The sequence below is a fragment of the Leuresthes tenuis genome, unplaced genomic scaffold (assembly GCF_036924035.1).
Source record: "Leuresthes tenuis unplaced genomic scaffold, fLeuTen1.0.hap1 SCAF_24, whole genome shotgun sequence".
NCBI lineage: Eukaryota > Metazoa > Chordata > Actinopteri > Atheriniformes > Atherinopsidae > Leuresthes > Leuresthes tenuis.
The window spans coordinates 27,107,542-27,251,720 of record NW_027325378.1 but is presented as its reverse complement, the minus strand read 5'-3'; positions in this window follow the sequence as shown (position 1 = coordinate 27,251,720).

Sequence of the window (144,179 nt, the reverse complement as noted above, 5' to 3'; positions counted from 1 at the left end):
CTGAACAGGATCAGAGTAAAGCAGAAGACCGATTCTCTCAGCGAACAGGACAAAGCCTTGCTCGCACAGACAGTCCACGACGACCAAGACTGTCCACCTGACGTCCTCCACATATTCGCAACCAACAAAGAGGTCGATAAGCACAATTCTGAAACGGTTGTTGCTCTCTGCTCTGATATCATCAGTATCAAAGCAGAGGATTACAAAAAAACCCTCAGACAGGCCAAATGATTACATTGGGAACATTAAAAGGGAAAAAAAGAGATTTACCCGACAAAATTGAAGCGGCGATAGGAGTGCGCATCATGATAATTCGGAACCTGGATGTCGAGGATGGGCTTGTGAACGGCACATTTGGAACCATTGCACACATGGTCACAAACACACAACAGGGACCAACCACGGTCAGGCTTATTGGACTCAAGCTTGACAATCCGACAGCGGGTCAGAGGTTTCGCCAAAAAATTCAGGGACCGTCGGACGACTTAGTTTACATTGACAAATCGGAGGAGAACCTCAGCTTAAAGGGTGTTATGAGCCGGCAGTTTCCAGTGAAGTTAGCCTTTGCCTGTACAGCCCACAAAGTACAAGGCATGACCATGCAGTCAGCTGTGGTTTGTTTGAAACGCGTTTTTGAGTCCGGAATGGCGTACGATGCCCTTAGCAGGACAACGTCACTTCAGGGACTTTATATTACAGAATTTAATGAGGACAAAATTTATGCTAATCCACAAATCACAGCTGCACTGCAGGAGATGACACACACCTCATTTAGCGACACAAGGCCATTATTGCAATTGGGACAAACAATCGATCAAACACATCAATCATTGACCATCATCCACCACAACACACAGGGACTGCCGTCTCACATGGAGGACTTAAAATGCCACCGTGAATTGAAATTGGCTCATGTATTATGCCTAACAGAAACGCATGTCTGGCTCACACATTTCCCCACATTTTCAATTGGAAGGATACACCATGTTGACCCGCAACAGACACGTCTCGTACGCAACCCATCCTGACATGGCCAAAAAAGATGGCGGCGGCGTTGCAGTTTACTTTAGGACCAACATTAGAGCGGAACCACGGCGATACATCCAAAATGTGACAGATCTGGAATTCATCGTCGTCAAAGTAGAGCACCCGGTAAAAGCGCTGATCGCGACAATTTACAGGCCTCCAAATTGCAGATTGGACAAATTTTTACCCCAAATGAACCATTTATTGGATTCTTTGGACATGATGACCATCCAACCCGTCCATCATCTGTGGAGACTTGATGAGGACCTTATCTCCACAGGTAAAAAAGCCATTCACGAATTGTTACAAATTAGAGGGTACACACAAATTATCACCGCAGCAACAACCGAACAGAACACCTTAATCGACCACATTTACGTTTCCCAGCCAAATTGCTGCCTCCAGTCAGGAGTACTGCACACGTACTACAGCTATCACAGTCCAGTTTATTGTGTACTGAACAATACTGGCTGCTAATTGGCTATTTATTTATCCATTTTTATGTCTATTTATTCGTCTATATATTTGTCTATTTATTCGTCTATTTATTCTCAAATCATGAGCACTTTTGAATGATAATCATGGTATTTTATTTGACAGTTGGCAATTATGATGTTAATTATTGTACATATCTTCCAATCAGTGAAATATGAACTTTGATGATCATGGCTTAACTAGTAGAGTGTGATTCTTCCTGACTGCTGTACCGTGCTGGCACGGTGATGCTTTCACATTTAGTTTTCCACTTACTATCCTTGACCATGCTTTTGTGAGAAGAGCATCATGAGTTTGTTCAGTCAGAGAGCAGCAGCAGACACAGAGGAAAGAAGCCCACAGTGAAGACCAACTACACCACCAGTGATGAGAAGCTCAGAGAAGGCAGACAGAACAGAGACGCAGCAGCTTCAGTCAGACAGAGAAAAAGATGAAACTGAGGTAAATGTTAGAGTCAAAGGTTCAGAGTTACACCTCACACTTCACTCTCTTTAACGTGAATCCTTAACTCATAACATCACCAGATTGTTCCATTTATTCATTACAAGTTATCATGCTTTTGTTTTTCTTCTGTCAGAGAAACCAACACAATATAACCCCCCCCAGGAAAACGCAGCATCTTCAGCAGGAGAAGCAGGACCTCATTAGATGTAACGCTGCACTTACAGGTGAGACTTCTACATGTATGAAGACAGTTTCAGTGCTTTTCATCATGTGTGTTTGGTGCTAATTTCATGATTGTTGTCTCCAGCTTTTAAAACATGAGCAACCAGATGGAAACCAGCATGAATCCAGACTACAGTCATCATGCAGATGCTGCAGAGACAGACAAAAAGGTCTAAAGTAAGTACTGACACTTCCCCTCACAGCTCACATACAGTAAGGATGTCCGTTTATGATTAATGCTGTTAATGATTGTGTCCAGCTTTCCATATGAGGTCCTGCTGAACCGAACACCTGCGCTTCAACAGGAGGATTCAAACTGCATCATGACGTGTCCAAGGAGAAAAACTTTAAAAAAAGATTAGTATTTTTATCTTTACTCAATACATTGATTGTACTTTAGATATTTTTTGTGATGAATGATCCCATCAGCAGCAGGGACCCAAACAACCTTCAGCGACCACAGATGTGGCCGAGGACTCCGATGAAGAAGGAGTTTCTATCACCATAGGACAGAAGTAAGATTTTAATGTTGTTTAATATCTTCATGTCTTCCTCTTACTGTGATGGTGAATGCTTATTGGCATGATGATGAGGCATGAGGTGATTGGCTGTTTAAACTCTCCTCCTTAATCAGGTAAACATAATGGCTGCCACCATGTAAAGTGGTCCATCGCGTGCAGCCTCTCTGTGTCTCTGTGTGGACGGGCAGAAGACGGGCAGCAGCTTGGCACCCATCAAAATTTCTTCAGAAATTTTCTAGTTTATATTCATCTTTTTCTGTGATGGACTGGCGACCTGTCCAGGGTGTACCCCGCCTTTCGCCCGATGACTGCTGGGATAGGCTCCAGCTCCCCCGCTACCCAATTAACGGATTGACGGTATAGAAGATGGATGGATATTCATCTCTTTTATGATTAAAACTTAATCTCTTTAGCTGTTAAATACATTTTGTTTCTGACTGTCCACAGCAGCACATTGCGAAGCTTCCTGCACCGGTACTTCTGCTGCTTCTCCACAATGGGCCCTGCTGAACGCCATCTATTCAATTCAATTCAATTCAATTTTATTTATATAGCGCCAGATTACAACAATTGTCATCTCAAGGCACTTAAGTAATATAGTCCAATTCAAGCCATTTGGAATTCAATTCATTGTAATCATAATCCAATTAATTCATATAGAGCCAATTCAAAAAATTAATATCATAGCTAAGGAAACCAACAGATTGCACCGAAATGTGTCTTCAGTCCAATCTCCCGTCCTGAGCGTGCCTGTGGCAACTGTGGAAAGGAACGACTCCCTTTTAACAGGAAGAAACCTCTGGCAGAACCAGACTCAGGAAGGGTGGCCATCCACCTCGACCAGCTGGGGTTTGAGAAGACAGCAAAGAGGGAAAAGAGGGGGGAAAAACACCATAACGCCATTTAAAGGATATCTATTGGAACAGGGAAACATAGGTTAATAATCACAATAATGTCACATGTACATAAAATCAATTTTGAAATTAAACAGGGGGGAAAAGAGAGCAAAGTGAGGAAAGGTGTGACAGATGAGGTCCCCCAGCAGTCTAAGCCTATAGCAGCTTAACTATGGGATGTTTCAGGATTACCTGAGCCATCCCTAACTATAAGCTTTATCGAAAAGAAAAGTTTTAAGCCTAATCTTAAAAGTGGAAAGGGTGTCTGCTTCCCGGACATTTACTGGCAGCTTATTCCACAAGAGAGGGGCCTGATAACTGAAGGTTCTACCTCCCTTTCTACTTTTAGAAACTCTGGGAACAACAAGTAAACCTGCAGTTTGGGAGCGAAGTGCTCTGTTAGGAAAATATCTTACAATGAGATCTTTAAGATCGGTCATTAAGAGCTTTATATGTGAGAAGAAGAATCTTAAATTCTATTCTGAATTTAACAGGGAGCCAATGAAGAGAAGCTAAAACTGGAGAGACATGATCTCTCCTGTTAGTTCTCATCAGAACTCTGGCTGCAGCATTTTGGATCAGCTGGAGGCTTTTCAGAGAATATGTGGGACAGCCCAATAATAAGGAATTACAGTAGTCCAATCTTGAAGTAACAAATGCATGAACTAGTTTCTCTGCATCACCCTGAGACAGGATGTTCCTGATTTTAGCAATATTACAAAGGTGAAAGAAGGCAGTCCTAGAAACCAGTTTTATATGTGCGTCAAATGATAAATTCTGGTCAAAAATAACTCCCAAGGTTCCTCACTGTAGAACTAGAAGCCAAGGAAATACCATCTAGAGTAACTATATAACTAGACAATTTCTCCCTGAAGCGCTCGGGTCCAAAGAGAACAACTTCAGTTTTGTCTGAATTTAGAAGCAGACAGTTCTGAGTCATCCAGGTCTTTATGTCTTTAAGACAGGCTTGTAGTCTGAACAACCTATTGGTTTCATCTGGTTTCATAGATAAGTACAACTGAGTATCATCAGCATAACAATGGAAATTTATGCCATGCTGTCTGATAATGTTACCTAATGGAAGCATGTATAAAGTAAAAAGAATCGGTCCAAGCACAGAACCCTGAGGAACTCCATGACTTACTCCGTGTGAGGAAGATTCTTCATTTACAAGAACAAACTGGAATCTATCAGATAAATATGACTTAAACCAGCCTTATGCAGTTCCTTTAATCCCAATAACATGTTCAGGTCTCTGTAACAGAATGCTGTGATCGATCGTATCAAATGCAGCACTGAGATCCAACAGGACAAGCACAGAAACAAGTCCGCTATCAGAAGCTAACAGGAGATCATTGGTAACTTTCACCAGTGCCGTTTCTGTGCTATGATGCACTCTGAATCCTGACTGAAACTCTTCAAACAGATTATTTCTATGTAAATGATCACAAAGTTGAACTGCAACTATTTTTTCAAGAACTTTAGACAAAAAAGGGAGATTGGATATAGGTCGATAATTAGCCAACACTTCTGAATCAAGAGTAGGTTTTTTAAGTAAAGGTTTAATTACAGCAACCTTAAAAGTCTGAGGTACATATCCTATCAACAAAGACCGATTGATCAAATCCAATATGGAAGTGTCAATTAAGGGGAAAACCTCCTTGAACAGTCTGGTTGGGATTGGGTCTAACATACAAGTTGATGGTTTAGAAGAGACTATTGCTGTTGTTAGCTCAGAAAGATCAACTGGACAGAAGCTGTCTAAATACAATTCAGGTTCGAAAGATACTTCTAAAGCTGCTCTACTTGATGATACATCAGTGATGATAATAATGGGAAGGATTCCATTAATCTTCTCTCTGATAGAAACAATTTCATTGATGAAGAATCTCATGAAATCATCACTGCTGAGAGTTAAAGGAATACATGGCTCAACAGAGCTCGGACTCTTTGTCAGCCTGGCAACAGTGCTGAAAAGAAACCTGGGATTATTCTTATTCTCTTCTATCAATAATGAATAATAAGCAGTTCTAGCTTTACGAAGTGCTTTCTTATACGTTATTAAACTATCTTTCCAGACTAATTGAGACTCTTCTAAATTAGAGGAACGCCACTGTCTCTCCAGCTTTCTTGCAGTCTGCTTTAACGCACGCAGCTGTGAATTATACCAAGGAGCCAACCTCTTCTGACTGATTACCTTCCTTTTCAGAGGGGCAACATTGTCCAGTGTTGTACGCATTGAAGCTGTAGTGCTGTCAACAAGAGAGTCAAGTTCCACTGGAGTAAAATTTAGGTAGCCATCCTCTGTCATATCAGCACATGGCAGTGAAGAAAAGGATGATGAAATCAATTCTTTAAATCTGGTTACAGCATTCTCTGACAGACACCTTCTATATGTAGAATTCTTCTCAGAAACCGTGTAGTCAAGTAATGTAAATTCAAAAGTTATTAAAAAATGGTCAGACAAGACAGGGTTATGAGGGAACACTGTTAACTGTTCACTCTCAATGCCATAAGTCAGCACAAGGTCAAGGGTATGATTAAGGCAGTGAGTAGGTCTGTGAACACTTTGAGAAAATCCAATAGAGTCTAATATAGAATTAAAGTTAATATTTAGGCTGTCATTTTCAACATCTACATGAATATTAAAGTCACCCACTACAATGACTTTATCTGTAATCAGCACTAACTGGGATAAAAAACTCTGAGAATTCAGACAGAAACTCAGAATAAGGGCCAGGTGGACGATACACAACAACAAACACAAGAGGTTTTTGTGATTTCCACTTTGGGAAAAACTGAGAATCAGAGATTCAAAAGAGCTAAAACAAATCTTGGGTCTAGGACTGATTAGTAACCCTGATCTGAAGATAGCTGCCACTCCTCCTCCTCTACCTGTGTTTCTAGGAACATGAACATTTAAATAGTCAGAGGGAGTTGTTTCATTAATGCTAACATGATCCTCCTGCTGCAGCCAGGTTTTTGTAAGACAAAATATATCAATATGATGATCACAAATCAAATCATTCACTAACAGAGACTTCGAAGGGAGAGAACTAATATTCAGCAAACCACATTTAATAGTTTGATGTTTTTGTTCAGTTAAAGTTTTTGTTTTAAATTTTTTTTTTTGCACAAGAGGATTTGCTCCTTTTGTGTTTTTTGATTGAGGGGGGGGCAGCATCAGGTGGGAAGCCGCAGAGAAGTGTGTAAGACTACAACTCTGCATCCTGGTCTCAACCCTGGGTTGTCATGTTTTTGGATGACTAATAAATTCGTCCATATTTCTAGAAATTAGAAGAGCTCCTTCCAAAGTGGGATGGATGCCGTCTCTCCTCATCAGACCAGGTTTTCTCCAGAAAGATTGCCAATTATCTATGTAGCCCACGTTGTTTGCTGGACACCATCTAGACAACCAGCGATTGAATGAGGACATGCGGCTAAACATGTCATCACTGGTCAGATTTGGCAGGGGTCCAGAGAAAACTACGGAGTCCGACATTGTTTTGGCAAAATTACACACCGGTGCAACATTAATTTTAGTGACCTCCGATTGGCGTAACCGGGTGTCATTACCGCCGACGTGAATAACTATTTTACCGTATTTACGCTTATCCTTAGCCAGCAGTTTTAAATAGGATTCTATGTCGCCCGCTCTGGCCCCTGGAATGCATTTGACTATGGTCGCTGGTGTCTCTAATGCCACGTTTCTGACTATAGAGCTGCCAATTACCATCTATGAATGGTAATACACCGACTATAGATCTTACTTCAGATGATCTGAATTCTCTGAGTAGTAATAAAGTGCTCTTGAAACTTGCATGCAAGTTAAGGTATGCAAACAAATTGAGATGTTTATGTCAGTGCATTATACTATCGGTTCTTACCCTGGGGGTCAGAATATCACGTGTTGTTGTGAGGGGATTACAGGAGATCATAGAAAGGGTGCTAGAACAAGTAATATGAAATGAAAGCTCAGAAAAATATTGTTTAAAGTCGAAACAGGAAATGTGAGGGAAAAAAAGACTCAGGATTCTAACACCATTCACAACATGTTTTTTTTATTTTTTTTATTTATTTGTTATAATCTTTTTCCATAGGTCTTCACAATGACAAGTGTGGCTTTCCTCTGCCCTTTGTTTCTTCTTTGTTTTTTAAATGTTAAATGAAGTGGTCCCCACCGTACACGGTGTTGACGGCCGCAAGTTTGACGATACAACCACAAAGTCCCAATGTACAGGCACACAAGGAGTATGCCCTCACCTGCCACAGGCAACTCCAGAGTGAAAGAGAGTCCAACCCCTCTCAAGGAGACTGGTTCCAGAGCCCAAGCTCTTGGCCCTCCCACGGGTGGTGAGCCCATCGAAAGGGGGACCCACGTCATAATTTTGGGCTGTGCCCGACCGAGCCCCATGGGCACAGGCCCGCCAGACCTGTCTCCAGAGGGAGGCCCCGGTGCAAAGGATAACATTGTCCAATTTTCTCGAACACCATGCTCATTTAATCTGCTGCTTTGGACCACTGGTTGACTTTTGGACATTATGTTTTGAAGCTAAGCATAGCTTCTTTAAGAAAGTGGTTCGTGATGTCAACAACTTCAAAAACATTCTATTGAGTCTGTCTCTCAGACACAAGCTTACGTTGGCATACTAAATGGACCTGCCCAGCCTGTTTAAACCAATGGTGGAATGGAAAGGAGTATCAAATGTTTCCCTGGACATTCTGGCCTTCTCTTTCAAGCAAGTGATTGAGAAGAAAAGCGCCAGTCCTTCCGCAGGTTCTTCCTGTGTTTCTGCTTGACTTTCTTCCGGATCAAAAATTGTTTGGCCTGACAGGTGTTGCTGCCCGCTGCTTCACTGCGGTGCTTGTTGGTCTCTCTGTGTGTGCTCATGGTGTTTGTTGTGCCACAGGGTGACTGCTTAGGTGCTGTTCCGTGCCCCTCTGCATGCTGCTGTATGGTCTCCCTCGGTAAGTATCATCCTTCGTGCTGTGGTAGGGATACTGTTTGATAGCTAATCCTAGTGTGGTCACAGGGGAATGCCAGCGGCGGTTCAGAGCTCTCGTTTCCTTCCTCCCTCTGTGTGTGTGGATGCGTGCGTGTGTGTGTGGGTCAAAACAGGGTACCGCAATCAGCTCCCTGGAGCTGCTGCTGCTTTGTATGGTGTTTAATCTACTTCAGCTTCACTGCTCCGCTTCTCTGCTGCTTGTCTTCTGCACGTCCGGTTCAGTTTCGTCTTGCCGCTGCCTTGCAGCCACATTGTCTTTGTCTACCTGATCTCCAAGAACCCAGCTCCAGGCATGTGGTTTAGGCTTTTATTTAACAGTGACTCTTTGCTTATTTTTTTTTTTTTGTATAAATTGTTTGTCATGTCTTTTGTTACTTTCCTTTTGTTTGTGGTTTGTTATTGAATCGGTTCCTTATTACTTTTTTCAGTTTTTGTTATTTTTATTTCTGCGTTTCCTAATTGTTGTAATCCTTTCTTTTGCAGTTGCTGGTGGCGTTGCTGGTGTCTCGATGGTGGCATGCATCTGTTTAGTTTGCTGCGTTTGGGAAACGGGTCTACTTTAGTGCGTGTGTCTGCCACGTGAGTGATTTTGGTTGCTTTTCTTTATTTTGGTGGGCCCCCTTGTTTGCAGTAGCTCTTCTCCACTCACTTTGGCCCCAGCGTTAATTTGGTTTTACTTTTGTGTGAGTGGGATTCCTTTTAACCAAACTTTTATAGACTAATAAAAGTTGTATTTTTCAACCTGGAACCTCGTCTCATGTTGCCTGAGTGACTTACCTGTGTGCCTTTTAATATGGCAACCTAATTCTCTAGGTGCAATTCCCAGGGTGAAGTTGTTGGTATTCTTTGTTTTCTCTTTAGTTAAGACCCTAGTGTTATTTGGTTCCTCCTTTTCCTCGCCACATTAACGTTCACTTAGCGGGCAAATTCACACCCATTGTTCTCAGTTGAACAAACTCCCCATTGCAAAGATATGAAACGCATATCACAAGAAACGGCGGAATCAGAACTTTGCAAAGAGTATCTGTACATACCAAAATAATCACGTTATGAAGTGTGAGTGGGGATAGCCTTATAAGGAAATATCATGTATAACCGGCTTGCTCATTTCCGTGGTTGCAAAACAGCTTTATAAGGAGATATCTCTGAGAAAGACATGTTGTGAAACTAGGACCGCACCCACAACGGTCTTCTGAAAGTAACGCCTTAAACAAGTACACACACGCACACACATAGAGGAAGAGACAAGATATTGACGCACATACACTCCATAAGGAGGAGACTGAATACAAGTGTATATAACACCACACCCCTAGACAACGACAGAGCTTTTCCGTACTTTGTGCTGTTCGCATGTATTGTACTGAACTGTTCTCCGCACTTTGCAAACTGCGTAAATAAAACTGTGTTGATTCTTATATCGTCTCCTCTGTCTTCCTCCTTCACTGCATCAACGGACTCGGAAAGAGGTACAGGTTGACCTCAACAGTTTTGGGGGCTCGCCCGGGTTCATTCGGATAAAAGATTCCTTCACGGTGACAGAGACGGGACACGAGCCGGCACGTTAACACAGAGGTAAGCAGAACCTGTTTTATCAAACTCTGCACATTGAATATCTTAAAACAACGTGTCCTGTCCTGAAACTGGTGATTGAATCAGCAAAAGACGATAAGAGTTAATGTTGATAACTGCGTGAAATTATAAGAGAAAAGTGAATAGAAAAGAGGATAAAACAGACTGTCTTCGGTCGTGGCGGACCCCACCGGTTGCCTGACGAGGAACCGGAAGCCTGAGAGGCTGCTGGGTTAGAGTCCCGGGGAGGTGAAGACACCCCGAATTCTACTGGGTTTGAGTCCTTGGGGTTAGAGTCCCCTAAAGTAGTATACTCTACGGAGTTGGGTTAGAGTCCCTTGAGGTTATACTCCTCATAAATTCTTGAAGTCTGTTTGGGGCTAGAGTCCCCTATGCTAGAGTACAGGAACAGGGTTCCTGAGGTATTTTTCTATAAGTGCATTTTGAAAAAGTTTGTGAAGATTTTAACGTGCTTTGTGTGTTTTGTATTTGTTTGAGAGAGAGAAGGAAAAGTGGGCTTGTTGCTCGGACGTACGTCATACAAACCGGCTGGCCTCAGAATTTAGAAAAAGAGAAGTAAAATGGAGGGAGAGTTTGACAGGGAAATAGATGATGGGGGATGGGGCCCAGGTATGGGTGCCTGGAGGCCCCTCGAGCTGCAGTTAGAGAATACGTTAAAAGCAGCAGGGGCAGTGTTACCTAAAAAGGGTAGGGACAGGAAATTAGCCGACATGAGGGACAAGTGGAACAATTGGTGAGATATAAGGGCAAGAAAATGTCAGACCCCGGTCCGTTAGGGGCCTGGTTGTGGGAAAAGGAGAAAGAATGTAAGGTGAGGAAAGAAGAGCTGGCAGAGCAGGGACAAAAGGCAGGTGTGCTGCAACGTTCAAAATTAAAAAAGGAGGCGAAAGAGCAGGAGGAGCGACGACGGGGCTGGTCTGAGCTGGCGGTCTTCTGGCAAAGTGTGAGACATCTCCATGAGAACGCAGGAAAACCAGGAGGCAAACAAATGGTAACTGCACCGGACACTCCTACATGCCCACCTCCATATGCACCGCCTGCTGCACCGACACCAGGGTTATATCCCACACTATATGTGACTAGTGGTACACTTCAGGTTGGAGCCTCAGAAGAGACACTTGTAAGTGACAGTGTGACTGACGCAAGTGCAGCCACTCCTACAGCATCAATCTCTGAGACGTCCGTAAGGACAGGGACGACGTCCAAATCCTCTTATAACCCCTTCACAGGTGATAACCTTTCGGCGCCCCCAGACCCATTCTCGCAGAGACAGGCAAGAGAACAGGCTCCACAGCACACGGTGAAACGAGAAGTCACACCACAGCCACGGAGGCAGGTCATGAGGGGAAGTGAGATTTCAGATTGTGAGGAGGAAGCAGAAGCAGCAGGGACAGCTTCTTTTCAAGGAAAGGGACAGTGGGAAGGTGAAAGACAAGAAGTACCAGTAAGTTTTAGCTTGGCAGGAACATGGAGGGAAGAGGAGGAAGATTCAGCCGTCAGGAAAGAGAGAGAGCTAGATGAGTTATGTCGGAGAGAGATAGAAGAGCTCTGTCAAAAAAGGGACGGACTGGTGAGAAGTGTAGAGAAAGGAATGAAGGTGGCAGAGGAACTGACAGATACGATAGGCAGAAGAGTTAGCCAGCGCCGACGTGGTGGGACAATCCTTCCGGTCACAATGTACCCACTAACAGCAGTACCAGGACAAGGTGACCAGTACCGACCATTTACTATAGGGGACATACAGGCCATAGTGGAGAAATTACCACCTGTAGCCGAGGGTGGAAATTTGTGGCTCAGCAAATTGGATTCTCTGACGGCAGGACAGAAATTGGCATTGGGGGACTTTAGAGCGATTGCAGGACGATGCATGACGGGTGGGGACATGAGAGAAATTGAGACTATCGCTCATACAGACAGGGTGACAGATGACACCCCTTTCACGCATCATAGCACTGAAGTAGGGAAAGCTATGAGAGAAAAATATCCACTACCTAACGCCACCGTAATGCCAAAGATGAGATGGGACCCCAAACAAAATCCCAGGGAGTATGTGGATCAGAGCAAGGATTTATGGTTGAAACACACAGGATGCCACCCAGGGAAAGCTGGAGCTCAGAGAGAGTGGTTTAGACAGGCTATACTGGAAGGAGTGCCGGAGAATGTCAAAACAGCCATGGTAAATAACCCGGACATGCTCGGTAGTGAATCCCATGTCTGGGAGAAACACTTAATACACCACCTCACCCGTGCTCAAGATAATACGCAGAAGGAACAGGATGACTTAAAAGAATTGCAGGTTCAGCTGTTAAAATTACAGTTAACGGAAGCTAGACAGAAATGTAATGATAAAAATAAAAAACAAAAAGGGGAAGCTGCGAAGGTCATGTTAGCTGCCGAGCCACCACAGGTTCCTGATTTATTTCCGGTCCCACCATGGGTACCGCAGCCCCCATCAGGCGGGAGAAGACATGGGGGAGGACCAATGCGGGGTGGAGGCTTTGGGGGAAGAGGTCAGGGACTAAGGGGCGGTACAGGAAGAGGACAGTCGGGGGAGACTCGTTGTTGTTATCTCTGCGGAGATCCTAATCACTGGATAAGAAGCTGCCCACATAATCCAAGAGCACAGAAAGGTGTGGATAGTGGTCCTCCTGGGAGAGGCAGGGGTCGCGGCTCCGGACCTCCTGTTACTGCACCTATGTATCCTCAGCAGCCTTGGGGAGCAGCTGCTGCTGGTCAGTTCCCATTGTGGGACAATGGGGAGAACCCTGACCAGTCCGGTCAGTATTGACACACCCCACAGAGACTCTCAGACAGCATCACTACGGCAGAACCGATGCTGTCAGTTCAGATTGAGAAAAAAGATCTGCCTTTCTTGGTTGACACTGGAGCCACATGTTCCACATTGAAAGTTGTACCATCTGGTTCCCTGTCATCGCATACCATCACGCTTATGGGCTTCTCTGGGGAGAAAAAGACACTGCCGTTCACTAAGCCGCTACTCACCCAGGTGGGAAAACAGACTGTGACACATCCATTTGTACATTCACCTTCTGTACCGATGAACTTGCTGGGAAGAGATCTCCTGATAAAACTGGGGGCCACGATACTCTGCAGCGCCGATGGCCTGGTTGTTGTCATGCCTGATGGATCTCATTTGCCGTGCTCTGGACCGATGGAGAACATCACTGGTCAATATCTTGTGCAGCCAGTGAATGAACAATACGCGGACATATACTGGGGTCTATTACAGCCGGAAACATCTGAGCGGCGTGGTATCCTCTCGGCTTACCTCCAGTGGAAACCCTGGATTTCCCAACTCGAACCCTATGTCTCACCTCCAGATTCCCCCCATGTTACTCTATTTTATGATGGGTTACAGACAGATTGGTATCAGGAAAATTTTCAGGACCAACTTGAAGGTCGAGATTGGCAAATTAAGACACATAATATTTATGTGGCGCCTGAAGGCGTGGCGGCAGGTGTTGCCCTGACCTCTGCACAACTTCCCTGGTATATGATGGCAGAAGAAGCGGCCCCACATGTATCATTGGCATTACACCCACAGCATCAGGCAAAAGAGCTAGGGAGTATTGTTAAACGGGCACTCCTACAATCCGATTGGGTAAATACACAACTTCCACAAGTTCAGTATTCTGCGCAAGCTCGCACATATCGCATTCAGGTTTCAGGGGAAGATACAGTCACATTAGAGCATGCACAGATCTCTAGACATCATGGCCGTGAACGTACAGATCACGTGGAGGCGGCAGCTCTACTCGCCAGCCTCCCTGAACACCTATGGGCACAGGGTCCGACAGATGTTGGACAAGTTAAGTACAAGCCCATTACATTCCAGGTGCGTGTGGGTCCCCCTATTTGGATAAGGCAGTATCCTCATAAACCTCAGGCGGAAGAAGGACTTAGGGACACTATTGATGGCCTGTTACAAAAGAGGGTGTTAGAACCCTCGTCCTCAGAGTGGAACACACCCATTTTACCTATTGAAAAGAAAGGGACAGGTAAATATCGCATGGCACATGACCTACGGGCAATCAACGATATTCTCCTCACTCCTACAGTTCCTGTTCCGAATCCATATGTGGCTCTAACCAATTTGGATCCTAAACATGAGTGGTTTACCTGCATTGACTTGGCTAATGCATTCTTTTGTCTTCCCTTGGCGGAAGACTGCAGGCACATTTTCTCGTTTTCGTATCAGCACAAGCAGCTACAGTACACCAGGCTGCCGCAAGGGTTCGCTTTGTCCCCAGGGATTTTTAACCAGGTTCTAAAAGATATCCTGAGTGATTGCCCACTACCAGAGCAGGTGACTCTCGTTCAGTATGTAGATGATTTGTTGTTGGCAGCGCCCACTGCGGCTCTGTGTTTGGAAGCAACTAAAAATGTCCTTTTACATCTTGCAAGAACAGGGTTCAAGGTCAGCAAAGCCAAACTTCAGGTTGCACGGCGGCAGGTAGCGTTTTTGGGCAGGCAAATTTCCCAAAAAGGAGCAGGGCTCTCCCCTCAGCACAGGTCTACTATTCTCCATCACTCTAAGCCAGTGAAGGTAAAGGACATGTTGTCTTTCTTAGGGTTGACGGGCTATAGTAGGACTTACATAGCCAATTACACCGGCTTAACTAGACCTCTGCGGGCCCTAGTGAAAGAACAAGGCATGCGCAACCTGTCAGCAACCCTGAATTGGACTCAGGAGGCGGAGGAAGCCTTTATTGCACTAAAACAGGCCCTCTCCACAGCAGCAGACCTAGCTATACCCGATTATAGCTTACCATTCTACTTGGATGTCTCTGGAACAGAACTTTGCACTAATGGCGTCCTGTTCCAGAGAAAAGGGGGTGAGAGAGTAGTACTAATGTATATCAGTGTGATGCTAGACAATATGGAAAAGCGCCATCCTATGTGTACACAACAGGCAGCAGGGATAGCAAAGCTCATTCAAAAAACTGCACACATTGTCATGGGACATCAACTGCACATTCTGACCACACATAGCGTTGTGGCCTATGTGAACTCACAGACTTTTACGCTGACTGCTCTGAGACAAAGACGACTGAGCAAAATTCTCGAGGCACCAAACCTGACTTTCACTCATGAAGGCATAAACATGGCAGATCAGCTAGGAACAGGTGAGCCACATGAGTGTACGGACAGAGTGCAGAAAGAGGAGAAAGTACGACTGGACCTACAAACAGAACCGATACCAGGGGCCAGAGAACTGTACACAGACGGCTGTTGCTTCAGGGATGAACGAGAAGGACTGAAAGCAGCATATGCAGTTGAAGAGGACGTGCAAGGGGAACTGATCACACGACAAACAGAGAGACTGGAAGGACAGCAGTCAGCACAAAGAGCAGAAGTACTGGCAGTAATAGCAGCACTGAGGCTAGGGGAAGGGCAGGAAGTAAACATTTACACAGATTCAGCCTATGCAGCAGGAGCAGTACATGTGGAACTGAAACAGTGGTTGAGGGCTGGATTTCTAACCGCAACAAATAAACCCATCAGACATGAGGCAGAAATGAAAGAGCTAGCGGAGGCCCTACTACTCCCGAGCAAAGTAGCTGTTATCAAATGTAAGGGCCATGAGAAAAATGACTCACCTACAAAAAAGGGAAACGACGCAGCAGATATAGCAGCTAAAACCGCGGCAGGATATGTGGTGAAGGCGATCCTCATGTGCGCTGAGACAGAGAAAGACACAGACATGACCGCACTGATAGCTGAGCAAGCTGCGGCCTCTCCACAAGAAAAGACATTATGGAAAGCGAGAGGGGCGACAGAAGTACACGGCCTCTGGAGGGGCCCAGATGGACGACCTATACTACCTCCAGGGATCAGACAGACAGCGTTGGCGGAGGCACATGGAGTGGGACATGTGGGGGTAGCTCAAATGATGAGAAATCTAGAGCACTGGTGGCATCCATACCTAAAGGACATGGCCAAACATTTTGTGGGGTCATGCGAGGAGTGTCTAAAGTACAATGTCAGACCAACAGTGAAACCACACCCTGGACGTTATCCATTGGAGGTAAAGCCAGGGAAAGAAATCTTCATTGATTACACAGACATGATCACACCGGTGAAAGGGTATAGGTATATTCTGATGTGTGTGGACGCATATTCAGGATGGCCTGAAGCATGGCCTACCAAGAAAGAGGATGGTAAGTCGGTAATAAAATTTCTGATCAACCATTATATCCCCAGGCATGGATTTCCAGAAAGGATCAGGTCAGACAACGGCACTCACTTCAAAAACCAAGAGTTGCAACAGGTTGAGGCCATGCTAGGACTAAAACACAAGTTTGGTACTGTCTACCATCCACAATCACAGGGTAAGGTTGAGAGAATGAATCAGACAGTGAAGAGCAAATTGGCTAAAATCTGTGCACAGACCAAAATGAATTGGCTAGATGCGTTGCCCTTAGCCTTAATGTCCATCAGGAGCTCTGTTAATCAGTCCACAAGGTTTACACCACATGAGCTCCAGACAGGGAGAGCTTTTCCTGGACCTCAATCTAAGTTGCCAGGAACAGGACATATTGAACAACACCTAACCCACAAAATGTATTTCCATGAACTCCAAAGTCTCGTTGCAGAATTTTCAAAGCAGGTGGCGAGTAGCAGAGGAGAGGGCCAACCAGCGCCGGCTCCAGAGGCTGAGTGGGTATTGCTGAGGGTCATCAAAAGAAAGTGGTCGGAGCCAAGGTGGACAGGGCCCTATCAGGTGACCGAAAGGACCTCCCACGCAGTCCGAGTCAAAGGGAAAGGTGATACGTGGTTCCATTGGAGCCAGTGCGCTGCAGCCGAGGAACCTCAGCGCTCCCTAGCAGCCACTCACCAGGCGCTGACAGATTTGTACACTGTACCAGCTGGTACAGAGGAAAAGACCACCAACCAACAAGGGGCAGAATAATCCCCTGGTGGCATTTTGCAGGCAGAAGTAGTACACTTCTGCCTCCTTGCAACGACATCATTTACGAGCAGGAAGGGTGTTAGACCCGGGCTCCAACTCAACCCTCATCGGGAGAAAGTGAAATCTCCTCCGAAGAACGACTCCAGATGACGGCATCTCAGTTGAATTGTGTTATTTTTGGATTTGTTATAATCATAATCGTGTTTGCTTGGGCTTTGCTTAAACTTGCTCTTACAGGTCATACCAAATTATAATCATTGCAGTATCACCCTTATGTTATCTTTTTAAGGTTTGCTATTTGCTAAGGAGTTGGGTAATGTTGACAAACTATAAGGTTTTAAGCTCCTCTAGGGGTAACCCCGCCTAGAGCACCCTGACGGATAAGGTCTGACTTACCAAGAAAGTTTTGCTTGCTATTTTTGTCATACTTGAGACACAGTGAAACATATTAGAATGTTATTGTTTGGGAGTTGGAAAATTCTCACATGTTGTGCAGCCATCACGTGCGTGATTGTCCCCCTGATCTTCTGGTTATGTGAACCCAGTCCTGCACACAAACGACCCAAACGACAAACTCAAAAACAAGATTTTTGTTTGAACCAATATGGCGGCTTGGAGTTGAATTACACAGTAGGCTCCACCACAGCGTTTCAATTCGATTTGTGCGACGTTATTAAATGACACGGCGCGGCACACACAATTTCGATTTATCAGTTGATAACCCCACCTACATGGATGCTATAGGAGTACCACGTGGAGTCCCTAACGAATTTAAATTGGCTGATCAGGTGGCAGGATTCGAGAATATTCCTATCATAGCGGCCTTCTTTCCGGTAACTCCGAATAAAAATGTGGATCGGATTAATTATGTACATTATAACGTGTTGCGACTGACCAATTTGACCAGGGATGCTGTTGCAGGTTTGGCAGAACAGACAGCTCCCACCTCGCTCATGGCGGTGCAAAATCGAATGGCCTTAGACATGTTGCTAGCAGAAAAAGGTGGTGTTTGTGCCATGTTTGGTGACATGTGTTGCACATTTATCCCCAATAATACGGCTCCGGATGGTTCGGTCTCGAAGGCCCTGGAAGGTTTGCGCACGCTCTCCAAAACAATGCATGAACACTCGGGGATTGACAATCCGCTGGATGAATGGCTTACCAAGGTGTTTGGGAAATGGAAGACTCTGATAATGTCACTTTTTGTATCTCTTGCTATATTCGTCGCTATTTTGGTGACTTGTGGTTGCTGCTGTATCCCATGTATCCGTTCACTTGCCATTAGACTTATAACTACCACTATAGAGGGGAAGGCTCCCTCCCCTTTGGTAATGCCACTGCTGAACCCTCCCGATCCTGATATAGATGAAGACGATATCATCAGAATGTCAGAGATTGTGTGATCACCTTGTAGTGATCAAAAGGGGGCGTGAGGTTTTTCAATTTCTTTTTAGTCATGTATTGTTACTCAACTATTTGTGTGATCTCTTAAAAGAGATCAAAAGGGGGTATTGTGAGTGGGGATAGCCTTATAAGGAAATATCATGTATAACCGGCTTGCTCATTTCCGTGGTTGCAAAACAGCTTTATAAGGAGATATCTCTGAGAAAGACATGTTGTGAAACTAGGACCGCACCCACAACGGTCTTCTGAAAGTAACGCCTTAAACAAGTACACACACGCACACACATAGAGGAAGAGACAAGATATTGACGCACATACACTCCATAAGGAGGAGACTGAATACAAGTGTATATAACACCACACCCCTAGACAACGACAGAGCTTTTCCGTACTTTGTGCTGTTCGCATGTATTGTACTGAACTGTTCTCCGCACTTTGCAAACTGCGTAAATAAAACTGTGTTGATTTTTATATCGTCTCCTCTGTCTTCCTCCTTCACTGCATCAACGGACTCGGAAAGAGGTACAGGTTCACCTCAACAGAAGACAACAAACAAACAGAACAAAGTTATGTCTTTGCAAAGTACGGCTCAATATGATGCAAAGTTCCCATCACTACACAATGCACCGTATACCAAAATAAACAGCAGAACGTGCCCTTTCCGAAAGTATCCCTTGTTTCTCTGTGACAACGTGAGTAATCCAATTTGAAATGGATCAAATGATTTATCTGCTTACATTACAAAGACTAAAGTTCACATGCGTGATGGGCACTAAGCAGATTTTTTTTCAAATTACTAAGTCATAGAATATCATTGTTCTGATATTGCCCAATTTAAATGGATCAAATGGTAATAGTGGTTTATTTTTATTTATTACTTGAACACTACTTACCACTGTTCTTTTTCTGTAATGTTAATTGTATTATTTTTATTCATTACTTGAAGGCTACATGCCAGTGCCACTGTTGTTTTTTGTAATGTTTTTAATAAATTAGTGTTTAAGTACATGGAATTTATTGTTTTTATTTTTTACTGTTGTCAAATTGGGTATAGAGAATTGTTGAATTTCACTGGTATTGGTGTAGACTACTAAATGTCTGGTGTCGTGACATCCCTCATGTTTACATTTCTTTAATGTCCAAAGAAACTCGCTCAACTAAAAGCTCGCTCAGGCACAGCTGACGAACCCAAGGCCTCACTGTCAGCGCCACTGCCTAGTTGTTAAGTGGCCTAAGTACACGACAAGCACTCCTCTTCTTCAGGTCATCCTAGGGAAAAGAAAAAAAGCTTTACTTATTCATTACCCACCAAAATGGCTAGTAAGTTTTTGTTTATCCTCACGAAATTAAATTTTAACCCGCATTTGGCACGTGTTAATTTAGAGCCCTGAATAGAACTGTATACCGTCTGAATTCAAGTTTATCTCTTTTACCGAACTAAGACAGCTTTATTGGCTAATTCACTCCCACTTAACTAAACTCAACAGAATAACAGGTAAAACTCACCTAAACCATATTTGTTAGTCTGTCCCCTCTTCCAACAATCATCACCTCTGGTTTGGTCAAAACTAAATCCATAATTCACAGCGTGTAAAGAGAGTGAGTCTGACTCTGCAGGCTGTGTCCCTCTCACTCGTCACCAAGCTTAGCGCACTAATGGTCGGCTGTATTTCAATCATTAGTCATCACATTAAACCGCAACCACTTCAACCTCAGACAACGTCATTTAAAGTGTTTATCTGGAGTGAAAAAAAAAGTTTGCTTATATACCTCAATGGGCTTTCAGGTTGGATGGTGAGTTCTTAAATGCAGAAATGTAGTTTGTCCGCGGTGAACACAGAAGACATTGAAACTTATCCTACTATTTCTCATTCCCAAGATCTCAAACATCGAGCTGAGATGTGGCCATGTGTGCGCTGGTTTCTCCACTTGAGTTTCTCCTACCGTCTCCATTGCCGAGCTATGTTTGAATGAAATTGTTTGGTTCGTTATTCATACGTCATAATTTTACAGATATCCATCTGAATTTTGAGACTCATAACCATCACGTTATGTTATGTTTTGTTATGTTGTTTTTGATGTCTTTACATCCTAAATTTATGCTATATCTTTACACTTTATAAGTTAACAAGTTATGGTGTTTTTAGAATCCTCTGAACAAATGTTTATGAGACGGAGGAATGCAGGAGTCGAATTCTCCTTGCAGGTCGCCTTACAAAATACGCCCAGGCAGACGTCACAACAGTTTCAGGCATGCCATTGGCTGAAAGTGTAGCGTAGGCCTACGTCATGCCCCGCCTCTGCGAATCAAACTCCAGAAACCGTGAGGAAAAGTCAGTTAATGAATAAGTTATGGAATAGAATATTGACGGAATATTGAAAGTTCAGAAAAGAGTCCAGATCAGTAGAGAAGATGAAAAGCAGAGAGCTCTAATTGATGGAATGAGAGTCTGGCGGAGAGTCTTTGGAAATGGCAGAAGAAGAAAATGAGATGGAAGAAGAAGGTCTGAACAAAGACAGAAAGGGAAGAATGTAGTAGAAAGATACATTTTGCGTTTTTGTTCGTCCGTCATCCTGTATCCTCTCTATAGCATGTTTTAAACTCTGCTGCTGCAGCTTCCTCACCTATTTTTGATCACCAAAAGGAGCCAGCATTAAGCTTGTCAACCTTTTTGTCAATCTTTGGTGAATTTACGTTCACCTCATCAGAGTTGGTCAGCAACCAAAACCAACTCGACCCTTGGACAATTTCATCATTACTTGTGGTGAATTCCGACACATTACCCCGCTCGTCTTCCGAGCCACAGGAAGCCCTTCGGCGCAGGAAAGCGACCGGTCCAGTCCCTGAAAGTCAACCACAACGAAGGCCGCGAAACACGAAACAGAGAGAGACCCAGTGGGACCCGTTGGCGATGACCTGCGGTTCGGAGCTGACCTGACCATAAGATCTGCCTTGTTCTTACATTTCAGACGGTATGCGGAGGGTGTCGAGAGAATTTGCTGTTAAAATGATAGATTAATCCAAGCTGTTAGCCTTTAAATTCAAATAGTAACAAACCTATACTATTTGAATGATTCCGGTATCCATCCATCCCCTCCCTTTAGTTCTTTTGTTCTTAATATAATCAATATTATATAAGTGTTTCTTATATAATCATCCATATTCAAAGCATTTCTCCTATTGTCTTAAGGTTCATGTCTTTGGTCATATCATTTTAATAAATGGTTCATATATATACATATATAAAATCAACCGGCTGTTGTGTATGTGTTCTTTACGTACGTGTGAGTCCAACAAAACGAGAATTCACGAGTAGCGACTATATGAGACTGGAATTTATCAGTTATTAATTAATAATTGATTATTAATTTAACATACCAGAATCGTAAGATTCTGTCTTTTCCCTTCGATTGAAGGTGGTGCCCTAAAACGAGGTAAAATAAGGCTTATTCAGATAGTGAGAACTTTCGGGTAAATCCTTATATCTTATCACATCACGCTACGTGTGTCCGCTATAAATATATATTGTTGGTGCCTTGTGTGCCGGCGATATATAATTTGGCTACACTGTCATCATATTTAAAACAAAGCTGACCATCTGGCAATTTTTAGTCCAGCCTGACCAGTCCCATTAGATGTGAAGATAGACGTAAGTGCCTGGTGATCAGTGTGCAGTATGAAGTGACATCTCCACTTTTCTACTGCCCAAACACATGCAAATGCTTCCTGTTTGATAGTAGAGTACTTTTGTTCAGCTGGGGAAAGTGTCCTGGATGCAAAGGCAACAGTTCTAGCAAGTAGATTAGCATCATGATCCTCGAGGACAGCCAGTAATGGTGGATGTCATTTTCTGCTGATGGAGCTGAAGTGAGGCGAAATGGGACTCAGCAGAAAGGGATACCAAACTGTTGTTCATTTACACCTCTTCAATTATTTTTGGGCAGTTTCTCCAATTGGTTTTGCAGAACCTCTCAAGCTCCATCAGGTTGGATGGGGAATGAATGAATGAATTAAATCTTTATTGTCATTATACATGAATACAATGAAAGTCAGCCCAGCAACTTGCAAACACATGCGCCAACTTTAAAGAGTTGCACAGAGTGGGAAGAGAGGGATAAAGGGGAGGAAAATAAAGGGAGAGGGGAGGGGAAAAACAGAGTCCAGACTATGCTCCTTAGGGAGAACAATGTGGGGCCGGCAAAAAACCTCAGCAACATCAAGAAAAGCAAACATTAGCTCACCATCCAACATAGAACTCAAAACATTTGCCCGCTTCACACATAAAAACGCAAAAACAACTTGAAGGCGTGGGATTGGGGTAAGCCCAGAGAGTTGCTATATCTGGCTCTCAACCAATGACTCAGTTCACAGGATTACATCGTGATACCACAGCAGGTTGCCATGGAGAAGTCCTTGATTGGGTCCCAGACGGAGTCAACAATCACCAGGTGTCCGTGAAGGAAGGGAGGAAGCAAAAGTAGTTCAGAGCATCTCGCAGCAGCGATCTCAGGGGGGCCAAGGCCGGTTTCAGGAGAGCAGGAATGCAGGTTAGATTATGATTGTTGGGTTAGGGCGAGTAGTCATATTTCTATGGACACGACTTACCCTATTTGTCCATTCTGGTCACAAAAACGATCCATACGCCTTTGCCACAAGCTTCTCCAAGATGTTTTCCATATTGCGGTTAATGACCACAGTCTGAGCGCCAACAGCTCTGCCCACTGCTTCAAACATGGCGGGCAGCCTGGGGGCTTTGACTGCTGTCTCTGACTTCTGAATTTTTCGATACACCAGGGCAATGCCTAATCCAATCAGAAGATAGCCCGTTATCATGGTTCCGAATATGTACAGATCCTCAATGTCCTCAACGGAAAGAATCGCCAGGCACACGACCGTCCACTGCTCCCAGGATTCCCTCATGTAACCAGCGGCGAACGTTCCATCAGGGCAGGCAGGTTCTCCTGGATCCAAATCTTTTGTCGAGAAAATTTTGTCAATTGCGTTGAGAGACCAGTTGACCAATTCCATAATTTAAATTTTGAGAGCAATGCGGAGAGAGGCACCAAAGTTTGAGACAGGACAGGGCAAGGCGTGAAGAAAAGCAGGGAAGATAAGGGAGTGGGAAGATAGAGGAGAGAAGAGAAATGCGACCGCCTTCGTTGAGAGCCAATTTTAAATCGGGTCCCAATCTGGGCTCTGGCTGGGCCACTCAAGGACATTAACAGAGTTGTCCTGAAGCCACTGCTTTGTTATCTTGGCGGTGTGCTTTGGATCATTGTCCTGCTGGAAGATGAACCTTCGCCCCAGTCCGAGGTCCAGAGCACTCTGAAGCAGGTCATCATCAAGGATGTCTCTGTCCATTGCTGTATTCATCTTTCTCTTGACCCTGACTAGTCTCCCAGTTCCTGCTGCTGAAAAACATCCCACAGCATGATGATGCCACCACCATGCTCCACTGTAGGGATGGTATTAGCCAAGTGATGACCAGTGACAAGTTTCCTCCAGACATAATGCTTGGCATTCAGACCAGAGAATTTAATTTTTCATGGTCTGAGTCTTTCAGGTACCTTTTGAAAAACTCCAAGCGGAGTGTTGTGCTTTTTACTCAGGAGTGGCTTCCATCTGGCCACTCTACCATACAGGCCTGATTGGTGGAATTGAAAATGGTATGTGAAATGGTTGTCCTTCTGGAAGGTTCTCTACTCTCCACAGAGCAATGGTGGTGCTCTGTCAGAGTGACCATCGAGTTCTTCGTCAACTCCCTGACTACTCCCTGATGTGATCAAGTTGTGAAGGCACTGATTTGGATTTGTTTTGGGTGTACTCAGCAAATACAATCAATGACAAAGTAATTTGTTATTTTCTTCAACATATAGTGGTGAAGACTTTGAATATTCCATCATCATCTACAGTACATTATATCATCAAAAGAGAATCTGGAGACATTTCTTTGTGCAAGGGACAGCTGAAAATCAATATTGGATGTCTGTGATCCTCAAGGCCCTCAAGCAGCACTGCATTAAAAAAAGACAGGAGGAGCACTTCCACACTTCCAGAACTCACCATCCACAAATGCAGGTTAAAGCTCTGTAATGCAAAGAATATACCATATGTAAACATGATCCAGAAACACTGCCATCTTCTCTAGACCAAAGTTGATTTAAAATGGATTAAGGATTATTGGAAGACATTTGGTGGTTAAACAAATTGAAATTTGAATCATTTTTTTTTAAGTAATGGACACTGTGGCTTCTAGACTAAAGAGGAGAGTGACCACCTTGCTTGTTGTCAGCACTCATTTAAAAAACCTGCATATCTGATGGTATGGGGGTGCATTAGTGCCTATGGAACTGGCAGCTAGCACATCTGGAAAGGCTCCATCAGTGCTGAAAGATACAGTATATACAGATTTTAGAGCAACATATGCTCCCATCCAAACAACATCTCTTTCAGGAAAGGACTATTCTATTGAAAAATGTTGGCATATGGGCTCTTTTAACCAAATTCAATTAAATTAAATTTTTACATAATGTCCCAACTTTTTTGGAAATGGGGTAAATAGACTTGATAAGATCCAACAAGCTTAGAATAAAATGTGTAAGTGGCAGAAGGTTTGACCCAGTCTGCAAAAAATTGTATTTATTTGAAACTGTTGCATTCCAGGATTTAAGGACAGCTCCAGAAATTGACATCTCCCTGACAGACCATTTTGAGTCCACTTAGTTCTTACCTAAACCTCCTAAAATTCATCCTACATAGTAAAAAACAGAGTGTCAAAATATCAGAGTTAACTTATTTTTCACTGAGATGGTGTATTTACAACTACATGATGAGTTAACCCACTGAAAGAGCAGAGTTAAAAGTCAGTGTAAAATTATGCAGACATGCAGTGAAAAAATTAACTCTACAGAGTGATGATTACGCGCCAGTCTTATGATAGTGTTTTACTTCACTGTTTATTCGTATGCTAATTTGCTAATTAAATTGAATTAGCAATTTTGAGCATGTCATTTCCCAGTTAAATATGATTAAAAGGTCCCCATATATTCATACTAAACCAGAAACATTTTAAGTTCTTCTGTTCTACTACCCAATGGACTTAAAATGAACTATTCTGTCTTACACATAGACTTCTAAATTTTGCTGTCAGAGTGTAACAGAATGATCCATTTGACTTAAGACCCCAACTGTATTCCCTTAAAATTATGTGAGAAACTAATTTAGTTGACTGATAGCAGTATGGATTTGTTCATCTCAAATTAACTATATTATCTTTGCTTTTTTGTTAACAGTAATTACAATCAAAGTGGACCAATAGCTGGTCGGTATGGAACAATATATATTAATAGGTAACTGTTTAACAGTTTTTTCTCTTTTATTTTAGTAGGATATGCTGCTGCGTCTTTTGTTTCTTGAGCAGAAGTATGTTAGGCTGTCTGACCTAACATTCAACGCTTTCATGAAAGAAGGTTAGTAAGTACATCAGGATAAAACAAAATCACAACTTTTTACTTGATTAATACACCTAATTAATCTTAAAACCATTTCTTCAGAACTACCTGAGTCACTAATTGTTTCTGCTGTGCCTTAAAATGGATGGGAATGACCTATTAACTTAAGTTTCATCTCAACAGCATTTTGTGAGGACGTGACACTCATTCTACTTAGTTGATGTTTTGATTCTCATCATAAGGAAATTGTCTTTCCAGTTTTGTTGCAATTTATATCATCCTTTTTCTTTCATTTCCTTCAGTGTGCCTAAAATTTAAGGCAGGCAGCCAGATTTGAAGGCGTTTGACCAATCTGACACAGAAGTTGATGGAGACGTCTTTGAAGAAATAGTAAAGAAGTCACCTGGAACCCTCCAAGTCATGTTGAGCAAAGAAGAACTTGGAAATCACTGACCATTCACATATGTGTTCATATTAAACTTAAAGGTTGGGACATGAGTAATAACAGTTCCATTTAATATGCGTCTGTTTTGTTCATATTCTTGATACACAGATGCTTCTCTATCATCATCATCATCATGCTCAGCAGCATCTGAAGATACTGTCATTCTGAACTTCATGATGTGTGACCCTCCTGAAGAAGCAGCTGCTGTCGAAGAAAGTCAGCCTAAAAGGCCAAACCACATTAACTTTGAGGTGAAAGCGGTGAGTAGTGGACGTTGTAAAGTCTAATCAGGATTTTGTTCCATTTGGTGAGGAATGTTTTTATGTTATCATTTTCCAGATGTAAATGGTAAATGGACTTGTACTTGTATAGCGCTTTTCTAGTCTAACTGACCACTCAAAGCGCTTCACTACATGCCGCATTCACCCCACTCACACACATTCATACAGCACGTCTTAAGATACTTAACTACGTGCTTTTTCTAATCATTCATCCATCCCAGTGATACACTGGGAGGCAACGTGGGGTTCAGTGTCTTGCCCAAGGACGCTTCGACATGTAGCCCGGTGGTGGGCGACTGCTCTTCCTCCTGAGCTACAGCCAAATGTACATTTGGTTTAAAAATTTCTGACTGCATATTTTGTTTCCATTCAAGTTGATTGAAAAAATCCTTATAACAAAGCCTGGCAGTGAAGAAATCATGCAGGAGTATGTAAAAACAAAATCCCTGAAAGATGCCACCAGAAGACAGATGATTAACACTGTCACTGCTGAGATGACCCAAACACATGGGTAAGAATCAGACATGTACGCTATAGAAACATTGTTAGTATTTGGATTGCTGTTAATTGGGCACAGTTGAGTAACTGTAATCATTGAATTCATACATGAGGACCCCCCCCTAAAAAAAAGTGTCACAGGATAGTTGATAGTTGCTATATTTCCATATCTGGAGGACCCATATTCATAGCATGAATATGTAAGTAAAAAGGTCCTCACAACGTTAAACACATACTTGCCCCTTGTTGATAGTATACTCAGTCTGTGTGTAATTTAATTACATAGGAACATTACGACGACCCAGAGAGTGGGTCCAGATACCTTGCATGGCAGTTGAAAACTATCCAACGAAAAAGTGCAGACGAGAGGTGTGCCTGTGAGCAAATCTCCCAAAACTAAGTTTACTTATCAGTTATGTGCAGGCTTGTTACAATTATCAATACTTTAAATGATCGCAATTATTTGAGATAATCGCAATTATTATGTATAGCTATCATAACTGTTTACATTCATCTGTACAAAAACAGCAGGATGAAACTAACAGAAATGTCATATTTCCATCACTATTTCCACGTTGTTTACCACCATTTGAGGGTTGATTGGTCCTCTTTTAATGACATCATGTCATTACAGATCCACCATCAGCAGGAGTCAGTAAAATTGTGTTTCGTCTTTGAAGTTGGTGGGCCAAGCCGTGTTCAACCCAGACCCTTCACTGCTGACAAAGTGTTATCTGATGAGGATGTGGAAGCAGCTATTACAGTTTTGAAAGACTCTGCTAATGAAGACACCATCCGTGAGAAGTTGAAAGCTAACCTATTTTATCGTCAGTCAATGGTCAACAATGAGCAGAGAGCAGGGGATGTGTTCTCAGTCTTCCCGAGATTTCTAGGCATACCAGGACTGGTAAGACATCTCCAGTTATTCAATATGAGAAAGTGGCAAAATTAAGTTTCCTCAAAAATACTCCACAAATGTGGGCATCACTCATACAGTGTGCCTCATCACTCCTTTCTTTGCACTCTACTTTTGAATTAGAGATGGAACAAGATTTCAGACTGCTGTTTGGGGAGGCCACGGCCAACAAATTCCTGGAAAAGTGGCCCAATAATCTGAAAACAAAAGTGATAACAGAAAGCCATGGACTGGTACCGACTGCAGAACTCTTGGATTTAATGCGCAATGCTGACTTAATAAATGGGATTGAGAATGGTATGACTGGGACTTTTTTTGTAATTGGGCCAATTTAATGTACATGTGGCATAAATATTTCATATTTATCTTTTTGTTTGGTTATTTCTGGAAATAGGCTCAATAAGAGATTTTGCTGTGCATTGTACTATGTATGAATATGTAAATCTTATCTTGTCTTATCTTAATGCTAAACTGAAGTCTGTTGGTCTATAGGCTGGGACAGTGACATGTCCGCTATCTTGCTGCTCCTCCATCTCCTACCACCATCTGCACAGGGAAGGAAGAGGCCCGGGGAAGATGTCAGCATGTCAGGCTGTGGAACACCTCATCAGATTCATAAAAGTATGCTGAACAGTTGTTAAAATAGTTTTCATCACTTCAGTTTCATGCACAGTGATCTGTTGTGAATGGTTGGTCACTAAATATTGCTGTTGAATGTTTGTTTGGTTGGTTGTAGGCTGGAACCAGTGTACAGCAACACCTGGATAACATCAGCCAAAGCAGCCAGCCCTACCTCCTTGCTCAGGGACCCACAAGAAGCAGCATTAACACTACACTGTAACAAACAACTACTGGCAGCTACAGTTGCCAGCTTAAAACTGTTATTCTACAGTGTACCTACTGTGATCTACAACAACAGTTTAGTACTGTAAAAATATTACAGTACTGTGCTGTATGGAAAATAAACATTACAGTATTATACTGTCAGCTCTTTTGTTGCAATTATACTTTTTTTCGTTTTTTTTACAGTTCCTACAGTATTCTCCATGAACAATTTGTTACTGTAAATCTGTAGAATGTGATCATCACAGTGATATAAACCAAAGATTTAAAAGTTTTACATCTAAAAATAAGAATAAATGAAAACAGCTATCACAGAAATGGCTCAGACAAGAGAAGGCCTTACAACATTAGGCATTTATTAAAGCTGAACATTTTCAGCATCTACAAAAGCCATAAAAACACCAGTACTACTTGCTTGTCAGAATTTTCTCTTGAACTATGACAAGTGATTGCTAACGTTACATTCATTAAACCTTGTAAACTTTAAACTTGACTCCTCCTTGGATCAAAATTGACCAGGTCTGCAACAAATGCATAGCAGCTAAAAAGTAAAAGCTAACTTAGTGACACACATTCCATTAACAATAACATCAAACAGGCTCTAAATAAAGCCCCACTCAAAGTTCATCAAATTTTTTAGTAGAGTGGCCACATGGGGATTCACTGTTGTTGCCTTTTTGTGGACCAGCTTCCCCTTCTTCTTTGACACCACCTTCCCCTGGCTGGTCTGTCTTCCCCTCTCAGGATTAATCCCAATGAGGCGCTTAAAATGTAATAATAGAGAAAGTATATAAGATATTAGGTATGGTAAGTTGCATTTAATATGGAACCCTATCACACTAATTGAATAAAAAATTAAAATGTCTTTTTATGATAATGACCCCTGGATCTTATAATTATGAGAGAATGATTTGAAACTATTTATGAGAAACAAAACATTCATGATTCAGGATTACAACAGATCAGCTGTTGCCATTATTACAGTATCTATTAAACTTTGAGGGTGGCATGAGGAAATCTTTGGGAAATTTTATCTTTGGCAAATTTCAACATATAGATACTTTTTGAAGACTGTATTTCAGGCTCCTCAACCATGGTCTATTTTCAACTTAAGAAGAGCAGTTAATGAAAGACACATTGCTCAATGAGAGCACTACAGAGAGTGACCTGGCCAGTCTGAACATCCCCATTCCTTAATTAAGATGGGTGCCAAAAGGAAGCAGGCTATGCTTTGATGTGCAGGAGATACGTGCAACAACTGTAAAAGTTAATATACCAGCATGGCTTATAATAAATGACAATTCAATATTTCTGAACAGAGCTGGGAGAGGGGTAACACTCAAACAATATTTCTGGCAGAAATTTGCCTTTGAACAAACTCCAGAGTCCTTGCAGCTTCTTCTTGGTATTGCAGGTTGAACACTTAGTATGTGGCGAAAACTACAGCAAGCCCTGCGATGAAGGCTTTTTGGATGCGTTCACAGATGACCTGGCTTTCAATGCTTATCATCCAATGTCCTAATGTGACTCCATCACCAGCAACTGACGCAGAAAACAGTTATGGAAAACAAATATGGATATAAGGGCCTTATATGAGGATAAGAAGTTCACAGACAAATCCACCTTTGATGTGTTTGTGTGGCATTAAAGCTATTTTTTGGTTGTTTAACTGGTGTTTTAGGTCACTACACACCCACCCACCCACACACACTGAACTCTAGTGCTAAGAGGAAAGCTGGACAGAAATGTGTTCATTGCAATGTCTGTGTATTTTGCAGAATAACACACTAAAGACAGAACATAAAAAGTTACACTGAGTCTCTGTTCAAGTGTGCAACACCTATCCACACATTTTCTACTGTATTTATATCAGGTATCATAAATTATCTTATTGCAAATCATTAGTTTCCACAACTTGAGATAGCAAAAAGAATGATGAGAGAACTGCATCATGACAGACCACGATAAGACATCAGCTTAGGAAACAGATACAGAAAGAGAAATTAGACAGATGGAGACATAGAAGGACAGACTGACTTTGTTCTATACTCCATGTCTTTCTTTTATGACACTTACCCAGTAAAATCAGTCGTGGACTCGTTGGGAGAGTCAGGGTGCGCTCAACATCGGCTACTGTGGCAGACATCTGTAGGACATGGACAACAGTATCCAAATTAAGAATGGAATTGCATGTACAGTCATTGTAGACACAAAACATATTGCTAAACAAAACTTAGATCAGCTAAGAGTATCAGTCCCTCTGTTCTCTCATCACAGAAGGCCATCAGTAACCGGATGATGCAAAGAGTCAATTCCCCATCTTTAGACAGTACATCTTTGTTCTTCAGTTTTGTCCTTAAATACTTCTCTAGTCCTTGTCCACATTCTTCAATGGATAGCTCCAAGGCGCGCAGAACGCTGATGTCAGTTAGTGACTGCAGAGACCCCTTGGGGTGAAAAGGTAGGGCCACGGATCTTCAACAGAAGGTGCTGGAGTCTGATTGATGTGGTTACGCTGAAGACAGAATGTTGTTTTCATGAGGTTTATCACTTCTGCCCTCTCACTACCTTGAATACCTTCCTGCCTGTAGATGTTCACCAGTTGTTGGTTTCTTCAGGTGGAGGGTCCGGCTGAAATTGTGTGCATCCGTAAGAATCAGTTGGCCTCTGCAGCTGTCCAGACCGTCTTGATGTTCGGTGTTGTTTCAGTTTCCCTGCACGGTTTATGTTCTCAATTCGACTTTTGACTTAAGAAAGGAGTGACGTAAAACCACCAGCAACGATGACAACTCCTGTTGTCATATCAGCAAAAGTACTGGGGTACTGCTTGACAGGGTTTTGGCAGATGACAAGACGTTCGCTGCATGTGGGGTTAACCTCATACTTTCTCATTTAATCAACAAGAATTCGTATCATCTGGCTTCGCTTGTCAGGAGCAGGTCTCTTGCTGTTTGCAATGGCTGACTGCACTTCCTCTGGCATTTTATGCCATGGGACTTCAAAGGTTTGATGCCACTTACTGGATATGTTGGTTGATTGTCTTAGGCTGTGCGAAGTACATGGTGTTGATGGTTCTGAAGCGCTTGACCGGGATGAAATGCTGGACAGTGAAGATGAAGAGCAAGACGATGGACTAGAAGTCAGACTTGTATGTGTTGAGTCATCTGGCAAGATTTGTAGATCAAGTGGGACTGTAGAAGATTCTAGAACACATAGAAATAAAATATATCATTATTATCACTATTTCACAATATTTGCCAGATGTGCATGCAAACTCATATCATAAACACTAAAGATTGTGAATTTGTATGGAAATTCCTTTTATTGTTTTGAATAGACTTAAAACTACAGTACAATAATAGAAACTGTATTAGTATGTAGCCAGCCCAAATCACTACTTAATTCTGCTTTCATTCCATATCTCAGCTGAGCGTAAACTGTCTTGTTTTTGACAAAGTATTGCAGCTTTAACTGGACAGCAAAACACCATATTGATAATACTTACCCATTTTGAATGCCGCCAGAAGTTTCCTTTGCTGGATAACAGCCAAGAGATCTTTGAGGTCATCCTGCTGCACATATCTGAGGTCCTCTGTTGGTTCCACACCTGAGATTTCAAGTGCTGTGATGATCTGTTTTGAGTATCCTCAGACAAATTGGGCAAAGTCTTGAGGATGATGACCTTTATTTCATGAATCTAAAATGTTGGGACAGAATGATGAAGAGTTAACAAAGACATACCCCAAACTGAATACTCAGGCTGTGGGCAGTGATCAAGGAGCTCTGTTTGACTGACACAGTAGTAGGCTTCCTGCATTGGTGAAGTGTGGTAAGCATTAATCTCTGGTTGACGAACAGCCTGGTACACCTCAGTGATGAAGTACACGGCTGAATTCTTATGAATGACAGCCTATTTTTCCCACTACAAGGCCATCATCATCATGACCTACAACAACAAACATGTTGCTCTTATATGTTGTCCCTTTTACTGTCACATCATGACTAATGAGGGTATTTAGATTATCAAAATTAAGATGAGCAACTGACTGTCTGATCTTATCATTGTAGTCTCCCACAATAAATTCAGTTCCCTTTTCTACCACAACAGATGGTGGAAGCAGTGTTCCAGCACTTAGAAAAGACTGCAAAACCTGATGTCTTTCTGCAAGGGTTCCACTGAGGTTTTTGAAGTTGTGCAGCCTTCTTGCACACTGTTTGAAATAAGTCTGCTTACTTTCAAATCTCAGTGTCCATAGACAGATGAGAGGCCCAAACTGAACAATGAGTTCTGGATAATGACTTAGGTAGTGATATCTAGGTTTGAGTGGATGATCCACAAAAGTCTGCTTTCTGATGTACAAATACTCATTTATCAGGACTCTCAAATATGCTACCTGGCCTGTGGAAATGGTTTGAGCGCATACCAGCTCCACAATCTCTCTAAGCTGTAAAATAAGCTGCCACACCTCACTCTCTCCAGGGCTTTTTATTTTATCACCAATTAATAATGGCAACATTCTCAGGAATTTTGAACTGCATGTCCAGAGAGTTTTCCAGCCCGTGGGTTCACCTCACAAGGTTTGTTGTTGGCGTCATTGCCAAGATATTTAAACTGGTTAATGTGCCAATGCAGTTCAATGTAAGTAAACTCTTTTTCTTTTAAAACAAGGTGGTTGAGATACAATGCCAAATCTGTAGAGACAACGCCCTCGAACAGGTCATGGCCGAGGTAGTCCAGGCTGACATACATGAAAATATGCCAGTTGATTGAAAATGGAGTCAAATTTAACACCACAACAGCCCCTTGCTTCCACATTATGACAGTGTTTTTATGATACGATTGTGGTGTGCGGTCAGGGCCCTTAGCCAGAGGATCTGCCTGAAATGCTTCCCGATCAATTTCACATTATCTACAAAAAAGTGAGCTCTTGCTAAAATTTTCAGTGAAGCCCCCAATGTTGTGTGAACCCAAATTGTCTCCTGCTATGGCACACAGGGCTCCCTTGTAGAGCTGGCCATCCGGCAGAGTTACTCCGTTCAGCTCAAGTTCCTTCAAATCTTTCATAAAAGGGCCAAACACTAGATCCTGTCCAAAATATTTATAGCCTTGCTATTGATAAAGCCGCACAAGTTGCATGTGATCAATACTTGATGTTTTGCAGGGCAAAATATTTGCAAGGTTCAGTTACACGGCCAAAATCTTGTGCTTTTTTCTCCCGGACCCTAGGGGGTTGACAACTTCAAAGGAATCCTGATACAGGATTACACCTAACGAAGGGGCCATGTGGTTGAGCAACAAGTTCTATTCAATAATTGTACCATCCCACACATCCTGTAAAACATTATCAGGTTGTACTCTGGTTTTTGCCTGCTGCAGTTGCTTCAAGAGAGATTGAATGGTGTTTTTCACAGGAAAATATTGTCCAAAACATTCTTTGCCTGACTCATTCTGACCAAAATGAATGGACAGTGGCTCCACATAATTAAAGTTACTTTTAAAAAAGGTTTTTCTTTCATGGTCAGTTTTTAGTGTGTGTATTGCTTGCCCTGTGGAGATCCTCATTTTTCAGTGTATCTATGACAGTATAGCTTCAGAAAGTCCAAGTGATGTCAACTTCTCATTAAGCTTGAAAAATAGGTGAGATTGATTGATGTCATGTATTTCCTGATAATGTTCAATTATTATTTGAATGATGGAGGATGGAAGGAGCAATTTAGCTTGTAATTTCAAGTAAAACGAGGCCAAATGTCTGACGAATTCCCCTTCATCTGCTCTTTCTGGGTAGACCTCCATGTCTTCATCACTGGACTGACTGGGATTCTCAAGCTGTGTATCGCAGCCCTCATCATTCCGATCACTGGTGCTGCTTGTACTTGCTATGGAGTCAACTAGACTTCCTTCAGAGTAATCTTTATGCTTTCTGGACACGTGATGTTAATGTTAACTTAATTGTAAACGTTTTATCACATTGTCTGAAAGGGCACGAGACTGTCTCTCCCTCAGTTATATGACTTTTCAGGTGCAAGAGAAGACCCCGGATATCCTCACAATGTGTACTACATAAGTCAGTGTGACATGTTAAATCTCCTGCATTATCCAGTTTAGTTACATTCTTTACATATTTATGGCGATGAGTGTGAGAGAGAAAGGCTGAAAACTTAGAAAAAGCTCTTGTGCATTCAGGGAAACCACACTTGAAAGATGCATTAGGCAGACATGTGCAAATGTGTTCCTGCAGGTTTCACCACATATGTTGCAAGTTATCATGTTACTAACTACAGGCCTTCACAGCAAAATATCTTTAACATACTCACTCAAGAAAAAAAAAATCATTACATCAACAACTAGTCAACTAACCTTTAGCTACTGTATATTACATTGGTGTATATTTGGAGCTACTTTCTAGCTTTTAACATCAACCTGCAAAACAAGCTTCTCCCTATAAACTCGCATAAACCGTTCTACGTAAAAAAGTACAGCAACAAATGACAAAATAGAATCTTGTAGCCCACCTTAATTAGATCTGGCAACAAATCAAATGCCCAAGCCAATTTATGCTTTGTTAGTTGCTAAATGAGAGTAACGTATGCTGGCGTGCGGCACGTACTTTTGACCCAATCCTTTCGGCAAAAAACAGTCAACAAAATGCTAATCCGATACAAAATCACATTAGCATTATGCTTACTTTTGCAAGATTATATTTACCTTCTTAAGAAAGCCACAGGGACAGGATGGATGAGGGTGCGCTGCGCAGCTGACATGAGAGCGGCGAGGAAAGCAGCATCAAGTGCTCCATGCAGTTCGCTGCTTTCAGTTTAAGAGTTCGGATGAAAACTAATTCTTCATCTTCTTGTTATTGTGTCCTCAATCTCAAATAAAAACACTGATGTGTTGGCCTATTTTTAATTTCATTTAATATTTTATTTTGTTCAGATGAACTATCAAACGGACCGAATATCAAGTCTGATTTAAAGTTAACTGAAAAAGAAAAAAAATACTGTATTATACGCAATATTATAGGTAGCTTGCTGTAAAAAAATATTTATATTTTGTCCCTCAAAGACATCAGAATTTACAGTATTTAACTGTATTAATGGAAAACGGTACACTACTGTGCAAAAAATCTAGTATTTTTACAGCAATTTGTTACAGTGTATAGAAGCATCTGTACTGGGCGGACTCTTCATCTTACATGTGGCCAAGTTGGATGTTCACGTTCTTTTGGTCTTCAGGCTTTAGAAAGCATCTGAACAAGTGCCATGTAAGCAGTCCATTTGATTCTGTAGAAGAAAGGGATTTTTCACCGCACCAAAGTGTTGAGTGTAATGCCACTGATTTTGATGTGTCATCTGAACATTTGGAGGCACAGTCCACCTTATCTTCAGCACACCTTGTAATTAGTTGTGCAGCAGCAATATCTGATTTAAAGGCAGCAGGTGTAGGTCAACTCTGTTGTGACATCCATGGAAGAGGTTGTTTAAGATATCCAGCAGCATGCTAAAGAAACTGTCGTTAAGCATGTACTTGGTGATGAAAGAGAAACTGAAATGTGCAAGAAAGTTGAAGCATGTTTTGAGAAGTTAGAGAATCCTTTCACAGTTCTGAATTCAGAATACAAGTGATCAAAATTTTTATCAAGAAAATGGGAAACTGTGGAACCTATTGAATGTGTAATTGGCTCAAGATTTGACACAAGGAGAAATAAAAACACTGGAACATATGATCAGACAGTTGTTCAAGATAAATTCATGTATGTTCCCATTTTATCTACATTGGAGTCAATATTTAAAAGTCGGTATGTTGCAGAAATGTTGAAAAGCTCAAGACTAAGAGATATTTGTGATGGATCTTTATTTAAAACACACCAATTGTTTTCAACTGAAAAGCACACAGTGCAGATCCAAATGTTCTATGATGACTTCGAGGTTGCAAGTCCTCTCAGTTCCAAGCGAGGTATTCATAAATTGGGTGCAATATATTTTACCTCAAGAAACTTCTCTCCAAAATGGAATTCTCTTTTGGCCAATATACACTTGTGTGCCTTATTTCATGCACAAGATCTTAAACGGTACAGTTTTAGTGAAATTCTTGCTCCTGTTGTTCGAGATATTAAAGTTTTAGAGAATGATAGTATTGAGATTCCACTATATGGTGGTCATGTTCGTGGCAGTGTGGTACAGGCTACTGGCGATAATTTAGGCTTACATAGCTTGTTTGGTCTGGTCGAGTCCTTCAGTGCTGTTGTAGATTTTGTTTAGCTGAAAAAGATATCTTTCAAACAGAATTCTCTGAAGATTCTTCCAAAATAGTGTTGCGCACCAAAGGCACCCACACTGCGCACTGTCAAGAAATGGTTCATAATCCATCTCTTTCTTATGTTTTTGGTGTGAAGAGGTCATGTTCATTGAATTCATTGTCATAGCTTTGGCGATCTTCAACAACTTTTAGTCGGTTAGACATTGGTCCTGGGAAAATGGTGTCTTTGGAAATGGTAAAAGGTGGTTCTGAAATTGTCAAGGCAGTGCATTTGCCTTCCAGTGTTCAAGTTATGAAAGTGAATTGGGCTAAACACAATAGTTTTGTTTACCGTCCAGATCTGGTTGTTTGTGGAAAAGTTGAATCTGAAATGCTTGTCTTTTACCAGATTGAGTCAGTGCTGATAATACATGACGAATTGTTGCTGCTCACTTTGCCTATATTTACAGTTGCCTTTAAAGAACATTACCATGCATTGGAGTGACCAGGAAAAAGAACAATTTTGTAGTTTGTGCTTTCATGCTGACAGCCTGCTATCCAAGGCCTTTTGACATACAAATGTCATAAGGAGAGAATGACACAGCTCTTTTTCTTGTTCCATATTGCTTTATCTGGTGAACATCAATGCACATTGTTACCGTCACCTTGTTTAAATGTGTTTATTCCATTTGGATTACACACACACACACACACCTAGATGTAAAAAAATAACACTGTATGGAAAAACTAAATATTTTTACACATTAGACACAGTTTAAAAATACGATTAGGAGTAAAGTTGACTCTGTAAAGTGTAATTATTTACTCTTAACAGTGTGAATAAACCTTAAATATTTTTACACATTTCATTGTTAATTTTGACACTAAATTGAATAAAATTAACCCTGAAAAGATGACACTGGCTTAAGAGTCAATTTAACTCCAATTTTGAATGACCAAATGTTATCTGAAACAGAGTTAATTTCGACTTTCTTAGAGTTGAACTGACACTTTTTTACTGTGTACCTTCACACACAGTCCTATCCTCCTTCCACGCCACTCTTGACTACTTGTCACTAACTCTTTTATCCTTGTTTATCCCTTAAGTTTCTTCCTTCTTTGCTCATTTTCCTTTCATACATTTATTTTGATTGACACTGGTCAATTAAAGTATTTATCAACTAAACTCAATTACTTCTCCAAGGTTTTATTTGTCCTTCTGAATCTGTTTTGTAATGACAGAAGTCCACAGATTAGCTGTTGCAGCAGTCCAACTCTGTGCCAAAAGTGTGATATATTAATGACCTCTTCTCTTTTACGAGAATGGCCCAATAACACACTAGGGGTCTTTTAACAGAAAGTGCCAGAAAGTTCCAAGTGCCAGCTTCAGAATATCCTTTGGCATGCTTTACCCTTCACCAGGTCTGACCCACTTATCTTATGTTGTTCATATTTTCACAGGCTCATGTTGATTAAAAGAATTTCAAATTCAACACACTACCGGAAATTAGCATTGTTTTTCCCTTCTTTCCTATTTTTAGTTGTATTAATTAGGCAACAGCTCTTTTTATATGGGTTATTGATGGAGAAAGAGTGGGAGCTCAGGCTTCTACATCAAAAGGTGTTTATTAGTGAACGACTGAACAGACCTGTGTTGAAACACTTAAAATGAAGGGGAGCTTTTATGCGACAGCCCTCTCATTTTTCCTGCGCTTGTTTCTTTTTTCTCTTGTATTTTTGTTTTGTATTTTTCAATATTCTTTGAACACTGAACTGTTGAATTACTTTATGTGGTCCAGTTGCTAAATCTCCCATTGAAAATAGAGAAAGTGACTCTTAAAGGACATGAAAGATTATTTCACACTTTAAGATATTTTGTAATGGGTAAAGATGTTTTGTTTAAAAATGACAGTTTCATATTTATCAAATGCCTACAATAACAATGTTTTTTTCTTTATTTTTTTCACTTAGTTGAATTATACAGACATTTTATTGTCATTATATTTGCTGTAGATTTTTGACAGCTTTTACACTTCCTAAGCTTGAAGTTGTGTATATACACATATTCATATTCAAGGTAAACACAAGAAACTTATGCTAAAGAAAAAATGGACCAGACTCCATGAATAATTCCCTATAATCCCTATACAGACCAGTGAGCAGTGCTGACCAAGGTGTCATTGGGGTCATCAGCTTTGGAACCTCCTTTCATCAGTGTTTCATCTAGTTGGGCCCACGACACCTCCAGGAGGCTAGACAGTGATCACTGGCATCTCAGAGTCACTGCCCTAATGCCAGCCATCACTGCTCCTCACGCCACAACAACCATCTTTTTTCCACAACTACAAGCTACCCCAGCCTCTCACCAACTACACACCAGTCATAGCGGGGTGGGGAAACAAACTCTGGTTCGGGTAGGCAGTAGAAATGGAAGAGGTAAAGATAAGTAGGAATGGGATTCAAACCCTGGTTCGGGTAGGAGGTAATGAAGGTACAGAGGGTACCAGAGGTGAGGGCAGAACAAAACAGGCTAGCAGATTCAGCAGACAGACTCACCAAAAAATGGCCCCTTGGTTTCAAAAGGCTCACATGGGCCACACCTTCCTCTTCAGTATATCCTGGATTTCTTTCTTGCTTCTTCCAAGAGTCTGTTTGCTCTAAGTGCTCCCCCTGGTGGGACCCCAGCTACTATTGCTTCTTCTAATCCAAATCCACTGACTAGACTTTACTGCTTCATCTGACACTTCCTTCACTATTTTCCTCACACTCTGTTCATTTACACCCAACTCCCTCAACAATGAGACATATTTTCAATAAATCCTCTACATCCTACTTCCACTGGATAGATCCTAACTTTCCATCCTTGCTGCTCTGCTTCTGCCCCTAACACATACCTAAGTTTTTTCCTTTCATATGCTTTTACCAGTAATTCCTCCCAAGGAACAGTCGGCTCTATGAAATAGACTCTCATTCTACTCCTAGACCACAGAACTATATCAGGTCTTAGATTTGTAGAGGCTATTTCCTGGGGAACAACCAACTTTCCTCCTAAATCTACCTGCATCTCCCAATAACAAGCATCCTCTAAGCTGCCTTGCCTCCTTATTGTCTTATTAACTTTCTCTCCCTCTTGAACAAACTGAATTGCCACTCTCTTCACCTTAGACCCTACTAAATTTACCTGTCTTTATTTATCTTCAATACCTGCAGATAAACTTCTTAATACTTGGTTATGTCACCACGTGACAGACTAACCTTACAACTTGACAAAATAGGCTTTAGAGTTGCAGTACCTGAGTATAATGAACATAACGGGTCTCCATTTACCCAGAGTTTTAAGTTCTGGGGTGTTGGCAATACATCAGATGTTGCCCCTATCAAAAATCTCATACTCCTTTCCTCCATATTCAATCAACATTTATTTGTATAGCACCTTACAACAACCAGAGATTGAACAAAGTGCTTCACATTTCCAAAAGCAGATCACATATAACACAAGACAACAACAAAAATACATTCTGTCTTGATCTTGTTTAGGCAGAGAAAATTTTGCGATAGCCAGAGTTTAATGTCCCTCAGACATTTGTGGATGGACTCCATGGCATCTGGAGAGTTTGACACGATGGGCAGATTGAGTTATATCTGCATATAAGATGAAATGAGCCATTGTGCTTCATAATTATTGAACCTAATGGCAGGAGATATAATGAGAACAAAACAGGGCCCAAAATGGACCCCTGTGGAACGCCAGAAAACAGAGGAGTTGATGGGGAGGAGAGGTCGACAATCATCACAGAGAAAGTTCTTCCCGTGAGGTAAGCCCTAACCCACTGCTGCACCAAACCTTGCAGCCCTACATGTTGGGCAAGACGTGCCAGGAGGATGGAGGGGTCCACAGTATAAAATGCTGGAGTGAGGTCCAACAACACAAGCAGCACGCGTTTCTTGGCATAGAGGGAAATGAGAATGTCATTATGCGCTTTGAGTAGTGCTGATTCGGTACTGTGGCGAGTTCTAAACCCGTGTTGAAGCTTTTCAAGAATGTTATTATCTTCCACAAACGATTGGAGTTGAAGGAAAACATTGGAAAAAATTATAGATTGGACACGGGTCTGAAGTTTGACAGAACAGCAGGATCAAGGTTGTTTTTTTTTAGCCAAGGTCTGACCACAGCATGCGTAAACACTTTTGGAACAGACTCTGAGCTGAGCCAACTATTGATAAATATTAGATTAATATTGAGATTAATATATGGATGGGTTTGTAATAGATTGAATAGTACTAAATAACACCTGAGGGCTATTACAGCTGGTGGATATGACAGTTGACAAATATTGATTTTTGGCCTGTTTAACAGCTTTTTGGTAGTCATTAAGACTGTCCCTCAGAATGCCATGTGAAACATGTAGCCTATCTTTCTTCCACCTGCATTCGGCTTGTCTGCAGCGACGCCTAAGGGCGCGGGTGGCATCATTGAGCCAGAAATGCCACCTTTTTCTGTGATGAATAGTGGCAATCCATGAGAGATAATAAGGTCTGGTGTGTGCCCATGTTGGTGTGTTGCAACATTTACTGACTGTATCAGGCCGAAAGATGACAAAAAGCTTTGGAACTCAATCGCCAGTTAGTTAGAAGGACAGCAGGCATGAACATTAAAATCACTACTGATCAGCAGACCGTTGTGTTTTGGCAGCAAGTAGGTCTGAGGACTCTGTTATTAATTCCTTATTATGTTTAGGTGGATGACAGATTACAGCACACAGTACAGGACAGGTAAACTGCACCAATAATTAGCTGTAGCTCAAAGCTGCTGTAACTTTTAGTTGGGAGTAGGCAGCAGCTGGAACTCTGGACTCTCGCAGCGTACTGTAGAAAGAGTAGCCTGGTGGGAGGAGCTCAGAGAAAGCGCTGTTGTCACCTGACTTCTTCCAGGTCTCCGGAAGCAGAAGGAAATCCAAATCATGTGTGGAAATCAGATCATTTAGGATGAAAGTCTTATTTGTGAGCAATCTGACATTCAGGAGGGCTGCACGCGTCGATGCACGGCTCACAATCCGCTCCGCAGCACGAGCAAGCGGGCGAAGATTCCCCGGCATACAGCCCCGGCTCCAGATCCTCGCCGGCCGGCCACATGGAAGAGGCGACTCGGCACCAGCGACAACTGGCTAGAGCCAAAGGTAACAGTGCTCCAGAGAACGCCGCAGGTCAAAATCTCCACAATCCACAGTCGGATTCCTCAACACAGATCCACAATCATCCAAATGAAAAGAGGCCAGGTGAGCCCTGAGTTTGACACAGACTCCTCCTCTCTTTCCATGTCTGCTGTGCCTCTTGTTAGGAAGCAACGCGCAGGAAGGACAACGTAGATAGGTTGGTACAGACGCCAAGAATGGTGGCGGTAGGTTTGAATGTCCATTGTATGCATAGTGAGGCGAGTTGTTGACAGTTTCACAGATTTCTAGTAATGTCAGACGACCATACACCCACATAGAAGCCACATCATGAATGACAAGTACGAAGAACACAACAGTCAATAGCAAACTGCATGGGTGAAGATGGCTGGTCACACACACACACCGCCATCTTTTTCAAAGCCACAGCTCTTTCCAACTAAGCTTTTTCTTCTCTACACCTTCCCAATACAACCAACGTCTGAGCCTATGCCACTGCCTTTGTATCCCTTAACATTTCCTCCCATCTACGAACCTGCTCAAAAACTAGCTTTCTCTTCTCCTTGGGACCTTCTCAACCCCACATAGAAAAATTGGTTTGGCCCAGTTCTGGCGCAGATGATGTACTTGCATCTGGCCCACATACCGCAAAGAATATCCGGTTTGCCAGAGCTGGTCCACACATGGGGCAAACCGGATCTGGGCCAATAAAGGGCCGTCATTCTTTGCGGTATGTCAGCCAGATGTGGTTTGCCAGTGTGGATCAGCTCTGGCAAACCAGATGTCAGCCTCAACTAGCTTGTAATCAAGAAATAACCAGACATGCTTTGTTTGGCACAGATTCAGCACCAGTCGTTTTTGTTTTATTTTGAATAACAGGTTAAATTACAAAAACATCAAATATTCACTTTAAAAGTTGGATTAAAATTGATTCCAAACAGATGTTTTAAAATGAAACAACAATTTCAAACTAAGGCAGAAATGATATAGAAACACATTAAAGTTATGTAAAAGAATATAAATAGAAAGAAATAAAATGAATAAAAACAAGCAACAGTCTTGATAAGTTAAAAGATACCGTGCAGATTTCATGCACAGACACATGAGAAAATAAATGTTTTTAACCTGGACTTAAAAATGTTAGCTGGGTGACCGTTTAATCTCCACTGGCAGTTTGTTCCACTTGTTTGCAGCATAACAGCTAAATGCTGATTCTCCGTATTTAGTCTGGACTCTGGACTCTAGTCCTTGGATCTAAGAGCTCTGCTGGGTTTATATTCTCTGAACATATCACAGATGTATTTTGGGCCTAAACCATAATGAGATTTGTAAACCATTAGTAGTCTTTTAAAATCTATTCTGTGACTGACTGGAAGCTAGTGTGAAGATTTTAAAACCGGTGTGATGTGTTCAGATCTCTCAGTCCTGGTTAAAACTCTAGCAGCAGCGTTCTGGATGAGCTGCAGATGTTTAATGCTCTTTTTGGGAAGTCCAGTTAAAAGACCATTACACTAATCGAGTCTACTGGAGATAAATGCATGGATGAGTTTCTCCTGGTCTTTTTGGGAGAGAAAACATTTAACTCATTTGATGTTTCTGAGTTGGTAAAAAACTGCCTTGGTGACAGCTGAAAGTCAGATCTGAGTCTATAAACACTCCAAGGTTACGAACTTGGTCTGTGATTGTAAGGGCCCGAGTCTTAAGGTATTTACCAATGCTGACCCTCTTCTCTTTGCTACCATACAGAATGATCGCAGTTTTGTCTTCATTTAACTGTAGAAAATTCTCTCTCATAAAGTTGTGTATCGTCTGCTAAACTGTCATAATTGATGTTAAAGTGCAATATCTGGCCTAAAGGGAGCATATACAAGTTAAACAGAAGAGGTCCAATAATTGACCTCTGAGGGATTCCACAAGTCATGGCCACTCGCTCAGATTCATAGCTGCCAATTGTAACGAAAATACTCTGGACTTCTAAATAGGACTTGAACCAGTTAAGGACTGTTCGAGAAAGTCCAACCCATTTTTCCAGCCTGTGCAACAGGGTTCTGTGATCTACAGTATCAAACGCAGCACTGAGATCAAACAGAACCAGGACTGAAACAAAACAAGAATCAGTGTTCAACCTATTGTCATTTAACACTTTGACCAGAGCTGTTTCAGTGCTGTGATTGAAAGTTATCGAGACTTCCACTTTCATTCAGAAAGTCGTTGAGCTGGTTAAATATAACTTTCTCAATAATCTTGGATATAAAACAGAGGCTAGAGACAGGTCTGTAGTTGTTCATCACAGAGGCGTCTAGAGTTCTCTTCTTAATGACAGCTATCTTTAGTAACTTGGAAAAAATGCCAGTGAGCTGTTAACTATTTGTAGGAGATCACTTTCTACTGAACTGAAAACAGTTTTTAAAAAGTCATAATGCATTTTGTCAATAGTGCAAGTTGTTGATTTTAGATGCTGAACTGTTTCCTCTTGGATTTTAAATCAACAATATTGAGGCGGGATGGGTACCTTCTGGGGGTACAGGGGCTCCCGGAATATGGTCGCTGCAGGCCCCGAGCCTGGTGGACATCAGCCCCTCCTGCCTTGGGTTGGCTCCCAGGTAGCGGGGATGCCTATTGCAGCCAGTCCCTGGCTGCCCTCTCCGGGGGAGAGTAGCTCCCCCGGTGTATATCCCCATACCCCTCTCCCTTCTGGCTCTTGTACACAGCACACACTCACACATGAAGGGTTTTGGGGGCGTGTGTTCGGTGGGGTGTTTGGTTGCACTCTGCAGTTCCCCGCCCCTGTTTTAATTACACCTTAGACATTACTACTTATCAAACACACTCACACACACACATTAGGTCTTGGGGGGTGGTTACACTGAGTGGCATCTGGTGGGCGGGGCTCTTTGGGTATGTAGGCTGCCCAGAGGGCCGCGCTCCCAGTTCTATAAGTTTGGCTGCCCCTCAATTTTAATCGCTCACTATTAGAAAATATTGAAGAGCCAGAAGGGTGAGGGGAGGGGTCTTCTTCCCACACCCCTGCTTCCTGGTTGCTGCTCGGGGCGGGAGGGGCCAAGAGGATTAATTAATTGTTCTGCTGGTTCGGGGTCTGTGGTGGCTGGGGGGCTGCTGGCCCCCTGGTGTGCCCGCTGCACTACACCCCAGCGGAGTCGAGGGTGGGAGGACGTGTGGATGTGTGGGACGTGAAAGTGTGTGTGGTAATGATTGGGCCTGGATCTGGGACTTGCTGTCGCCTGGCCTGCCTGTGCTTCTCCCGATGGGGGGGCGGCGTTGCCTCTCCCCGCTGCTCGCGACTTCACCCACCTGTGGGCATGTCTTTACTCCCAGGGCACTTGGCCAGGGGTGCTGGGGCAGGCGCTGACCCACTGTGTGGCTGTCTGGGGCGCTTGGCCCTCCTGGGTATTGGGTGGGGCCTCTGCCGGGGGGTTTGGGGGCGCTCGGGCTCCCGGGGCCCGGGTCCAGTGCACGGCCCATGTCTGGGCGGCTGGGGCCTGGCGGGGTCGGTGGGCTGTTGCCCCTGGCTCCCGGAGGGCCTCTGCCCTATGCTTATGGGGGCTCTGTCCGGGGGCTTCCTCTGCAGTCTTCTGGGTGGATGCGTGGTTGTCCCTGCGGTGGGCTTCCTGGGTTCTGTGCTCCGTGGGGGCTGCAGGTGGCCTGGGTCTTGTGGCCCTCTCTACCTCCTTCTGATTGCTGGGGGGGGCTGTGGATTGTGGCCCTGTACACTTATACACTCATAACTAAGCACGGTTACCATGTAGATCCTGTGCCATGGGTGTTGCATGTTCTCACACACACACACACACACACACACACACACACACATTTATTAGCCCAGTAGCATGCTCGCTAAGCAGTTGATGTGTTATCATGTCGTCTCAGGTCATCTATATTCACAGCTGTGTTGTATGCGATTGCCGCTTCTTGTGCTTGTTTTTGTTTGTTTGTGTGTTTGTTTTTTCTCTGCTTGTCTGCTTTCAGGTGCTCCTGGTGGCGCTAAGGCTGGATTCCCCTCAGAGGCCATGGATTGTTGTCTGTTTTGTTTTTTACAGGTGTAGCAGCTGGTTGTCTGTTTTTTGTTTCTATTTTTGTTCTGTTTCCCCTTCTTTCCTCTTCTTCTTTCCTTGTCCCCCGGTCCGGTTCAATTCTATTACATCTTATATATTGTAAACAGAAATAAATAAATGGGCATCAAGGGGAGCTTTACATTTATAAAACTTCCCTTGGCAAAGCAAATCTATTTGGCATCAAAGGTATTCAGACTACAATTCTGTTGCCATAATGCTGAACAGGACAAGGGGGAAAAAAAAAAATAAATAAATAAATAAATAAATAAATCAACAATATTAAATTGCGACATGACATCATCGAGTTATTTCTAGGTTTTAGACAGAGATTAATTTCCTTGTTTGTCTGTGTGGCGTGAATGTTCTGTATAATTATTTTTTGGCTAAAAAAGTTGGCAAATTTGTTGCATTTCTCAGTAGAGAGGTCTGGGAGGATTTAGGAGGATTTGTGAGTTTTTCAACCATAGCAGACAGAGTTCGAGAATGGTGGACATCCTTATTAATAATTTCAGATAAATGCAGCTGTCTGACCTTGCACAGCTCATTGTTATAACTACGCAGACTTCGTTTATACAGCTCATAGTAAATCTGAAACTTTGTTTTCCTCCACTTACTTTCAGCTTTCCTGCATTCTGTTTTCCGGTTTGTGACTGTTGTGGTGTTTCTCCATGGTGTTTTCTGTTTGCTCAAGGTGCTCTTGATTCTTATCAGTGCAACAGCTTCCATTATGATGGCACTACAAGTTTTTTTGTTGTTTTTTTTTTAAGCCATTTTCATATCAAACCATTTATACTTTATTTCGGTGACATTACGAACTACAGGTGACAAGGAATTAACAGCACTCGTAACTGCTTTCTTCGCTTTATCAGGTCCTGCAATTCCACTGGTGACACTGCTAAAAATGACAGTTTCCTTTTTTGTTCTCTGAAAACAGAACATCAGTTTCAGAGCCCATAAAGTTGTTGTTTTTGTGCCTTGATTCTCATGACTCAACACTTCATGCCAAAATAGAGATGAAGCGTTGCCTTATATGGTATTATTTTGGGCGTGGAGTATGCAAATTTACTATCCTCATATACATGCACTTAAATGTTTATCATATAGGAAAGTTATTAGAGTACACTGAAAAGGAAGCAATATTGAAATGTATGTGTGCTTTGCTTTACTTTAAAATGAATGAACACTAGTGTGCTTTACATTGTGAGCGCCCTGTCAAAATGGCAACAAAGGGGATCGATCTGATCAAGATCACACAGCCAGTCCGCCCCTGCAAGGTGGGGTTTCGTGCCAGTTATGGGTCACAAACACTCAAACGTAACCGGCCCACATCTGGCATGCCATACATAAATCGTGCCATCATTGCCAGATCTGGCCCACATCCGGTTCACTTACTACTTGCCATGCCAGAGGTAGGCCAGAAGTGCCGGCTTGATGCCAGATCTGGCCTAGACCCCTCTGCTATGTGGGACTCCCCACCGGTTTGCCTGGGCCAAGCCCCAAGCCTCCCTGGCCTATTTGAATATTACCCACAATCTCTGTATGTCTAAGAGTTGCCTCTGCCTCGTGAGCTGCCATTCTTGGATGTAATTTCCTTACTAACTACCACATCTTTACTCCCAGCTAACAGGAGCTCTGTCCTAACTTTAGTACATTTAAACTCCTCTACTAGACTAGATACTGGGAGCTGGAGTATGCCTTTCCCATACAGTGCCACAGTACTTAAGCATCTAGGAACACCTAGCCACTTCCTAATGTAAAAGCTAACTCATCTTTCCATTTTTTTCTGCAAAAGATAATGGAATCTCATACACAGACAGTGGCCACATCAACCGAGGAAACGATCCAAACTGCAGACACCACACCTTAGCCTCCTGGAAGCTCTGATTTATCTATTCTATTCACTCCCTCAGCAACATCTTTCCGAAACTGCACTGCCTGCTCTCCATCATTCAAGTCTGCCTGGTACTACCTACCTAAACTCTTTGCTGCCTTTTCCCTAATTATTGGAATTTTTTCTTCATCTATTACAAACTTTCTATCACTTAATTTCCCTCTACTTATTGAGATACATCTACACTTAGTTGGTTTGATTTTCATACTAGCCAATACTACTCAAGTATACTCCTCATACATTACACTGTTGTAGTCACCAAAGTCATATCATCCATGTAGGCCCTAATTAGTGTAAGGCGCATGCCATCCTGACGTCTCTCTCCACTTAAAACCCACTTAAAAAATCTAATAATCATCTCCATCGCCATTGTAAATGCTAAACATCAAACTATTAAATGTGGTTTGCTGAATATTAGATCTTTCCCTTCGAAGTCTCTGTTAGTGAATGATTTGATCTGTGATCATCATATTGATATATTTTGTCTTACAGAAACCTGGCTGCAGCAGGAGGATCATGTTAGCATTAATGAATCAACTCCCTCTGACTATTTAAATGTTCACGTTCCTCGAACCACAGGTAGAGGAGGAGGACTGGCAGATATCTTCAGATCAGGGTTACTAATCAGTCCTAGACCCAAGATTAGTTTTAGCTCTTTTGAATCTCTGATTCTCAGTTTTTCCCACCCAAAGTGGAAATCACAAAAACCTCTTGTGTTTGTTGTTGTGTATCGTCCACCTGGCCCTTATTCTGAGTTTCTCTCTGAATTCTCAGAGTTTTTATCCCAGTTAGTGCTGAGTACAGATAAAGTCATTGTAGTGGGTGACTTTAATATTCATGTAGATGTTGAAAATGACAGCCTAAATATTAACTTTAATTCTATATTAGACTCTATTGGATTTTCTCAAAGTGTTCACAGACCTACTCACTGCCTTAATCATACCCTTGACCTTGTGCTGACTTATGGCATTGAGAATGAACAGTTAACAGTGTTCCCTCATAACCCTGTCTTGTCTGACCATTTTTTGATAACTTTTGAATTTACATTACTTGACTACACGGTCTCTGAGAAGAATTCTACATATAGAAGGTGTCTGTCACAGAATGCTGTAACCAGATTTAAAGAGTTAATTTCATCATCCTTTTCTTCACTGCCATGTGCTGATATGACAGAGGACGGCTACCTAAATTTTACTCCAGTAGAACTTGACTCTCTTGTTGACAGCACTATAGCTTCAATGCGTACAACACTGGACAATGTTGCCCTTCTGAAAAGGAAGGTAATCAGTCAGAAGAGGTTGGCTCCTTGGTATAATTCACAGCTGCGTGCGTTAAAGCAGACTGCAAGAAAGCTGGAGAGACAGTGGCGTTCCTCTAATTTAGAAGAGTCTCAATTAGTCTGGAAAGATAGTTTAATAACGTATAAGAAAGCACTTCGTAAAGCTGGAACTGCTTATTATTCATTATTGATAGAAGAGAATAAGAATAATCCCAGGTTTCTTTTCAGCACTGTTGCCAGGCTGACAAAGAGTCCGAGCTCTGTTGAGCCATGTATTCCTTTAACTCTCAGCAGTGATGATTTCATGAGATTCTTCATCAATAAAATTGTTTCTATCAGAGAGAAGATTAATGGAATCCTCCCCATTATTATCACTGATGTATCATCAAGTAGAGCAGCTTTAGAAGTATCTTTCGAACCTGAATTGTATTTAGACAGCTTCTGTCCCGTTGATCTTTCTGAGCTAACAACAGCAATACTCTCTTCTAAACCATCAACTTGTATGTTAGACCCAATCCCAACCAGACTGATCAAGGAGGTTTTCCCCTTAATTGACACTTCCATATTGGATTTGATCAATCGGTCTTTGTTGATAGGATATGTACCTCAGACTTTTAAGGTTGCTGTAATTAAACCTTTACTTAAAAAACCTACTCTTGATTCAGAAGTGTTGGCTAATTATCGACCTATATCCAATCTCCCTTTTTTGTCTAAAGTTCTTGAAAAAATAGTTGCAGTTCAACTTTGTGATCATTTACATAGAAATAATCTGTTTGAAGAGTTTCAGTCAGGATTCAGAGTGCATCATAGCACAGAAACAGCACTGGTGAGTGTTACCAATGATCTCCTCTTAGCCTCTGATTGCGGACTGGTGTCTGTACTTTTCCTGTTGGATCTCAGTGCTGCATTTGATACGATCTATCACAGCATTCTGTTACAGAGACTTGAACATGTTATTGGGATTAAAGGAACTGCATTAGGCTGGTTTAAGTCATATTTATCTGATAGAATCCAGTTTGTTCTTGTAAATGAAGAATCTTCCTCACACGTTGGAGTAAGTCATGGAGTTCCTCAGGGTTCTGTGCTTGGACCGATTCTTTTTACTTTATACATGCTTCCATTAGGTAACATTATCAGACAGCATGGCATAAATTTCCATTGTTATGCTGATGATACTCAGCTGTACTTATCTATGAAACCAGATGAAACCAACAGGTTGGTCAGACTACAAGCCTGTCTTAAAGACATAAAGACCTGGATGACTCAGAACTGTCTGCTTTTAAATTCAGACAAAACTGAAGTTGTTCTCTTTGGACCTGAGCGCTTCAGGGAGAAATTGTCTAGTTATATAGTTACTCTAGATGGTATTTCCTCTGCTTCTAGTTCTACAGTGAGGAACCTTGGAGTTATTTTTGACCAGAATTTATCATTTGAGGCACATATAAAACTGGTTTCTAGGACTGCCTTCTTTCACCTTCGTAATATTGCTAAAATCAGGAACATCCTGTCTCAGGGTAATGCAGAGAAACTAGTTCATGCATTTGTTACTTCAAGATTGGACTACTGTAATTCCTTATTATTGGGCTGTCCCACATATTCTCTGAAAAGCCTCCAGCTGATCCAAAATGCTGCAGCCAGAGTTCTGATGAGAACTAACAGGAGAGATCATGTTTCTCCAGTTTTAGCTTCTCTTCATTGGCTCCCTGTTAAATTCAGAATAGAATTTAAGATTCTTCTTCTCACATATAAAGTTCTTAATGACCGAGCTCCATCATATCTTAAAGATTTAATTGTAAGGTATTTTCCTAACAGAGCACTTCGCTCCCAAACTGCAGGTTTACTTGTTGTTCCCAGAGTTTCTAAAAGTAGAATGGGAGGTAGAGCCTTCAGTTATCAGGCTCCTCTCTTGTGGAATAAGCTGCCAGTAAATGTCCGGGAAGCAGACACCCTTTCCACTTTTAAGATTAGGCTTAAAACTTTCCTTTTCGATAAAGCTTATAGTTAGGGATGGCTCAGGTAATCCTGAAACATCCCATAGTTAAGCTGCTATAGGCTTAGACTGCTGGGGGACCTCATCTGTCACACCTTTCCTCACTTTGCTCTCTTTTTCCCCCTGTTTAATTTCACAATTGATTTTATGTACATGTGACATTATTGTGGTTATTAACGTATGTTTCCCTGTTCCAACAGATATCCTTTGAATGGCGTTATGGTGTTTTTCCCCCCTCTTTTCTGTCTTCTCAAACCCCAGCTGGTCGAGGCGGATGGCCACCCTTCCTGAGTCTGGTTCTGCCAGAGGTTTTTTCCTGTTAAAAGGGAGTCGTTCCTTTCCACAGTTGCCTCAGGCAGATTGGACTGAAGACAACTTTCGGTGCAATCTGTTGGTTTCCTTAGCTAGGATAGTAATTTTTTTAATTGGCTCTATATGAATTAATTGGATTATGATTACAATGAATTGAATTCCAATTGGCTTGAATTGGACTATATTACTTAAGTGCCTTGAGATGACAATTGTTGTAATCTGGCGCTATATAAATAAAATTTAATTGAATTGAATTAATGGAGAAATCGTACACCCTGCCATAATGCCTATTTCTAGACTCTGCCAACCTGTTGTGAAACCTGTTGTACTTGGGCAAAGTCTAATATCCTGGACATATGCTCTTACTAAGCTAACAACTACTACAGGCACTCTAAAATAATCAAATGCTTTCCAAATAAGGCTGTGTGGGACTGAACCAGAGGCATTTGCTAAATCCAGAAATATAACATGCAAGTATTTTTTCTCACTCTTGGCTGTCTGAATCTGATGCCAAATCATGCCAGGGTGCTCTAAACACCCTGCGAAACCTGGTATTCCTGTCCTCTGGACAGTAGTATCTCTTAAGCTATTCTTCTCTAAATAACTAGCTAATCTCTGTGAAACTAGACTAAAGCAAATGTTCCCATCTATATTTAGGAGACAGATCATCTGGAACTGACTCAGGTTCGAGGACTCTTTCTCCTTTTGAATATGAACGCCTCCTGCCCTACGCCATGCTCTAGGAATAAACTGTTTCTTTCTAACTATTCTTAATTGCTTCCACAAAACGATTTGGATATCAGATGCACTTTTATAACCTTGGTAGGGGACTCCATTTGGCCCTGGGGCCGACGAAGCCTTTACATGCCTTACTACCTCCTCAACCTCTTTCCACCTAGGTGGTCAAACATCCATCTTATGAGCTATCTCTTCTAATGGTGGCATGCCACGTGGAAGGCCTACTACTATACACTGCTCAAGATCTGAAAATGTATTTCTCAGATACTCTTCCACCTCTGACTTTGTTGCCTTAAGCTTAAACTTGAACGGGTCCCTGTAAAATGCAGGCCTTACATATTCTTTCGTCTCTCTCTTTTTCCTAAGATATTCAGCCCTTCCGCGTATTGCTAGCCTGCTTCTCAATTCTTCCTGCAAAAAATTAATTCCCTCCCTCTCCTCCTCTGTAGCTTTTTTCCATGGCTTTCTTAAGTTTCTTCTTTCCTTTACCAATTTCTCCATTTCTCTTTGCCGTCGAGACTTAACTAATTGTACTCTTTCAACCCTCTTTCTATCTTGCACCACAAAACTTTCTACACCACAGGAGTAAATTATATCTTCTCTAGCTTAATTGCTTGCATTTCCTCCTAACTGGCTAATATTATTGACAAATCTTTACTGACTGCTTATCATTCTTTCTTGCTAATTGCCCTAGGCTACTTAACTCCATATTTCTCTCTCTAACTGGCCTATTCTCCTCAGTATCAGCTGCATCCCTTCTTAGAACCTCCTCCTCCACCTCCATAGCTGTGTTATTGATATCCTTCAGACTGTAGTTTTCTACCCAGTGCTGGACTTCATCTGACTTACTCGATTGACTTCTTAAAAAGTATTGATCGATGCGGTCACATTGCCACATTGCCACACATCTCTTTCTTCCCTGATGCATTTGAAGGCCTCTAACTGATGCTACTTTCTGCCAGCCACAAGGAAATACCTGGAGCTTATTTCCCTCAAGCCTACCACTTTTATTCTCTCCAGCTACACTCTCTTTGTTCTGATAACTATTCTGCCCAGTTATGGCCTTAGAGAATAGATCCGTGCCCCTATCCTTCACTGAGTCACATCTCCACCTCATACTCATGTCCGTTCCAGTGTCAGTTACCATGTAGTCTGCCTGTGAGTCATCTTTCACCCCAGCTTTCGCTGACCCTAGGGACATTCTCCTTAAATTACTTGTAGCTTATGCTGGTTGTAACAAAGCTGCTAGGCCTCGCTACTGCTACCACGGATTGCTAGCCCATGGCAGCACCTTTGTGGTCTTTGCCTTCTGTCAGCTGTCTTTCCAATCTGTCACATGGCCTTTCCCTTGTTGTCAGCTGCCCTATTCACAGCAGTCACTAGCTAGACTAGATTTGAATTTATGTATATATATTTAACTTTTTGTGCTGAACACATTCAGCGGTGACTTCTCACAATGACACTTGCAATAGTGAAAAATCAGTACAGCCCAAGGAAAATAATCACTCTGAGCATTTTTTGGATAATCAAGCAATGAATCTGCCTGAAACAGCATCATTTAACAAAACTGATACTATGTCCTTAGTAATTCCTTTTTATCTAATTCCAAAGAAGCACATTACATATTAGAGAAAAGAGGTCCAGATGAGGTGCTAGAGCTGTCTCTGGCAGTAACAGGTATAATTTGTTTGATTAAAACAGGACCTGACGCTCTGTTACTGAAGTACTTATAAAGTGTTTATCATCGTGCCAAGATTTAAACAGCTTTTTTAGACCCGTAGACAAAATATCTCTGGATGCTTGTCTAAAAGTCTACCAGATTGTCCACTACTGGCATTGCAAGAAATTTTTATGGGTGAAGAATTCTCCAGAAGGTCTACAATTTCATTGCAGGAATTGCAATTAATTAAAAAACTGTTGGTATCAAAGAACATGTGTTTACAAAAAGAGAGAGATTGCACAAATTTGATTTGGGAGATGTGCCAGAGAGGTGTGCCAAGAAAAAGCCTTTATTGTTTTTGGAAGTATTGTCCATTGAAGAAATGAATCAAACACTCAGTAGTTTGGCCACACCAACAGTTGACATGTTTGGTGTTGATCAAAGCAGACTTTCAAGAAGGTCCTCTGAAAACAGGGCAGCATGGTGGAGGACATATTTTGTTCTGGTGTTGATTTCCTGCCTTTTTGCAGTCAGTGGTTCAACCATGAATTTATCATTGCACCATTTCAATTATCATTATATTACATCACTTAGGTTTTACTTTTACATCACAAAAGGTGAACAGGAAAGTAAAGATGGGGCATGGAAGCATTTTGTAAATAATGCTTGTGAGGAGGTAATTAAGATAAAAATCTAGAACAAAATGGAGCATGATTTTTTTCTCTGCATCAGTATTTATGTTGTCATTACCAACTGTCATAAAAATACAAGTATATGATCAACTTAGGGGTTGTGCCTCTCTATATCATCTTTTTCAGTTTCACAACAAAATTGCTCTCTGATCAATTTAGGTTTGACCTGTGTTTTTCTCTACATTAACCCGCCACATGCCCAGAAAACCAATAAAAGCACGATGTCATGGTGTCAGCTGGTTTGTAGACAGTCATGTCTCTATCCCCCTCTCCCTGTCTGTGTGCCTAATTGCAGAGTCAGTTCATCATGTGAGAGGCAGGTGCAGCTGCAGCTCATTATTCACGCTCTCCATAAATACCTGGTTGTTTCATCTACTTCCTGCCAGATCATTGCACTGCATACGTATTGAGGTAGGTGGTTTCAGAATTCTTTGCTTCCAAGCCTTGACAAGTTCAAGTTCTTGTTTTTTCATGTCAACAGATATTTCCGAACCCTGCCTTGCCACCATCTTTAGCTGCACTGGAGACCAAGACTAATTTGCCAAATATCATAGCGTAGGAAATTCAATCACAGACCTTTATTTTCAAGCCACGCAAAACTTTGGACTAAATATACAATTTTGAATTGAATCAACCTTAACTGATCTCTACCTTTGAGTCAAGTTTTGGGTCATAGATCCACTACACACCCGTGACATCTTGCCTTTCTTAAACACATCAGGAAGAAATTTTTTCTTCAGCCCCCTAGAACTAAATGTATTCTGAAATGTAACTCACTACTCCATTTTAGAGCTTATCTTAATATTTTTCCATCAGTTAATGACATAAAGCATGTCTGGATGGCTCTAAAGATGATATATTGCTGATAACTGTTAGGGTTTATGGATTTTGTGGACTCTGATTTGGTTTTGTCTGGGTCATGTTCCATTTTGTTCTCTTGTTTTTTTGGTAATGGCTTTTTGTTAGGATTTATTCAGCCAAGTCTTGTTTTATCTTTTACATTATTTCTGTGGTATTATCTTGTTTTCAGTCATGTAGATTGCTTGTTTCACATTTCTCAGCAATAGTGTCCTTCATCTCCATGTTCAGAGGTCTGTTTCCCAAAGCAGGTTTAGTGAAAACTTACTTATTAACCCTGAAATGAGGGAATCTCTGAGTTTTCAGTTTCACAAAGGAGATAACTCAAACCAGAGAAAGAGGAGTAACTCTTGCCCATTTCAGACAGAGAGGTAACTTAAGCTCTCGGTCAGTTACCGTAGTAACAGATTCTATGAAATAGGACTGCCATGATTAGTCGACTCGTCACGATTATGTCGACTATTAAAATCGTTGATGCATCGTTTTTTTTTTTTTCAAACTTTGTTTTTCTCTCAAAACTGCTGCAGCACATTCCACTGCTGCGTCTACCTTTCTGTCCTTGACACACATGCACAGTAGTGGTAACCGGGGTCAGCCATAATGTCACAGGAAGTTAAACCAGATGGGCTCTGGTATCATGGCATATACTGAACATGTTGGTGTTATATTTGAGTCTGTGAGACCAAAACTTTTTGTGAATGATTCCTTAGTTTCAGGTGCCTACCTCATTTGATTTAAACGCAGCTATGTTTGATGCCAGAGACAAATGAAGGAAAGAAAAACCTGAATAAAAAAAAAAAACTTTAAGTATTTATTTTTGTGTGTTTGCTACACAGTTAAATAAGTGTTTGTTGCAACAAGCTGCATATTTCATCAAAGGGTTAATGAACTATGATATTAAATGTCTTTTTTTTTAGTTAGCACATACCTTAAACATTCCAAGCTGAAAGATAATGATGGTTCTATAAGAGCAGTTGCATCCTGGTGCGATAAGCTCAATTTACGTATGATCCGATTAGTCGACTAATCAAAAAAAATAATCGGTGATTAGTCGACTATTAAAATAATCGTTTGTGGCAGCCCTAGTATGAACATAACCTGGTCGGGACCACGTTTTACTCAATGAACCTCAAGTTTTTCTCCATCTGTCTCCGCCCTCTTTCAGCCACACAGCCATTTGATTTCCTCTTTCAATCATTCCGTCAGCAGGTGAGTTTTGGCGTTGCCTAGTTCTTTTAGCTCTAGAAGTCCATGAGGCACAGTAGGAGGCGACTTTTTTCATAAACATGGCATGTCCTTTTGACAACGATCCTGTGGATGAAGGTGCAGCATTACTGCTCAATTTATTGTGCAGATGGTTATCAGATGTTATCATAGAGGTTTTAGCATTTCCAGACAATTATCTTTTTGAGCGGCATCGTTTCACCTCACAGTCCATCATTTACATCCACAACCTAATCCGTCCTTATATTTGCAACATTACCAACGGTAGTCATGATCTCACATTGCAGCAGATATTATGTGTTGCACTGCGTTTCTTTGCAAATGGAAGTTTTTTGTACAATGTCTGAGATGCAGAGCACTTGAGCAAGGAAACTGTATGCACGGCAGTCAGGAAAGTGTGACTTGCCCTGAAACGGCTTTTACCCATGTTTGTCGTTTTCCCTGGACATAAACCTGTCAGAGCCATCAAGGAGGAGTTCCACAGGATTGCAGGTGAATGATGTCGAGATCTGTTAAATTAATTCTAAATTATATTCTGTTAATGACATTATGCTGCTACCTCAGACTGGGATTAGTCATTTTAATTTCTTTTAGGATTTCCCAGTGTGATTGATTGCATAGCTGGCACACACGTCCCTATCAAGGCTCCCTCACATAATGAAGCCAATTATGTGAATAGGAAGTCCAATCACAGCATAAATGTGCAGGTACATGTAGACTGACTACTGTTTTAGAATGTTAAAGACTGCATCATAGTTCCAACTTCTGTCAGTCTCTGCACTGTCAAGATCATATGTGATGCTTTGTACATAATTTCAAATGAGAAGGCCAAGTGGCCTGAGTCTGTTAATGACTCAAGGATTTATTGTGAGTTTAACCTGAGCAACAGACTGCAACGTGGGAAGCAGCCTAGATATTTGCACAATATTATTCACTTGTTTCCCACCTTTAATACACTCTGATGTATCCACTATACATTACAGGAGAGTTTGATGGCCTTCTGCTGAATGCCAAAGTAGGCTGCTGACCCCTTACCCTGAACCAGGCAACCAAATTAACTCACGGGCTCACTGCAGGACAAGAGCCTGGGTGGAGATGACCATAGGCCTGTTGAAAGGCCGTTTCCAGTGCCTACATTATTTCCTACAAATACAAGAGCTGTTCCAAGAATGTTCCAATAGTTAACATAATTCACCTCTGAATATGCACCCAACTCTAACTTGTGCTCCAGTATCTAAATTTCCAGATCTGTCTTCCTAATCTGGTGGTCCAAGTACAGCATGTCTTTATCGTTTTTTGTTTTTTTTTATTTTCAGCATGTGAATTTTATAAACCTTTTTTACTGTCAACTGGGAATACATAAAGAGGACATTAAAAGTTTCTCATGAATTCAACAGAATGAACCTCTGGTGTTTACTGAACATCTCACTGTGTCAATCTGTGTAGTGGAAGTTGAGGGACTCTCCTGCTGCTGCCCAGCCATGCTCCGTTAAAAAGGATGAGAATGTGTTAATACTTCAGTCAGTGCGGTTACATGCGTGCCATCGGATCGGATTAATGGCTGAATTACAATAAAATTGAGGTATTCAGTTAATGTAGACACCTTAATCTGACAAAAAAATGGATCGGATTACTCAAATTAAGACCCCGAGATAATGCGATCCAAATGCCCACTGAACGTGCACATAGACGACAGTGGATCGGATCGAGCGTTCTGCGCATCCTCGAGATTTTTTCCCGCGATCGTCACCCGGAAGTCAAAGGAGACGATATTTCTGTTGTTGTCATTGCCGTCGGAAAGAAACAAACAACGTGATGGAGAATGCGCCGTTGTGCATCGTGTTTGCGTCATAACCTGCTCATCACAAATGTAGAGGGACGTAGCTTCATCTTGCTCTTCGTTGGCCATCTTTCTCGAATGCCTTAGTTTTGTTGTTGTTGGTGGTGAATACCTCAGCTGGAAGTGGCTTTATTACGATAGCTGAAAGGGGTACAGCGGCACCTATCGTACCGGGGTATGACATGCTTTGTGCCAGTGATTCGATTAATTCACCGCCATATATCCAAGGATAATTACTCTCAGATAAGGAGCATAACCCAACTATAGCTATAATCCAGTTGATCTCATCATGTAGACACACTGAGTGTAGGCTAAATGTCACTATATATTCAACCAGAATGTTAAGAAATGAGAATGGGAAGAGAACTATCAGTAACAAATGAAGATGTTACCTCTATAGGCCTTTCTGGATGCCTCTCTGTAAAGGTAGCAGACACAGTTTCCTTTGTATCTAAGTATTGCCTACTTACAGTTGCAAGGTCTGTTGTGGCGTCAGGGGGCTCCACCAGGCAGATAGCACCATCAGAATCTGTTGGGACAAAAGACAAATAACTATTTGTGTGAATAGGCTTAAAAAAGATATTTATAGGCCTGTTACATTTTATAAAGGCACTTGTGTCTTTGGGGGATGAGCTCCCTCCAGGGATCCCCTCAGCCACTGGCCTTCCAATATTCTGGTTTAGGGCCAGCTCCTCTGCCTTCGTTAGAGGTGGCGGTCCTGGACCACCACCCGTTTTACGAGCATCAGCCTTCTTTATGTTGGCGTAGAAGTCTCTTTTTGTTTAATTGGTGAAGTGTTTGATACTTACCAACTGTGCAAAGGAGTTTTATCAGTCACTGCATAAGAAATATGCATAAGAAATATGCAGTGACCTGCTTTGTAGGGGGTTTCGGGCTAAATTAGGACATTTTGAGAATAACACACTCCCCAGTTAGTGTGTCCATAAGAGGCTCAATACATATGCACACACCATATCTGGGCTTCGTGCCTGTTGATGGAAAACAAGGAACATCTTCAAGGTCACTGAAAACAGGCAGATTCTACTTGATGAAAAGCACACCCACAGAAAGGCAGATAATCTGCGAACATTCAGGCTTGAAAGATATTCTCCAGATTGATGCATCATTCCGTAATTCTGATATAGACCTAGCTGACAATAAAAGTTTCTGTGTTCGACCAACTCTGTGTCAGCAGAGTTCTTCCTGCATCATCTACACATAGGCTGTTTGAAGGCGACCATCCCCAATACACCACATAGGCTTAGTTATTTAAGAGAACATTATGTAGATGAGGAGACATTTATGTGTGTGAAAACAGCATTATTTTGGGATAAAACAACAGCACAGTGAAATAGCCACTTAACATTTACTTTACGGTGTAAAACATTGATCAAAATTAGGCGCCTCCATGCTGAGGTCTGACCTGTTTGAACAATGTTTTTATATTTCATCTTAAGCTGCTGCCATATGAGCGCATTAACTATTAAATAAAACGTAGCCCTCCTCTTCCCCGTTGCCATGGTGACTCATTGAATCGGGTCTCCATTGATGCTGGCCTTTTATAGTTGTTGTGCAAGCGCTTAGCGTGAAACTACAGAGGTGATTCTCCGGGGAAGTGTGAAACTAATCAGAATTGACTAAACTAACTCAAATCAGCGTTTCTGGAACCGGAAACTCAGTTTGTTGAACCTGCTTTATGAAATGGACCCCAGGTCATTAGCTTCTCTCCCTCACCTGTGTTCAATCTTCTCAGTTGCTACCATGCATTAATCAGTTCTCCTCAGTATTTCAGCACTCAATTGTCTCACAGTCAATGTCAGATTCTCTCCGGGAATAGTCATGTTTCTCTTCGTAGTTCATATTAAAGTTTGTAGACTTAGTCAGGTTTATTCTGTTCTTTGGTTTCTGTTTTACTCTGTTTAGTTTCCTTGTATTATGGCCTTGTATTGTATTCTCATTTAAAAAAAAAAAATTAGTTAAGTTTCACTTCAACCTCCTGTTGGAATCTGTGTCTGCATTTGGGTCCTCAATTCATCACTTCCACCACAATAACAATATAACAATAAAATGAAAACATCACTCCAAGTGCAGGATTTGGATTTGATCACCTAGCGTAGCTAGCTCTGTTAGTCGTCCCCGAGCAGATCCCGAGCAGCCGGGACTTAAGAGTGGCTGGGTGACTGTCAGGAAGAGGAGTCATAGTCCTAAAGTCCACCATCAACCTGTCCACGTTTCAAATAGATTTTCCCCACTCAGCGACACACCCGCTGAGGACAAAACCCTAGTAATTGGCAGCTCTATAGTCAGAAACGTGGCATTAGCGACACCAGCGACCATAGTCGAATGTATTCCAGGGGCCAGAGCGGGCGACATAGAATCCTATTTAAAACTGCTGGCTAAGGATAAACGTAAATACGGTAAAATAGTTATTCACGTCGGCGGTAATGACACCCGGTTACGCCAATCGGAGGTCACTAAAAATAATGTTGCATCGGTGTGTAATTTTGCCAAAACAATGTCGGACTCCGTAGTTTTCTCTGGACCCCTGCCAAATCTGACCAGTGATGACATGTTCAGCCGCATGTCCTCATTCAATCGCTGGTTGTCTAGATGGTGTCCAGCAAACAACGTAGGCTACATAGATAATTGGCAATCTTTCTGGAGAAAACCTGGTCTGATGAAGAGAGACGGCATCCATCCCACTTTGGAAGGAGCGGCTCTCATTTCTAGAAATATGGACGAATTTATTAGTCATCCAAAAACATGACAACCCAGGGTTGAGACCAGGATGCAGAGTTGTAGTCTTACACATTTCTCTGCGGCTTCCCACCTGATGCTGCCCCCCCCTCAATCAAAAAACACAAAAGGAGCAAATCCTCTTGTGCAAAAAAATTTAAAACAAAAACTTTAACTGAACAAAAACATCAAACTATTAAATGTGGTTTGCTGAATATTAGATCTCTCCCTTTGAAGTCTCTGTTAGTGAATGATTTGATCTGTGATCATCATATTGATATATTTTGTCTTACAGAAACCTGGCTGCAGCAGGAGGATCATGTTAGCATTAATGAATCAACTCCCTCTGACTTTTTAAATGTTCACGTTCCTCGAACCACAGGTAGAGGAGGAGGAGTGGCAGCTATCTTCAGATCAGGGTTACTAATCAGTCCTAGACCCAAGATTAGTTTTAGCTCTTTTGAATCTCTGATTCTCAGTTTTTCCCACCCAAAGTGGAAATCACAAAAACCTCTTGTGTTTGTTGTTGTGTATCGTCCACCTGGCCCTTATTCTGAGTTTCTCTCTGAATTCTCAGAGTTTTTATCCCAGTTAGTGCTGAGTACAGATAAAGTCATTGTAGTGGGTGACTTTAATATTCATGTAGATGTTGAAAATGACAGCCTAAATATTAACTTTAATTCTATATTAGACTCTATTGGATTTTCTCAAAGTGTTCACAGACCTACTCACTGCCTTAATCATACCCTTGACCTTGTGCTGACTTATGGCATTGAGAGTGAACAGTTAACAGTGTTCCCTCATAACCCTGTCTTGTCTGACCATTTTTTAATAACTTTTGAATTTGCATTACTTGACTACACAGAGCAGCTTTAGAAGTATCTTTCGAACCTGAATTGTATTTAGACAGCTTCTGTCCAGTTGATCTTTCTGAGCTAACAACAGCAATACTCTCTTCTAAACCATCAACTTGTATGTTAGACCCAATCCCAACCAGACTGTTCAAGGAGGTTTTCCTCTTAATTGACACTTCCATATTGGATTTGATCAATCGGTCTTTGTTGACAGGATATGTACCTCAGACTTTTAAGGTTGCTGTAATTAAACCTTTACTTAAAAAACCTACTCTTGATTCAGAAGTGTTGGCTAATTATCGACCTATATCAAATCTCCCTTTTTTGTCTAAAGTTCTTGAAAAAATAGTTGCAGTTCAACTTTGTGATCATTTACATAGAAATAATATGTTTGAAGAGTTTCAGTCAGGATTCAGAGTGCATTATAGCACAGAAACAGCACTGGTGAAAGTTACCAATGATCTCCTGTTAGCTTCTGATAGCGGACTTGTTTCTGTGCTTGTCCTGTTGGATCTCAGTGCTGCATTTGATACGATCGATCACAGCATTCTGTTACAGAGACTACAACATGTTATTGGGATTAAAGGAACTGCATTAGGCTGGTTTAAGTCATATTTATCTGATAGATTCCAGTTTGTTCTTGTAAATGAAGAATCTTCCTCACACGTTGGAGTAAGTCATGGAGTTCCTCAGGGTTCTTTACTTGGACCGATTCTTTTTACTTTATACAGCATGGCATAAATTTCCATTGTTATGCTGATGATACTCAGCTGTACTTATCTATGAAACCAGATGAAACCTACAGGTTGGTCAGACTACAAGCCTGTCTTAAAGACATAAAGACCTGGATGACTCAGAACTGTCTGCTTTTAAATTCAGACAAAACTGAAGTTGTTCTCTTTGGACCTGAGCGCTGCAGGGAGAAATTGTCTAGTTATATGTCCCACATATTCTCTGAAAAGCCTCCAGCTGATCCAAAATGCTGCAGCCAGAGTTCTGATGAGAACTAACAGGAGAGATCATGTTTCTCCAGTTTTAGCTTCTCTTCATTGGCTCCCTGTTAAATTCAGAATAGAATTTAAGATTCTTCTCCTCACATATAAAGTTCTTAATGACCGAGCTCCATCATATCTTAAAGATCTCATTGTAAGATATTTTCCTAACAGAGCACTTCGCTCCCAAACTGCAGGTTTACTTGTTGTTCCCAGAGTTTCTGAAAGTAGAATGGGAGGTAGAGCCTTCAGTTATCAGGCCCCTCTCTTGTGGAATAAGCTGCCAGTAAATGTCCGGGAAGCAGACACCCTTTCCACTTTTAAGATTAGGCTTAAAACTTTCCTTTTCGATAAAGCTTATAGTTAGGGATGGCTCAGGTAATCCTGAAACATCCCATAGTTAAGCTGCTATAGGCTTAGACTGCTGGGGGACCTCATCTGTCACACCTTTCCTCACTTTGCTCTCTTTTTCCCCCTGTTTAATTTCACAATTGATTTTATGTACATGTGACATTATTGTGGTTATTAACTTGTGTTTCCCTGTTCCAACAGATATCCTTTGAATGGCGTTATGGTGTTTTTCCCCCTTCTTTTCTGTCTTCTCAAACCCCAGCTGGTCGAGGCGGATGGCCACCCTTCCTGAGTCTGGTTCTGCCAGAGGTTTCTTCCTGTTAAAAGGGAGTCGTTCCTTTCCACAGTTGCCTCAGGCAGATTGGACTGAAGACAACTTTCGGTGCAATCTGTTGGTTTCCTTAGCTAGGATAGTAATTTTTTTAATTGGCTCTATATGAATTAATTGGATTATGATTACAATGAATTGAATTCCAATTGGCTTGAATTGGACTATATTACTTAAGTGCCTTGAGATGACAATTGTTGTAATCTGGCGCTATATAAATAAAATTGAATTGAATTGAATTAATGGAGAAATCGTACACCCTGCCATAATGCCTATTTCTAGACTCTGCCAACCTGTTGTGAAACCTGTTGTACTTGGGCACAGTCTAATATCCTGGACATATGCTCTTACTAAGCTAACAACTACTACAGGCACTCTAAAATAATCAAATGCTTTCCAAATAAGGCTGTGTGGGACTGAACCAGAGGCATTTGCTAAATCCAGAAATATAACATGCAAGTATTTTTTCTCACTCTTGGCTGTCTGAATCTGATGCCAAATCATGCCAGGGTGCTCTAAACACCCTGCGAAACCTGGTATTCCTGTCCTCTGGACAGTAGTATCTCTTAAGCTATTCTTCTCTAAATAACTAGCTAATCTCTGTGAAACTAGACTAAAGCAAATGTTCCCATCTATATTTAGGAGACAGATCATGGCCACCCTTCCTGAGTCTGGTTCTGCCAGAGGTTTCTTCCTGTTAAAAGGGAGTCGTTCCTTTCCACAGTCGCCACAGGCACACTCAGGACGGGAGATTGGACTGAAGACAAGTTTTGGTGCAATCTGTTGGTTTCCTTAGCTAGGAAATTAATTTTTTGAATTGGCTCTATATGAATTAATTGGATTATGATTACAATGAATAGAATTCCAATTGGCTTGAATTGGACTATATTACTTAAGTGCCTTGAGATGACAATTGTTGTAATCTGGCGCTATATAAATAAAATTGAATTGAATTGAATTGAGGAGTAATTTTTTATCAGCTGATTGTGATACCTCCATCCATCTATTTTCTATACTCTCTATACCCGCTTAATCCAATTCAGTCACAGGGGGCTGGGTACACCCTGGACAGGTCGTCAGTCTATCACAGGGCCACACAGAGACAAACCACAAAAACAACCATTCTTACTCACACTTACTCCAATCTAGAGACAATATTTAACCTGACATGCATATTTTTGGGCGGTAGGAGAAAGCCGAAGTACCTAGAGAGACCCCATGCATACATGGAAAAGCAGAAAAGTCCCAGCCAGGATTTGAACCAGAAACCCTCTTGCTGTGAGGCAACCACCATGCAGCCAGATGGTGATGCAGTTTATGTGCTTAAATACTGACATCAAATGTGCCTTTGATTAAGCCTGGAGCCAAACTTTTTATGTGGACAGGTGGTGTCCAGAGAGAGCAACTGCAGCTTTATTAAACATCAAATCAGTGGCGTTGCATGGTTGAAGGTCTTTGGTAGGCTCATTCTCCTTTAGGAAATTAACAAGTATTATGTTTGGATAGAGAAATTCTCCATCATTGCAGTATGTATTTCTATTCCTCCAAATAGTTGCAGTTTCTTTACAAGGCTTTCAGCACAGCCAGCCAGCCAGACCAAGCCCACAGATCCATCTTTGTATGTAGGACAATCGTTTTTCCTCTCTGCTTATAAGGAGTTTAGATGTCCACATTGTGTCCAACTGTGTGAGTGCAAAAGAGGTCCTCATGGGTCTTATGAAGTTACAGTAGCTGTATTACATCAATGGCTGAACAGTGATTTTTTTTCTACAGTACAAATGGAAATTGTTACCTCACTTTCTCCTCACTGGCTGATACCTTTTTATTATTTTTTTCAAATTTGCTCAAATTCTGTTTATTTATTTTTACCTTCTATCCAGCTTTTCTGGTATTGCTCATGCTTGTTCAAAAATCATAGGGGATTATATGTATGGATGTTTAATGTACACCACTAGTTTGCACTGTACAAAAGTAAGTCAAAGAGGCAGTGCTATCTTACACTTGTGACGAAATTCACTTTCAGAAAAATAGCAATATTTCTGGGCAATTGCCCACAGCCAACACAATTCTTACTGTGTTATGCACTGTGGCATACAGCTTCTCACTGAAAGCTCAATATTTTTAGATAAAATGGGATTTGTAACTGTGAGAACTGAGAGAAACTGTAGCTACTGCAGGTTTAATGTTGCAGTCACTGCTTGTTGCCAGTAGGTGAAACCATTACCTCTGCAGGCAGAGATGTCATGCTGACTGGTTGAATCTTGTTGAACCTCGCAGGAGGAAATATCCCCTCTATGAGCTGAAAGTTGTTTTCCACAGGTAGAAATGGCATCACCATGGGAGTGAAAGACACCACATGGGAGGACGAGCTATCAGTATAGTCTAAATGTATCTCATTGTGGGATCATCAAACTTTGCACTGAAATTAATGGTTATCAGAACGTAATGGACATACTTTGATGATTTCCTGTTTGTATGTTTGACATTTGGGGTCTGCACTCAGTTCCTCCAAACACAATTCTACTACAACTACGTCCTTAAATCCCATATAACAGCTAAATCTGCATTACCTCAACAACCCTACAACAAATTACTTGTGCTGTAGGAGGCCATAATTGCCTTGATGTGGTGACTCAGGAACATAATTTCCATGTGCCATTTTTTTCCTCACTACAGTGCAAAACTAAAATGATTCCTGCTAATTTTTTTCCATTTATAAATGTCACAATTAGGGTCAAAGAAAAAATATGGAACTGCCTTACAGACAATATATATACAGAGGTGTGGTGGGGGTGGCAACACCCATTCCGAAATACCGCCATTCCGACATCCCGCCATTCCGAAATCCCACCATTCCGACATGTAAACGTCCCACCATTCCGACATCCCACCATTCCGACATCCCGCTATTCCGACATTCAAACGTCCCACCATTCCGACAAGGCTTTCAGTTTAAGGAAATGTGCGTTACTCAACAGGCGAGTCCCTTCTTTCTGTTCATGCAATTTATATGTTTAACACATGTTTACAGATAATTAAAAACACAAAGTCTCGGCAACTGGAGGAGGAGAAGCAGACCGCGGTGGTTTTCAATCACACACTCCAATGCCACTTGTTTCAACTTCCGAAAATTTAATCCAGGAAAAAAAGGCTTACAAATATGGACCGAAACGGCTCCATAACACGCACAAGAATCCAAAAGAAACGAAAGTTAACTAAAAGAAAGCAAATACGCAGCATGAAGTGGTCAAAATTGGTTTTACGCATGCCTATGTGCGTCTGGCACTTGCGTCTTCGGGCTCTCCCACGTTGGTTTGTGGATGAAAGCTATATGTTCAGCTGTAATGCCATGTAAAAACAATCTCTACATGATATTTACTCCCAGGTGTGACCAGTTAGGTCCTTAAGATATCAACAGGCTGTATAAAGCCTTGCGCAACGGCTGTGTGTTTGTGCCAAATGCGCAAAGCCCATCCGCGCTTCCCATAAGTACTCATAAATCACGTGAATTACATGAATAAACGTTTTTACTGCATTTTGTTGTATTTTATACGTTCTATGCTGTCATTTCTCTCCTCTTCTATTGGCAAGGCAAGGCAGAGTGCTCGCAACTGTGTCCTGTGCAGTAGCCGTGATATCTGTAATTGCAATTATTACTTTTGCATATGATGACAGCGGGCAAAAGACGCATGGGCTCTGTGGAGAGCTCCGCTCCAGCTGTCTGCTGTGACAGCTCACTGACACTGTATTTCTGCTTAATCAGTTTCAGTCTCGCCAGAGTTACATTAATATCTGTATTTTTATATTTGACATTTCAGGGGATTTTGATAATAGATTATTAAAGTTTGTTTGCGAGGCGGAAATACGCGCGCCGGCATATCAGCCTTCATTAGTGTAAAATGTTTTGGGTAAAACATAGGCTATTAAAAGGAACTGTCGGAATGGCGGTATGTTAAAGAAAAAAAAACATACCGCCATTACGACCATAGGAGGAAAAAAGTGTCGGAATGGCGGGACGTTTAATAAAAAATTAAGTGTCGGAATGGCAGCATGTAACCGTGTGGTGGTCACCACCTTGGCTTTACAGCAAGAGCGTTCAAGACCAGATTGGTGATACGTGGTCATAAATCACAGCACCATGTCTGAAGTCAACACAACAACTAATGTTGACACTGAAATAAAAACGAAACAGTGCGTATGTTCTCTCAGAAATCTGTAACCTGATGTTTTTATTAAAGGAGAAAAGCTCCATGTAAGAAAAAAATATTTGGCTAACTTCAGACACATAAGACAATATTTAACAGCAGAGGCAGCTACACTCTATATGCACGCCATGATCTCTTCCCACTTGTCAAGCTGTTTTACAAGTTGGTCTCAAGCAAACAATACCCTGAACCCAGACTTTAAAAGCCCTGGACCAGAAATCAATCAGTCAGTCAATCATTGTAAAAGTAGAATTTACTTAACTAATTACCTAAATCATTAATTAAGGTGGCAGAGCAGGGTTACCTTGTGCCTGTGTGGAGAGCCAGTTGAGTTAAATCTGTGCGGTGTGACCTGTACACGGCCATGCACTTGGGAAAGAGTGCTGAATGTTAGCAGTTAGCATATGGCTACCTAGCTCGTTGGGGTGGGTTCTATCAGAGCAAAAAAGAGAGGCACGATTCCAAAACAAATGAAAATAGTTTATAAAATGTTAAAAGTACTACATAACAACTGCAACCAGGTTTTTAGGGAAAGGCTTTTGTTAAAACTTCCCACCCCGAGAGAGTGTGGGAAGAGGGCCATTGATGAAAATTAATTTCCCACAGCTTTTTAAAATGTAATAAAGGTCCTTAAAATCATTCTTGGGTAGTGAGGTGAGAAATAATGTAGTGACATGCAATTCTGTGAGACTTTTGTGAGAATCAAAAATGGTGCTCTTCTGAACAAATATTTCATCAACTGAATAACTTCACCAGCTCCATCCAAAACTTCTTCAAAGTTGAGAAAAAGATATTCTCACAAATGTTGCATTATTTTGAAAACTCTGAAGCACAGCAAGGAGGATTTCGACAGTCTGAAGGATTATATCGATGACTATTTTGACTGTATCGTCACGGGGAAACCTAATAAAACCCCAACTGTCACTATCATGCTTTGGCTGTGGTGTTTGTTTGGTTTCTGGGTCTTCGGTTGAGCAGGTTTTCCAGGAAGCCAGGGGTAAAATCTGGTTCAGCTCCTATGCTCTCACCCATTTCTCTCACCATGACAACAACTCCTTTTAGCACCTAAAGATCTGCATGCTCCAAAAGAAGATTCAATCGGAGTAATTTGATTAACTAATAATAATTAGATATTCTGATCTCATTCAATAAGAGATTATCCAGTATTGTCGTGAGTTTGCCCCTGTTAAAGATTCTACATAGAATGTCAAGCATTCTGCGAGTCCTGGAGTTCCACTGGCAACAGGTGCAGATACTGGCTGTGGAGAACGTGACCCTCAAAGACTCGGAAATCCCTCACCTAAGGAATGACTCTTACATGAAAACAAAAAAAATCAAAGAAACCGTTACTGATCTCCAAGCTCGCATTATGATGGACAACCTTGTGTTCCTAGGAATCCTGGTGCAGGCTGATGAGGATCCAAAAGTAACAATTAAAAACATAATTCAAACTCACCTGAAACTTCCAGAAGATAGTGAAAAACATGAAAAAAGTTCACTGCCAAGGTGGGAAGAGGCTTGGTATTGTGGCCAAATTTGAACTTGCCAAACATAAGGAGTTGATGAAAGGCTGCAGCAGAGAGCTGAGAGGAACGGACTTTAACATGAACGACCAGTTCCCCAAAGAGATCCTGCAAAGGCACAGTCTTGTTCCCTACCTGGAGAAAATTCATGGAAGGAGGCTCCCATGCTGTCATTGCAGTGGATAAATTATGTCAACGGACACCTGTACTGCGACCAGAACATCTCTCCTTAGTTCTACTGGTTCAAGATAATCTGTATTCGCACAAATCTTTCTAACATCTCACTATAGATGATATATACATATAATTATATTGTATTGTATAATAACCTACCTAATTCACTCAGATAGATGTTAAGCAATAATGGAACAATTAACAGCACAAATGGTGAATGATAGTGTTTTATAGGAGTTTCTTTTGTCTCACACCTTCACTCTTTTATATTGCTTTTCTTACACTGTATCCAAACTAGCTGTATTTCCCCTTTATTACACTATTAATGTTTACATGCACAACACATATACAGGTTTGCACAGGACGTCTTCAACACGGACAGCGCACCTGCACACACTCCACACGCACACTCAATGCAAGCGCACACACACATAAACATTCAACACACAGGTAGATGACACACATACACACAGAAAAACATACAACACATATGTACACATGTATGCACACACATTTATAGCAAGCATCCAACACTCACTCCACCAGTCTGACCATGAAACCACTAACGTTTATTACATGGACAGTGCGTGGAGCTGGGTCAAGAGAGAAGAGATTGAAAATTTTTGTTCGACTGAAGGATCTGCATGCATTGTCATAACAGGAGATTTATTTATTAAAGACAGCAGCTGATGTTCTCACCACAGCAGTTTCCTTGTGTACTCAGCCTGTTCCATGTGTTCTTTGGGAAGAAGGAAAGACAGTAATGCAATGTAAAATCTCTTTTTCATCACATAAGAAAAAGAAGGAGAGTTCAAAAGTATTAGAACTCGGAATTAAATCAGTAGAGAATGCCTATGGCACTTCTCCAGAGAATCACCTCTGTTAACGACTGGCAAGGAATATCACCCATGACCCTGACAAAATAAATTACACATTTTTTGGGACTTCTACGAAACCTTGTATTCATCACAAATGGATCCACCAGATGATAACACTGAGTAACATCAATGTTATTAACATCGACCTTCCAAAATGACATGCATAGGTATGGCTTTGGATTCACCTCTCTCAATGGGTGAACTTCTTGAAGCCTTTCAACACATGCCCAGCTAAAAAGCCCCAGCACCAGATGGTTTTCCAGCAGACAGCAGATGGTTTTCCTACAAAGACTACACTGGCACCTAAATTTCACAAAATAATATCGCAAATCATTCAGATTCATACATCTTCAAATTTCACTGGAAAAACAAGCCACCATGTACTAGTTTGAAAACTCTACAGAAGAGCAAGGACAGTGGTGGATTAGATTTACCTTATTTTTGACATATCTTAGCCATTGAGTTACAATATATCTCAGAATGTTTTAAATCAAGCCCACGAGATGAACTTTGGCTGGATCAAGAGCAAGCCTTGTGTGGTAAATCTCTGGAAATCTCCGACGTTTAATTTATTAACTCAAGGATGAAACATCATAAATAATTTATAGGCATTAACATCAGCACCTCTCTGACAGCCTGGTGGAAATTTCTTAAAATAACCAACTCTTCACTTATCCTGTGTAAGCTTACACCCGTCTGGAACAATCCTGACATCCTGAAAAAAAACAAAAAAAAACAACAGCAAATGAATAAAGCATTTTGAACATATAATCCACAGCATAATCTTTATATTATATTATTATTTGTATTATATTATTGAGGTCAGCAGGAGCGAATTTTTAAAATATCAACATCTCAAGTCCATAAGAAGTAAGAGATATATCCTGAACCAACTTGACCTACAACTTATGATTAGAGTAGCAGAATTTCTAAACCTCCGTACCCCAAAATTACTATAAAAAAATTAAGATTAAAGTCCAAGATGGATGAGTCAGTTTCTCTACTGACCTTGTAATGGAAGACATATTTATCAGTTCTAATCAAAATGTGTTGTACCAAATATGTTTCAACACCTTCATAATGACAAAACCCAAATTTGCAACTTATACAATATAAAAGTCTTCAAAGAACACATTATACAGGACAAAGGAAGCTCAGGATGGAACCTAGTAAAAGGCAATTCCTGAATGTAGAACATTGTAAAGATGATATGTTGCTTTTTCCTGCTAATATTCGTCCACAGGTTAAATTAACTGCATCAGCAGCAGAACCACTGCAGGACTCAAAGTCAGGTAACTGACCAGGTGTCTGGAATTCTGGAAGGGGGCCCATCATGCCAAGATGATGGTGGAACAATCACAAATTTTTATCCACATGTGTAAAAAGGGTGGATGGCGAAGCTAAGCGCTCCACCCCAAATGAATGAAAAGCTGATTTGAAGAGTTAATTCCACTAAGTAACAATCTACAGCATCCAAACCACTGTAAGAAATATGTCTTTATAATTTGTCAATTATATCCTGAAGTGTCTTAAAAGAAGATTAGTTAGGGAATAATGGAAGTGAAGTGCCAGTAACCTCTCCTTCCAAGATAGCTTAGCAGTTCCAGACCCAGCCATAAGCAGACGATAGCAGTGTTGGTGATGGGACTGGACTGAATGAACCGCATTACATTATTATCATTATTGTTTCACTATTCCTGATTTTCATTTATTCTTATTTTCCTTTATTATTCATTAATTGTATTTATTCTTATTTTCATTTATTAATTTCTTCTTTTAATATCAATTTAACATGTTTGTGTATTCATTTTATGTTTATTAATCACACACTTGTCCATTGCCATTCATCTGAATCAACTGTTCGGAGTGCGACCTTTGATACTGAGTGAGTAATTAAGTGGTCGGTCGCCAAGTGGGGATGGGGCCATAGGAGAATTTTCCCGAAAATAAAAACATGAGTTACAGCAAATGGGTTTTTTGCTCCTATGCACTGCAAACATTGGACGATTTTAATGTTAAAGATTTAAAATAATTCAATACAAGATGAGTTTTTATAATGTTTAGTCCTTATTTTCTCATAGCATAAACAGGAGGGAAATGTTAGAAAAATGATGGAGTTATACTATGAGAAAAGCTACAAGAATAAAGGTTTATGTGATGGGGTGAGGCCTCCTCCTATCTTTTGGTTCTCATAACACTGTGTAGCAAGCAAAATTGTTTTTTACTGTCTGAACTTGTTTTGCCATGACATTGAATGGCTAGTAATGTTAGTTTCCCATAATATTGTGTGGCCAGTAAACATAAATTATATAAATAGCAATAGTACCATTTTGTGAGTCAGACAACTCTGAGCCAGCTTCCTGACTGGTTGTGCGGACTTGTCTCTTTCTTGCAAGAAATAAATGTTTTGTGTTAATCGTATCCAGTGACTCTGAGCCTAATTTTGAGAGAATCTTTCTGACAGTCATAAGACTGTCACGCAGATAATATAACCGATGAGTATTTGCATGTGGTTTTGTACACCTGTTCAGAAGTTATCTGACAGCTAAAGTGTAGTATTCCTGCATGCCCCACACTGTGCATACTGGGTGGCTTAGGTGACATCAACATGGAAATTAACACAGCACATATGGTCCTCAGTGCCTTATGTATCAAAAAGAAAACTATTGTCATGAATTGGAAACGGAAAAACAATCTATGTATTAACCATTTTAGAAGTCTTCTGTCACATCACATCAGTATGCAGACAATGTCTGCCTCCTCAAAACGTCGGCTGGCTGAATTTCATTCTCTTTGGTCCCCATTGACTGGTTCCACCACTTAGTGGGGGCGGTCGGTTGTTGTCTCGCTGCTCTGGGTGGTTGGGTGTTGGCTTGATAGGGCCTTGGGGCTGTGGATTTCTGGTGATCTCTCAGAGGTGGGAGGCTAGGTTGGTCATTGTAGAGAGCTAAGTGTCTGGCCTCGTTGAGGGCTTTGGTGGCCTGTGGATGGTGCTGCCTTGTGTCGGTAGGTGGAGTTGCCGGAGGAGCCTGCTGCGATTACCACTGGCTCTGGGCCAGGTAGCCTGGTTGCTCTGGTGTGAGTTGGGGTGTGGGGTCTAGACCTGGTGCCAAGGAGTGGCCTGTCTGTTCCAGGGAATCTGGCCCACCTCGAGCATACCATCACGGGGTGGGTTGATGCCCGCCCTGGTGTCTGTCTGGTGCTCTGGGGCCTCTTATGTGTCCACAATAAGTTTTTTTGGGAGGGGGTTGGGTGGTGGAGTGGGGTTTACTTCCACTGTTGGGGGCCACTTGAGTGGGCTTGGGGGTGATAGGTCATGGACTCTGGCCAAATTTTCCCTTATGTGAGGTGGGTGGGTGCTTTCCTGGGGGTGCGGTGGATGTTGTTGCTCCTGGCCTGTGGGTCCTGGCTAATGGGGAAATATTTTAAATTTCATAAAAAGAAGAAATAAAAGGAATCAAACAAAAATAGTGAATAATTGAGGAACTACTGACTAACTGCTGACTTGGTGTGGATGTAAACCGTTTTTTTTATGCTAAATTGTGCTCCTGTATGTGAAATCTGCTGTTGTATGTGAATCTGAAAAAGGTATTTTGTGTGAAAAATCAAGGTTCCAACTAACTCCATCCCTTGACTTTATTCATTCTCTTTTTACTGCTTCTTATATGATTAAAGCACACACATATATTTAGTAAATATTTAGAAATACCAATAGTATAGAACAAAATGACAAGAAAGCTAATGTAATTAAAGAAGGTATATCTAAGTAAATTAAAGATAGTGGAAGCAGTTTTTCAGAGGGTGCTGTGTTTCTAAAAGAGTGAATGGAGTGCAGTTATAGTTTGAAGGTATGTAGGTCTGAATGATATTCTAAGGGAAGGTTCATATAGGGAAGGGTTAGTGGAAGTTATTTTTTTCAGAGATTGTTGTGAGGCAGAGTGTAGGACTCTGCAAGGATTTTGCAAGTAGAAAATTATTTAACAGAGCTGTTTTGCTAACATTTGAAATAGTATGGTCATAGTGACGGTCAATGTGTTTTTGGATTGTTTTGGCTGAGTTATCCAACTGACCTCAAGTACACTTTCGAATTCATCCAAAAGATCCTGATGGAACACGACATACATACACACGCACGTGCAGACACATAAAAAAAATCACCATTAACATATAACCTTAGTACACAAAAAAAAAATATATACTGGACTTAAAATGTTGTGTCAAGTGGTTCCACATAACTTTTTTAAGCACATGATAATTAACAAGTATTTGTATGATTTACTCAATAGCTTTAAGTACATTGTACAAAAGTGAGTTGAGTGACTTAAACTTGGTTACTTTAATTTTATGTATGAAACTTATGTTAAATGTATGTGATATAGTTCAGTTCACAGAATTAACTGGATACACATTAAAGCAATACTGAATTATTGAATAAGAGCAATTTAATCTAGTTAAGTTAGTCCTAATTGAGTTTCTTTTGTCAAATTAAAGTCATGTTAAATAGAAAATTAATGTTAATAGAGTGAAAAAACAACTTCTCAAAACAGCACTTTATTAGGTACTAAGAATAAAAATCAGTTTTTTTTTTTACAAAAACACTCAATGAAACATAGAAATCTTATTTATAAACAGTGTAAAATTCTACAGTGCTACAGCATTTTTTAACTTTCAGTAAACTTTTTAGGAGTTCTTAGGTCTACACAAGCTTAAACTTGTTAAGATAGCAGCAGAACGTCCACAATATGACAAAGTATCTTTGCAGGAGACTACATAAACAACCATCAGAAAACTATGAAGTTACCAGAATCTTTTACCCATTAGGGCTAAGTAGCTACAATATGACAGCTTGACAGTTTTAAAGGTAAAACAGTAACAGTAAGAGATAAATGGTTAACAGACAACCAAAACTACTTCAAGTAAAACAGGATCACAAAAACATTTCAGAACACTAATTAGGCCCCGGGTCAAAACACCATAAAAGTTTAATGCACTATTCCAGCAGTTTGTTTTTAAGTACCTGGATTTTGTTCGAAGGCCTGTGTGTTTCAAGTTCCATCAGGATCTTTTGGATGAATTCGAAAGTGTACTTGAGGTCAGTTGGATAACTCAGGTTCAAGTCATAGATGATGCCAAACAGTAAGGCACAAGCAGTGGCGACATCCTTGATTACACTGAGCACCTGCACACCTTCAACTATGATGCCAACATCTTCTGGAGACTGATCAACATCTTCGCCTGGCTGTCTAATCACATAAATGCTAATGACCATCTGGTCTGGTCCTACTACTGCACAACTAAATCAACCAAATACCCAAAACCTAAACACTCCAATCAGGTTAATGTATTTCAACCACTTAAGGCCTTGCAAGACAGAGATACTTATACTGCCAAGAAAACCATTCACTAGTGAAGATATGATGCTTGATACCATTTTCTTCTCTGCAAGTCCACTGGTTGGGTTGGTTTTAGGTTTGTGTACTGCATATATAAGTGTCAAGACTTGAAGTTTGTGGTTGGATATTGCCTACATTAGTAATTACTACATTACAAAACTAACCTTTAATGTAAGTCAGTTAAATGACTTAGGAACTATAGTCTACTATTCTTGTATTTCTAAATCAAAACATATGTGAAATACAGTGTAAATAAGACTAATTAGACAGAGGTATGCTTCTGCCACCTAGATTTAATGTCTTTATGCCAAGCAATACACAATGCTAAAGAAAATCAAAAGCACCAGGGGATGTAGATAAGAAAAAAAATGGTATGTAAACATATTGTGAAAGTTTGAGTTAGTCCGAACAACTGCATTATGCCCAGAATACCCAATGATTACCCGAAGAATGTATGTATCTTTTCAAAGTGACCATCCCTAGACTACCAACTTTGTAATGACAAAGGGGGTAGTGATCTACAAGTTGACTCAACAGAAAACATCACTTGGATAAAGATCCAACTTGAAGGATCTGTAATGTTCTCTGTACCTTGAATGTAATTTCTTTACTATGAAGGTTAGTCCATCTTTCAAAACACACATCTGCCCAATTTCAGCAAAGTCTGGCAGTCCACCAACAAACCCATGCACTATTATCATGCCACTTCTGAAGTTGATGCCATCAGCAGAAATATTATGTGCTAGATTAACAACAGTAAGATCAGGGAACTTCTGACGGAGGCTAACTGCTACCTCCTCTTTAAGGACATCAACAGGGATGGTTGAGACTTGTGCAACCTCAAGAAAGTTGTCTACATAAGATGAAAACAAACTATGGCCAATCATGAGCTGATGTTTTGTGGCCAAAGAAAGTGTTATGTTTTTAAAACAGTTTGTATGCCTCACAAAGTTTTAAAATAACTGTGCTTGGATTCAAACCTAAGAGTCCAGAAAGAAACAAGTGGACCAAAGAGAAGGATTAGGGCTGGATAATATTCCAGGTAGTGGCGCCTTTGATAGCAGTTTTCTTTCTGGGAAATGTGTGCAATACCTCTTTCTGTACTCTGATATTTTAGTTTCCAAATATGCAATTGACTGATTGTTGTGTACAGGGCAAACAACCATATCCTTCAAATCTAAGATTAGCTGCCAAACTTGTTCGTCTTCTGGAATCGATTTTACAACAATCAGTGGTATCAGTCTCAATAAACAACAATTCTCATGGGAGTTGCCACCAATATTTTTTTACCTACAAAAGTACGTGGCAATAAATGAGGGAGATTTGTTTTATCCCCCCACTTGTATGGGAAACCCTGAATTAGTTCATTCAAATCATCAAAAGTGAAGTATTTCTTGGCTATCAGCAATCCAAAGCATTCAGCAAGTTCAACCGGTACTATCCCCTCAAAAAGGTCAAGAGTAAGATCCGGGGGGGAAACCCGCAGTAATCTGAAAGAACGAAAGGCTCTCAGCTAAAGCACATGTAGTTTTGACTCCACAACAGGGTTTACCTTGTTCACGTGTGGTTGCTACATGTGCATGATGTTGCTCTGTAGTTCTGAGACTGAAGCCCCCCTGTTTGACCTCCTGTGAATGAATTTCACTACGTGTACGAGAAACTTTCCACGAATCCAGCTAATCCGTGTGCTCCAAGATTATCGGCCACTACACATCGGACAGTACTTCTAATGAATGTTCCTCGATGAGCAATGAAAACTCCCTGTTGCTCTAATGTGGCAAGATCATGCAGTAAAGGCTCCAATATTTCTTTATAGCCAAATGTTTTAACATCGTCACTTTTACAAAGCAAGGCAAGGTAAATTGAGTTTAGTGATGACTGACAAACTGTAGGGTTTATTGGATCTTAGGGAACTTGCTGACAAAGTTTGCTTTTTGCGTGAGGTCCCTAAAGGATTACAGATTTCAAATTCATCTATGTAAAGGCACAATAACAGTCTTGATTCCTTACCAGTGAAAAACTCATTACTTTTAAAATGAAGACCATCTTGGTAACATCTATTCTCTCCATTTACAGGATAGTGGCCTAAATGACTGTCAACAATTTTATCAAGAATACTTTTCTGTTTGAGTAACTGCTCGGGTTTTCAGAACAGGAATATACTGGAAGGTCCTTCTTGATTTTGAGTCAAGTATGTACTCTATTGGATCAACAATGTCAAAACTTTCTTTGTAATACTTTCTGAGTTTATGAGCAGTCGCTAGTGGGCCATCCTCAGCTATACCCTTTAACAAAGGATTACATGAAGATAATGCAGAGTTTAGTTCTTCAATCAGAATCTGGTCCACACAGACATTGTGGTTTCTAAAAGTTTCTGCAATTGCTTCGTTTGATATGGGCACAGATGCAGATCCTATTAAATAATGCAATTCACCAAGCAGTTAATCTATTGCTGTGCGTGGAACATGGAAATAGTTTTCAAGTTTTAATAAAAGAGATACTAACTTCAGACAATAGATAAATCGTGTTCTTTTGTTTCAGTTTCTAAATCACTATCAAAATGAACATTACAATCACTACAATAAGCTGAATTATCATTGTCCCCAACCACTGAATTTTCTGCTTCACTACAATTTAATAAACGTACTTTAAAATCTTGAAGAGAATATGGAGTATGTTTCTGTTTTTGTGGGACTTGAAAGTAACATACACATTTGTTTGAAAGGAGCAACCCTGAAACACACAATTTACTGTTTCATGGTTCTTGAAATGGTTGTTTATATGACAACAATACTCCGATGCTGAAACTATGCAAGTGATTGGACACAACTGACAGTTGAATGAAGTAACAGAATTGTCAACACTTTGATTAGCATGTGACCTGCTTAAATGACTATGAAGAGCATTCCAAGTCTTAAATACACAAGGCAATCAGAATAAATGCATTGGTATTGGTGTCTGCCGCCGAAATTAGCATAAGCTAACCTGTAGTGTTTTAGTAGTTGGACTCTTGTCGATACACCCGTCCCACAGGTTTTACAAGACCACATACGTATCTGTTGAAAACAGAAAGGGAGATTATTTTAAATCTCAGTCTTAAACATCGAAGGCGGTCAAATGCAACATATCCATCAACTGACTCATTAATGGTGTTAACAGAGCTAGCGGTGCCAATTCACATTGGTAGTGTTTCTGATACTGCTATCGGAATAGTAACAACTTCACAAAACTACACGAATACACCTCGCTTCAACTATTTGACTTTTCAACGGTTTTGTTGAAAACTCCCGGAAGAAGCGTTAGCAAAACAGAGCGAGAGTAATTGGATTAGCATAGTCCCCCCCCCATAATTTACCTCAGCCGGCGCCACAACATAACGTCCGAAACACTTAAAACTGCTTGCTTTATGAAGTACTGATAATGAAGAGATATTTACTTACCTTTACTCAAAGGATGGGTGCGGCTTTTGCAGAAGCGTGTATCTCCACGTGCATTGCAACGAAAGGGATAAAACCGTGATTGCGAAGGAGATATTAGAGGATATACGTATATAGGATATATATTAGAGGGACAAACTACTCTATTAATTAAGTGCTTTCCGTTTTATGTAATTGTTACTTAAAAGAGTTGGAGTTGTGAAAACTTACCACAGCCATGTAAACTTAACATAGCACATTTTACTTTCAAACAACACAACAAACTTAAGTTGATGCAAATAACTCGTGGTTTTTGAGTAATTAAGACATAATACTACAATTTATAACCAACAATGGTGACATTTTTTTGAGTGTATATGTGATCTTTAACTAAATGAAAGAGAACTGATGTTAGAAAAGAAAGCTGATGGAAGTGAATGAAGGTCAGAATTAGAGCTTGTTTGGGCTGACATGTTAGTTTGGGGTTTGTGACTGAGAGGAGAGAAAGGAGTTCTTCAAGTGACATAGTGCAGAAGTTAAAAGAAGGATTTTGTAAGTGGAAAATGGGTTAACAGAGCTGGGGTGCTAACATTGTGAAATAGTGTTGTTTGAATGTGCTTTTAGTTCTGAATGAAAATTCAAAAGAAGGTAAGTGAAAGTCAAAGCTGTCCTTAAGGTGACAGACAGCTAAAGTTCAGAGATTAAAGATGGATTCTGTAAGTGAAAAACTGATATAACAGAGCTGTGTATCTATAATGATGGAATATGGTGTTGTTACAGTGATGGTCTTTGAGGTTTTGAGGTTGCATTTTGTTTTCCTGATTTCTTTAACATCTGTTAAGCTTTACTGAGGTTTTTCTGGGTTGCTGTGTGATCTAAATTTGTTCTGTTCTTCTTTGGTTTGTCTTCATGACTTGTGTTATAAGCTGAGGGGTTTTTGTGTACCTGTGTAAGAAAGTTATTTTTAGGATAAGATTTTTTTTTAGCATTCTACTAAAATTCAGAAAATTAGATTTAAGTGAACTTCAGAACTGATCTCAATTCATAGGAATAGATAATAATATGTAACCCTCCCACCACTATATGGACCTTCAATAAGGTGACCAGACGTCCCCGATTTTCGGGGACAGTCCCCTTTTTAGAGGACCTGACCTGGATGAGTGGCCCCTGACTGACTGGCACCTGGTAGTCTGCTGACCTCTGCTTCATTGTCACCTGACACAGCCCTCTCACTCGCCTCTAACTGCACCACTAGTTTGAATCTGTAATAACAACGTATTGTTGGTGTTATACGTATTTATGCCACCTAGACTACAACCTTAGAAGTGAAATTGACAAGTCTGTTGACAATATCTTGTTTTTGAAATACATGAAATGGGAAAAACTGTGGAAAGACTGTGTTCACTGGTATCATACCAAGGTTTAATTTTATGCAGTAAGTGTGGTCATCGGGTGTTTTAACCTCCGCAGAAGCCATCATCCTCAAAGGTGTTTTCCTCCTCTTGGGTTTGGGGCGATGGATGAAGATAGTTGGGACAGCATCTGGTTTCAACTTCCCTTTTTCCAGAGCCATCTGTGTGTGTGTGTGTGTGTGTGTATGTGTGTGTTTATGGTTTCATTGCCACACTTTGTCTGTTCATGTTTTTTGTTTAACTCACTTAACACACTGTTGCTATTGTTATAGTTTGTTCTTACTATTCTTATCATTATTTATCAATAATATAATGTATTATCTATAGTAATAACAACAATGACAACTTGTTTCAATCATTTTTTAATAAAATCTGGTTTATTTAACAATGTTTGTACCAGTCATACTTATTCCAGTCCATCGGTTCTAACATAAATTGCAAGTTTGAATAGCTGCTTGCAGAGTTAGATTTGTCATTATTGACTGATCATATTCAAGCATGATTAGTGGTTGTTTCATAGATCTGGTACATGGCTCAATCCTACTCAATCTTAAAATCTCCATTGTTCTGATACATATCCTTTAAAAATAACTCGACTTGGTAATGAAGATCAAAAGTACTTTGGAAAAGCTGACATTTCACAAAACAGGTAAGTGCTGACAGTGCTTACAGTCCAATAATGATAAAAATGAAACGGTAACTTGTTGATCTATTTGCAAATGCAGAACAACCAACCTTGTAAAGTCAGCATCACTCACGTAAGTAACCGAGCGAAGCTAACACAAACTTTTCTCTCCAAAAATTTATTATTATTAAAAAGTAATCAAAGCACTTTCAATTGTCAACCCCACAGCTCAAAAGAATTATTAACACAAAAATACATCCCATACAACATACGTTTACTTTAATATTTTTCATGCAATAGCTCACACTGTACCATATGAAACTATGACAGCTTGCGGTTTGGTAGGAACTGTTGGAACTATTGAAGCTTACACGAACCACGTGACAGCCCAAGCGGCGAAATCAAAGCGTGTCGTAACTCTGTGTATGCTCTATATATATATATATCTGTATATGTAGCTCTGGCTCAGGGCACTCATGGTGCGCACGGCGTGTGACGTCAAAAATACATATTTCCGCCTGATGCGTGCTATCACAACGCATTGTGACGCATAGTCATGCACCAGTCAAAATTTGTAACTTGGCGCTCATGGAGAACGACAAACTGGATGGACCAATTGGAAAACAGGTTCAGTGAGCAAGTGAATCTGTACAGGCACCTGTATGACACCGCACTGAAACAGCATAAACAAGTAAAACAGCAAACCCATCTATTATTATTATTGCATCCTGAAAGACAACGCTAATTCCCAAGTGTGTCCATTGAAGCACACTATTTTATTAATAACAAACAAAAAGGTAACACAATACACTTAAAAGTCCTATAACAATATTCTACATGCTATATCAGACTATAATGGTGATAACACACTTACTGAAATTTCAACTTCTGCAGGCTCATCGGCTATTATGTAAGTATTGGGTGAGAATGCTGATCACTGATTCAATTCAATTCAATTCATCCATCCATCCATCCATCCATCATCTACCGCTTATCCGGGGGTCGGGGCAGCAGCTTTAACAGAGAAACCCAGACGTCCTTGTCCCCGGCCACTTCCTCCAACTCTTCTGGGGGGGATAGTCTCGGATTTGGAGGTGCTGATTCTCATCTCAGCCACTTCACACTCGGCTGCGAATCACTCCAGTGAGAGCTGAAGGTCACGGCCTGACAACGCTAACAGAACCACATCATCCGCAAAAAGCAGAGACCCGATTCTGAGGTCGCCAAATCGGACACCCTCAATGCCCTGGCTGCGCCTAGAAATTCTGTCCATAAAAGTTATGAACAGAATCGGTGACAAAGGGTAGACCTGACGGAGTCCAACCCTCACCGGACACGTATCAGACTTACTGCTGGTAATGCGGACCACACTCTGACACCGGTCATACAGAGACCGAACGGCCCCTATCAAGGGGCAATCCATATTCCCGGAGCACCCCCAACAGGACTCCCCGAGGGACACGGTCAAACGCTTTCTCCAAGTCCACAAAGCACATGTAGACCGGTTGGGCGAACTCCCATGCACCCTCCAGGATTCTGCCGAGGGTATAGAGCTGGTCCACTGTTGCACGACCAGGACGAAAACTACACTGTACCTCCTGAATACGAGATTCAACTATCCGACGGATCCTCCTCTCCAGTACCCCCGAACAGACCTTATGAGGGAGGCTGAGGAGTGTAATAACCCTGTAGTTGAAACACCTACACCTACAGACCTCCGATCCCCCTTTTTAAAGAGGGATCTGCCAGTCCAGAGGCACTGTCCCTGATGTCCACGCGATGCTGCAGAGGCGTGTCAGCCAAGACAGCCCTACAACATCCAGAAACCTGAGAAACTCAGGACGGACCTCATCCACCCTTGGGGCCCTGCCGCCGAAGAGCTTTTTGACAACCTCAACCCCATAAATAGGAGGCCCCCGTCTCCGAGCTCTCTGACTCTGCCTCCTCCGAGCGAGTGTCGGTAGGATTGAGGAGGTCCTCGAAGTATTTCCCCCACCGACTCACAACGTCCCTAGTTGAGGTCATTAAGGCTCCGTCCCCACCATACACAGTGTTGACTGTGAGCTGCCCCCCGAGACGCCGGATGGTGGACCAGAATCTCTTCAAGGCCGTGCGGAAGTCATTCTCCATGGTCTCACTGAACTCCTCCCAGGCCCGAGTTTTTGCCTCAGCAACTGCCGCGACCCGCTTTGCCTGTCAGTACCCATCAGCTGCTTCCAGAGTCTCACTGGCCAAGAAGGCCCGATAGGACTCCTTCTTCAGCTTGACGGCTTCCCTCACCACTGGTGTCCACCAGCGGGTTTGGGGGTTGCTGCCACGACAGGCAACGACCACAGCTCCGGCCAGCCGCCTCGACAATGGAGGCACGGAACATGGCCCATTCGGACTTAATGTACCCCACCTCCCCCGGGATATGGTTGAAGCTCTGCCGGAAGTGAGAGTTAAAGCCCCTCCTGACGGGGGATTCTGACAAACGTTCTCAGCAGACCCTCACAATACGTTTGGGCCTGCCAGGTCTGATTGGCATCCTCCCCCACCAGTGGAGCCCGGCTCCGGCCCCAGCTCCAGGGGGAGGCCCCAGTGACCCACATCCGGGCAAGTGTTGACGCCGTCCAAATTTATTTTTCATATAAGGGGTCTTTTGAACTGTTCTTTGTCTGGTCCCTCATCTAGGATCTGTTTGCCTTGGGTGACCCTACCAGGGGCTTGAAGCCCCAGGAAACATAGCTCCCAGACTCATTGGGATACAGAAACTCCCCCACCACGATAGGGTGACAGCTCATGGGAGAGTGAATTCAATTCAATTTTATTTATATAGTGCCAAATTACAACAATTGTCATCTCAAGGCACTTAAATAATTTAGTCCAATTCAAGCCAATTGGAATTCAATTCATTGTAATCATAATCCAATGAAATCCAATTAATTAATTTAAAAATAATCCAATTCATTCATATAGAGCCAATTCAAAAAACAATATCCGAGCTAAGGAAATCAACAGATTGCACCGAAACTTGTCTTCAGTCCAATCTCCCATCCTGAGTGTGCCTGTGGCGACTGTGGAAAGGAACGACTCCCTTTAACAGGAAGAAACCTCTGGCAGAACCAGACTCAGGAAGGGTGGCCATCTGCCTCGACCAGCTGGGGTTTGAGAAGACAGAAAAGAGGGGAAAGAAACACCATAACACCATTCAAAGGATACTTGTTGAAACAGGGAAACACAAGTTAATAACCACAATAATGTCACATGTACATAATATCATTTGAGAAATTAAACAGGAGAAAAAGAGAACAAAGTGAGGAAAGGTGTGACAGATGAGGTCCCCCAGCAGTCTAAGCCTATAGCAGCTTAACTATGGGATGTTTCAGGATTACCTGAGCCATCCCTAACTATAAGCTTCATCAAAAAGGAAAGTTTTAAGCCTAGCCCTAAAATTCAAAAGTGTGTCTGCTTCTTGGACATTTACTGGCAGCTTATTCCACAAGAGGGCCCATATAACTGAAGGCTCTGCCTCCCATTCTACTTTTAGAAACTCTGGGAACAACAAGTAAACCTGCAGTTTGGGAGTGAAGTGCTCTGTTATGAAAATATCTTACAATTAAATCTTTAAGATATGATGGAGCTCGGTCATTAAGAGCTTTATATGTGAGGAGAGTAATCTTAAATTATATTCTGAATTTAACAGGGAGCCAATGAAGAGAAGCTAAAACTGGAGAAACATGATCTCTCCTGTTAGTTCTCATCAGAACTCTGGTTGCAGCATTTTGGATCAGCTGGAGAGTTTTCAGAGAATATGTGGGACAACCCAATAATAATATTTATATGCGATCGGCACAACACTGTGACGTCATCAACAAGCGAGCCATCGCAGCATCCATACTGGACCCTTTACCCTCTCGACCTGAGAGCTGCAGGTGGTGCGTTCAGATAAGCTCAGAAATTCAATTAGCAGACGAGAAACAACTATGATGCATTCAAAGGAATCTGTAAATTACAGTACTATAAAACTAACCAGGGTTACAGATTGTTTACTAAAACTTCTCAAGTTTTCCCAAAAATTCTCCGTAATTCAATTAAATTCAATTCAATTCAATTTTATTTATATAGCGCCAGATTACAACAATTGTCATCTCAAGGCACTTAAGTAATATAGTCCAATTCAAGCCAATTGGAATTCAATTCATTGTAATCATAATCCAATTAATTCATATAGAGCTAATTCAAAAAATTAATATCCTAGCTAAGGAAACCAACAAATTGCACCGAAATGTGTCTTCAGTCCAATCTCCCGTCCTGAGCGTGCCTGTGGCAACTGTGGAAAGGAACGACTCCCTTTTAACAGGAAGAAACCTCTGGCAGAACCAGACTCAGGAAGGGTGGCCATCCGCCTCGACCAGCTGGGGTTTGAGAAGACAGAAAAGAGGGAAAAGAGGGGGGAAAAACACCATAACGCCATTCAAAGGATATCTGTTGGAACAGGGAAACATAGGTTAATAACCACAATAATGTCACATGTACATAAAATCAATTTTGAAATTAAACAGGGGGAAAAAGAGAGCAAAGTGAGGAAAGGTGTGACAGATGAGCTCCCCCAGCAGTCTAAGCCTATAGCAGCTTAACTATGGGATGTTTCAGGATTACCTGAGCCATCCCTAACTATACGCTTTATCGAAAAGAAAAGTTTTAAGCCTAATCTTAAAAGTGGAAAGGGTGTCTGCTTCCCGGACATTTACTGGCAGCTTACTCCACAAGAGAGGGGCCTGATAACTGAAGGCTCTACCTCCCATTCTACTTTTAGAAACTCTGGGAACAACAAGTAAACCTGCAGTTTGGGAGCGAAGTGCTCTGTTAGGAAAATATCTTACAATTAAATCTTTAAGATATGATGGAGCTCGGTCATTAAGAACTTTATATGTGAGAAGAAGAATCTTAAATTCTATTCTGAATTTAACAGGGAGCCAATGAAGAGAAGCTAAAACTGGAGAAACATGATCTCTCCTGTTAGTTCTCATCAGAACTCTGGCTGCAGCATTTTGGATCAGCTGGAGGCTTTTCAGAGAATATGTGGGACAGCCCAATAATAAGGAATTACAGTAGTCCAATCTTGAAGTAACAAATGCATGAACTAGTTTCTCTGCATCACCTTGAGACAGGATGTTCCTGATTTTGGCAATATTACGAAGGTGAAAGAAGGCAGTCCTAGAAACCAGTTTTATATGTGCGTCAAATGATAAATTCTGGTCAAAAATAACTCCAAGGTTCCTCACTGTAGAACTAGAAGCCAAGGAAATACCATCTAGAGTAACTATATAACTAGACAATTTCTCCCTGAAGCGCTCAGGTCCAAAGAGAACAACTTCAGTTTTGTCTGAATTTAAAAGCAGACAGTTCTGAGTCATCCAGGTCTTTATGTCTTTAAGACAGTAGTCTGACCAACCTGTTGGTTTCATCTGGTTTCATAGATAAGTACAGCTGAGTATCATCAGCATAACAATGGAAATTTATGCCATGCTGTCTGATAATGTTACCTAATGGAAGCATGTATAAAGTAAAAAGAATCGGTCCAAGCACAGAACCCTGAGGAACTCCATGACTTACTCCAACGTGTGAGGACGATTCCTCATTTACAAGAACAAACTGGAATCTATGAGATAAATATGACTTAAACCAGCCTAATGCAGTTCCTTTAATCCCAATAACATGTTCAAGTCTCTGTAACAGAATGCTGTGATCGATCGTATCAAATGCAGCACTGAGATCCAACAGGACAAGCACAGAAACAAGTCCGCTATCAGAAGCTAACAGGAGATCATTGGTAACTTTCACCAGTGCCGTTTCTGTGCTATGATGCACTCTGAATCCTGACTGAAACTCTTCAAACAGATTATTTCTATGTAAATGATCACAAAGTTGAGCTGCAACTATTTTTTCAAGAACTTTGGACAAAAAAGGGAGATTGGATATAGGTCGATAATTAGCCAACACTTCTGAATCAAGAGTAGGTTTTTTAAGTAAAGGTTTAATTACAGCAACCTTAAAAGTCTGAGGTATATATCCTATCAACAAAGACCGATTGATCAAATCCAATATGGAAGTGTCAATTAAGGGGAAAACCTCCTTGAACAGTCTGGTTGGGATTGGGTCTAACATACAAGTTGATGGTTTAGAAGAGACTATTGCTGTAGTTAGCTCAGAAAGATCAACTGGACAGAAGCGGTCTAAATACAATTCAGGTTCGAAAGATACTTCTAAAGCTGCTCTACTTGATGATACATCAGTGATAATAGTGGGAAGGATTCCATTAATCTTCTCTCTGATAGAAACAATTTTATTGATGAAGAATCTCATGAAATCATCACTGCTGAGAGTTAAAGGAATACATGGCTCAACAGAGCTCGGACTCTTTGTCAGCCTGGCAACAGTGCTGAAAAGAAACCTGGGATTATTCTTATTCTCTTCTATCAATAATGAATAATACGCAGTTCTAGCTTTACGAAGTGCTTTCTTATACGTTATTAAACTATCTTTCCAGACTAATTGAGACTCTTCTAAATTAGAGGAACGCCACTGTCTCTCCAGCTTTCTTGCAGTCTGCTTTAACGCACGCAGCTGTGAATTATACCAAGGAGCCAACCTCTTCTGACTGATTACCTTCCTTTTCAGAGGGGCAACATTGTCCAGTGTTGTACGCATTGAAGCTGTAGTGCTGTAAACAAGAGAGTCAAGTTCTACTGGAGTAAAATTTAGGTAGCCATCCTGTGTCATATCAGCACATGGCAGTGAAGAAAAGGATGATGAAATCAACTCTTTAAATCTGGTTACAGCATTCTCTGACAGACACCTTCTATATGTAGAATTCTTCTCAGAAACCGTGTAGTCAAGTAATGTAAATTCAAAAGTTATTAAAAAATGGTCAGACAAGACAGGGTTATGAGGGAACACTGTTAACTGTTCACTCTCAATGCCATAAGTCAGCACAAGGTCAAGGGTGTGATTAAGGCAGTGAGTAGGTCTGTGAACACTTTGAGAAAATCCAATAGAGTCTAATATAGAATTAAAGTTAATATTTAGGCTGTCATTTTCAACATCTACATGGACATTAAAGTCACCCACTACAATGACTTTATCTGTACTCACCACTAACTGGGATAAAAACTCTGAGAATTCAGACAGAAACTCAGAATAAGGGCCAGGTGGACGATACACAACAACAAACACAAGAGGTTTTTGTGATTTCCACTTTGGGTGGGAAAAACTGAGAATCAGAGATTCAAAAGAGCTAAAACTAATCTTGGGTCTAGGACCGATTAGTAACCCTGATCTGAAGATAGCTGCCACTCCTCCTCCTCTGCCTGTGGTTCTAGGAACATGAACATTTAAATAGTCAGAGGGAGTTGATTCATTAATGCTAACATGATCCTCCTGCTGCAGCCAGGTTTCTGTAAGACAAAATATATCAATATGATGATCACAAATCAAATCATTCACTAACAGAGACTTCAAAGGGAGAGATCTAATATTCAGCAAACCACATTTAATAGTTTGATGTTTTTGTTCAGTTAAAGTTTTTGTTTTAAATTTTTTTTGCACAAGAGGATTTGCTCCTTTTGTGTTTTTTGATTGAGGGGGGGGCAGCATCAGGTGGGAAGCCGCAGAGAAGTGTGTAAGACTACAACTCTGCATCCTGGTCTCAACCCTGGGATGTCATGTTTTTGGATGAGTAATAAATTCGTCCATATTTCTAGAAATGAGAGCCGCTCCTTCCAAAGTGGGATGGATGCCGTCTCTCCTCATCAGACCAGGTTTTCTCCAGAAAGATTGCCAATTATCTATGTAGCCCACGTTGTTTACTGGACACCATCTAGACAACCAGCGATTGAATGAGGACATGCGGCTAAACATGTCATCACTGGTCAGATTTGGCAGGGGTCCAGAGAAAACTACGGAGTCCGACATTGTTTTGGCAAAATTACACACCGATGCAACATTAATTTTAGTGACCTCCGATTGGCGTAACCGGGTGTCATTACCGCCGACGTGAATAACTATTTTACCGTATTTACGTTTATCCTTAGCCAGCAGTTTTAAATAGGATTCTATGTCGCCCGCTCTGGCCCCTGGAATGCATTTGACTATGGTCGCTGGTGTCGCTAATGCCACGTTTCTGACTATAGAGCTGCCAATTACCAGGGTTTTGTCCTCAGCGGGTGTGTCGCTGAGTGGGGAAAATCTATTAGAAACGTGGACAGGTTGATGGTGAACCACGGGCTTGACTTTAGGACTATGACTCCTCTTCCTGACAGTCACCCAGCCACTCTTAAGTCCCGGCTGCTCGGGATCTGCTCGGGGACGACTAACAGAACTAGCTACGGGGGGTCCAATTAATTAATTTAAAAATAATCCAATTCATTCATATAGAGCCAATTCAAAAAACAATATCCGAGCTAAGGAAATCAACAGATTGCACCGAAACTTGTCTTCAGTCCAATCTCCCATCCTGAGTGTGCCTGTGGCGACTGTGGAAAGGAACGACTCCCTTTTAACAGGAAGAAACCTCTGGCAGAACCAGACTCAGGAAGGGTGGCCATCTGCCTCGACCAGCTGGGGTTTGAGAAGACAGAAAAGAGGGGAAAGAAACACCATAACACCATTCAAAGGATACTTGTTGAAACAGGGAAACACAAGTTAATAACCACAATAATGTCACATGTACATAATATCATTTGAGAAATTAAACAGGAGAAAAAGAGAACAAAGTGAGGAAAGGTGTGACAGATGAGGTCCCCCAGCAGTCTAAGCCTATAGCAGCTTAACTATGGGATGTTTCAGGATTAACTGAGCCATCCCTAACTATAAGCTTCATCAAAAAGGAAAGTTTTAAGCCTAGCCCTAAAATTCAAAAGTGTGTCTGCTTCTTGGACATTTACTGGCAGCTTATTCCACAAGAGGGCCCATATAACTGAAGGCTCTGCCTCCCATTCTACTTTTAGAAACTCTGGGAACAACAAGTAAACCTGCAGTTTGGGAGTGAAGTGCTCTGTTATGAAAATATCTTACAATTAAATCTTTAAGATATGATGGAGCTCGGTCATTAAGAGCTTTATATGTGAGGAGAGTAATCTTAAATTTGATTCTGAATTTAACAGGGAGCCAATGAAGAGAAGCTAAAACTGGAGAAACATGATCTCTCCTGTTAGTTCTCATCAGAACTCTGGTTGCAGCATTTTGGATCAGCTGGAGAGTTTTCAGAGAATATGTGGGACAACCCAATAATAATATTTATATGCGATCGGCACAACACTGTGACGTCATCAACAAGCGAGCCATCGCAGCATCCATACTGGACCCTTTACCCTCTCGACCTGAGAGCTGCAGGTGGTGCGTTCAGATAAGCTCAGAAATTCAATTAGCAGACGAGAAACAACTATGATGCATTCAAAGGAATCTGTAAATTACAGTACTATAAAACTAACCAGGGTTACAGATTGTTTACTAAAACTTCTCAAGTTTTCCCAAAAATTCTCCGTAATTCAATTAAATTCAATTCAATTCAATTTTATTTATATAGCGCCAGATTACAACAATTGTCATCTCAAGGCACTTAAGTAATATAGTCCAATTCAAGCCAATTGGAATTCAATTCATTGTAATCATAATCCAATTAATTCATATAGAGCTAATTCAAAAAATTAATATCCTAGCTAAGGAAACCAACAAATTGCACCGAAATGTGTCTTCAGTCCAATCTCCCGTCCTGAGCGTGCCTGTGGCAACTGTGGAAAGGAACGACTCCCTTTTAACAGGAAGAAACCTCTGGCAGAACCAGACTCAGGAAGGGTGGCCATCCGCCTCGACCAGCTGGGGTTTGAGAAGACAGAAAAGAGGGAAAAGAGGGGGGAAAAACACCATAACGCCATTCAAAGGATATCTGTTGGAACAGGGAAACATAGGTTAATAACCACAATAATGTCACATGTACATAAAATCAATTTTGAAATTAAACAGGGGGAAAAAGAGAGCAAAGTGAGGAAAGGTGTGACAGATGAGCTCCCCCAGCAGTCTAAGCCTATAGCAGCTTAACTATGGGATGTTTCAGGATTACCTGAGCCATCCCTAACTATACGCTTTATCGAAAAGAAAAGTTTTAAGCCTAATCTTAAAAGTGGAAAGGGTGTCTGCTTCCCGGACATTTACTGGCAGCTTACTCCACAAGAGAGGGGCCTGATAACTGAAGGCTCTACCTCCCATTCTACTTTTAGAAACTCTGGGAACAACAAGTAAACCTGCAGTTTGGGAGCGAAGTGCTCTGTTAGGAAAATATCTTACAATTAAATCTTTAAGATATGATGGAGCTCGGTCATTAAGAACTTTATATGTGAGAAGAAGAATCTTAAATTCTATTCTGAATTTAACAGGGAGCCAATGAAGAGAAGCTAAAACTGGAGAAACATGATCTCTCCTGTTAGTTCTCATCAGAACTCTGGCTGCAGCATTTTGGATCAGCTGGAGGCTTTTCAGAGAATATGTGGGACAGCCCAATAATAAGGAATTACAGTAGTCCAATCTTGAAGTAACAAATGCATGAACTAGTTTCTCTGCATCACCTTGAGACAGGATGTTCCTGATTTTGGCAATATTACGAAGGTGAAAGAAGGCAGTCCTAGAAACCAGTTTTATATGTGCGTCAAATGATAAATTCTGGTCAAAAATAACTCCAAGGTTCCTCACTGTAGAACTAGAAGCCAAGGAAATACCATCTAGAGTAACTATATAACTAGACAATTTCTCCCTGAAGCGCTCAGGTCCAAAGAGAACAACTTCAGTTTTGTCTGAATTTAAAAGCAGACAGTTCTGAGTCATCCAGGTCTTTATGTCTTTAAGACAGTAGTCTGACCAACCTGTTGGTTTCATCTGGTTTCATAGATAAGTACAGCTGAGTATCATCAGCATAACAATGGAAATTTATGCCATGCTGTCTGATAATGTTACCTAATGGAAGCATGTATAAAGTAAAAAGAATCGGTCCAAGCACAGAACCCTGAGGAACTCCATGACTTACTCCAACGTGTGAGGACGATTCCTCATTTACAAGAACAAACTGGAATCTATGAGATAAATATGACTTAAACCAGCCTAATGCAGTTCCTTTAATCCCAATAACATGTTCAAGTCTCTGTAACAGAATGCTGTGATCGATCGTATCAAATGCAGCACTGAGATCCAACAGGACAAGCACAGAAACAAGTCCGCTATCAGAAGCTAACAGGAGATCATTGGTAACTTTCACCAGTGCCGTTTCTGTGCTATGATGCACTCTGAATCCTGACTGAAACTCTTCAAACAGATTATTTCTATGTAAATGATCACAAAGTTGAGCTGCAACTATTTTTTCAAGAACTTTGGACAAAAAAGGGAGATTGGATATAGGTCGATAATTAGCCAACACTTCTGAATCAAGAGTAGGTTTTTTAAGTAAAGGTTTAATTACAGCAACCTTAAAAGTCTGAGGTACATATCCTATCAACAAAGACCGATTGATCAAATCCAATATGGAAGTGTCAATTAAGGGGAAAACCTCCTTGAACAGTCTGGTTGGGATTGGGTCTAACATACAAGTTGATGGTTTAGAAGAGACTATTGCTGTAGTTAGCTCAGAAAGATCAACTGGACAGAAGCGGTCTAAATACAATTCAGGTTCGAAAGATACTTCTAAAGCTGCTCTACTTGATGATACATCAGTGATAATAGTGGGAAGGATTCCATTAATCTTCTCTCTGATAGAAACAATTTTATTGATGAAGAATCTCATGAAATCATCACTGCTGAGAGTTAAAGGAATACATGGCTCAACAGAGCTCGGACTCTTTGTCAGCCTGGCAACAGTGCTGAAAAGAAACCTGGGATTATTCTTATTCTCTTCTATCAATAATGAATAATACGCAGTTCTAGCTTTACGAAGTGCTTTCTTATACGTTATTAAACTATCTTTCCAGACTAATTGAGACTCTTCTAAATTAGAGGAACGCCACTGTCTCTCCAGCTTTCTTGCAGTCTGCTTTAACGCACGCAGCTGTGAATTATACCAAGGAGCCAACCTCTTCTGACTGATTACCTTCCTTTTCAGAGGGGCAACATTGTCCAGTGTTGTACGCATTGAAGCTGTAGTGCTGTAAACAAGAGAGTCAAGTTCTACTGGAGTAAAATTTAGGTAGCCATCCTGTGTCATATCAGCACATGGCAGTGAAGAAAAGGATGATGAAATCAACTCTTTAAATCTGGTTACAGCATTCTCTGACAGACACCTTCTATATGTAGAATTCTTCTCAGAAACCGTGTAGTCAAGTAATGTAAATTCAAAAGTTATTAAAAAATGGTCAGACAAGACAGGGTTATGAGGGAACACTGTTAACTGTTCACTCTCAATGCCATAAGTCAGCACAAGGTCAAGGGTGTGATTAAGGCAGTGAGTAGGTCTGTGAACACTTTGAGAAAATCCAATAGAGTCTAATATAGAATTAAAGTTAATATTTAGGCTGTCATTTTCAACATCTACATGGACATTAAAGTCACCCACTACAATGACTTTATCTGTACTCACCACTAACTGGGATAAAAACTCTGAGAATTCAGACAGAAACTCAGAATAAGGGCCAGGTGGACGATACACAACAACAAACACAAGAGGTTTTTGTGATTTCCACTTTGGGTGGGAAAAACTGAGAATCAGAGATTCAAAAGAGCTAAAACTAATCTTGGGTCTAGGACTGATTAGTAACCCTGATCTGAAGATAGCTGCCACTCCTCCTCCTCTGCCTGTGGTTCTAGGAACATGAACATTTAAATAGTCAGAGGGAGTTGATTCATTAATGCTAACATGATCCTCCTGCTGCAGCCAGGTTTCTGTAAGACAAAATATATCAATATGATGATCACAAATCAAATCATTCACTAACAGAGACTTCAAAGGGAGAGATCTAATATTCAGCAAACCACATTTAATAGTTTGATGTTTTTGTTCAGTTAAAGTTTTTGTTTTAAATTTTTTTTGCACAAGAGGATTTGCTCCTTTTGTGTTTTTTGATTGAGGGGGGGGCAGCATCAGGTGGGAAGCCGCAGAGAAGTGTGTAAGACTACAACTCTGCATCCTGGTCTCAACCCTGGGATGTCATGTTTTTGGATGAGTAATAAATTCGTCCATATTTCTAGAAATGAGAGCCGCTCCTTCCAAAGTGGGATGGATGCCGTCTCTCCTCATCAGACCAGGTTTTCTCCAGAAAGATTGCCAATTATCTATGTAGCCCACGTTGTTTACTGGACACCATCTAGACAACCAGCGATTGAATGAGGACATGCGGCTAAACATGTCATCACTGGTCAGATTTGGCAGGGGTCCAGAGAAAACTACGGAGTCCGACATTGTTTTGGCAAAATTACACACCGATGCAACATTAATTTTAGTGACCTCCGATTGGCGTAACCGGGTGTCATTACCGCCGACGTGAATAACTATTTTACCGTATTTACGTTTATCCTTAGCCAGCAGTTTTAAATAGGATTCTATGTCGCCCGCTCTGGCCCCTGGAATGCATTTGACTATGGTCGCTGGTGTCGCTAATGCCACGTTTCTGACTATAGAGCTGCCAATTACCAGGGTTTTGTCCTCAGCGGGTGTGTCGCTGAGTGGGGAAAATCTATTAGAAACGTGGACAGGTTGATGGTGAACCACGGGCTTGACTTTAGGACTATGACTCCTCTTCCTGACAGTCACCCAGCCACTCTTAAGTCCCGGCTGCTCGGGATCTGCTCGGGGACGACTAACAGAACTAGCTACGGGGTCTTTAGTCTTCTGTTATCTTGTGTTGTGTCTGTGTTGACGTGTTCTGTAAATGGTTTGAAGTTTTTCCACAGCAAAATAAGATGATGTTACTGCATCTAATTTATGGGCAATTCCTGAATGTAGAAGATTGTGAAAATGACATGTTGCATTCTTGCGCTGGTCAGTTCTATTTCCTGCTAACATTCATCCACAGGTTCAATTATAATGCATCAGTAGCAGAACCACTACATGACTCAAAGCCAGGCGCTCACACCACAGCAACACCCCACACCAATTGGGTTGTACTACAAGTGGTACAAACACATTACCAAAAGTACATCATCTCTACACCACAGATGGCAGTGGATCAGTGGGTGAAATCATTGTCCCGCAGCCCTTCCGCATGTTGAAGCCCCTGCACACAATGCCCTGATCTGCTCAGTGTGAGATTGTAGAGTAAATATGCTGTGAGTATGTTTTGTGTGGGAAATCTTCACAAGAGGTCTGGTTTGAATGTTGTGGACCTTTGTTTTCTCACATGCCACCAACTCTTTGTACATACTTTGACAAACATAACTTTGAAGGTTGTGATGATAAAAATTCCTTTCCATATGCGCAAATGTATTGTTGTCACTTTATTCCTATCATGATTGTCTCTGACTGTGATGGACTGACGACCCATTCAGTTTGGATACCTGCCTCTTGCCCAGTGGCAGCTGGGGTAGGCACCAGCCCTACCATGACCCTGAATTTAACTGAGCAGGTATAGAAAACGGATGAATGGATGGCTGGGATTTCTCTGAGATCAGGCTGGGCAAATTACCTGCAGTTAGCATTAGATTTGAACTTACTTCTTTTGCAAAACCACTTTTATTCAAGGATTATGCCAAATCAAAGAGAAAACAAACTAACTAACTAAAATCAACAAAATGCTGTAAATGGTTCTTGTGGTCTCCACACATAGCAACATTTAGGGTGAGTTAAAATAATTTGTTTTAAATGTCATGCTGAGAGCAGCCAATCCTGTTGGTCAAATCCTTATAAAGCTTCCCCAAATGTTTTTCCCTTTCAAGATAGTTTAGGTATGGCCAGCTGACCTGAGAGATCCATGTCCAAAAGTCGAGATTATATTTCCCAACCTATGTCTGGTATGGGATATATTGTGGAAATTAGAGCATTTTTCTTTCAGCACTGTTGCTGCATTACATGGTCTCTTTTCAGCATACACAGATATATGTGCCATGACAAGCATTTGACTCTGAATGCACATATGCAGTGTTATATAGACTAAAATGCCAAGCTCCTTTTCCAACTATATTCCAGCTATATCTAGACATAATGTTTTAGACCTTTTTGGTATGTAGTTAAACTTAAAGAGGAACCCTTTTTAAACCTAAACCTTTGTTCTGGCATGAAATACGTTTACCTACTCACCGAGAACACTTTGGCAAAAGTCGGCGTCCCTGAGAAGCTATTTAGATAACTCATGATCAGCGTATATCCATATAACGGAGTGAATGGGGCAGGGACGATGTAGCCTCTAAATAAGGCATTATCAGTCTTTATTTCACCAATACTTTAAGGCTAATGAATGAACAAGCGCGTACTATAGCTCTGTTAGCACATAGCTACTGTTATGTGGATACTTGCAGCTATAGGAGAGCTAACGGAGGGAATTCTGGTAGGCAAACTTAAGGGAGTCAAGATCCTCAGCAACCTGCAATCTCATGTGACTAACAAGTCTTTCCAAGGTCTTCATGATATGAGATGTCAAAGCCACTGGTCTGTAGTCACTCAGCTCTACTGGTTGCCAAGAAGTGTTCCACAGCACCGGGACGTTTTCCACCTGAAGGCTCATATTGAAGAGCCTCTGAAGATGGACTGCTAGTTGACCAGCACAGTCCCTCAGAAGCCTTGGACAGACTCCATCTGGGCCTGCAGCCCTCCCTGACTCAAGTCTCCTGAGCTCAGCTCCAACTTCCTCTATAGTCAGAGACAGAGGGTGTCGCCCAGGTTGTAGCGGAGGGATGGCAACAGCAGTGATGTTGCTGTTAATCATAGAGATGTTTCTGGGGTGCAGCTGGACAGAGGAGGGATAGTGGTGGAAGCTGCCGCAGAGGTGGAGGTACAGCTGGTCAGAAGAAACCTGTTGGTGAGAGTTGCTGAAGAGGTGGAGGTGCAGTCAGGCGGAGGACAAGGCATGGTGATGCAAGTTGCCACTGAGGTGAAAGTACAGCTGGGCAGTGGAATCAGTATAGAGGAATTAGCTGAAGTGGTGGGAGTGGAGGGAGCAGCAGCAGAGGTGGAAAAAGCCACACTATCAAACCTGTTGTAATATTGGTTGAAACTATTGGCTCTGCCCACATCACCTTCCACCGACTGATAGTTTCTATTCAGTGATGGTCCTCATGCCCCTTCACATCTCCTTGGTTTTATTGTTCTCCAGCTGTCTCTACCTTTTTCTTGTACTCCACCTTAGCTTGAAGTAGTGTCTTTTTAAGCACGTGTTGTACACTCCTCCGCTTTTCTCCATCATCTTTCTTGAACACCCTCTTTTTCCTGGTTCAGGAGGTCCTTTGTGTCAATAGTGATCCATGGTTTATTATTAGGATAGCACCTTACAGTCCTCACTAGAATTACAATGTCCCTACAGAAGTTAAAGTAGTCAGCTGGTGCTGACACTCCTGCCCATGTCAATGTTCATTTTATTCTTCCTCCAGCCGTACAGCCCAGTCTATGACATAAAAGCAGTCTCTCAATGCATCACGCGCCACTGGTGACCACTTCCTAAAAGATCTGGTAGTAACAGGAAGTCTTTGTACACAAGGTCTGTATGTGAGTTGTAGGTAGACCATGCTGTGATCAGATCTACCCAGTGGTGGAAGAGACACTGCCCTGTAAGCCTCCTTCACGTTAGCATAGAAAAGATCTAATGTCCTTTCTCCACGTGTTGGGCAGTCTACATACTGTACAAAGCCACTTAGGCAGGATGGTAGGGAGACGTGGTTGGAATTCCCTGTGATTGCAATGAATGCCTCAGGATGGTGGGTGTGTATCCACACGCCATTGTAGGTGCCGCTGTTGGTGAAATGTAAACAACGATGACAACTGTGTATGGGAACTCTGCGCGTATAGAACGCACGGAAACCAGCTGACAGCAGTTCATTGTCTGGATAGCATACCCTCTTCTTAACGGTCATATTGTGGGATTAACCCATCTCTGATTAAGAATCAGGATAATACCCCCGTCTTTTCACTTACTGCTCGTACCCAGGTCATGATCCGCTCGTACGGCTGTGAAGCTGGGTATGTTGACACGAGTCTGGTGTGTTGTCGTTCAGCCAGGACTCAGACAGACATATCAAACTGCTCTCCTTGTATCCGTGTATCCTTTTTCTGCACAAGTGCCTTTAGCTCATCACACTTATTTGGTAGCGAGTTAGCGTTTCCCATAATCACCAAGGGCAGAAAAGGCTTGTACCTCCACCTCCTGTTGTGCCTCTTTGCCTTTATTTTTGCTCCAGCTCTGCATCAAAGGTACAGCTTTCTTAGCTTGGTTGGAATTGGATGTGTAATTCCGCCTCGAATCCTTGACAGTACCAACGGTTCTCTTGTGTACACTGCTCTACTGATAGCAGTGCATTGTCAAAAAATGAAAAATAAAACGTAAATAAAAAGCAGATCACGAAAAAATCCCTAAAAAGGTTTTCATTAAAACTAAAATTACATAATTATATAAAGAACAAACAGAGCTACACAGACTTGCTGCCAATAAGGCCGGTACAAAGCAATGGTTATAGTATGTAAATAGACTATACAATCTATAACTGTGTTTAAAGTTTAGTTATTGAGTGGGTTCAAGTGGAGGGGTGTGTGATTTACTGAGAGCAGAGCTGATTGTACAGTCTTACTGCAGCAGGAACAAAGAACTTGCAATACCTCTTCTTCACACACTTAGGGTGAAAGATCCTGTAACTGAAGACCCCGGATGCCATAAGCTCAGTATAAAATTCAGAGAAGATGCAAACAAAGACACAGTATGTCCAAAGCGACCGCCACAGGTAGCCAAAAAGGTTTTTTAACGTCAGTCAAACTCTCTCAGTGTGGTTATAGAAACAAACTGCTCTGCTTGACCACATTTAGATGTTTAAGTCTGATTTTGCTCTCTGGTGTATCATCAGAAAAAGACTCACCTGCTCTGAAGTACAATTCTCAACTCAATATATGGCCATGGGTGCCAACAAAAAGATTACTATACATAATCTCTTTTTACATAATTTTTACATAATCTTCTTTATACAAATAATAAGAAAAATAAGGAGATATTGAATCATATATGTATTCAACGTGTGTGGTGTGGTGGTTCGTTAGTTAGTACTGTTGCTTCACTGTAAGAAGGTTCCTGGTTCATCACTGCTGGGGTCTATCTGTGTGGAGTATGCTTGGGTTCACTCCGGGTACTACAGCTTCCTCCCACAGGCCATGTTCTGCTCTCACTGAAGAACTGACCACAGCTAAGAAGACAGATGAACTTGTTGACAAACGGCAGATGTATTGTCTTCTTTATTGACAAGTTATCTTTAAATGCCAACTGAGTAAAACTACAAAAAAATTGAAATATAAACAAAATAGACAGCAGCCTGCTTCTTTGCATCTTCTTGTAGTTGTCTTGGGAATTTTACCAGATTTTTCAACTATTTTTTACTGTGGAGGTTTGCATGCTATGTTGCTGGAATGATTTTTGCTGGAAACTGTGCAATTTTGTATATCTGTTGTGATACATAAACTTGGCAATAGGAAAGTTATGTATGTGAGAGCAGCTATTTGAGCTTTCCAAAGCCCAAGTAAGACCTGGAACAAATCCAGATTAGTTGAAAAGGAGATTTGTAGGATGAAGAGAAAAGAAGGGAACATTTTAACCTTGATGAGGACGCAATCAGAATATCAGGAAAGCAATTGTTTCACACTGAGTCAAGGTTGCAGAAATGGCTAACACTTCTCTTTTCACCTTTTAGACTATATGGACAGATAGCGACTGCAGACAGAAAGGTAACATAGAAGGAGGAGCGATTACAGTGCTTGTTAACAACATGTTGAACAGTTGACAGGGAGTTGCTGTTCACCTGTGTTATCTGCGAATGTTGTGTGTGACAATATCGTCAAAGTTGTTGCTGAGTGAAAAAAAAAAAAAAAAAAATTAATTCATGGAGATTTTGGAAAATTTCTACCTCAAATAAAGTTTAGTAAAAACCTAATTTTTTTGTTTGTTTGTTTTTACAATTTTATCAAAATACATTTTAAGGAATGGTTTGATGGAGAATATGTATGATTAATGAGGAAATCCATACTGTCCCAATTATAAGTAGAATTAAAGACATTTTTCAGTGGCATGACTGTGTATCAGTAGCAGTATGGCCAATAATAATATTTAAAGACTGTGCAAACTCATCTGATTTTGAAATAGCAGCTCAATGTGAGGGATAAAAATAATGCCCATGTCGATACAATCGTGTTGGGGATCAAGCAGGAGCTGGCTTAGTTATTAGCAAATATTGATAAGCATCCAAGCACAGTTATTAATATTCAGTAAAATTATTAATGAAACGTAATACCTACAAAGCACTATTGACAAAAGTCAGAAGCTAATGACTAATACCCAGTATCAGTTTCAAAATATGTTGGTCTGTACCTGTCAATCTAGGACAGATGTGATATGTATAGAACTGATATGAAGGCTATGAATCCAAGCACTGACTTTTGCAACCAGCATTTATCACAGACATGCACAATGGCCACAAAAACCTTCTCCTTTAACATGGTACAATATAATTAAAGTTGGCACAATGATTAAATCAATGGTACTTTCATCAGTAAACACTACTGTCTAATCTACCACACTATGTATAAATTAAATGGAAGACAGACTATTAGTGTTAGTGTGTGTGTGTGTATGTGTGTGCGTGTGTATGGGAGAAAAGAGAAGGACCATGAGACCAAATGGTGGCTGTGATCATGTGATGGTGAGGGCACAAGATGGTGACCTTGGCCATGTGTTGAGTAGGTCATGTGTTAGCCAGAAATACTGCAACAATAGTAGACATGTAGCCTACACGCTACCTGAATATTACTGGGCTTTTCATCTGTGTAAGCACATTTGCCAGCATGTGAAAGGGAACAGCAAACATGCTACATGCTGTCAACAACATGCTCTCATGACAGAGAGATCATGCAAAGCGGGATGTTAAAATCCCTGTCTGTGTCCAGTTCTGGTTATCAAAGACCATAAATGCAAATGTGTAACTCATGTTTAAGGTGCCAGGTTAAACAAAAGGAGAACAGTTTGCATGCAAGATCACAACTAACATCAACTCAACTAAAATAATCACAACAAAAACTTATCAAAGACAACTCAATACAATGTACTTTCAGTACAAAGGTTTCCTTAGCCACGTGACGCTGACACTAGTACTAATGCCCAGTATGTTCTGTTGTTACCATGGTCCTTGGAAATGGAAAATGAGTATGTGAAATGCATCTTGAGTACAGGTCAAGATGAACAGAGGTCGTGTCTTATAAGTAAACCGGTTTAAAACAGTGTCTCTGATGCCTACACACTGCTCCAAACGTTTCATGTTATTAACAGAACATGCTGGTCTTGATCTCACATCGCACAAAGGTCTAACTAAGTGCTGTGCTGAAAGCACGAAAGATCCCTGAACCCACTTTAGTCACAGTAGAGAGAGGGCTTTTAGACTGAATCCATTCATGACTCCATCTAAGCAGTTTCCACACTACTAGTTCTGCAAAAAAACAAATAAACTGCATACCAATGCCCCAAACAAAGTGATGATTACACTGTGGCTTTGACATTAGAGACTGCCCTCGCCACGTCAGCCCAAAACTCCTTGCGCACCCTGTTCATTACCTCCCCTAATGACCCTATTCAAGGCCAGCAGAGCCTAGCCTCAGTTCAAGGACCCAGTAATAATCCCCTGCATTAATTAGATGACCCCCTGAGAGAGTCACTGTTGCATTGGCGGACACAATGAGAAGCCCTCTGCTTGTTGTTTGTGGCTGTTTGTAAAGTGTCCAGGAGTGGGAGTGATGAGAAAGATCACGATGAGCAGGATAAGAGGAAGAGGCTGGGGTGGTCGGCAGGAGCTAATCTGGACAGAGTGAGTAGCAGTGATGCAGGTTTTCTGTCTACCCAAGTGCTTCCTAAATCTTGGGATCAGTTTTGTTTTCAACGCTTTTAACACTTTTTTTATATATCTCTCTGGAAGAAAGTAAAATGTTATCCTGCCAAGGAAGGGACTACACTCAGCTATTGCAGACTCTTTGTACAGAATTTCAATATTTAAAGAGACACAACAAGAATGGCTCAGCAGCTCGAGTATTTGCTATGTTCTTCCAATTCAGAAATGTCCTTTGACAAGATACTGAACACTTAATTGCCTCTGATGTAGTATCTGTTTGTTATAGAAGAATTTCTGATTGTATATCTTGTGTGACAGTGTTAATGTGTCTTGTAGTGTAAAGTGCTGGTTAATAAGACAAGAAAAATGCATTCCATTTACCATTTCCCTCAGCTCTGTGGAGCACTTGGGTCTTTCTTCTGGAACGAGCGCACGCACACACACACTTCAAAAACTCCTCTCCAGCTGCATCTGGTTTAAAAGAAAAAAGAAAAAACAAAATTCAGCATGTTTGCTAATGTTGTCTCACAAATTATGTCTTTGCTATGTGTGCCTTATGGAGTGATATGTCAGTGTTTTACAGCTTGTTGCTCTACTCCCACTTGACAAATAAAATGAACAAATGCAAAAATCATGGGGCTCAGTGCTGATGATTAGGTCAGACAGCAAGTAACAACAAATTATGTTAGCAAAGTGGTTGCTCCAGTGAGCTTGATCTTGTTTTTACTTTAGAGCAGTCTTGAAAACAAAATGACTCATGTAAAAAGCAGAGACTTTGAGATAGTTTCCCCAACATAACATGTTCTCATACTGTATTGTGTGACTCATGAATAATCTGGATCTTTACAACAGAGACGGAGATCACAAGGTTAGCATGCCTACTGAGCCACAATAGCCAGACCATTTGGAAATACTGTAAATCAAGACTTTTAACGATTACATTATGGTTGAGCAAATTTACTGACTTACATAATTATCTGCTTTCTTAATATAAATAAATAGCACTGGTGTTTCAGAGAGAAAATACCTGTTAAAAAAAAAAAAAACAGAAAACAATGTATTGTTCTACTGGATAGTTTAAAATCCAACAGAAATGCATTATAGTCAGAATTCTTTCTTTTCCTATAGACTGAGACACATTGACTTGTTGATGCACCTGTTTGTATATTATTTTAGAAATAATATAACAACGATGCTGTCTTTTCCTTTCGTTGTCTAGAGTTCTGTCAGGGTGTGGTGTGGAAGGGAGGACCGAGATGCAGAACTTATAAAAAAAAAAAAACTTGATTTATTTAAAAAACGAGAACAAAAGACAGGACTCAAAAAAACTTAAACTATGGAATAACAAAACAAGACAGGACTACAACTGTGGTAAATTTGGCAAAAAACCTGACCTGACAAAACTGGCGCAAACGTGAACTTGGATCATCAAGAAAGGTGAGGTAAGGAATCTGCAATGAACTGAGGGAAACCTGGAAACTAAATACTGTGGGGAGGTGATTGGTGATGGAGTGCAGCTGTCCAACAAAACAGGTGACTTGAGTGAACCTAACGTGACAGGAAAACATGACAAGAAATAAACCTGAAAACAAGACAGGACAAAACAGAACTCAAAACGTGACGTGACAAGTTCTTTACAGACAAATACATTAGTAGTACAGCAACAAATCACCATAAAAACATGAAAGTATCAAAACTGTCTACACTTGATGTCAATGTTTACAGTCACAGACAGAGAATCTGGGGGAAGATCCAGTTTTAAAAGAAATATTTAGTTCTTAATCATTTCCAATTATACTGAGAAAAGTGATGAAGTACCAAGTTGATACAAAATTGCATAATGGATTATTACCCAAAAAATTGGCATAATATTTCTTTAGAATATCAATTCGAAAAGCTTAGCACTGATTTGATGTTCTGGATCTTATGAGACAAGCAGAAGATGCAGAAAGAATAGAAATAAGCAGTGCTCTGGAATATACTTTCATTTACAACATATCATATTACACCACATGCAGGAACTAGTTCAATGTTCAGTTCACACAGATTAAAACTGTGTTCATAAGTCGGTTTGCCACTTGATACTTTTAGACTTCTGAACTAAATTCCCAAAACAAACTGGTTCATGTTCAATTCTCACTTTTTTTAGTAGCTCCTCTGTATTCTCCTTAAATATTAGATAGTTTTATGGAGTCCTGGAACCAGAACAAGGGCCTCATGGCCATCCGAGAAGGTCCACATATATCTCTGTATTTATCTATTTTATCAATAACCATCATACTCAAAATGAAAGTGTAATTTTAAAAAAAAACAAAACACAGGTTTTAAATATCTTACTTGGATAATTTTCGCATACTGATTAAAGTATATTAGTCAGCAGAGGCCCAGTAACAAATGCTTCGGTCTCACAATTAACTTCACACTAATATACATTTGGCAACTTCAGCAGCCAGTTGAAAAAAGAGAAAAAAAAGAGAACTACAAAACATCAAATAACATGAAACATGAACATTATGGTTTTGGGAGCACCTCAGATAAAATCATACTTTGAGTATTGCTGTGTAGTTCTACACATATCTGTAATTACACGTCCGTCATCCTAATACTACTGAAATAATTGTATATGTGGTATTCATGTCTGTGACTGGTGCAGAAATCATTACACAGTATGTGGCTTCTACTGGAGCATGCAACCATGGGGTGAGTGCAGGCACAATTCAGCATAACACATTCACTGTTGACAGAGACATTGTTCAGTGCTGCAAGAGTAAGCTGCACTTACTTCATGTTCATCAGTTAAAAACAGCCCTGTTCAGTTCAAATTTGATATTAAATATGAATGCCACTCATGAATGTGTTCATTCATATTCATGGACAACATTGCATTTAGGAGTTGTCTTCTTCTAAGCTCTGAGCAGAATGGCTGGTTTTAAATAAGGGCTGTCAAAATATCAGACTTACTATAACAATATACTATACTATAACAGATTAACTTTATCATGGGAAAACAATTCACTGTAAAATCTATAGAATTTTTGCAATGGTTTCAGTCAAATTCATCTTTAAATCTTAATGCATGTTTAGTCATTTGGTCAAGCAAAATGCAGTAAATCCATTAAAATATTAGTGTGGTATGGTGTAGAACGTCATTAACAACACACTATAATGGTGTGCAAAAATGGCATGAAGTAGAAGTAAACCAGACAACAAATTAACTATTAAAAACAGTCAACACAGCATTTCAGCTGAATAAAAATGAGGCATGTGGAGCTTCCTAAGGAGCAACTGTTTGTTCTTTAAACTATGTCCAAAATGCATGTGTTGAAAATAATATATTATGTCTCTATACAGTGGGTCTAGTTTGGGACAGCCACGTTTAGAGCTGCTGAATGTATTTAACACGTTCTGTGTTGAATATGTTTACACAGAAATGTAATAAAAGTAAAATAGAGTTTAGGTTTCTTTTTTAATTAGCATAATATTCTTAAATTGACATTGAGAATTGAGTAAGTATGACACTCAGATTACATTTACTAAAGTCATTACATTACTTGAGGGCTGCACAGTTGTGTGGTGATTAGTACAATCACCTTATAACACAAATTCTCCTGGTTTGAGAATTGGCTTCTTTCTGTGTGGAGTTTACAATTTCCTTCGCGCATGCATGGGTTCTCTCCGGGTACTCAGGCTTCCTCCCACTCTAATTGGTTCATCTAAATTAACCACAGAAATTAATCTTAGCATGAATAATCGTTTGTCTCATTTGTCACAATGTGAAGGACAAATGGCTTCTCCAGGGTGTACCCTACCTCTTGCCCTCAGCTTTTTTTTTTTCAAAAATAAATTAAATAATTCAAGAATGACGCAGCAACAAACAAATGAAGACATTAGGTCACACTGTCAAATCTGTTGGACTCTAAGACAGATGGCACCTTTCCTAAATGTTAGACATAAGTGATTTGCTTTGGTAGGTTAAAAGGTTACCTTTTATTTGAGTTTGGGAAGATATCCCACATTGAAAATCAAGAGCACTTGGCTGTAAAGCAGGGAATGGCACCTTGCCTAAATGGGATGTGATGTTCCCATCATTCTTTGCCACAATGATATACAAGCCTTGGCTGATGGATTCCCACTGCTGTGTCAGGAGAACCCTCTCGAAGGCTTATCCAAGTCTAAAAAGTAAGTAAATTAAACATTATCATCTGTATTACAGTGTAATTGATTTTATTACAGAATATCATTATAGAATTTGTAGAAATTCATAAGAAAAGTTTGAGGAATATAGCAGGAGCTAGCTTAAGTACTACCAATTATTGATAAATGTCCAAGGACAGTTAATAATATTCAATAAGATTATTAATGAAAAGTCATTAATTATGAGGCACCACTTGTGAAACTAGAAGCTGATAACTAAACACCAGTATCAGTATTGGTCTGTTGGTCTAAATGTGTCAGTCTGGGACACAGACACAATCATCTCTTTTGTTTTGTTTGTGTTTAAGGGTGAGGTGATTGCTCCCAGTCCATACCACAAAGTGATTTAATTTTCATTTATCCATCCATCCATCATCTACCGCTTATCCGGGGGTCGGGTCGCGGGGGCAGCAGCTTGAGCAGAGAAACCCAGACGTCCCCTTCCCCGGCCACTTCCTCCAGCTCTTCCAGGGGGACCCCGAGGCGTTCCCAGGCCAGCCGAGAGACATAGTCTCTCCAACGTGTCCTGGGTCTTCCCCGGGGTCTCCTCCCAGTGGGACATGCCCGGAACACCTCCCCAGGGAGGCGTCCAGGGGGCATCCTAACCAGATGCCCGAGCCACCTCATCTGACTCCTCTCAATGCGGAGGAGCAGCGGTTCTACTCCGAGCCCCTCTTCTTACCCTATCTCTAAGGGAGAGCCCAGACACCCTGCGGAGGAAACCCATTTCTCGCCCCTTGTATTCGCGATCTCGTTCTTTCGGTCACTACCCACAACTCGTGACCATAGGTGAGGATGGGAACATAGATTGACCAGTAAATAGAGAGCTTCGCCTTCTGGCTCAGCTCCTTCTTCACAACGACGGGTCGGTGCAGAGCCCGCAACACTGCAGACGCCGCAACGATCCGCCCGTCAATCTCCCGCTCCATTTGTCCCTCACTCGTGAACAAGACCCCGAGATACTTGAACTCCTCCACTTGGGGAAGGATCTCATTCCCGACCCGGAGAGAGCATTCCACCCTTTTCCGGCTGAGAACCACAGTCTTGGATTTGGAGGTGCTGATTGTCATCCCAGTCGCTTCACACTCGGCTGCGAATCGCTCCAGTGAGAGCTGAAGGTCACAGCCTGACGACGCTAACAGAACCACATCATCCGCAAAAAGCAGAGACCCGATTCTGAGGTCACCAAATCGGACACCCTCAATGCCCTGGCTCCGCCTAGAAATTCTGTCCATAAAAGTTAGGAACAGAATCGGTGACTAAGGGCAGCCCTGACGGAGTCCAACTCTCACCGGAAACGTATCCAACTTACTGCCGGCAATGCGGACCAAACTCTGGCATCGGTCATACAGAGACCGAACGGCCCCTATCAAGGGGTCCGGCACTCCATATTCCCGGAGCATCCCCCACAGGACTCCACGAGGGACACGGTCGAACGCTTTCTCCAAGTCCACAAAACACATGTAGACTGGTTGGGCGAACTCCCATGCACCCTCCAGGATCCTGCCGAGGGTATAGAGCTGGTCCACTGTTCCACGGCCAGGACGAAAGCCACACTGCACCTCTTGAATCCGAGGCTGGATTATCCCACGGATCCTCCTCTCCAATACCCCCGAATAGACCTTACCAGGGAGGCTGAGGAGTGTGATACCCCTATAGTTGGAACACACCCTCCGGTCCCCCTTTTTAAAGAGGGGGACCACCAACCCAATCAGCCAGTCCAGAGGCACTGTCCCCGAAGTCCACGCGATGCTGCAGAGGCGTGTCAGCCAAGACAGCCCTAGAACTTCCAGAGCCTTGAGAAACTCAGGACGGACCTCATCCACCCCCGGGGCCTTGCCACCGAGGAGCTTTTTGACCACCTCGGCAACCTCAGCCCCAGAAATGGGAGGCCCCGTCTCCGAGCTCTCCGACTCTGCCTCTTCCGAGCACGTGTTGGTAGGATTGAGGAGTTCCTCGAAGTACTCCCCCCACGACTCACAACATCCCTAGTTGAGGTCAGCAAAGCCCCGTCCCCACTGTACAGTGTTGACTGTGAGCCGCTTCCCCCCCCCGAGACGCCGGATGGTGGACCAGAATCTCTTCGAGGCCGTCCGGAAATCGTTCTCCATGGTCTCACCGAACTCCTCCCAAGCCCGAGTTTTTGCCTCAGCAACTGCCGCAGCCCGTCTGGCCTGCCGGTACCTATCAGCTGCTTCCAGGGTCCCACTGGCCAAAATGGCCCGATAGGACTCCTTCTTCAGCTTGACGGCTTCCCTCACCACTGGTGTCCACCAGCAGGTTCGAGGGTTGCCGCCACGACACCACCTTACGGCCACAACTTCGATCAGCTGCCTCAGCAATGGAGTCACGGAACATGGCCCATTCGGACTCAATGTCCCCCACCTCCCCCGGGATATGGTTGAAGCTCTGCCGGAGGTGGGAGTTAAAGCTCCTTCTGACGGGGGATTCTGACAAACGCTCCCAGCAGACCCTCACAATACGTTTGGGCCTGCCAGGTCTGATCGGCATCCTCCCCCACCAGCGGGGGCCAAATCACCACCAGGTGGTGATCAGTTGACAGCTCCGCCCCTCTCTTCACCCGAGTGTCCAGGACATACGGCCGCAAGTCCGATGATACAACCACAAAGTCGATCATCGAACTGCGGCCAAGGGTGTCCTGGTGCCAAGTGCACATATGGACACCCTTATGCCTGAACATGGTGTTCGTTATGGACAGTCCATGACTGGCACAGAAGTCCAACAACATAACACCACTCTGATTCAGATGGGGGGGGGCGTTCCTCCCAATCACACCCCTCCAGGTCTCACTGTCATTGCACACATGAGCATTGAAGTCCCCCAGCAGAACGAGGGAGTCTCCGGTAGGAGCATTCTCCAGTGCCTCCCCCAGAGACTCCAAAAAGGGTGGGTACTCTGAACTGCCGTTTGGCGCATAGGCACAAACAACAGTTAGGACCCGTCCCCCCACCCGAAGGCGGAGGGAGGCTACCCTCTCGTTCACTGGGGTAAGCCCCAATGTACCGGCACACAGCCGGGGGGCAATAAGTATGCCCACACCTGCTCTGCGCCTCTCACCACGGGCAACTCCAGAGTGGAAGAGAGTCCAACCCCTCTCAAGAGGACTGGTTCCAGAGCCCAAGCCGTGCGTCGAGGTGAGTCCGACTATATCTAGCCGGAATCGCTCAGCCTCGCGCACCAGCTCCGGCTCCTTCCCCATCAGGGAGGTGACATTCCACGTCCCAAGAGCTAGCTTCAGTAGCCGAGGATCAGACCGTCAAGGCCTCCGCCTTCGGCTGCTACCCAGCTCACATAGCACCCGACCCCCTTGGCCCCTCCCACGGGTGGTGAGCCCGTCGGAAGGGGGACCCACGTCATGATTTCGGGCTATGCCCAACCGAGCCCCATGGGCATAGGCCCGGCCACCAGGCACCCGCTGCCGGGCCCCACCCCCGGGCCTGGCTCCGGGGGGAGGCCCCGGTGTCCCATATCCGGGCAAGGGATCACGAGGTCCAAATTTCTTATTCATCATAAGGAGTCTTTTTGTTCTTTGTCTGGTCCCTCATCTAGGATCTGTTTGCCTTGGGTGACCCTACCAGGGGCTTGAAGCCCCGGGCAACATAGCTCCCAGACTCATTGGGGCACGCAAACTCCCCCACCACGATAAGGTGACAGCTCAGGGGGGAGTAATTTTCATTTAATTAAATTAATTTGTTTGTTTTTTATTTTTTTATATCTGTAATTCCATAATTATATTCATGTTAATTTATGTTATATTTCACTTTTATTGCTGTAACTGGTGAATAATGTGTTTATATGATTATAAATTATGCTAATCTTATCTTATCTTACGGACATAACATGCCCAGTGGTCCAGCACATTCTGACAATAAGAAAAGACGCAAAAATCTTCACCAGAAATAAAGATACATTTCATTAATCTAACAGCAGCCTGTGTAATTAAGATTTAGTTTTTAAAACAACTATACAACTGAAACAAAAACGACAGACATAACTGGACTTATAAAATATACATCAGTCCAACCGAAATTTCCAAAACTAGTCAATCTTCCCAGGACTTTCATGGATCATCACTGGGAAGTTCTCACTGTGACTTGGATTAATATCCCAAAGTCATACCATGCAGTGCTCAGCGAAACTGCAAAAAAACCAAAGAGCTACGTCTCAGACTCTACAGGCATTTAGTTTCTAACAAAGTTATTCAATATTAAGTAATTTCTTTCGTAGATCCATTTAAAATCATCATTGCTTTTGCCCTGTGACATTTACCCTTGTATAATATTCTAAAGATCTTAAGATTTTGATTTTATGTTCCCTGACTGGGAGTTAGACAGTGACTTGGTTAACAAACTTTCAACAACATCATGGCGGTTTGTGATAACTGTAGTTTAGCTTACCTGTGTCTAGAGAGCACATCCACTGATTAGAAACTGAAATCCAGGACCAGTGGATTTATAACCTTTTAGCAGTTTTGGTGGCCTGATCCTAACATGTACCTTACACGCAAGCATCCCTTTTTGCCCTGTTGATTCTATCACCGTTTCCAGCTATCACAGACTAAGATCTCAGACTCAGTTACAACTCTTCAGTGGATAACAGCGACCAGTACTAAAGTTTGTGGCCATGGAGCTGGAGTGGAGAATCCAGTGGCAGTAAAGGCTGCATAATCTGTGGAATGTCAGAAAGAAGGGAGGGTGTCGGACCTTAGAAGGGCTGTGGAGCCGTGTGCTACTGCTCCATTGTCTGAGTGAGCTTGTATGAGAGCCAGTCCCAAGGCTTCAGTTTTCACATCAACACTGAATCGGACCATCCTCAGCACCCAACTGTTCTGTTCAGAGATGGTTTGTGGTGGCAAGATCCACTCACGTTAACTCATACTTCAGCTCCTGAAACTGACAGGCAGTTTTGTTTGATGAGGCTCCTGCCCACCCATCTAAGGCCACTATAGCTCCCTGTCTCAATAGCTCTCTTTAAAGCATCTCCTGACACTACACTCTCTTCCTCTTGTCAGCAAAGAATTCCTCTGGAACTTAATCTGCTGTTTACGTGAAATTCCAATCCTTGGAAATGTCAGTCCATCCTCAGTCAGACCTAAAATGTACACCATCTCTATCTGAAGGAACCCAGTCAACTCCGTGGCCTCTTTTCCTGTTCACAGTTCTTATATTCAACCCCATACACAGTTGCAGCCAACTCCAAAAATAAGAAAATGTGGACTTCTAAATATAATCACTTTCCTCCAAATCTCTATTATTAAACAATCTGTACATGAACTGAGATAACATAGACATTCTTTTTAACAAAGACTTGGTTACTTCAAGATGAATACATCTATGTCGCCTACCACTCTATACTTTCATATCACTCATAGCACTGGCAGAGAAGGTGGAGTAGCAGATATAAGTTATTCAAGAAATCCTTTAAATTCAAGTGTTTCATGAAATGAGAGAGCTAAGACAGCTATTGAGACAGTTTTGAAAGCCTCATTCAGTGTTTCTTAACCACACTGTAAAACTTCCAAATTTCTTCTTTTTATTCTGTGATATTGTCTACCCGGCCCCTACTTACAGTTTTTGCCTAAATACTCTGTTTGGATTCATACTTGATACTGACAGGATCATTATAGAGAGCAACTTCAATGTTCATGTCAATATACTGTTTCAAATTCATTATTGAAATCTATGGATTTTTTTGTCAAATGCTGACAAAACATATGCACCACCACAGTCACACACAATCTTGCCTTGACTTGTGGCATAGAAATAGAACAACTGGTGGTACTTCCTTAGCACCCTCTATCATCTATCAATTTTCTAATAACATTTGAAATTATTTTCAATGACTATTAATATCATCAGATTTCTTTTTGACAATATTGTGTCCAGATTCAAAGAACAATTATTAACATTGTTTCCTACATTCTTATAATTGAATGCTGTGGAGGAAATTACCTCAAGCCGTACTCCCATATATTTAGACTGTCTGGTTGGCCATGCCATATTTTCTCTGCGCTCTACTATTGATACTGTTGCTTTATTAAATGAGAAAATCTTGGCTCCAAAGTGTCATGATTATGTCTGGCTGTGGCATTTGGGTGTGCTGAGTTGCAGGTTGGGTAGAGCAGGCTGCAGAGTCTTTCCTCTGGGCAGAGTATGACTGGCTCCTGCATACACACCTGTTCTTCATCTACCCTCATTAAGAGACCTTCTTAAGGACATGCAGGAGCAGCCAGTCTTTGCCAGGTTATCTTCATCTTCTATGTGGTAATCAGAGCTCCTCTGAGAATCTCCCAAGTTCTATTTAAAAGTTTCTATTTATCTGTGAATCCTGCTTCCTCAGTGTTTCCAGTTTCTGTTCACCTTTTATGGTTTAACTTGCTTCTAACTCTTTGAGTCAGTTTCCTGCCAATTACCTGGATTGGATTTACTTACCCCTCTAACAACCTGCCTGCTCATCCTCCTACTTCTCCAGCCTTCCTTTGCCACAACCAATGGCTCCCCCAAAGATTCCAACTTCATTTAACCAAGTAAGGAAAATCAATGCAATCAAGACTTTCTGGGCTTTCAGGATGTTGTAGGGCTGTCTTGGCTGACACGCCTCTTGAGCATCGCGTGGACATCGGGGACAGTGCCTCTGGACTGGGAGATCGGGATGGGGGTCCCCCTTTTTAAAGAGGGGGACCGGAGGGTGTGTTCCAACTACAGGGGGATCACACTCCTCAGTCTCCCTGGTGAGGTCTATTCGGGTGTACTGGAGAGAAGGATCTGTCGGATAGTCGAATCTCGTATTCAGGAGTCCTGTGGGGGGTGCTCTGGGAGTATGGAGTGCCGGACCCCTTGATAGGGGCTGTTCGGTGTCTGTATGACCGGTGTCAGAGTTTGGTCCGCATTGCCGGCAGTAAGTCGGACGTGTTTCCAGTGAGGGATGGACTCCGTCAGGGCTGCCCTTTGTCACCAATTCTGTTCATAATTTTCATGGACAGAATTTCTAAGCGCAGCCAGGGCGTTGAGGGGGTCCAATTTGGCGACATCAGAATCGGGTCTCTGCTTTTTGCATGTGATGAGGTTCTGTTAGCGTCGTCGGGCCGTGACCTTCAGTTCTCACTGGAACGATTTGCAGGCGAGTGTGAAGCGGCTGGGATGAGAATCATCACCTCCAAATCCGAGATCATGGTCCTCAGCCGGAAAAGGGTGGAATGCTCTCTCCGGGTCGGGAATGAGATCCTTCCCCAATTGGAGGAGTTCAGGCATCTCGGGGTCTTGTTTATGAGTGAGGGACGAATGGAACGGAAGATTGACAGGCAGATCGGTGCGGCATCCGGGGTCTTCCAGGGTCCCCTCAGAAGAGCTGGAGGAAGTGCCCGGGGACAGGGACGTCTGGGTTTCTCTGCTCAAGCTGCTTCCCCCACGACCCGACCCCCATAGAAGGGTCAGATAATGGATGGATCAAGACTTTCTGGATTCTAGTTCTACAAAGTCTAATAACTGTCCATCTTTGGACTCTACCCCCTGTTTGGATCCCCCGTCCTCTCTCTGACCATAGCCACCTGTGAAATAATAAACACGGTTAGACCTTTTTACAACTTCTCGCGAGTGTGTTTTGAAGTCTGTTTCAATTTGGTTTTTCGAGCCATGATTACAATAGATCTTTTCCTAGGGTAAACAGTAGCATGTTTCAAAATATACAATTACAAAATGTGACTATCCAGCACAGACTTATAGAAGTTATGCAACATCTTGGTTAAAAAATAATTGAATGACTTAAGCTTCCTGAAGGAGTCTTCTCTGTTGCATTTCTAATTTACCATACCACAAAGTGCATGATATGTCCTTCATCCATAACCTAGTTTGAAATGACTAGTTTGACAAAACCAACACACTTAATAGTAACAGCAACAAAATGAGTGGCTGATTGTGGGCACTCAATCAAGTTAACAAGTGTTAACACTAAACAACATGTTCAGCTAACGAAATGTGAAACAAAAAACAAATTTAATTCATGAGAGAAACAAAGTTTTTTTTTTTTTTTTATAAACACTTGACTCCAAATAGGGGCGGCTGTAGCTCAGGAGGAAGAGCAGTCACCCACCAATCGGAACGTCGGTGGTTCGACTCTGGCTTCCCCGGGCTACATGTCGAAGCGTCCTTGGGCAAGACACTGAACCCCACGTTGCCCCCCCAGGGGTATGAATGTGTGTATGAATGATTAGAAAAAGCATGTAGTTATGAATCTTAAGACGTGCTGTATGAATGTGTGTGAGTGGGGTGAATGCGGCATGTAGTGAAGCACTTTGAGTGGTCAGCTAGACTAGAAAAGCGCTATACAAGTCCATTTACCATTTACCAAATTAATTTCAGTCGGAGGTTTGTGTTCCATCGACACAGTTTTTTTTTTTGTTGTTGTTTTTTTTTTGCAGAATAGACAGAATAGACAGATAATATCTTGTCCAACTTGTCCGTACAACTCGGATCTGACTGACTTTATATGTAACGTTTTGGAAGCGAAGGAGGACCCAGACACAGGGCAAGAGGAAACTTAAACGGTTTATTTGTAATAGAAATGAACGTCACAGTCAAGCTGGAAATATATATACATATAAAACAAGAAAAAAACAAACACCAGACCGTATATTACGTGGACCAGGAACCAGGCAAATGGGGAAACCCATGGGTTGTTATGACAGAGCATCTGACAATGACTGAATGACAACCAGGAGTTTAAATGTTGAAGAGGGTGATTAGTGAGTGAAGGTAGCTCAGGGAAGAAACACAGGTGAAGTGAGTGGAGCTGATGACTGGAAGAAGGGAACTGAGGAAAGGTGAGGAAATGTCAAGGCTAACTAAGAGACCAACCAGACTAACCAGAAAAAAACACAAAAAAACATGGATTGTTACATTACTTTTAACTCCATCATCAAACACCTCTAGAGTCCAAACATGGACTTTTTCACCTGTGCTCCTATCACACTTTTTTAAATTGTTTTCCCTAAATGCCATATGACAGTATTCCAAACTTAATCTTATGACAGAACGTATGATAGCTATGCTTGTTCACAGCAAAAATGATGGTAGTTGAACCATAAAGATTGTAAAATGTTCTTCTCTTCCTAATGATGGAGATGTAGATTATGTCTCGCAACATCTATGTCTGTGTTCGACATCTCACCATATGACAAAGTATTTGTTAAACACTGCTTATTTGGCGACAGACACTGATGAGGAGAAATGAAGGGTGGACTGGCCTGCTAGACCATCAACAACAACAGACTACAATTTACACAGCCTTTTAACTTTTATCTTTTCCTCTCATAATAGTTAGGGTTAGAAGGTAAAAATATATGGTTACGGTTAATTAAATAGATGTAACTAGGCCTTAAACATTTTACTAAATTTGTTGCTTTCACTTCACCTGGATACTGCCTTACACATCCTGGGCATTTTAGTGCCAATAATTCATTTTACATAATCAAAGTAAACACAAGAAACTTGTGCTAAAGCCTTTCAAACACTATCATGCATTGCCTTTAGCAGAAAAAGATAAATGGAGACATATAGTTACGTTTGCCCTTGTTTTGTAACACTAAGAATTAAACATCGTTTTCAACATCAGCCATGTATGTGCACAACTAATTTAATCATGTTTTGTTTAATTTTATTCATGTTCAAATCATATCAGTGCTTACAAGGTGTTCCTTACGTCATGCAACATTACAAGTGCTTCATTTATTTCTCATTAGGGATCATCAGTGTGAAACACAAATTCTTAGAGAAGCGCCAGAGCACACACACATGCACACAAACGCATACTTACGTCTCCAATGTCCTCATAATTCAGTATGTGTGTCATCCGTCACTACATTATCCTGATTGGTGGCAAAGAATTATTGAAGCATTAATATTAAGCTATGGTTTTGTGAATCTCTCTGTGACATTTGGAGGTGCGTCCCAACATAATTGGATGTACTCAGAAATCCCTCTTTACAGGCTAATAAAGCACCGGACACATATTTGACACATTTTATGATTACATTAAGTGAGAAAAAATGCTTTATGGTTGCACCTCGATACAGGCTGAAGCCATTAATTGTTCAAGGTTTCACCTTGCAGTAATGAAGTAGTGCAGGGTTTAATGGGCACAGATCTGCAAATGTTAGAGCAGCATTAAATGGGAATGTAATTATTTTGGTCCAATTAAACTGTGACAGAAGTATTCTCTTGAAATTAGGCACTGATATTCAAGAGCCTGGAGAGAAAAACATCTCTGTTCAGAGTCAGTTGTATACAGAGTTGGGGATTCGAATATATGGCAGAGCTAAAGCCAAGTGTCATAATAAGCCAGTCAACTCGATCCAAGGGTTTTGTCTGCACTGTCCACTCTAACTTTTGATAAAAACACATGCAGAATTTGGGATTAACATTATCATGTTATACTGAACAATAAGCAGCATGACAATGGTTGATTTGTAAATACATTAGGAAATAAAATGTATATGTGGGGAGTGGTAATAGGTCATTTTTAACAATAAGAAAGATTTTTCACAAAAGGAAAACATTCAAGACAGTTGCAAGTTCTGAAAAAATGTGTAAATAAAAGAAGGGAAAAGGGATTTGTTGCATCAAATTTAAAATTTGTTCATAAATGCAATTAAATTGTGCCTTAGTAAACATACTAAATATAATTTCTTTGTATTTGTTTGATAAAGTTTCTAACAAAAAAACATTTGTTTTTAGTTCTTTTTTAATAAAATCCCAACTTTTCTTCAAATTAGAGTTCGAAATAGTCTGAATAATTAAACATGAGACATCTAATGATAAATTTACACCAACACAGTGAAGATGAATAAAGAATTTAGCTGAACAGAAAGACCTGGCGAAAGTTCAACTACAACATGTCTTCTGTGAGATTGTCTTTGTTATTCATAACAGTCTTTTTTTTTTTTTTTTACTTTTAACAATACCTGCTTCTCCACCACATTTGTCTATCAGCTTGCAGGTGTAATGGTATACCTAGAGACTAAGAGCAGGGGAGAACTGTGAACGCAGAGGAAGAAAAAATTGTGCACACGCCCCCCTGGAGCACAGTTTATTTACTCCTTTCTCTGTGACAGTCCGCTAACTTCAAACGGAGTTTGCTACTGCTAGTTTTGTGCAACATGACAGGATATTTATCAAATTTTGACAATGTGAACAACAACTTTGAGTAAGATGGATGTTCTTACCGGAGTGAATGAGCTGTGCTGCAGCCATGCGTGTCGACGAAGTCGTCCCAGTAGAGTGCCTGTGTAGAAATCCCTCCGTTAGCTCTCCTATAGCTGCAAGTAGCCACATAACAGTAGATATGTGCTAACAGAGCAATAGTCCGTGTTCATTCATTCGTCTTAAAGTATTGTTGAAATAAAGACAGATAATGCCTTATTTAGAGGCTGCATCGTCCCTTCCCCGTTCACTCCATTATATGGATAAACGCCAATCATGAGTTATCTAAATAGCTTCCGAAGGACGCCGACTTGCGCCAAACTGTTCTCAGTGAGTAGATAAATATATTTCATGCCAGACATAAGGTCTAGGTTTAAAAATACTGGAGTTCGCCTTTAATAACATCAATCAGTGACTTCTCTAGGTGTCCGTTAAGAACTCAAATTCTCTTATAGCCTCATTAGAAAAACCCTGCATCGTGTAGGTTACATTATCTATGTGATCAGTCAGAAATGTTACACCATACCACGAAAATTTTCCTATCCCCCATTTCTCCCCCATGGATATCCTCTAGTGATAACTCTAAGATGTGGAATTGTGCTAGTTCTCTTTTCTTCCTGTTTACAGAACTAACGTTGGACTGGTTCTCCTGAGATTGTTGTTCTTGTTGAATTGTGAAATCTTCATGCGGCAGCTTTAGATTAGCCATAAAGCAACAGCCTGTCCATCCGTATGGTAAAAATAGATATACTTTATCGCCACACACCCACCAGACATCTTTAAAAGTCTCTATGGTCACATTTGCAGGGAGGGGTTGATTTTTAACCAGCAAAGTCCTACTCTCTTGGTTGTTTGGGTCATGGAAAATCACCTTTGACTGTTTCTGACCATGTTATTTACCTTTTTACTACATTGCATCATATAACTGTCACAATCTGATATTCCCACAAACATCCCTGTAGTACCGTGAGTGTAATTTGAACAAAAACAAACTTTGGCCCTAACGGTCAACATTTCCATTGGATCAGGATGTACCATTGTTACCTTGTCTTCTTGATCAAGTAAATTGATATACGGCAAATCATTGAACCACTTGCACTTCTGCTTGGGTCTAAATAGATGCACTGACATAGCCAACCATCTATCTGTAGGCACCTGTTGATTCTGCAACAGCCAAGATAGTGCATATTCTTGACACAAGGGGCTAAGAGATATATTACTTGTAGAGGATTGCATGTTCACCCTTTCACTGGAGGACCAGGATCTCGCTGTGGTGATAGCCTGTGTAATATCTGCTGTTGATGTTTTCATCCTCAGTTGTTCCCCATCTGGCTGTGGGGGTTGGTGATGGTAACGAAGTTGAGACATTTAATGATGGCTTTTCTTCAAAAAGTCCTGGCTCTGTATCGGAACTTCCATTAATTACTACTAAAAACACCCTTTCAACTTTGGTTTCAAGTCTGTTGCTTACCTCCAACCACCTTGGTTGAGGATCGTAATATGTACACTTGTACTCTCCCTGAGCTCTTATCTGGACCCGGCGTATAAAAAGACTGCAGTCCCCTTTATTTTTCACCCTCCTAACTTCATTAAGCAGTACAGACTTGGCTGGGGTGGAGGTGTTTGAGAAATCTATCAGTCATCCGTAATCATCTTTCCACTGCGCTCAAAGAAGTTTTCCAAGACGAAGATTCCATGCGGTGCACTGGCGTGGAACCGATTTACCTAGGGTTGCTTCAACTCTGGTTCTCGTAACGCTGGGGCTTGGTCTTTTTACGGATTGATCTTGGTCTCCTTGGTACAACTGGCACTCTTGTTCCTTCCTCTCTGTTCATCGACTGGTCATCGACTGGCCTGTTCTCACTAGCATCATCAGGGACAGCTACACCAATACCGTCAGGGTTGGTGGCAATGTTAGCTTCTTCTTCGTCATCTTGAGATTGAGCATCCTTTCATGTTTGTAGTCTGTCAGGCCTCTCTCTTGATCCACCGGAGTCTTCGTCTTTTTGTCCTTGAGTCTTAATCTCCTCCTCGCTTGGTGCCTTGACACAGTGTGATAGGTGATACCATGTGGGGGATCCTTTAGCCTGGACTGCTGTCCCTGTGCTGCAAACCACTGCAAATGGTCCTTCACGGCATTCGTTAAACCACTTTCTCCTAAATACTTTCACGAAGACTTTGTCTCCCGGCTGCAAAGCGTCTCTCTTTTGCTCCGCAAGCCTCTTGTGCTTCATCCTGTTTTTGCCTGTCAAGAACATATGTGGATATGTTCTCATGTAAAGTAACTATGTACTTCATTTCATCTTCCAACAAAGATAAACTTGAACCTTTTCCGATAGTTTGCAAAACAGGTGTGGGCATCTGTCTGTCTGTTACCAACTCATGAGGTGTCATTCGCAAATCGCAAAGTCCCCCTGAACGGCAAGCCATTAGTGGAAGTGGAAGCGCCGCCACCCAGTTCAGTCCAGTATGCTGGCAGATTTTTACCGTTTTTTTAACAGACCGTTAATTTTTTCACAAATGCCTTGGCTCTGTGGATGATAAACAGCTCCAACGTGTTTAATTCCTCATTTCTGTAGGATCAATTTAATTATTCTCTCTCGTTATCTGATGTTATCCTATCTAGAATTCTCCATCTGGGTATGACTTCTCGACACAGGAACATAGTGACAGAATCTGTCCACAATCATCAGCATGTACCTTTTACCTTCAACTGGCTTTATCATGTCAACAAAATCCACCACCAACTCCCGCATAGCGACCTTTGGAATCGGAATGTGTCCTTGAGGAACCATCATGCCCCTCCTAACATTATTTTTTTTAGGTATTTAGCTATTTCTTTAGGTTTCATCATCACATGCAACCGTTTCATGATTTGTTCATGGTGACGTATGGGAGAACCGTCCATCTTCTTAAATTCTCGGTTCTTCCACACAGCACCAAACAAGTGATACACATTATGAGCATACGCTGAGTCTGTAAAAATCGTTGCCCGTCTGTTTTCTGCCATTAGGCATGTTTCAGTCAGTCCAAAAAGCTCCGCCAACTGCGTTGACGCTGGTTGCAGCACTATTTCAGCTTTCTCAACGACAAATTCTGCTCTGTGGGCTTTTACAATTGTATAGTGTACTCAAGGACAACTGAAAAGGAAGGAAGACCAAATAAACCCTTTTTGCTTTGATCTGTTAGGAGTGGTTTCAAAACAACAAAACCACCTAATTTACAATCATGAAAAAAGGGGTGAAAAAATATTCCAACCAAGGACCTTCCACTTTCGGAAGATTCTGACATCACCATTCTTATCAAAAGAGCAAATTAAAACGTGACGCTCACCACCCAGATGAAAAACAGACCCTTTTTGGACATAAGGAAAGTCTTCAGAGCCAACTGCAAATGGATTAATGAATCTGTTACAAATATGCATCATAAAAAGGACAGTCTAAGTTTAATTTTAAGACTTTCCACGACGTTGTACGTAAAACACCAGGAAAGTAATTATTCTGTCATAGGTCTCGGCTGTCATGTCGTGGAACCACAGCACCATCTACAAATCAGTGGCACCAAACCTTGGAATTAGAATCATTCTGCATTTTAATACTCCTGTGAATAATACTGTGACTACAGCATTAATACAAATTAAATGTGTGTGTTACAATAAACCAGAGATGTCACGAATCGTGGTGCGAGAAGGGAGGACCCAGATGCGGACTTCAAAGTAAAACTTTATTTATTTACAAAAAAAAAAACATAAGGCAAGAACCAAGGACGTGGCTGAAAACTAAACTGTGGCAAAAATAACAAGACTATAAAAAACAAACAAGACTATGAATACACAAGTAAGAGACAAAAACCTGACATGACAAAACTGTGACTTGACATGAACATGTTTATGTTTATGTATTTAGCAGATGCTTTTATCCAAAGCGACTTACAAATGAGTCGCTTTGGATAAGAGAGATATGGGACTTAGCATATAACATGAAAGGTAAGGTGAGGATTTCACAATGACTGTGGGTGAAACTGGAAACTAAATACTGGGGAAGGTGATTGGTTACGAGGTGCAGCTGTGAAACAGAAAACGGGTGATTTGAGTGGAGCTAAGTGACAGGGGAAAAAACATGACAAGAAATTAACCTGGAAACATGACAAAAACCTGAAAACATGACAAAAGAAAACTTAAAACGTGACAAGAGCTCCAACCGACGGAATAACAGTCAGTAAATGAAACGTGTGTGTATAATACAACTCCACTTTAATTGGTCACTCACCATAATCAATCGTCTTTTCTTATTTGAACGCTGTCAACTGATTCCCATTTACCTTGCTTATGTTTCATGCCTGTGTGATAAGTATGGTACTAATGTATTCTTTGAATTTGCTTTGGGATGCAGAGATAAGGGAGATTAAGTTTTTTAAATTAAAGTTAATTTAAGAATGAAGCCCCTCTGTTATGCCCAAAGACAAGTTAGCCATCTCACTGGTTGAAAGCAAAAAACGAAACTCCTCCCTCGCCAGTGAAAACGAGCACACAGATAACAGTTTTTACTCGACATTTACTTCTTATCTTTTTAGGCTTTACTACACCTTTTCTTCTTTTCCTTTGCCTTTTCAATTGCATTTATAGTATCATGCTCTTTTGGCTCTCTGCCTTATTATTCTCCCGTCCTTAGACGTGTTTTTTTTTTTTTAGGGAAGAGACGTGTCAGCTTAGGGATTCATTTTCCAACGGCCTGGGGATAACTGGAAGACGCAGGAGAATACCTTGTTGAACCTGCTCAAAAGTAAGATCGCTCCATGTCAACTCCCTAACAACCTCGGGCTGTGGTTTGGTAATAAATAGGAGTTAAAATAACCAAGTTTTCATCCATGCAACAAACTATCCCTGTATTTAGCCAGAGGCTGCTAAACGAATTTTAAGTCCCATATCTCTCTTATCCCTGGGCTATTTAACAGAAACTGTGGTGTTAAGTCATTATTACCATATGTCCTGAGCGAACCGTAAGATTGCTGTTTTCGTCAATGTTAAACAACTGACCATATATAATCACAATCCGTGTTTCATGTTTCTTAAGTAATTCCGGTCAATTCAGAGAAAACTCTATCCTTCAGTAACGACTCTTAGTTGATAAATTTTGATATGTCCCAACATGAATGGGGGGTGATGCCCTGAGGAAAAATCTAATTTTATATCTAGAAAGCTACAATTGTATAGCTGGCCACCAACTCACTTCCTATCCGATAACAGGATCTGTCAGTCCAAAGCTCCATGTCTTGCAGATCAGATCTCAGCTTCGAATATCTCTCTGCATCTTTCACATAATCATGTGGTTCCCCATCCTCCAAAGTGGGGAGACTTTCAGCAGGGTTCACTGTAGTACACCTGGACAGACTAATATCGTCTTGCTCCAGGAGTGTGTAATAGTCCCTCAGTCTGGACATGGTCAACGTGTACTTTCCGTGATTCAACAGGTTCCTAAGACTGTGATGGGTAAGAATCGTCACTGGGTAACCCATGGTAACTGATGCTGCTTTCTCATACATCAGATACACACCTACCATAGCTCTGTAGCACAGTGGTAATCCCAATTCAACTTCTTTAAAAGCAGTGGAGTAATAAGCAATGGGCTGTGGACTTGTTCCTGTGCCTGGAGCCTGACAGAGAACCGCGCATGCAAACTTAGCCCCGGTTGAGGTCGACACATACAACACAAAGTTTTTTGAGTAATCGGGCAATGCCAGTGTTGGTGCTTCCTCTAACTTTTGCTTCAGTGTCTCAAAAGCCAGACAGCCATCTGGCGTCCAAGTTAGTTGACCATGAAGCTGCGAAGGTGCTACTACTTTGGCGTAGTTCTCAACCAATGCAGAGGAATAACCAGCTATTCTAAGAAATGTCATCATTTCCCTGACTGTCTTGGGCTTTGGTGCTCTTCGAATAGCTTCCAAATGGCTGTCTGAGATGCTCCGATGTCCTTTAGTTATGGATTGTCCCAGATAAATCACTTGTTCCTGAACATACTGTAGCTTCTTCTGAGAAACTTTGTGACCTTTTTGTGCCAAAACTTGCAGTAGCTTGACCAAATCTTCATGGCAGGTTTCTCTGTCTGGAGAGCAGATGATAATGTTGTCCACGTACTGAATAACCACACTTTTCAGTATTTGCCCTCCAGGTCATCACACAGGACTTTATTGAAAATATGGGGGCTGTGTTTAAATGCCATAGGGAGTCTCAGGTATTTATAAAATTGTTCTTGATATGTAAATCCGAATAAACACTGTGATTTGATGCTAAGAGGAACACTGAAGAAGGCTCCACATAGGTCCAACACTGTGAAATATGTTGCTTCCAGAGGGATTTGTGCCAACAAGGTATGAGGATTCCCAGCAGAAATCGGTCACCACTTAATTTACTGCTCTCAGATCATGGACCATGTGGTAGATACTATCTGGCTTCATTATTGGCAGCAAAGGCGTGTTGCTTTGTGGATTTTGAGTTATTTCTATGACCTTTCCCCGTAGCAGCCCTTTAATTTGTGATGCAATTCCACAAACTGCTTCTTCATTTCGTGGATATTGGTTCCTCCATGGCGGTCTAGCTCCCGGACAGAGCTCTACTTTTGTGGGTTGAGCTGACTTCACTAATCCAATGGCAGTGCTGTGCTGTGACCACAAGCCTTCTGGAACCTGTTGCAACATTTCTTGTCTCAATGTATCTGAACATGACCACTGGAGATGGACTCGTGTTATTGTTACTGTCTGTGGTCGTCCCACACCTTGTGCTGAGGTCATGATTTTCAGAAATTGTTGATCTTTGCTTACATTTTATTTTATTTGGCGTAAAGGTGACATTCTCCGATTCCGCCATTATGTCCCCCACATGTTTCTGTTCGTAACCATCTGCTATCATTAAAGTCACAATTGGAATACTGTGTTTGATTTCATGTTCCTTGTCAAGATAATCGTTTCGATTCACTTTTACTAATATTATTGGATCTTGTTCTGGTCCTGACACGACCAGCTGACACCGCAAATTAGAGTTTTCCAGGCCCCTCTAGAATTCAGGATCCGGACCCTTAAGAGGGTTTACCGGTCCCCGTGGTGGCTGTGCCTGCCCCCTGAAACCTCCTCCGTAGCCTCGACCGTGAAATCCTCCAGGAGCTCTGGTACAGATATGCATTAGGTGTCCAAACTGTCCACAATTATAGCAAGATCCCAGAGGCTGTTGAAAACCTGGATTGAAATTTCCTCTTTCTACTCTTCCCCAGTTTCCTCTGCATCTTCCTCTCCAACTTTGTGACTGATCAAAGGCTGGTGATGCCAAAGGGGTCATTGAATTTTGTGGTCTGCTCTAGTCGGACGGCTGCTATGGTCTATCATATTGTCCTGGTGAAAACTGGCTCTGTATGATCATGGCCTGTATCTTCTCCTACTTTTTTATATCAGTCAGTTGTATCTGGCTGAGCTTTCTAATCGTCTCTTGATCTTGCCTTTTCTGAGCCTGCTCCTTTTTCCAGTGCAGCTCGACCTGATGTGCTACATGATCGATGGAGATGTTCGTCGTCATACTCCCGAATCCAACCACCTCAGCAAGTTTGCTTCTTACTGATGTGGGCAGTCCCTCTTGTAGCTTCGCTCGAAGGATTGATTGTTCCATTTGGATCATGTTTGGATAATTTCCGGTGACATTCCTCAAAGTTGGGTATACCCTTGTCACATAGGCTCTAGGATTTTCCTGCTCTCCCATTGGCTCGATGAGAATATTGTCTGGATGTACATTAGTAGGGAAGGTTGCTCTCAGAGCTCTCCACATACGTCCTCTGTGTGCTGCAAACAGCTCTGCATCATGTACTGCAGTGATAACATATCTGCACAATCCTGCTTTCTCCAAGATCTCCTCCATAGCTGGGAGCCCGAGGAGATTGGCCAGAAGTCTCTTCATGTCTCCTATGACTGGTTGTAGCCCCACCCATGCTTCTCCTAACTTTGAAATCCATGGATGAGCTCCACTTTGAAGGACGGGCAATTTCTTGATAATGTTTGTCATATCTCTGTTTTGCCAAGGTTTATATTCCAGATTCTGTCCCCGGACCAATACTAGGGCCATTTTCTTTACCCCCCTTGTGCGTAGATCGTATCTTCTTGCGCTGCTGTGTAGAGTTTGGCGCTTTTGCTGTTCCTTTTTTTGTTATGTACAATGATTGTAGTTTGTAGATTGTAGCTCCATTTCAGCCCTGATTGTCCTTATTTCTCCTCGGAGCTCTTGATCCTCAGATGACAACGGGCTGCAGTGTTGGAATAATGGAGAACATTGTCGATCTGAATCTTCATCCCTGCTTCCAGACTCGGTTCCGCTGGGGTCGTCCTGCTCCATGATTGCCTTCTTTGAACGTATTTTGCCTCTTGTCTCAGCTTTTTCCAACATTATTTTGATTTTTTTTGGATCATATCCTACTTTAGCCCCTTCCGTGTCAGTCTGATCATTGCCTCTTTTATCCGTTGTCTTCGGAGATCCACTTTTCCTGCCCGTCTAGACCTTTCCCATCTTGCTTCTGGAAGTGGGGTACATTGTGATGGTTGTTGTTGCCTTTCCTGCTTCTATTATGCATTCTTCCTCATCCTCTATTTGGTAGTTGCCCTCTTGGCTGATCATTGGGAGTTGAGGATAAATGTCCATGTACTTATTGTTCATCTCGAAGGAGGACACTTTACTGGTAATGTGTGTGAAAAAGGTTTGTTAATCTCCCTCATTAGTTTATCTGTTTCTGAATTTTTCTCCATGCTTTCCTTGAGGTTCCCTTCTTTGCTGGCCTATGCTTTTAGTTGTTTCTATCCTGTTCTGAAACAGCTGAAAAATGACAAGTTCGACACATCGTTTCTCTCTATGTTTCTTTCCTGCCTTATCTTCCTGTTGTTCAGCCTTATGTGAGAACACCACCACCTGCATTGTTCCAATCACTCATGAATAAAGTGTCCCTTCTTCTGGCCAAAGTTGGTCTATATCTGGCCAACGGTTGCTCCATTTTTTCGACATTTTCTCAGTACCTTTAACGGGAGGGTTACATCTTTGTACCAAGTTGACTCTGGTTAATCCCCTGTGGAGCTTTAAACATCTTTTTTGGCATTATGTAAAAATGGTTTATGATCAATCACTATATCAAACAAAACAATAAAACAATATTCCTAATAATTTCTGTCAAATCAAACTGAATATTCAAAAAGAGTGACTACAAAGCAACGTTCCAATGCAGCAGACCAATAAACAAACATATGTTGGAAGGTAACAAACAAACTATATGCTGACTGTGAAATTGAATAAAAATCTCAAACTGTATATCACTTACAAGCAGAAGAACAATTCCATTCAATTTTATATAGCGCCAAATTACAACAATTGTCATCTCAAGGCACTTAAATAATATAGTCCAATTCAAGCCAATTGGAATTCAATTAATTGGAATCATAATCCAATTAATTCATATAGAGCCAATTCAAAAAAATAATATCCTAGCTAAGGAAGCCAACAGAAGCCTCCCGTCCTGAGCATGCCTGTGGCGACTGTGGAAAGGAACGACTCCCTTTTAACAGGAAGAAACAGGAACCAGACTCAGGAAGGGTGGCCATCCGCCTCGACCAGCTGGGGTTTGAGACGACAGAAAAGAGGGAAAAGAGGGGGGAAAAACACCATAACACCATTCAAAGGATATCTGTTGGAACAGGGAAACACAAGTTAATAACCACAATAATGTCACATGTACATAAAATCATTTGAGAAATTAAACAGGGGAAAAAGAGAGCAAAGTGAGGAAAGGTGTGACAGATGAGGTCCCCCAGCAGTCTAAGCCTATAGCATCTAAATTATGGGATGTTTCAGGATTACCTGAGCCATTCCTAAATATAAGCTTTATCAAAAAGGAAAGTTTTAAGCCTAATCTTAAAAGTGGAAAGTGTGTCTGCTTCCCGGACATTTACTAGCAGCTTACTCCACAAGAGAGGGGCCTGATAACTGAAGGCTCTGCCTCCCATTCTACTTTTAGAAACTCTGGGAACCACAAGTAAACCTATAGTTTGGGAGCAAAGTGCTCTGTTAGGAAAATATCTTACAATGAGATCTTTAAGATATGATGGAGCTCGGTCATTAAGAGCTTTATATGTGAGGAGAATACAATAATGCTATATTAGCAGAAATTTTGCTTCAGATGCTCAGACTGTCACCAAGATACCCTTAAGTTTCTTATAAAGTGTAAGACGTCATAGGTGTGTAGAAAAGAGTATGAATGTAAATTATGAAGGTCCTTGTCCAATGTCTTTCATTCGATCCTCAAGCAGCAAGCACAGGGATCGTGTGAGTGTGTGCGTGTGTAGGAGTGGGTATGTAGATAAGAGTGTATGTGCGGGGAGAGTGTGTGTGTTCTTGTACTTACGACTGACTGAGGACCAAGCCAAATTTTACTTGGCCCCCACTAAGCGGCAAGAGCGCATATGAGGGTTTGAGGGTATGTGTGTGTGTCTGTACGTGTGTGAGAGTGTGTGCATGTGTGTATATATAAGGAAGTGTGTGTGTGTGTGTCTAAATAACTTGAGGATAAAACACAATGGCCTTTGTATGTGGCAGGTCTGAACTGGGATGGCTGGGTCAAGTCCGTCCTTCGTCTGCTTGTTTGGAGCATTTGGGTGTGGTTTTCTGTCCCCTCGGACTCTCATATACATGCATTGAATGATAAAAGAAAACAAGAACAAATCTTTTTAGCTTCTTAAATTCATGAAACAGACCACCAAGTAAAGTTATTTGTATCCTAGAAAAAAAATTGAAAATAAGAATAATAAACAAAAATAATATCTATCACCAAAAATCTGGGATAATGTCTATTAACAAATTTGGGGTCTAAACTCCAATGCTTCCTCCAAAATAATATCTTTTTAAAACTTAGAAATGTGTATGTGTAAGTCACAACGCCCGTGCAGCCAAAATGCCTTTCTTCTCTCTCTTTTCTCCACACTCCGCACTCAGTGGGTTTATATGATGAGATTCACTGGATTATAGCTATAGTTGGGTTCTGCTCCTTATCTGAGGGTAATTATCCTTTGTTACATGGCGGTGAATATATCGAATCACTGGCACAAAGCATGCAATACCGCAGTACGATAGGTAGTGCTGTATCCATTTCAACTATCGCTAAAAGAGCCACTTCCAGTTGACGTCTTCACCACAACAACAACAAAACTAAGGCATTCGAGAGAGATGATGAATGAAGAGCAAGATGAAGCTACGTCCCTCTACATTTGTGATGAGCTGGTTATGGCACAAATGCGATGCACAACGGCGCATTCTCCATCGCGGTGTTTCTTTCTTTCTGATGGCAGCGACAACAACAGTAATATCGTCTCCTTCGACTTCCGGTTGATGATCGCGAGAAAAAAACCTTGAGCATGCGCAGGACACTCGATCCGATCCACTGTTGCCTCCATGCACGTTAAGTGTTCAATTGGATCGAGTTATCTCGGGGTTTTAATTTGATCGCAAGTAACCCGATCCGATTCGATTTCTTGTCAGATTAAGCTGTCTACATGAGCTAAATAACTCGATCTTATTGTAATTTAGCCATTAATCCGATCCGATGGCCCGCATGTAACCGCACTGACTGTGAGTTCACACACCGAAACACTTTTTTCCCTCTCTTTTCTACATTGTAGACTGTGGGGACACAAAACCCCTCTCTTTTTTTTTGTTAGTTGCTGTGTCAGGGTGTTGTCTCACTTATCAGATTGTGTTTAAGATACTAATGGGATTATCAGTCACATCATAATCCATACACATTGATCCTCCCATAATAAAATGCTCAGATCTTATCAAACACACTTTATTTCTTGTGGCAGTCAAATCATACATGTCGGGACACTGAATGAAACCTACCACAAGCACTCATAGGTTTGGCAGTTATTGCTCTGCCATCAGCAATCATACATGCATTTTGTTTTTGTGAGACGTGAAGGCACCTGTATATGTTAATCCACTCATATCACTGTGTTAATTTATCTATTATCAATAAGAACACTTTATTAAAGTATGTCCGGACTTTATATACATGAATTAATATGTATTCACCGACAAAGAACTAGTAAGCATGTCACACAGCCCAAATATATAACATTTCAAGACATTTAGACTACACAGTTAACAACCCACAGTGAAGCGTGTCAAGCAGCCCAAGCGTGTAACATTTCAGCAGGACACTTACACAACACATTCAAATCACATAAGAAGACAACATACAAAACATTTACCCCAGCCGGCTTTGCTCCCTGCCTATTTTTCTACAACTCACTATGTGTGCGCACACCTTTATTCACAAAATCTTCAAATTATGCTCTTTTACCGAAGCTGCTACAGCTCCATTGGGCGAATACAGAGCCACTTGGATCCCATTTCAGTTAATTTGAAGACTGTCTTACATGTAACAGGTTAGCGCCTTTTTCTTTACAACTCATCACAATGAAACGCCCATAAGATCCAGTTCTCTGTGACTTTAACTCTCAAAAACTTCAACAACTCTTTATTTCTTTACTTCATTAAAACTCAGCAAGCCACACTGCTACGCTTCAAAATCGTCACCTCTTTATTTCTTCACTGCAGCATGCATGTCTGCCATGCCCAGAAACTTCAACTCTTTATTTCTTTACTGCAGCGTGCATGTCTGCCATGCCCAGAAACTCCTCCCCAGCTCTGCTGCTCAGCCACACCCCTCATCAGTCTTGTGGCTTTTACCTGCTGATCTCACCTGCTCACAATCTCCAATCAAGTCAGTATATATGCAGTGTCACGCCACTAATTTTTTTGCCACAATGTCTTCGCTCCCATGTCTGACTCTCCAGCACTTTTTCTGCTTACCTGGTATCGAACCGACTTGCCTCCGACCATCGCCTCTTGTCTCTGCCCCGGTAAACCCACCAGCCTTCTGTCCCTGACCACAAGTTTGCCTGCTGGTTTTCTGTTCTTTGTCTGCCTGTGGCTGGCTGGCACTTGGCCTGTTCCTGCTCCACTCAAGGATCCACCTCTCCAGCTCACATCCTCTGTTCCGCTGGATAACTGCTTTTACCTGCTGATTTACCAGACTGTGTTTCCGCCTGCTGCCACCTGTTGCCCTTATTTGTTGGATTTATTAAAGAACTCTTTGATACTGCATTTGGGTCCCATCCTGAATTGTGACAAACCATATAGAGCAACTCACAGTTCTCCATTAACTGCAACGTGAAAACAGCACAATACCTCTAAAGCAACACAAATTTAGACAGAGTCCCTCACTCATATCACACAGCAGGCACCCATCCGAACAGGTCATTTTAGCATGCCTACTTGCAAAACAGAAAACAGAAAACTCACCATTTTGTTAAGACGGCCTCAGAGACCACGGACCCCACTGGAAGGTCAGGCGAAAGCTGAATCACAGAGCAGAAACTTCTCAGTTTTGACGCCAAGTTTGTGGTATATTGGGGATGGTCGCCTTCAAACAGCCTGTTTATAGATGATGCAGGAAGAACTCTGCTGACACAGAGTTGGTTGAACACAGAAACCTTTATTGTCAACCATGTCCGTATCAGAATTACAGAACGATGCATCAAGTCTGGAGAGATGTATCAAGCCCGGATTCCCCAAAATCTCTGATTTACTGAGGTTGCGCTCTTCGTTAAATAGAATCTGCCTGTTCTTAGTGACCTTGAAGATGTTGCATGTTCCCATCACCAAGCACAAAGCCCGGACATGGTGTGTGCATATCTATTGAGCCTCTTCTTGGACAAACTAGCTGGGGAGTAAGTTACTCTGAAAATGTCCTGATTTAGTCCAAGACTCCCCTACACAGCAGGTAGTTATCAGACTTCTTACCATTTTCCCAAAACAACTTTGCACAGGTGGTAAACATCAGACCCTACAATATACAATAATAACCCTACAATAATATAATGTACTAGAAGTTTGGGTCATTCATTACAGTTCAGATTTGACTGAATGCGAACAAGGCAAATGAGAGAATTGCTTCAAGGAGACCCAGAAATAAGCCAAATACTGTTTCTGCTCTGGAACGATGATGCTGAGGTGGTGGGGCACTGGAAAAATGTTGGTGTTTACCTGGGTAACAGACTTCACAGGAAATACAACACTAGTATTGTCTGTAACAAAGAAAAGAGCAGAACTTACTTTTTTGAGCATGCTGAAGTCTTTCAGTTCATGCTTCATTCAGAAACTAAACAAGCTGATAAGGATGGCTGACTCTAGCTTGTTATGATCTTTTAAGTGTACATTTTTAAATTATATATGTCACGATTTACGTTCTGTTTCATGTCTCGTCTCGTCATTTCCTGTTTTGTTTTGAAAAATCACTAACTTTCCCCTGTCGTTCCAGGTATCTTGCCCTTTCTCCCGTGTCAAGCGTGTGATTGTCTTCCCTGATTCCCAAGTGTTTCCACCTGTTCCCCTTGGTCCCACGTGTTCTCAAATAGTCTGCTTCTCCCTTTGTCCTGTGCCAGTATGTTGCATTCTGTTTCGAGCTGCATAACTCGCCTCATGATTCATAGCCATAGCCTTGCCTCGAGCCTGCAGTCGAGCGACTCTCCTGCAGAGCATATTCATTTATAAATTATTCCTAGCCATACTTTATGTATTTAACAACGGTAACTTTCATAGCCTTGTTTTGTTCCTCCGTTTTTTGGAGAGTTTTGATTTGTTAAGTTCTATAGTCCTCTCTGATTTGCGGAGCTTTTTGCGTTAGGATAAATATTAATGATTCATAGTTCCTCCTCTAGTGGAGTGTTTTGTATTTTTGTTCTTGTAAGATCTGTCACGCCTCCGTTAAAGGAGTGCTTTAAGATTATAGTTAAAGTTTCATAGTGCCTCTGGTTTTTGAGAGCGTCTTTTGTTTAAATCCGCCTCAATAGGAGAGCGTGAGTTCGTTTCGTTATTTTTCATAGCTTTTCTGTTTTCATCCTGGAGTGGAGAGGGTTTTTGTTCATGTTCACTTTCATAGCTCGTCCTCAGCCACAGTTACTGAGGAGAGCGCTTAGGATTTTCACAGCCCTGATCATTTGCTCTGTGAGGAGATCATCATCCTGCCTTGCCTTGCTGTGTTTATTAAATAAACATTTTGCATCTGAGCCGACACTGCACTTATGTCCAGAGGCCGTTACAGATATATACAGAAATTAAATCATGTCCCTTTGGAGATTGATAAAATTTTATTATTCAATACAATTCAAATAATCAGAAATGTTGGCTGAGACCAAAAGCAAAGATAAAAGGTAAAATAATTATTAGATTGACAAAAATGAGTTAAATTCAATCATAATTTCCTAAATTTTTAAGCTGTATCTAAATAGTATTATGCTCAAAATGTTGTTAACAATTCCAAAGTAAATCCATTGAAAAAGCTGATATTGTAGGATAAAAAGGAGAGCAAAAAACCTTCCCTCAATACTAACTACACAAGTGTGTGTGTGTGCACCTAATGTTATGCATGTTTCGGTGACAACTTCTCTCTATAGTCATTCTGTCTGTTGATGGCTTCCCGCTAAGCAGTCCAGTAAAAGATTTTTGTTCTAGCTATTGTGCATTATTGTTTTTCACAGAAAGTGTTTTATATTGTAGATCATGAGAAGAACCACTCGGTCCTAGACATAATTGTAGGAAGTCAGACATGGATTCAACTTATTTTCAGAATAAAATTGAGCACATTATGCCCTGTATATTTGCAATACTATGGAGAACAGACACCTTGGATCTACTTATCTGACAACGATTTCCATAGATCTTGCCTTTTAGTGCCATTGGCACATGGCCATCAAGACAACAATGATCAATTTTGCAGTCTAACCCAATACTGCTGGAGATGGCTTATTGATGTCCTCACATTGCATGCTGCAGAGAAGGTGCTGCTGGTGAATTAATGAAAGATTGACTTGCAGATTAGAGCTCGATCTTTCCAGAATGCTAAGTGGTAAAGTGAACCTATTAATGGCTGATTATTTTACATTCTTTTTAGGCTAGTGTATTTTAATGCTCAGATTTTTAGAAATAAATCTCACATTTAGAGGGAAAAGTTTCAGCTGTAATTGGCGAAAAAAGTTTAAAGGAGAATGGCAAGAGCTTAGAAAGGTTTCAAAGATTCAGATGATGAGGCCAGATTAAGTGACAGCAGCCAAAATAAAATTAAGGAAATAAATATATTAAGGATATATGTTTTGAAAAAAGCAGTCAGGTAGGAAGTTATTTTCTTAACTTTGCTATTCTGTCATTGTCCATTTTAAGGTGAGTCATAGACGGTTGTCATGAGTCATCCCTGCATGCCCACGCAGACAACATAGACAGTGAGCACTCATCAGCACAGGATGTTGAAGTTCCAGGGCCAGTTGTTTTAAAGTCAGCACTGTGGTCTGTGTGCTTATTATTGTGCCATCCTGTCAGGCTGTCCTCCATCTAGTTTTGCAAGCATTCAATCACAGAGCAAGGTCCCATCTTCAATCCTGCAGGGCATAATAATCATGGCCACTGCAACAATCAGCTCCAGATGCAGTGGTGGTTAACATATTGGGCTGTGTAGAGTGCGTAGGTGTGTGATGAACAGTCTAAAGGGAAGAATTTTAAAACAAAAATTATAGGTATGTTTGAGGCAGTAGATGCATGGGGATTTGGGGGATAGAGTTGGCACTGGTTTAGTTTCTTACAAATATAAATTAAATTCAATAAATGAAAATAAATACAAAGTATGACATTATTGCTGATAATAACTAATAACTATAATAACTAATAACACACACACACACACACACACACACATATATATATATATATATATATATATATATATATATATATATACAAACATACTATACTTACTGGGACCACTAACCTGATGTACACCACAGCTGCAGTAGTCTTGGTGACAAGTTAACTATACAAGGGATATAACTGAACAATACTGGAAGAGCATATAGAAGAGAGAAGCATCATATACCACCAATGCCACAACAAGAACCAGTGACCATTACAGTGGCAGCCATCCAAGAAAGAGTACAAAGTATGAAGAGCTGAACTGCACCAGGTCCTGACATGAAACACACTTACTGGCTAAAGAAATTAACTGCACTCCATGAACCTCTAGCAGCACAAATGTAGTGAAGCGCTTTGAGTGGTCAGTTAGACTAGAAAAGCGCTATACAAGTACAAGACCGTTTACCATTTACAAATGAGCCAGCTGCTAATGGATGGGACCAATCCAGACTGGTTAACACAGGGTTGGACAGTCCTGATCATAAAAGATCCCCAGAAGAGGGAAGTTCCATCCAACTACTGGCCGATTACCTGACTCAGTACAACATGGGAGCTCCTGCCAGGCATCATAACAAATAAATAGGCACCTCTATCAATACATAAGTGAGAAATTAGGAGTAAAAGGAGGTTTAGACGATGTGAAAACCGTTTGCTGAGACTGAGGCTGACGGCTTTGCTTTGCGGTAAGACGTATTGTATCACTTCCTGTTGCTTTGTGTGTCTGCACTGTGACAGTTCTCGCTCTTCTTGAACTACTAATAATCACCTTATTTCTCCCTATAATTTACACATCTTGCATAGTTAACTCTATCCCATACTTGTTATATTCTAACGCTCACTCTTACAGATCTTTAGTTTTTATTTCTCACTTTTTAGCGGTGTGTCTGGTTCTCTAGCTTAGCATGGCTACCAGTTCTCTTCCTCTATCTCCTGCTTTCACCTGCTCCGTGTGTCAGATGTTTAGTTACTCCTTTGCCTCCTTTAGTGGTAATGGTACATGTAACAAATGTAGTCTTTTTGTAGTTTTGGAGGCAAGGTTATCTGAATTGGAAGCTCGGCTCTGCACTGTTGAAAACCACCCGATAGCGAGCCAGGCCCCTTTAGTCAGTGCGGAGCCACCTAGCGTAGCTAGCTCTGTTAGTCGTCCCCGAGCAGATCCCGAGCAGCCGGGACTTAAGAGTGGCTGGGTGACTGTCAGGAAGAGGAGTCATAGTCCTAAAGTCAAGCCCGTGGTTCACCATCAACCTGTCCACGTTTCTAATAGATTTTCTCCACTCAGCGACACACACCCGGTGAGGACAAAACCCTGGTAATTGGCAGCTCTATAGTCAGAAACGTGGCATTAGAGACACCAGCGACCATAGTCAAATGCATTCCAGGGGCCAGAGCGGGCGACATAGAATCCTATTTAAAACTGCTGGCTAAGGATAAACGTAAATACGGTAAAATAGTTATTCACGTCGGCGGTAATGACACCCAGTTACGCCAATCGGAGGTCACTAAAAATAATGTTGCATCGGTGTGTAATTTTGCCAAAACAATGTCGGACTCCGTAGTTTTCTCTGGACCCCTGCCAAATCTGACCAGTGATGACATGTTTAGCCGCATGTCCTCATTCAATCGCTGGTTGTCTAGATGGTGTCCAGCAAACAACGTGGGCTACATAGATAATTGGCAATCTTTCTGGAGAAAACCTGGTCTGATGAGGAGAGACGGCATCCATCCCACTTTGGAAGGAGCGGCTCTCATTTCTAGAAATATGGACGAATTTATTAGTCATCCAAAAACATGACATCCCAGGGTTGAGACCAGGATGCAGAGTTGTAGTCTTACACACTTCTCTGCGGCTTCCCATCTGATGCTGCCCCCCCCTCAATCAAAAAACACAAAAGGAGCAAATCCTCTTGTGCAAAAAAAAATTAAAACAAAAACTTTAACTGAACAAAAACATCAAACTATTAAATGTGGTTTGCTGAATATTAGATCTCTCCCTTTGAAGTCTCTGTTAGTGAATGATTTGATTTGTGATCATCATATTGATATATTTTGTCTTACAGAAACCTGGCTAAAGCAGGAGGATCATGTTAGCATTAATGAATCAACTCCCTCTGACTATTTAAATGTTCATGTTCCTAGAACCACAGGTAGAGGAGGAGGAGTGGCAGCTATCTTCAGATCAGGGTTACTAATCAGTCCTAGACCCAAGATTAGTTTTAGCTCTTTTGAATCTCTGATTCTCAGTTTTTCCCACCCAAAGTGGAAATCACAAAAACCTCTTGTGTTTGTTGTTGTGTATCGTCCACCTGGCCCTTATTCTGAGTTTCTGTCTGAATTCTCAGAGTTTTTATCCCAGTTAGTGCTGAGTACAGATAAAGTCATTGTAGTGGGTGACTTTAATATTCATGTAGATGTTGAAAATGACAGCCTAAATATTAACTTTAATTCTATATTAGACTCTATTGGATTTTCTCAAAGTGTTCACAGACCTACTCACTGCCTTAATCATACCCTTGACCTTGTGCTGACTTATGGCATTGAGAGTGAACAGTTAACAGTGTTCCCTCATAACCCTGTCTTGTCTGACCATTTTTTAATAACTTTTGAATTTACATTACTTGACTACACGGTTTCTGAGAAGAATTCTACATATAGAAGGTGTCTATCAGAGAATGCTGTAACCAGATTTAAAGAGTTGATTTCATCATCCTTTTCTTCACTGCCATGTGCTGATATGACAGAGGACGGCTACCTAAATTTTACTCCAGTAGAACTTGACTCTCTTGTTGACAGCACTACAGCTTCAATGCGTACAACACTGGACAATGTTGCCCCTCTGAAAAGGAAGGTAATCAGTCAGAAGAGGTTGGCTCCTTGGTATAATTCACAGCTGCGTGCGTTAAAGCAGACTGCAAGAAAGCTGGAGAGACAGTGGCGTTCCTCTAATTTAGAAGAGTCTCAATTAGTCTGGAAAGATAGTTTAATAACGTATAAGAAAGCACTTCGTAAAGCTAGAACTACGTATTATTCATTATTGATAGAAGAGAATAAGAATAATCCCAGGTTTCTTTTCAGCACTGTTGCCAGGCTGACAAAGAGTCCGAGCTCTGTTGAGCCATGTATTCCTTTAACTCTCAGCAGTGATGATTTCATGAGATTCTTCATCAAAAAAATTGTTTCTATCAGAGAGAAGATTAATGGAATCCTTCCCATTATTATCACTGATGTATCATCAAGTAGAGGAGCTTTAGAAGTATCTTTCGAACCTGAATTGTATTTAGACAGCTTCTGTCCAGTTGATCTTTCTGAGCTAACAACAGCAATAGTCTCTTCTAAACCATCAACTTGTATGTTAGACCCAATCCCAACCAGACTGTTCAAGGAGGTTTTCCCCTTAATTGACACTTCCATATTGGATTTGATCAATCGGTCTTTGTTGATAGGATATGTACCTCAGACTTTTAAGGTTGCTGTAATTAAACCTTTACTTAAAAAACCTACTCTTGATTCAGAAGTGTTGGCTAATTATCGACCTATATCCAATCTCCCTTTTTTGTCCAAAGTTCTTGAAAAAATAGTTGCAGTTCAACTTTGTGATCATTTACATAGAAATAATCTGTTTGAAGAGTTTCAGTCAGGATTCAGAGTGCATCATAGCACAGAAACGGCACTGGTGAAAGTTACCAATGATCTCCTGTTAGCTTCTGATAGCGGACTTGTTTCTGTGCTTGTCCTGTTGGATCTCAGTGCTGCATTTGATACGATCGATCACAGCATTCTGTTACAGAGACTTGAACATGTTATTGGGATTAAAGGAACTGCATTAGGCTGGTTTAAGTCATATTTATCTGATAGATTCCAGTTTGTTCTTGTAAATGAGGAATCTTCCTCACACGTTGGAGTAAGTCATGGAGTTCCTCAGGGTTCTGTGCTTGGACCGATTCTTTTTACTTTATACATGCTTCCATTAGGTAACATTATCAGACAGCATGGCATAAATTTCCATTGTTATGCTGATGATACTCAGCTGTACTTATCTATGAAACCAGATGAAACCTACAGGTTGGTCAGGCTACAAGCCTGTCTTAAAGACATAAAGACCTGGATGACTCAGAACTGTCTGCTTTTAAATTCAGACAAAACTGAAGTTGTTCTCTTTGGACCTGAGCGCTTCAGGGAGAAATTGTCTAGTTATATAGTTACTCTAGATGGTATTTCCTTGGCTTCTAGTTCTACAGTGAGGAACCTTGGAGTTATTTTTGACCAGAATTTATCATTTGACGCACATATAAAACTGGTTTCTAGGACTGCCTTCTTTCACCTTCGTAATATTGCCAAAATCAGGAACATCCTGTCTCAAGGTGGTGCATAGAAACTAGTTCATGCATTTGTTACTTCAAGATTGGACTACTGTAATTCCTTATTATTGGGCTGTCCCACATATTCTCTGAAAAGCCTCCAGCTGATCCAAAATGCTGCAGCCAGAGTTCTGATGAGAACTAACAGGAGAGATCATGTTTCTCCAGTTTTAGCTTCTCTTCATTGGCTCCCTGTTAAATTCAGAATAGAATTTAAGATTCTTCTTCTCACATATAAAGTTCTTAATGACCAAGCTCCATCATATCTTAAAGATTTAATTGTAAGATATTTTCCTAACAGAGCACTTCGCTCCCAAACTGCAGGTTTACTTGTTGTTCCCAGAGTTTCTAAAAGTAGAATGGGAGGTAGAGCCTTCAGTTATCAGGCCCCTCTCTTGTGGAATAAGCTGCCAGTAAATGTCCGGGAAGCAGACACCCTTTCCACTTTTAAGATTAGGCTTAAAACTTTCCTTTTCGATAAAGCTTATAGTTAGGGATGGCTCAGGTAATCCTGAAACATCCCATAGTTAAGCTGCTATAGGCTTAGACTGCTGGGGGAGCTCATCTGTCACACCTTTCCTCACTTTGCTCTCTTTTTCCCCCTGTTTAATTTCAAAATTGATTTTATGTACATGTGACATTATTGTGGTTATTAACCTATGTTTCCCTGTTCCAACAGATATCCTTTGAATGGCGTTATGGTGTTTTTCCCCCCTCTTTTCCCTCTTTTCTGTCTTCTCAAACCCCAGCTGGTCGAGGCGGATGGCCACCCTTCCTGAGTCTGGTTCTGCCAGAGGTTTCTTCCTGTTAAAAGGGAGTCGTTCCTTTCCACAGTCGCCACAGGCACGCTCAGGACGGGAGATTGGACTGAAGACACATTTCGGTGCAATCTGTTGGTTTCCTTAGCTAGTTTATTAATTTTTTGAATTAGCTCTATATGAATTAATTGGATTATGATTACAATGAATTGAATTCCAATTGGCTTGAATTGGACTATATTACTTAAGTGCCTTGAGATGACAATTGTTGTAATCTGGCGCTCTATAAATAAAATTGAATTGAATTGAAAACCCAAGGAGCTAAACACCAGCTTCTGATTGACAGAACTGTCACTCAAGACTGTGAGATTAGCCATACATTTCTGTGTACTGCTTAGATTAATTGCAAAAAAGCTTATGACTCAATGCTGCACTCCTATAGCCGCAAGTAGCCACATAACAGCACCTATAAGCTAACCGAGCTATAGTACACGTTTGTTCATTCAGTATTGGTGAAATAAAGACAGATAATGCCTTATTTAGAGGCTGCATCATCCCTGCCCCGTTCACTCCGTTATATGGATATACACCGATCGCGAGTTATCTAAATAGCTTCCGAAGGACACCGACTATCGCCAAACTGTTCTCGGTGAGTAGATAAACGTATTTCATGCCAGAAATAAGGTCTAGGTTTGAAAATACTGGAGTTTAAGTCAACGCTGGACTCAGTGGCTCCTCTTTTAACAAAAACAATCAAGACAAAACCTACACCACCATGAAGAAATGAGGAAACAAAGAAACTAAAAAGAAACTGCAGGAGTGCTGAAAGAAGATGGAGATAATCAAAACTAACCATTCACTATCAAATTTTAAGCGAACAACTCAAAACCTATAATGCAATCACACAGGCAAGAATTTCTCATTTAAAAAAAAAACTAATCTCTGACCATAAAAATAATACCAAATTCCTCTTTTCCACCATTGATCTTTTAACTAACAGTAATTTTAGCAGATCCCACTAAACAGCCTCAGATACTCTCTGTGATGACTTTGCAGACCACTTCAGGAGTAAAATTGATGACATCAGACCCAGTCTTTTATCTCAACAGCTTTTTAGCCGTCACCACACCTGGATCATTGCTTTTACCTGAGGAAAGTTTTGCCCTTGTTGATGCGAGGACACTTGGTTGAGTCTCCTCCCAGGTAAACCCTACAACCTGCCTTTTAGACCCAATTTCCACACTGTTTTTTAAAACATTTTATGGATTCTTTGAGGAACAGCTTTTAAACATTGTGAATTGCTCTCTCCAGACGGGTGTCTTCCCCACCTCTTTTAAAACAGCAGTGGAGAAGCCCCTTCTGAAGAAGAGCAATTTAGACCCTAACATTCTTAACAATTACCGGCCTGTTTCCAACTTACCACTTTTAAGTAAAATATTAACTTTTTTTAACCACGTAAATGCTTTTTTAAACATGAACAACATTTTAGCGAAGTATCAGTCTGGTTTTAGGAGGAACCACAATACTGAGACAGCCCTCTTAAAGATTTTAAATGATACCAGATGCAACTTAGATAATCATACCCACAGGCCTGGTACTACTGGATCTTACCGTCGCCTTCGATACAGTAGACCATCACATTTTATTAAACAGACTGAGGAACCTGGTCGGCCTCTCTGGTACTGTTCTTAACTGGGTTGTTTCCTATCTCACAGATCCATACAATTAATTCTTAAAATGTATCCATACTTTCTTTTTAATCTTTACATGCTTCCCCTCTGGGATGTCATCAGGAGGCACAGCATCAGCTTTCATAACTATGCTGATAATACGCAGCTGTACATTGCCGTGTCTCCTGATGACACAGGGCCACTCGATGCCCTTTTTAACTGCATTTTAGATATCAAGTCATGGATGGTAGCAAACTTCCTACAGCTACCAAGGACAAACTGAGGTTTTAGTCATTGGTCCTGAAGGCCAGAGAGAGAAACTTAAACAAAATTACAAGATCTTAAACCATCACAAACTGTAAAAAATCTGGGTGGGATTTTTGACTCTGAGCTTAGTTTTATTCCACATATCAAAAACTTATCAAAGATAGGTTTTTACCATATTAAGAATATAGCCAGATTCTGCCCATTTCTCTCTAAGGCCAGCACGGAGGTGCTGATGCATGCTTTTATCTCTTGTCGTTTACATCAGTGGTTCCCAACCGGTGGGTCACGACCCAAAAGTGGGTCACAAACCCATTTTCAATGGGTCACCAGACTCTGACTGGGAAAAAAAAAGTTCAGAAAAATTACCATGCTTAAATTTTGAAGGGATCAGAATGCATGCTATTCACACTGAACACTAGGTGGCGATGATGCCCTGTAATGCTAATCGACTTCCACCATTTCACAGATAGAAGAAAAGCTACAGTTTGTTTTCATATGAGAGTGACAATGGCTAAACACAGACACTGACTACATAAAATATGGATTTTCTTATATTAAGGACAGTGCCTCAATATAAGATTATTAAAGATTATTATCAAAATATAAGTGCCTCAGTGCCCTTTTTGATTTTGAATTAAAATGCAGCCACTTGAGTGTTAAAGGGAATGTTTCCCCTCTACGTCACACTCTTCTGTTTGCTTTTGTTTATCGTAAACTTGAATTTTGTGTCTATTGACACACTGTGATATTTTATTTTATGTCAGGTTCAAACTGCAACATCTTTTCATTGAAGAAATTTGAGATGTTAAAGATTTTCCTGGGTCGCAGTTTGTCTATAACAAGTGATGGTGGGTCCTGAAGCCAGACCAGTTGGGAATCACTGGTTTAGATTACTGTAATGTCCTGCTCTCTGGTCTTCCAAAAAACTTCCAGAAAATCTTCAGCTACTGCAGAATTCAGCCCACGAGCGCTGACGAGGACCAGAGAGCAGGAGCACATTACACCAGTTTTAAAAATCACTCCATTGGCTCCCTGTATGCTTCAGAATAAATTTTAAGGTTATTTTACTTGTTTTTAGATGTCTTAATGGTCTTGGGCCTTCTTATTTATCGGACTTACTTTTACCATATCAGCCCTCACGGACCCTGAGGTCTTCCTGCACTGGCCTTTTCACAATATCACAAGTTCGATTCAAAACACATGGGGAGGCGGCTTTTAGTTATTATGACCCCCAATTGTGGAACAGCCTGCCGTAAAACCTCAGGCCCGCAGAGACTGTTGATGTTTTTAAAAAGAGGCTCAAGACTCATCTTTTTAATCGGGCTTTTATTTGATTTCATTGATTTTCTTTATCCTTTTAATCAAACTTTTTATCATATTTAATTTTTGTTCACTACTATTTTGAATATGTTTTAACTCTATGTTTTAGTTAGACATTTTAACTAAACAAGCTGAAAAGCATTTAATGTATTTTGTTCATTTTACACCTTTTTATCTTATTTTAATGTTTTAGTCTTTCAGTTTTTAGCTCCAGTGTTTCCTCATGGGGGCCTACTGCTTTTGGTCCACTGATGGCGGTGCTGTCCTATGGACTGCTCTGGCCTGGATGGCTGTAGGGCTCTGCACCTTGGTGTGGGGCGTCTTGTCTGCCCAGGTCAAGGCTGTCTCTGTGGTGGCGCTCCATGTAGTCGTGAGCTGGGAGCCCTCTCAGTGTGGTCGTCTCCCAAGCGTGGCTTTTTCCTTGCCTTAGGTCTTGGTGCCTGGCCATATCTCTCTCAAATAGGTGCAGTGGGTCTGAGCTTGTGTGGGTGTCTGTGTATCTGTATGTCTCAGTGTCTCTCTGGGTATTTATGGGGGTGGGAGGGTTGGTATGTGTTATCATTGTTGTTTTTAGCCTCTGTGAGGCACTTTGTGTTGCTTTTAAAGTATGAAAGGTGCCATAAAATATAAATATAAATAAAATTCAAACACCTTGAGATTATACACTCAGTGGAAGTAGGGGCTAGTGAGCATCAAAGCCACCATCCAAGAAGATGGCCCCCAGTGATGAACTGCGAAGTGAGTGTC